The sequence below is a fragment of the Schistocerca nitens genome, chromosome 10, assembly GCF_023898315.1.
Source record: "Schistocerca nitens isolate TAMUIC-IGC-003100 chromosome 10, iqSchNite1.1, whole genome shotgun sequence".
Classification (NCBI taxonomy): domain Eukaryota; kingdom Metazoa; phylum Arthropoda; class Insecta; order Orthoptera; family Acrididae; genus Schistocerca; species Schistocerca nitens.
The window spans coordinates 198,497,211-198,641,389 of record NC_064623.1 but is presented as its reverse complement, the minus strand read 5'-3'; positions in this window follow the sequence as shown (position 1 = coordinate 198,641,389).

Below are 144,179 nucleotides of genomic sequence, written 5' to 3'. Positions count from 1 at the left end.
ATAAGATGAACATCAACAAAAGCAAAATGAGGATAATGGAATGAAGTCGAATTAAATTGAGTGATGCTGAGGGAATTAGATTAGGAAACGAGACACTTAAAGTAGTATTAACCTAACCTAACCTAACCTAACCTGAGTTTTGCTATTTAGGGAGCAAAATAACTGACGATGGTCGAAGTAGAGAGGATATAAAATGTAGACTGGCAATGGCGAGGAAAGCGTTTCTGAAGAAGAGAAATTTGTTAACATTGAGTGTAGATTTAAGTGTCAGGAAGTCGTTTCTGAAAGTATTTGTATGGAGTGTGGAAGTGAAACATGGATGGTAAGTAGTTTGGACAAGAAGAGAATAGAAGCTTTCGAAATGTGGTGCTGCAGAAGAATGCTGAAGGTTAGATTGGTAGATCACATAACTAATGAGGAGGTATTGAACAGAATTGGGGAGAAGAGGAGTTTGTGGCACAACTTGATTAGAAGAAGGGTTCGGTTGGTAGGACATGTTCTGAGGCATCAAGGGATTACCAATTTAGTGTTGGAGGGCAGCGTGGAGGGTAAAAATGGTAGAGGGAGACGTAGAGATGAATACACTAAGCAGATTCAGAAGGATGTAGGCTGCAGGATGTACTGGGAGACGAAGCACCTTGCACAGGATAGAGTAGCATAGAGAGCTGCATCAAACCAGTTGGAGGACTGACGACGACGACGACAACGACAACAACAACAACAACAACAACAACATATTCAGTAGAAGTTCACATATACCAAATATATTAATATTGCTAATAATAATAATAATAATAACAATAATAATAATAATCCGTGTAATAATCAAAAATAACAGGATACCCCAGTCAGAATTAGAAAACATCAAACAACAAGTACAGCAAATACTGGAACAAAATAATGTGCAATCAGAAGAAGAAGAAAATAAAGTAATGGACTCAAACATCCCAGAGCAAACAAACAAAGACCAACACGCATCAATTAAACAATCAGAGGAAAACGAAATCTTAAGACAGCCACCAGAACAAGCACAAATAGAACACGAAGTGACACACATGTTAGATATAGAAGAGAAATTTCAGCTGACATAGATAGAATACAAAGACACAAATACAGAAATTAGACCATTCTTGCATAGACTGCCAAATAGCCCACACGTCGAAACAACAGTGAAAACTATCAACACAATCATACACAACAAAATAAATGAATACACAACTATGGAAGAGTTACAACTACTGGTTTATATAGGAGCACTCACTACACTAAATATACACACTAGGTAGAGATCAGAACCAACCAACACACAGAAGAAACCCACATAACTAGCATGGCAACACAGACTACAGATCAGCATAGAAAAACTGAGAAAAGACATCGGATAGCTAACACAATTTATAAGAAACACATAAAACGGGAGACAAACAAAATGTCAGTAATTACCGAGGAGTGTCAATTCTGCCAGTGGCATACAAAATATTATCAAAAATTCTCCTCAACAGAGTGGTAGATAAGACAAACAACTAGGAAAATGGTTTTTGAAAGGGAGGATCCTGTGCAGAACAAATTTTTAACTTAAAGTCAATAATTTGCCATAGAATGTTAACCAGAAAACCAATACTAGGTCATTTAGAGATTTCAAGAAAGCATTTGATTGTATAGACAGAGAAACAATAGATAAGGTCATTAGGGAATTTGGTGTTAAATCAAAACTAACACTAACGGGTACAGTATCTAAAGTCTTATTTATGGGAGAAGTATCTCAGCCTTTTGAAATAAGAACTGGTGTTACACAAGGTGATGGTTTATCACCTTTACTGTTTAACTGTGTTCTAGAAAAAATTGTAAGGATCTGGAATTCGGAGCTAAAAAATCACAAAACTGAACCAATAATTCTGGGAAGGAAAACAAAAGGAATTGGCTTTTGCGGATGATTTCGCAATACTTTCAGAAAAACTGACAGAAGCAGTTACTCAAATTAACATTCTGGAAAAATTAGCAAACAGAACTGGTCTCAAAATTTCAGCTGAAAAAACAAAATTCATGACAAATATAAAAAATGCACCAAAATTCATAGAAACACAAATAGGTAAAATAGAGCGAGTAAATAAATTTAAATATCTTGGAGAAACTATACAACCGAATGGACTAGAAAAATCTGCAGTTGATGTAAGAATTAACAAAATAGAAAGAGCATATGCTTTGACCAAAAATATTTACAACAAGAAATGTATATCTATAAGAACAAAAGTAAAACACTACACCACAGTGGTACGACCGGAATTTTTATGTCGATCTGAATGCCTAAGCCGGGCGGTTACAGGCGCTACAGTCTGGAACCGCCCGCCCGCTACGGTCGCAGGTTCGAATCCTGCCTCGGGCATGGATGTGTGTGACGTCCTTAGGTTAGTTAGGTTTAAGTAGTTCTGAGTTCTAGGGGACTGATGACCACAGCAGTTAAGTCCCATAGTGCTCAGAGCCATTTGAACCATTTTTTGAATGCCTAACGATGAACTATAAGATGGGCAAACTAGAGGTACTGGAAAGAAGGATTCTTAGAAAAGTAATGGGTGCAATGAAAGCTGCAGATGGTTGGAAAATAAGAAGTAATGAGGACAACTACAAAAATATAGAGAAAATATCAGAAGTAATGGCCAAATGAAGATTAACCTTTTTTGGACATCTCTACTGAATGGATGGAAATAGACTAACAAAACAAATACTCCTATCTTTCTGGAAGAAGAAATCGACAATAGCATGCATTACAGAAGTAAGGAAAGATCTTGAAAGATACATCAAAGAAACAGAAATAGCAGAAAGAAACCATTTTAAAAACAAAATACTAAATTTGGAAGGCTTTCAAAGCAGAAGAAACAAAAAATCGGGAACAACATGGACAGATGAAAGGAAGAGACTTCATGGGGAGAAAATGAGGGAATATTGGGAAAATAGGAAACAACAACAAAGGAAGAAGAGGAACTTAAGTTGTGAACGTGATGCTAGTTGGTCAATACAATTGTAAAATTATTATTATTATTATTATTATTTCTTCCCTTTCTCAGACGTTATGTCTGGTTAGAAATGGAAAGTGACGTGGACCTTGATCAAGCATGACTTCCTTTTAACTGTTTGGTATATGTTACATTGCATTTAGGAACTTTTGGGTAATTGAACATGTATCAATAATTACAGATTTATGTAGTTGTATATACAAGTTTGGATGTAGCTATATTGCATTGATGATGAACTGGTGGATATTGTGTGGTGTGACTCCTGTAGTTGATAGTATAATTGGTATAATGTCAACTTTATCCTGATGCCACATGTCTTTGACTTCCTCAGCCAGTTGTATGTATTTTTCAATTTTTTCTCCTGTTTTCTTCTGTATATTTGTTGTATTGGGTATGGATATTTCGGTCAGTTGTGTTAATTTCTTCTTTTTATTGGTGAATATGATGTCAGGTTTGTTATGTGGTGTTGTTTTATCTGTTATAATGGTTCTGTTCCGGTATAATTTGTATTCATCATTCTCCAGTACATTTTGTGGGGCATACTTGTATGTGGGAACGTGTTGTTTTATAAGTTTATGTTGTAACGCAAGCTGTTGAGGTATTATTTTTGCTACATTGTCATGTCTTCTGGGGTATTCTGTATTTGCTAGTATTGTACATCCGCTTGTGATGTGATCTACTGTTTCTATTTGTTGTTTGCAAAGTCTGCATTTATCTGTTGTGGTATTGGGATCTTTAATAATATGCATGCTGTAATATCTGGTGTTTATTGTTTGATCCTGTATTGCAATCATTAATCCTTCTGTCTCACTGTATATATTGCCTTTTCTTAGCCATGTGCTGGATGCGTCTTGATCAATGGGTGGCTGTGTTAGATGATACGAGTGTTTACCATGTAGTGTTTTCTTTTTCCAATCTACTTTCTTCGTGTCTGTTGATGTTATGTGATCTAAAGGGTTGTAGAGGTGGTTATGAAATTGTAGTGGTGTAGCCGATGTATTTATATGAGTGATTGCTTTGTGTATTTTGCTAATTTCTGCTCGTTCTATAAAGAATTTTCTTAAATTGTCTACCTGTCCATAATGTAGGTTTTTTATGTCGATAAATCCCCTTCCTCCTTCCTTTCTGCTTAATGTGAATCTTCCTGTTGCTGAATGTATGTGATGTATTCTATATTTGTGGCATTGTGATCGTGTAAGTGTATTGAGTGCTTCTAGGTCTGTGTTACTCAACTTCACTACTCCAAATGAGTAGGTCAATTTTGGTATAGCATAAGTATTTATAGCTTTTGTCTTGTTTCTTGCTGTCAATTCTGTTTTCAGTATTTTTGTTAGTCTTTGTCTATATTTTTCTTTTAGTTCTTCTTTAATATTTGTATTGTCTATTGCCATTTTTTGTCTGTATCCTAGATATTTATAGGCATCTGTTTCTTCCATAGCTTCTATGCAGTTGGTGTGGTTATCCAATATGTAATCTTCTTGTTTAGTGTGTTTTCCCTTGACTATGCTATTTTTCTTACATTTGTCTGTTCCAAAAGCCATATTTAAATCATTGCTGAATACTTCTGTTATCTTTAGTAATTGGTTGAGTTGTTGATTTGTTGCTGCCAGTAGTTTTAGATCATCCATGTATAGCAAATGTGTGATTTTTTGTGGGTATGTTCCAGTAATATTGTATCCATAATTTGTATTATTTAGCATGTTGGATAGTGGGTTCAGAGCAAGGCAGAACCAGAAAGGACTTACTGAGTCTCCTTGGTATATTCCACGCTTGATCTGTATTGGCTGTGATGTGATATTATTTGAATTTGTTTGGATATTAAGTGTGGTTTTCCAATTTTTCATTACTATGTTTAGGAACTGTATCAATTTAGGATCTACTTTGTATATTTCCAATATTTCTAGTAACCATGAGTGGGGTACACTATCAAAAGCTTTCTGGTAATCAATGTATGCGTAGTGTAGCGACCTTTGTTTAGTTTTAGCTTGATATGTCACCTCTGCATCTATTATCAGTTGCTCTTTACATCCTCGTGCTCCTTTGCAACAGTTTTTTTGTTCTTCATTTATAATTTTGTTCTGTGTTGTATGTGTCATTAATTTCTGTGTAATGACTGAAGTTAATATTTTGTATATTGTTGGTAGGCATGTTATGGGGCGATATTTAGCTGGGTTTGCTGTGTCTGCTTGATCTTTAGGTTTCAGATAAGTTATTCCTTGTGTAAGTGTATCAGGGAATGTGTATGGGTCTGCAATGTAACTGTTAAATAATTTAGTTAGATGTGAATGTGTTGAGGTGAACTTCTTTAGCCAGAAATTTGCTATTTTATCTTTTTCAGGGGCTTTCCAGTTGTGAGTAGAATTAATTGCTTGGGTGACTTCAAGTTGCAAAATTATCACTTCAGGCATTTGTGGTATCATCTTGTATGTGTCTGTTTCTGCTTGTATCCACCATGCATGTCTGTTATCTTGTACTGGGTCTGACCATGTGTTGCTCCAGAAGTGTTCCATGTCTGTTATGTTTGGTGGATTGTCTATTTTAATGTGTGTCTTATCTATTGTCTGGTAAAATTTCTTTTGGTTTGTGTTGAATGTTTGGTTTTGTTTCCTTCTATTTTCACTTTTTTTGTATGTTCTAAGTCGTTTGGCCAATGCTTGTAATTTCTGCTTCTTTTCATCTAATTGCTCTATCGCTTCTTGTTGTGAGATTTTACCTAACCTTTTTCGTTTTTTTCTGACATTTCATTTCTTATAAATTGTGTTAGCTGTCCAATGTCTTTTCTCACTTTTTCTATTCTTATCTGTAGCCTGTGTTGCCATGCTGGTTTTGTGGGTTTCTTCTGTGTGTTGGTTGGTTCTGATCTCTGCCTAGTGTGTATATTTAGTGTAGTGAGTGCTCCTATATAAACTAGTAGTTGTAACTCTTCCATAGTTGTGTTTTCATTTATTTTGTTGTGTATGATTGTGTTGATAGTTTTTACTGTTGTTTTGACTTGATTATTTGGCGGTCTATGCAAGAATGGTCTAATGTCTTTATTTGTGTCTTTGTATTCTCTATATGTGTCAGCTGAAATTTTTCTTCTATATCTAACATGTGTGTCACTTCATGTTCTATGTGCTTGTTCTGGTGGCTGTCTTAAGATTTCGTTTTCCTCTGATTGTTTAATTGATGCGTGTTGTTCTTTGATTGTTTGCTCTGGGACGTTTGAGTCTATTACTGTATTTTCTTTCTCTTCTGATTGCACATTATTTTGTTCCAGTATTTATTGTACTTGTTGTTTGATGTTTTCTAATTCTGACTGGGGTATCCTGTTATTTTTTATTATTACACGGATCTGATCAGCTAGTCGTTGTTCTGTTAAAAATTTTAATTATGGGTATCTGGTAATAAATGTTGTGTATACTTGTGATCTGTATCCAGTTGTGTTGGTTCCTAGGTTTGTTGCTTGGTTAACAGAACATGAGGTGTCGAGTAACTTCATCTGACCATCTCATCCTCTGTTTTTGTTTTCCTTCTAGGGTGGTTGCAGGAAGCATATCCTGCAAAACACCTCTATTTGGATTTAAATCATTTTCCAGTTGGCTAGCAGTGTGGTTACCATTGTGGGCGGGCATAGGGTTCAAGCGTCGTCCCCGACCATGACGGCGCTTGTCCGAGGCTTCTTTAGTTCTGTCCTGAACCAACTAATCACACTAAAAGGGGGGTTAGCCCTATTAGTGGTTTGTTCTTTTCGACGCCTTTTACGACTGGCAGAACATACCGGAAGCCTATTCTTTTCCCGGGCCTCCACGGGGTTTATTATTATTATTATTATTATTATTATGACCTTGTAGACAAGTTTATTACATTTGCTGTTTTCGGCAAAGTTGCGTATTGAAATCTTGTTTAAACTGTTTCCAGGTAAGTTTCAATTTTAATATCATTTTAACTGTTTTTAGATATTACGGTTATTAGAGTAGTTTACATTATTTTATTGATGTCTAAACCGTCAGCTAGATTATTTGGCAGTTGTTACTGGTGTTTATAATAGCCTATGTTTATGCTAATATGAATAATTCACAAAGCCTAATAGAAATCACGAAAAAAGAGAGAGAAATATCGGATTCTGCTTAAGAACATCATCCATCCGAAAGTGAGTCAGTGAAGAAGATGAACAGCCGTTGGTGTAAAAAACGATAGAGAGAAGATAGAACAGAGGAGATGAAACTGAAAATGACTCAAGTTGAAGCATACTTCACTAGAAAACATGTGATAAATGTCATTTGCAGGTATCAGTTTCTGAAGATGAAAACAAATATAAGTAGACGTGGAACATGAATTATATTTAAGCAGAGCTGAATGTAAAAGAAATTCGATGAAAGTCTATAAAGAATTATCAAAGTCTAGATGTTTATGCTATTACACTTGATTTGTAAATGGCCCTGGCAGTTCCAAAGTTAACGTGTTTAGTACTATATTACAAATGTAGTTTTTATTGTTATAGTTTTGCCTGTCACGAACTTAGGACTAATTTTACTTTCATGTTTGTATGGGACGAAACTATAGCATCGAGAGGAAGGCAGAAAATTTCATAATGTGTAGTGAAGCACGTAAAAGAAATGGTTAGTACAAGAAAACACAGTGATGTACAGTTATGCCAGAATTGGTCAAAATAGAAATTTTAACATTACACTTTCCTGTTTGAAACTTTTGACAGATCCACTACTTCAAATGGACAGTCTTAGTCCTATTTTTTATACAAGGGGTACTCTTATCTGGCAATCGATGTTGATTTTGGTTCTGTGGAACTCCCAGAAAAACGAAAAACTATCAACACACCGTCAGACTGGTACAAAATAATTGCTCAAACGCGAAGAAAGAAGCCATTTAAAGTAGTACAGATGAAGCTACAATAATCTGTATCAACGGTGGGTTTCGAGAAGGCAGTAGTTAACCGCCAAAGTAATAAATTAATATTGTCCAGTATCTTGGCTCCAGCTGCAGTGCGTGCAGTAGAGAAGATCTGAATTTACAAAGATGCGTTATAAGGCAACTTTTCAGTCCTGATATGGAGTTTTTCACATTGGACATACAAAAAGAAAAGAAGCAACGTCTAGTCCCGCTCAACAGCATAGAACAGTAACGACTGTAAGATAAAATACAGTTTGTCAGTAATTTGAAGAAAAAGGATATTTCAGATTTTTGAGCAGGTATCCTCCTGTTCACCACACCTGTTTCATTCTCTTTTGAAAACAAAGATGACTACGTATTTTTGTGTTAATTCACAATGAAAGTTATTCAATTTATACACAATTACGATGATTTTATTAATTTTACTACTCATATTTCCTAAAGTATTGTTAATGAAAACAGAAACTGTTAATTCAAAGTGAAATTCATGGAACTAATAGTTATGGTCATAATATTCGTATTAATGCACTGAATGTGTGTTTCCGTGTTAATACTGCCCATTATTAGACACAGTATCCCCATACATTCTTCTATTAGACTTTCCTGTATTTTGTACAATGTTTCACAAAACGATCAATAGCTTATAATGAATAAATCTGTCTTACATCGTCATGCCATAAACCCATTCATACACGAGTCATGTAATGTGATCTACATGCAATGAAGGTAGGGAGCCTTCTACGTTATGTTGAACCTAAATTCAATTTTATGATTATTACATCCACTCTACATTCTAGCTATTTTAAGAAAAAAGCAATAATTTTGTAATTTTTTCCTAATTATTGATTCCCAGAAGTGCTATTATTCTTTATTTACTTGTAACTGAAGATGCAACACTAACGAAAGGACTATCAAATGACCAAACATCAGTTTGTGGCTTATTTTTCAAGACATCGTCAAATAACAATCTTAAGGAGAAGAGACAGCGCTAGATTTCAGCGTCTGAGCACAGTTCTCAGCAGCCACTTGCAGTGCAGTAAAAGACAATTGAAAAAAGAGCCAAAAAAAAGTTCAAGTGAATGCAGATAGCTTGGTGAGGAATTATTTACACCCTAGTCCTTGCTTCCCCACACATAGGAGGCCCTCACCATGGCCACAATTGCCACAGTAATAGTACAGCATAGCCCAAACAATCATAGTACAAGAACATAAAGAAATTAAGCCCACTGTCTGAAAGCACTTACAATAAACCCTGACACACTTCGTTAATGACAACCTGACGCTCAACATACATTGCATGTGGTGGATCCACATCGATTAGAATACATAGATCTAACAAGGCCAGTCAAGGTATAATGAACAGAAGTAAGTTTCACCAACAATCTCACATACACTGTTTCCACTGCATGTCCACTTTCACACCTCAGCTGGGCAGTGCCGTAGGTTTATATCATTGCCGTCGGAACATCCATTGACCGGTATACCATCCATCAGCCATCTCCTTAAGCTCATCTCATATGGAGTAAGCTTCACTGTAAGTTTGTTGGATAGCATGCTGAACATCAAAGTATATAATTCAGCATTGGAATCTAGCTGGCTGACTTGACTCTGTGAACGGCAAGGCCCACAAGCTGATTCATCTGGAATCACTCAAACGATTCTAAAGAATCTATTCTGCAAAACACAAAAAAAAGTTTCACACACATCTGACAACTTCACTTACTAACTTCATCATGAACTGCAAATCATTTTGTTAATGGCCACAGTTGTGACATTTCAGGATTAAGTAAACTAATGCAAGAATTTAAGAAAGTTTGTTTATAAAACTATAAGTCACTATGAATTTGCGTTCGGTGTATATTAGTCCTTCTGTTTCTATGTGTGAAATGCAACTAACATTTTGTATTACTCTTCAAACTTGGAGGAATGTCGCTGTTTATCATCAACATCAAGAAAATACATTATACGTAGAGCGGTTCGTCCCAAACGCATGTGGCCAGGGAAACAGCTAGAATGAAATATTAACAAAATTTCTCTAGCTCAAGCTTTCAAAAAACCGAAACAAGATATGTCAAATGATAATCTGCAAAGAGTAGAGTATTTTGCTGTATGATTAGTACCTGAAACTTCTTTATCTAGTGTGGTATTCAAGCGACTACAGACCTATTCAGAGTTATAATGTAATATTTTAAACGGCATTGATAGCTGGAGAAACAAAAATTGCTGTGTGTTTGGACCAATATATGGGAGGAAATTATAGTTTCTTTTTATAACGATAATAAGCATTTTCATAAACCTTTAAGCTGTCTTTCCATTATTTGCTATTTAATAATTCTGTCACAATTTCAGACGATCTTAATGAGATGAATATTTGTAAACTCTGCTGTGTTTTGGCAAAGGAAGCAGATTTCAACCTGGTAATAGAGGAACTTACGATCACTCATAACTCATCCCTGACAACTTTACTCTGAATCCTAAACCCCAGTGTGTTTTTAATAACGAATTATGTTGAATGAAACAATCCAAATATTTTTATTTCTGTATCTCAATGATCTGAGACATTTGAAACCATTTAAATTTGCAGAATAGCACGAGAAGTAACACATACAAGTGCCAGATGTCTGTGATGTACCGCTGTGCCACAAAAATTATCTCGAACACAACCAAACATGATTTAGAGTCATATCTATACCATGGTACCAGGACAAATATAACTGTGCCTCTCCAACACATTGCAAGAATGGTACTATCACCAGGTTGTTGCCATAGACTCCGGCGGTGGTAATTCATGGCAGTGCAGAGCTGCAGTTCATCGCTGGACACAATTCGACGCCATTCATGCTTCCTGGTCACAGCACCTCTCCAAATGTAGCCGTCTCTTTCGTGGTGTTAAAAGTAGCCTGCACGTGGTACTGTAGCTTCCGAGTTCTGCTGCTCTAATCTCTGACCAACGATGAGAGATAAAAAATGGAAAAACAAATCAGAGTAGAATCTCGAACAGCAATAATTCAATTCTGAAATTATGCACATGTTACTAGTTTTGCCAAGAATATGGATTTACAGCAATGAATAGCAGTTTCGCCAAGAAAATGATTATTGGATTAGAAAATACTAAGTACCAGATATGACGTTTCCTGAATTTAAAAACAAATTCTTACAGTCAATTTTGATCTAAACAGAAACATGACCATATGTGACTTCAGTTTGTAGTCGCACAAATGTCAAATCTTCACAGAAAAAATGCTTTGAAATAGTAGTGCGTGAACTGTGTTGTAAATTAGTACTTAAAAAAAAGGAAGTCATAACCTGAAACTCTATAGAAATACATAAAGTAGCAAGACATTTCTAAAAGATTTGTTGGGAAGCACACACAAAACATCCGAAGCATCCAGAGAAAGTTCAGGATTAGGATAGTAGGACAGAACCACATGATCATAGATTCTTTCGAAATGTTAATGTACCTGAAAGAAATGAGGGAAACAGAAATCACATAAAAGTTGTGCGACGACATGGTAGAGGTAATTATTCAGATCAGGAGTGCTGTAATTACACAGGCCAACGAAATTCTTTTTTTGAAAAACTTTTTTACTTTGATAGCTGATATTTATAGATTTTTGTTAGCTGAATCCAAATCAAGCCTTAGTTTTCTGTATCACCCATAGTTTTCGAGCAAAATGCTTTTTAGTATATATACAACATAAACATCACTTGTATTTACATTAAGCTAATTAAAACAATGACATATGTTAATAAAGGTCAGCTGGAATTGGTTTGTATTGTCTTTCCCTTTTTTTGATTGAATCTTTTTCTGTAGCTTTTTCAACGATGAGTCACTTGCTGGAGTTGTCGGTGAAGTGACCAACGGTAGTTCTCCATCATGTTGATGTTCCAGCGGCCTTGGTACCATTATCCAAACACTTTAATGACCTGGAGGAAACGCCCTCCTTCCTCCTCACTGACATCTCCCATACTGTATGGGAAGTAATGAATGTGACTTTTCAATAAGTGAACTTGCAGGCTCATCAAACATCCTGAAGTTTTAAACTTCTTTAACATTGCAGCTGTAATAGAAACATATCTGGGTCTTTTTCATATGCTAAGAACATTTTCCCCCCATGAACCATGGACCTTGCCGTTGGTGGGGAGGCTTGCGTGCCTCAGCGATACAGATAGCCGTACCGTAGGTACAACCACAACGGAGGGGTATCTGTTGAGAGGCCAGACAAACGTGTGGTTCCTGAAGAGGGGCAGCAGCCTTTTCAGTAGTTGCAAGGGCAACAGTCTGGATGATTGACTGATCTGGCCTTGTAACAATAACCAAAACGGCCTTGCTGTGCTGGTACTGCGAACGGCTGAAAGCAAGGGGAAACTACGGACGTAATTTTTCCCGAGGGCATGCAGCTTTACTGTATGATTAAATGATGATGGCGTCCTCTTGGGTAAAATATTCTGGAGGTAAAATAGTCCCCCATTCGGATCTCCGGGCAAGGACTACTCAAGAGGATGTCGTTATCAGGAGAAAGAAAACTGGCGTTCTACGGATCGGAGCGTGGAATGTCAGGTCCCTTAATCGGGCAGGTAGGTTAGAAAATTTGAAAAGGGAAATGGATAGGTTAAAGTTAGATATAGTGGGAATTAGTGAAGTTCGGTGGCAGGAGGAACAAGACTTCTGGTCAGGTGACTACAGGGTTATAAACACAAAGTCAAATAGGGGTAATGCAGGAGTAGGTTTAATAATGAATAGGAAAATAGGAACGCAGGTAAGATACTACAAACAGCTTAGTGAACGCATTATTGTGGACAAGATAGATACGAAGCCCACACCTACTACAGTAGTACAAGTTTATATGCCAACTAGATCTGCAGATGACGAAGAAATTGAAGAAATGTATGATGAAATAAAAGAAATTATTCAGATAGTGAAGGGAGACGAAAATTTAATAGTCATGGGTGACTGGAATTCGAGTGTAGGAAAAGGGAGAGAAGGAAACGTAGTACGTGAATATGGATTGGGGCTAAGAAATGAAAGAGGAAGCCGCCTGGTACAATTTTGCACAGAGCACAACTTAATCATAGCTAACACTTGGTTTAAGAATCATGATAGAAGGTTGTATACATGGAAGAACCCTGGAGATACTAAAAGGTATCAGATAGATTATATAATGGTAAGACAGAGATTTAGGAACCAGGTTTTAAATTGTAAGACATTTCCAGGGGCAGATGTGGACTCTGACCACAATCTATTGGTTATGACCTGTAGATTAAAACTGAGGAAACTGCAAAAAGGTGGGAATTTAAGGAAATGGGACCTGGATAAACTGAAAGAACCAGAGGTTGCACAGAGTTTCAGGGAGAGCATAAGGGAACAACTGACCGGAATGGGGGAAAGAAATACAGTAGAAGAAGAATGGGTAGCTTTGAGGGATGAAGTAGTGAAGGCAGCAGAGGATCAAGTAGGTAAAAAGACGAGGGCTAGTAGAAATCCTTGGGTAACAGAAGAAATATTGAATTTAATTGATGAAAGGAGAAAATATAAAAATGCAGTAAATGAAGCAGGCAAAAAGGAATACAAACGTCTCAAAAATGAGATCGACAGGAAGTGCAAAATGGCTAAGGTGGGATGGCTAGAGGACAAATGTAAGGATGTAGAGGCTTATCTCACTAGGGGTAAGATAGGTACTGCCTACAGGAAAATTAAAGAGACCTTTGGAGAAAAGAGAACCACTTGTATGAATATCAAAAGCAGAGACGGAAACCCAGTTCTAAGCAAAGAAGGGAAAGCAGAAAAGTGGAAGGAGTATATAGAGGGTCTATACAAGGGCGATGTACTTGAGGACAATATTATGGAAATGGAAGAGGATGTAGATGAAGATGAAATGTGAGATACGATACTGCGTGAAGAGTTTGACAGAGCACTGAAAGACCTGAGTCGAAACAAGGCCCCCGGAGTAGACAACATTCCATTGGAACTACTGACGGCCTTGGGAGAGCCAGTCCTGACAAAACTCTGCCATCTGGTGAGCAAGATGTATGAAACAGGCGAAATACCCTCAGACTTCAAGAAGAATATAACAATTCCAATCCCAAAGAAAGCAGCTGTTGACAGATGTGAAAATTACCGAACTATCAGTTTAATAAGCCACAGCTGCAAAATACTAACACGAATTCTTTACAGACGAATGGAAAAACTAGTAGAAGCCGACCTCGGGGAAGATCAGTTTGGATTCCGTAGAAATACTGGAACACGTGAGGCAATACTGACCTTACGACTTATCTTAGAAGAAAGATTAAGGAAAGGCAAACCTACGTTTCTAGCATTTGTAGACTTAGAGAAAGCTTTTGACAATGTTGACTGGAATACTCTCTTTCAAATTCTAAAGGTGGCAGGGGTAAAATACAGGGAGCGAAAGGCTATTTACAATTTGTACAGAAACAAGATTGCAGTTATAAGAGTCGAGGGACATGAAAGGGAAGCAGTGGTTGGGAAGGGAGTAAGACAGGGTTGTAGCCTCTCCCAGATGTCATTCAATCTGTATATTGAGCAAGCAGTAAATGAAACAAAAGAAAAATTCGGAGTAGATATTTAAATCCATGGAGAAGAAATAAAAACTTTGAGGTTCGCCAATGACGTTGTAATTCTGTCAGAGACAGCAAAGGACTCGGAAGAGCAGTTGAACGGAATGGATGGTGTCTTGAAGGGAGGATATAAGATGAACATCAACAAAAGCAAAACGAGGATAATGGAATGTAGTCGAATTAAGTCGGGTGATGTTGAGGGTATTAGATTAGGAAATGAGACACTTATAGTAGTAAAGGAGTTTTGCTATTTGGGGAGCAAAATAACTGATGATGGTCGAACTAGAGAGGATATAAAATGTAGACTGGCAATGGCAAGGAAAGCGTTTCTGAAGAACAGAAATTTGTTAACGTCGAGTATAGATTTAAGTGTCAGGAAGTCTTTTCTGAAAGTATTTGTATGGAGTATAGCCATTTGTGGAAGTGAAACATGGACGATAAATAGTTTGGACAAGAAGAGAATAGAAGCTTTCGAAATGTGGTGCTACAGAAGAATGCTGAAGATTAGATGGGTAGATCACATAACTAATGAGGAGGTACTGAATAGGATTGGGGAGAAGAGGTGTTTGTGGCACAACTTGACCAGAAGAAGGGATCGGTTGGTAGGACATGTTCTGAGGCATCAAGGGATCAGCAATTTAGTATTGGAGGGCAGCGTGGAGGGTAAAAATCGTAGGGGGAGACCAAGAGATGCATACACTACGCAGATTCAGAAGGATGTAGGTTGCAGTAGGTACTGGGAGATGAAGAGGCTTGCACAGGATAGAGTAGCATGGAGAGCTGCATCAAACCAGTCTCAGGACTGAAGACCACAACAACAACAAGAACATTTTAACAACTTGCTTGAATGACACCCATGCTTCTTTCTCATTTAAGGTCATTGTGGAATCAAAGTAAACATTAAACATCAATTTTATAATGTCAGGTCTGATAAAGACGCCTTTTTTTTAGTTTAGCTTCTGAAAGGTGTGGAAACTTTTGGCAGAGATACTTAAAACATGGTCCATTATCAGGAAAGATTTTACAAACTGTTTCATCAGGCCTAACGTTATATGTAGATGTGGTAGGCGTAGGTTTGTTGATCTACAATGTTTTTTAGTGGAATATTCTTCTCACCATGTTTTAAAAATTCCCTCACTGGCTAGTATTTCAGCACCCTTGTTGATCCCTAACCCTACTGTCCCATTAACACAAGAAATATGGAAATCTGGTAAAACCACCTTGACCAAGGAACATGCATGTTACTATTAGATGGCCACATATCATTCAACCATGAGCAGAATAGCCTATTTTATTTAGCACTGTTTCTAGGTTTTCATAGCTTTCTTTCATATGTACAGAATGTCCAACAGGTATAGATGCAAACATGTTATGGTTGTGTAATAAAACGGCCTTTAAATTAGTTTTGGATGAATCAATAAACAGCCTCCAGTCTTCGATTTTGTGTTCAATACCAAACTCATTCATTAGAGTGGGAATGTCTGAGCAGTACACGAAATCATCTTCTTTGTGCAAAAACTTGAAAAAATTGCTGCTCTCTCTATATATGTATATGCTGGTTCCAACTGTCAATAAATTCTTTTCTTTTAATCTAGAGCCAAGAAATTCAGCTCTTTCTTTCGTTAAGCCCAGATGTCTAACCAAATCGCAAAGCTTGGTATGAGTAAATGTCTATTCTGTATTACAATGGAATTCATCATCATCTGGTTCATCTAAATAAGATGGTACATCAGAAGATACTTCTCTTGGAATAGAATTTAAATCATCTGGTGGTTCAGTAACGGGCAAATCTACACCATGCCCTACTGGTTGGATGGCGGATAGAAGGTTAGAGTAGCTTATTGCCTAATTGTTTTTCAAATTATGAGCAGTAATATCAACACTGCAAAAGTAGCAACCATCGGAACGATTTCTTGGCTCCCTCCATATCATAGGAACAGCAAATCTAATGGCTTTTTTCTCCTTTTTCGACCATTTTCTCAGATCTTCAACACACACATAACATGCCTTATATAGCGCCCAAGATTTATCTTGATCACCAGGTTTAGATCCAAAGTATGATAGATAAAACTTTTTCACAGGAGGGGGTTGGGTTAGTGGATGTAGCACAGCTGACCTATTTTGCTTCCAAAATTTGAACATCCCGCCATGACATCCATCTTGGATTCGGTACCTTGAATAAATCTGTCAACAAAGCAGAGTGGGCTGACGCTCTCTCTGCCCTACTACTCACCACAATAAGAAACTCTTTGTAAGCCACCAGCAGCAAGAAGGGCCTCTATCCCCACCTAAGATGAGGAGAGAGAGACGGAGGTAAGACTGCCTCGTGGTTGATTTGTTTGTGAGCACCCATCAAGGAGAACATACATTCAACTACTGCTCCCTCTGCAGCTTTATGGGGCGACGGTTTTCCCCAGTACATGCGTTGCATTATCACCCATTCATTACGAGTGCAGGTTTTCTCACGACAATATCGAAGTGTAATTGGAACAGTGATGCATTTTTTCCATCATTGTGGTAGTGTGTGTTGACTTCGATTAGCTAGGCTGCAGGGTGATTGTCGAGCATACTTCTGTAGTGACATCTGACGTCAAAGAACAATAGATACTGTCCTGAGCTGTATGCTTACAGGTAATACAGTTATTAAACTCCTCTCTGTCCAACACTAGCATCTCGTAAGTTGCATACATTTCCCCCCAGTATCTTACTCAGCTGTTTTTCTCTCGTCAGTTTGTAGGTGAAGGGTAGAGTTAGAGTGTGTCTGTCGCTAGTTTGGAGTGGTATTGTGAAATTTTTCCCATACCGGTTGTAAGGTATCTCCATTTTTTTAACTGTATTGCGATTTTAGGCAGTCCTTGTGTAGCAGTAAGCATATAGTAATGTAAATAGGCCCATTGTTTATGGTTACGTAATTAGGACTGATTTTTATTTCATTTTCTCAACCAAAATAAATAACTTAAACTAATCTAACCTGCCTCTCCTGGGTGTGGACAGTTTCCATGTGTTGGAGGGAGCACTTGAGCTTACGATGCACAGGGCGCTAACAGGTCACCACCATTTTTAATTTCCCGCCAATTCCACGACCCTCTGATGGTTCAAAATGGTTCAAATGGCTCTGAGCACTATGGGACTTAACATCTGTGGTCATAAGTCCCCTTGAACTTAGAACTACTTAAACCTAACTAACCTAAGGACATCACACACATCCATGCCCGAGGCAGGATTCGAACCTGCGACCGCAGCAGTCGCGCGGTTCCGGACTGAGCGCCTAGAACCGCGAGACCACCGCGGCCGGCCTCTGATGGTAGAATTGTGTTAGAGGGTGCGCTTGGGCTTTCCATCCACAGGGACAAGCGTTGGATTCTGGGAAGGGGTAGCCAGTTCCCGGATGGGGGTTGTGTGGGCGTCCTCACAGCCCTGGGACAAAGAAATTTTCCGCCAAAATTCTAAACAGTCGTCATAATGCGACATTCCCGCCAATATGGTAGGCGGGGAGGGGAGGGGGCGGGGGACCAACCGTAGAGGCTGACGAAAACACAGGGCGTCGTCTGGGAATGGTGTTGGCCGTGGTCCGCGGTGTAAATAATTGATGAACTAATTTGAACATCAATGTGCTATCAAAATTGCGGTGCTGCCTGCTACTGCTGTCGTTGGGTCAACAAGTCGGTACGTAGGAGTGTTCTGTTTTGGAGCTTCATGTTCCCCAATGTAAGATGATCGCTGTGCTCCGAGACAATTGCACATGCATCAGCATTGTTCTCTTTTGGCAGAGATCCAACGGATCACCATCTATCGTACTTTACAGGGTAGGCAAGCCTCCGAACCGCACGTTCTGTGAAGAGTCGTGGACAACGAACTAAATAGCACCTGGTGTTGGTTTCACTATCTTTCTACCTCTTTCCGGGAATGGTCACGACAGTAACAATTGAACATTCGACTAATTTCTCCGTTTTCGAGATACTCGTCCACAGGTTCTGCATAATAATATACTGCCCTCTGTCAAAGTGGTTTATCTCAATGGATTTCCCATTAGGTAGCCCATTCTTGGCTAGCGAGTTGCTCCGTCCATGTCTGCTCCCCACACACACATTTGTTCGCGCGCCACATGCACGCCACGCGGCATCCACCGTCGCGTTGGGCACTGGTCATAATGTTTCGTTTTATCAGTGTGAACAGGTAGATGATTTAAAGTGGCTGCCAAAAGTCACTACAGATCTCCTATCAAAATACTTATAATTAAATAATTTTGTTTATGTTGTAGACAATTGTTGACGTCTAGAGAAACAAATATGGTAGACACAAATAAAACATTTAGTTGCAAAAGACAGAGTCTTTTTATGAATATTATGAAGCATAACTGTAGTAGCAATGCTAACGGTATACTGGAAGAAATACCAAACTAAAAATACTGAAAACGCTAATTCTTCCTATGTACCTGAAATCAATATTAACTACTTTGATAACTGTGTTTGGTCATTTTTCAGATGACGGCAACAAATGGGCACGAGTTTCAAGCGCAGCATCTCACTAAGAACTTACTTCTGGTGTGCAAACCATTCCACTTCACATGCAAGCTCTGTGGGCTCACGCCGTTAGCTATAGATGCGATGACCACGCCACTCAAGCAGTCCAGATGTTGTCATCCTAATACGTGCTAGTACCCTCCAGCTGATATCTGGTTTCATATTTTTAAACTCTTTTTGTCGTTTTATAAACATATTATCTCCAGTAAATTCTGTTGTAGTTATCGGTGCTTTACAATATCCTATCTTAACTTTTACTGCAATAGTTACAGATATTTCGCGCAATACACACAAATATGTGAAAATATTACAGTTAGTAACGTTGTGTGACAGAATTTTGATGGATTTTTGGACAATATGGTTGTGGAGAGAAGCAGCGATTAGTATGATAAATCAATAATTCAAGAACAGTCTTAATCGCATTTATTATTATTATTATTAGTCGTAAAGCTCCCAACATGGAAGACGCTAAGTAAAGATGGTTCACTTCTGGGGCTTCTTATTCTTCTTGTTTGCCCACCAGGTCTTCATTCTTTGCGAGAATTCAGCTTTTCTTTCTTCGCTCCATTTTGTTCCAGTTCTCGGCGCTTTTGTCTCTGGTTTGACCTCCCATTTGTCAACTTTAAGTTTGAAATTGTTTCTTTTGTTCATGTCTTCAGTAGTAATGTTGGCTAATTCCAGATCTTTCTTTACATTTTTGATCCATTCTCCTCCATTAACAAGGGATGCTACGTATCTTACTATTTTTTTTGTAAGTCTGTGATCGGGAAGTCTCATTATGTGGCCATAGAATTTTAGACGCCTCTTCCTCATGTCTATCTCTATGTTAGAATATTCTTCAATTTTAGAATTTTTCTGTAATCTATACCCCTCTTTGGTCCATCTTGGTCCCAGAATTTTCCTAATGATTTTCCTTTCCTCTTTCTTCAGGTTTTCCATATCTGTTTTCCTTTTAAGTGTCAAGGTTTCGCTGGCATATAGCATTATTGGTTTAATTACCGACTTATAATGTTTAATTTTTGTATTTATAGATAGACATTTTTTATTGTAAATGTTTTGGACCAGCCCTAGACCCCTACGAGCTTTTAATATTCTTTCTTGTTGAGAGTATTTTTCAGAAATTATCTCTCCTAAATATTTAAAGTATGGTACCCTCTTAATTTCTCCATATTTGGTTTGTAACTTAGAAATTTCTAGATTTGTTGTTGTAAACACCGTTTTCTCAAAAGATATTTGTAGGCCAACTTTTCCTGCACACTCTTTTAAGGTTTCTATCTGTTTGACTGCCATTTCACTAGAATTTGCCATTATTGCAAGATCGTCTGCGTAGGCTAAGTAGGGGATTTGTAGGTCATCTTTTTTGGTTCCCAGTGATATTGGTTTCCAGTAATTTTCTTTTTTGAGTTCTTTTTCCCATTCTGCCATGACTCTATCCAGAACTAAGTTAAATAACAGAGGTGATAATCCATCACCTTGTCTAACCCCAGTTTTTATCTCAAATGATTTTGAAAGTTTTCCCATGAATTTCACTTTGCATTGTGTATTTGTTAATGTCTGCTCTATGATGTTCCGTGTCTTCTTATCCAGTCCTTGTTCTTCAAGAATTTTAAATAGTGTGGGTCTGTGAATTGAATCATATGCCTTTTTAAAGTCGACAAAGACATATACTGTAGGCTTCCTTCGCATTTGTCTCATCCTTGTAATCAATTTCAAGTTTAAAATTTGTTCTGGACATGATCTGTTTGGTCTGAAACCAGCTTGGAAATCTGAGATTTTGGGTTCTAGCAGTTTTTGTGTTCTTTCAAGAAGACAAGCTGATAATATCTTGTATTATTGTTATAATACCGCCAACCGGTTTGAACCCGACGTAGGGGTCATCTTCTGGCCGTTTACACCATTGGTCGACTGCTGGTGGTGTCACTCCTGTCTACATAACGGCACGACGTAATCTAATCGTATCGTTCTGCCCTGTCATCGTTTCATCGGTGTCTTTCGATAGTATGTCAGTAAAACACAGCTTTCGATATGTCATGGTGGCATATTTGTCATATAAAGTTCTCAAAACCTTGAGGATGAGCATTAGTACATAATATGAAGCGGTTCTGCTCAGACAATGCTGCACACTGGATTTATTTTGGTGTAGCACAGCACAAATCTCTGTTATACAGAATTTAATGACTTCAGGAGATATGTGTTAGCTTCTAGAGGTAAAGGATGCGCAGCCCCTTACTCAGACATAGTCATACTTCGCTCATACAAGTCGAAGTCACAGCACCCAGAGAGTGATATTGTTGTCAGAATCAGTTGAAGAGTAGATCGGTTACTGCAAAGGCGTAGCACGATGAGGCATATCGTATTGCTGAGTATCGCGAGCGAGCGTGCGTCTCTGCTAACTCTCTCTCTCTCTCTCTCTCTCTCTCTACCATCACCATCGCCTCAGAAAAACCTAAGAACTTCACCGACTAATAATAAAGTTCAAATTATTACGAGAGAGAAAGTGATTATAAAGATGGATTGCTGATATTATGCATTGCCATCTATCACATCGCCCACTAGACTGCATCATCTTTGCAGATTATTGTAACAGCGTTTGTCAGTATTTCGATGTATTTGTTATACTGAGATTAGACATGAACATATATGTATGATAAAGATACTGACTGTCTCGTATTGTGTTTGATGACAAAATGTTACCTTACTTACTGCAAACTTACATGAACTTGGTTATGGCAAACCTGCATTCCTTGAATACAATATTACTGACCAGCCTTAATCCGACTGAAACAGCTCCCGTAGCAGTTGAAACTGATCAACTCTTATCCATTAGGTAACAGTCATTAAAATAAAAGGTTAGGCCCCTACATTATTCAATCTCTAACAATAAAAATTTTAATCGAGGGTGCTTCAAAAACTCTCGTTTTAATTTTCTCCGCACATAAAAATGCAGAGCTATTGACCTGGTGAAACTGCTGGTCATTTTGTGTTTCTCAAATGACTGATCGAACGATCTCCAAACGTTTTGCTAAGAATGTCTGTCATTATCTACGCTGAATGATCAGAACATCAGTCGTGTTGGTACCATGTAGGCTGAATTATGTCCAGCAGAATGCCTTCCAATAATTACAGCAGCAGATCTCTTTGTATCTGTATACAGTAGTGAATATTTAGAGCTCCATCCTTAAAACAGGAATCACGGATGAGGTTCTTGGAAAGCCCGTTCTGCACATAGACAAATTAAGGTTGTTTTCTATCCACTTCTCTATGCCAGCATGGATTTGTAAGTTGCCAGTAGTGCACAGCCGCGAAAATTGATGTGCCTGGTTTGTAAAAGATGCTTCAACTCTAAACAAAATCTAGCGCGCAAATATCAACTCACCTCCAGTCTCTGCAGACACATAGACTGTAACCGATTCTGAAAGTCTTCTCCAGGAATCTATAAATGAAGCAAAATATGGAAAGAACGAAATGCATTGAATTATGATGTTTGCAGGACACCCCAGTGACTTACCCCTCTCCCACATTCACATAGCTTCGAAACGAGCTCTAGGTGTTGTGATACCTCCACTAAACATTTAGTTCCATTTGTTTCATCAGCTGATGTTTCTTCTTGTGGGAGTATTTTATTTTCCACACACTCATTTTCTTTAATTTTTTGATAGAGCTTGCAAGGCCAGGTTGTGAGGGCTTGGCATGAGCGGGCCATCTTCTCGCTTACAGCTGCACAGCTCCTCTGAACGTTTGGCGACACTCACTGTAAACAAAAACCATACCCACTTTTTCAACTGTTGGACGCATTGTAAAAGTCTGAGTAGGTTCAAGATCGGATCACAGACTGGTGAGTTTCGGTGGACAGGCAAATACACGAAGTGATCCTGAGTTAAATAATTGGTTACAATTTGATACAATAGGGTGATGTCCAAGGGACCTCTATTCCTGAAGGCGGATGGTTTGCGGTGCTGCTGTCTTCTTACTGTTTCATCAAGTTTCGTACATGTTATGTCGCTAAAGTCCTCTTCGCAGTCCCTAATGCTACAGGAGAAAGGTATATAACTTCCTTTAAAAGAAGTCAGTGTGATAATTCGACGACTATAAACGTTAAAAAATGTTAAAAAGTTGTCTACATTTTCCGCCGTAGTTCAGCAAAAACAGCAGGTCTACAAAGCACTCATACCAGATATGTTTTGAGTGACTTGACTCCAGTGCCCCACATATTGCACTGTTTGACTAAAGGTCACTGATCCTAGATTTCTGGGGTGAAATTACGGTAGTGCCTATCAAAATGGAACCGATACAGGAACATAATAAAGAGTAAATCTACATGTTTCAAGGCATGGTATTTGGGAATACACGTGGTGAGCAGTGGCACAAGCTTCTTTATGCTCTTCTCGGAGAACCCTCCCTCCATCTCCTTCCTCCACTTCAGAACTTTCATGTGCACCTGCTCATCGGTTTGGAATTTAATTCCATTGATATGTGCTCAAAACATTTCTACCAACTGGGTTCAGTAGCGTCTTAGTGGCTGAAGCAGTGTTAGATCGGGCGTTGTCATGCAGCAAGTACACTCTTTTCGCCAGCATTCACTTCCTTTTGTTTTAAATGCTCCTTCTGTTTTCTTTAAGGTCCCACAATATTATTGTGGCATTCAAGTGGCTGAAGAAAATCTCTGATACTACCGACCCCCTTTTGCTTGTGCTACTCTGTCAGTTCTTTTCGGACACACCTTGTGCACCATTTCTGGTGTCCCGAGGTATCTATGAATATCTCACACAAGAGAATTCTGGAGAGTTATGGAAACATCGCTGAAATGTCATCCATTGCCAACTGACGGTCTTCACGAACAGACTCCTCGATTTGTTGCACCAACTCATCAGTCAAAATGGAAGGTCTGCCACTCCTCTATTTGTCATGAAAATTTGTTCTGCGTCCACTAAACTCCCTTCACCAAATAAAAACACTTCTTCTGTTCATAACAACTGCGCCGTAAATAATTTTCATTCGTGAAGAAATTTCGATAAGTGTTATTCTTTGCCGGCCGCGGTGGTCTCGAAGTTCTAGGCGCGCAGTCCGGTACCGCGCGACTGCTACGGTCGCAGGTTCGAATCCTGCCTCGGGCGTGGATGTGTGTGTTGTCCTTAGGTTAGTTAGATTTAAGTAGTTCTAAGTTCTAGGGGACTGATGACCACAGCTGTTAAGTCCCATAGTGCTCAGAGCCATTTGAACCATTTTTTTTGTTATTCTTTTCGATATTAGGAAGCGAATCACAGCATATGGCTCGCAATTCGTGGTGTGATTTCTTAAAGTATTTCACGCAACACGACAGTACAACGTTGGTTTACGTACAACCTTGCTTCTGTTATGCTGGCTCTGGTCAGGGAACCTCCCGTTAGCACACAATGTTGCCAGCCCTCAAGAAACAAGAACCCACAGCACGATATGGTACCAGTAACTTTCTTTCCGAATATGTATCTACAGTTCTGGTTATATATCGCACAATTGTCAGCTGTGTTCGATTAAGTCGTAGTGGTTCATTCGGCTTATACGTATCGAGGATGAAGCTGCTGTAGTCCGCTCTTGCAGCCTGTAAGAGAAGCAACACTTTACAGTGGAAATCTCAATGAGGAATGAATGAAAGGCTCTCTGGTGTACTACGAGATGCTTGTGGTAAACATGCGTCATAGTTTGACCACGGAGCTGACGTCATGAGATGCGGTGACTGTTTCCTGGAGACTTGAAGGCAGTCTGGATGCTGTGTTTAAAAGATTGAATTCCTTATAGGCCTTCCGCCTTGCCTACATTAAAATTGAAAAATATAAATAATACTGGCTTCACGACTGTCTTCGCTCTCCTGCTTTGGCTATTTTTTACTTTTAGACAACCTCGATTATTATAATTTTAAATAATTTCAAACACTTTAAGTTTTATTTGTGTTTCGTCACATAATGTTTTTCTCATTTTCTCCTCTTTTCCTGCTAAGCTTAAATGAATTAATGTGTTGTTCTCCTGCGTCCAACTTTCATGTCAGGTGCGCACACCGTCAGGCCATTCTGGTTGAGGCCAGTCTGTGAAAGCTTTCCTACAGGAATAGTTCAGATCGCGTAAAACAGTCGCTCAAAAGTTCGCTAGCAATCCCAGGTCCCGATTCAGACTGCAGTTTTTGACGTGAAAGAGTCTCTGATAGTGGCTAGAGGTGGCATTACCTCATACCACTGCCACACACTGTAGTGTTGGACACTGCAGTTCGTGGACGACGGGTTCAGGAGGGGACACGTATCCCTGACCATCTTGTGGCCTTCGGCTTCAGCTGGTCATACGTGTCTGTGTCGGATGCCAGATATAACGGCAATTTCGTCCAGCAAACAGGAGTCATTCGTTGGATATCGGCTGGTAGCAGTCGCCTACACACGGTAATCACCTGTATATTGTTGCACTGAATTAAAGGTGCCCTATTTGTCGTCTAAAAATTCGGAGTTTCACACTCCGCCTGGAGGCAGCGGTACAGGTGATGGGCGAGTAAAGCATCTCACCGTCAATGCAGGATTAGAGGTGCACTTGCTCTACCAATGGAAAGTGTAAAATTTATGTAGCTGCGGTTCCAGTAAGCTGTCCTCTGAAATTATAGCTAGAACTGAATACGCTGTAGACAAGCCACCCTAACGTCAAAATGACGCAGCTCTTCAACAGCATAGTGCACAAGACCTTGAAGAGAATAGCAGCATAGTAGCAAAATATGCGACAGTACGGTAACGCAGACCCACGTAACCCACATCAGAAGCCAGCATAACGAAAAAAAAAGAAAAAAAAGAGAGATTACACACTTCTCTCGCTCCCGCAAGGGATTTTCCCATGGCCGAACTCCATCTAATCTCGTGAGATAAAATTCTTAAAGAATGGCCAAATTCCTCATTAAAAGGCTGCATGATTTACAATCAGATGTATACACAGGCTAGGTACAGGGTGTTTCAAAAATGACCGGTATATTTGAAACGGCAATAAAAACTAAACGAGCAGCGATAGAAATACACCGTTTGTTGCAATATGCTTGGGACAACAGTACATTTTCAGGCAGACAAACTTTCGAAATTACAGTAGTTACAATTTTCAACAACAGATGGCGCTGTGGTCTGGGAAACTCTATAGTACGGTATTTTCCACATATCCACCATACGTAGCAATAATATGGCGTAGTCTCTGAATGAAATTACCCGAAACCTTTGACAACGTGTCTGGCGGAATGGCTTCACATGCAGATGAGGTGTACTGCTTCAGCTGTTCAATTGTTTCTGGATTCTGGCGGTACACCTGGTCTTTCAAGTGTCCCCACAGAAAGACGTCACAGGGGTTCATGTCTGGCGAATAGGGAGGCCACTCCACGCCGCCTCCTGTATGTTTCGGATAGCCCAAAGCAATCACACGATCATCGAAATATTCATTCAGGAAATTAAAGACGTCGGCCGTGCGATGTGGCCGGGCACCATTTTGCATAAACCACGAGGTGTTCGCAGTGTCGTCTAAGGCAGTTTGTACCGCCACAAATTCACGAAGAATGTCCAGATAGCGTGATGCAGTAATCGTTTCGGATCTGAAAAATGGGCCAATGATTCCTTTGGAAGAAATGGCGGCCCAGACCAGTACTTTTTGAGGATGCAGGGACGATGGGACTGCAACATGGGGCTTTTCGGTTCCCCATATGCGCCAGTTCTGTTTATTGACGAAGTCGTCCAGGTAAAAATAAGCTTCGTCAGTAAACCAAATGCTGCCCACATGCATATCACCGTCATCAATCCTGTGCACTATATCGTTAGCGAATGTCTCTCGTGCAGCAATGGTAGCGGCGCTGAGGGGTTGCCGCGTTTGAATTTTGTACGGATAGAGGTGTAAACTCTGGCGCATGAGACGATACGTGGACGTTGGCGTCATTTGGACCGCAGCTGCAACACGGCGAACGGAAACCCGAGGCCGCTGTTGGATCACCTGCTGCACTAGCTGCGCGTTGCCCTCTGTGGTTGCCGTACGCGGTCGCCCTACCTTTCCCGCACGTTCATCCGTCACGTTCCCAGTCCGTTGAAATTTTTCAAACAGATCCTTTATTGTATCGCTTTTCGGTCCTTTGGTTACATTAAACCTCCGTTGAAAACTTCGTCTTGTTGCAACAACACTGTGTTCTAGGCGGTGGAATTCCAACACCAGAAAAATCCTCTGTTCTAAGGAATAAACCATGTTGTCTACAGCACACTTGCACGTTGTGAACAGCACACGCTTACAGCAGAAAGACGACGTACAGAATGGCGCACCCACAGACTGCGTTGTCTTCTATATCTTTCACATCACTTGCAGCGCCATCTGTTGTTGAAAATTGTAACTACTGTAATTTCGAAAGTTTGTCCGCCTGAAAATGTCCTGTTGTCCCAAGCATATTGCAACAAACGGTGTATTTCTATCGCTGCTCGTTTAGTTTTTATTGCCGTTTCAAATATACCGGTCATTTTTGAAACACCCTGTAAGAGTATACATAGAAATATGACCACTACACTGTTCTTAAAGTCGTTATGATTGTATGTGTTTTTGCATGTTCATAGCCATGAGAAACTGATAACGACAATACCTGGATGCAGTAAAAAATGTTAGGACTCTGCGACGGTTTTGGAAAACAGTCAAAATAGTCAAGAGAGAGGTAAAAAACACTTCGAGGAGTGTTATACGTGTTTTAAAAAGACAAAAACTAATAGGACAGACTTGTGTGTGCCATAACAGTGACCATAATGGCGCTACCCGCCTGAGTAACACACACCTTCGTGCAATGAGCATCGGACCAACGTATGATATGCTCTGAAAAATTTTGGTCAGTTCTCTATGCCAGAGTCGGCCTCATTCGTGCCTCACATTTGTTCCACAATTTGATGTATTAATGTTTAAAATTTTCAGTGGCTCAAATAAATAAAGTTCTTTGAAGCAGGTGATTAGTTGTAAATTACGTTCACTAACAAAAGCATCGTCGCATTTTTGGGATACACACTTCTCCCACAAAACAGTAATTGTCAAGTTCTTCAAAACGCTCCATTGACAGGACGATGACTTCCTCATTTGAGCGGAATTCGTTATCTGAAACCATTTCATTTTGGGAACAAGAAGGCATCTTAGGGAGTTATATTTGGTGAACAAAGCGGTATGTAGCAGCCTACAATTCATTTCATGCAGTTTTGCAGTGATAGTTCGATATGAATATGTTGGTGCAGTGCCGTACTGAAACAGAACTTTATCCTTCGTCAAATGCGCCACGTTTCGTTTAGATTCATGCGGGAGCTGAGAAATATCTAACTGTAGTAGTTTACAGCGATTGTTTTTCCTTTTGTAAGAAGTCTGACACACGTCGCATCACAAAAAATCGTTCCCACAAATTTCTGGCACTTATCTTTGGTGGAGATTCAGTGGAGACAATCAATTATTTTTATTACGGTCTGATTTCCTTGGCTTTTATTATGATCTCATCGATGGTGACAACTCGACACAGAAAGTTCTTCGGATCTCGTTTCATTGCTCCCAATTATTTTTAAGTCGAAAATCACACCCAGTTCTTGTCAGAAACCACGGCAGCCATAGACCTGCTAACAGTTTTATCATAAAGTTGTCATGTGAAATATTATTTGTCGTTTCCATCAACATAGTTAACAGACTCCTACCTCTGAAACGTTCGTTCTACGACAGAGAAAATCCTATCAACTTTTCAGTTACTTCTTTGGTAACAACATTTGCGAACAAATGGAGTAATCGTCATGGAAGACAGATTCTCGATCACATTCATCCAATATATAACTGTAACCCCCCCGTGAACCATGGACCTTGCCGTTGGTGGGGAGGCTTGCGTGCCTCAACGATACAGATAGCCGTACCGTAGGTGCAACCACAATGGAGGGGTATCTGTTGAGAGGCCAGACAAACGTGTGGTTCCTGAAGAGGGGCAGCAGCCTTTTCAGTAGTTGCAGGGGCAACAGTCTGGATGATTGACTGACCTGGCCTTGTAACACTAACCAAAACGGCCTTGCTGTGCTGGTACTGCGAACGGCTGAAAGGAAGGGGAAACTACAGCCGTAATTTTTCCCGAGGGCATGAAGGTTTACTGTATGATGATGGGGTCCTCTTGGGTAAAATACAGACGAATGCTGAAGATTAGATGGGTAGATCACATAATGAGCAGGTATTCAATAGACGGGGAGGAGTTTGTGGTACAACTTGACCAGAAGAAGGGATCGGTTGGTAGAACATGTTCTGAGGCATCAAGGTATCACCAATTTAGTACTGGAGGGCAGCGTGGAGGGTAAAAATCGTAGAGGGAGACCAAGAGATGAATAAACTAAGCAGATTAAGAAGGATGTAGGCTGCAGTAGGTACTGGGAGATGAAGAAGCTTGCACGGGATAGAGTTGCATGGAGAGCTGCATCAAACCAGTCTCATGACTGAAGACCACAACACCAACAACAATAACTGTCACCATTGATTACGTAAAATGTACCCAAATTTTCTTTTTTTCTTTGTCAATTGTGCTTTAAACAAACTTCAAAAAGCGAATTACTGAATGATAATGCATTTTCTTCCATCTCAGTGAAAACCACGTAGCACAAATTACCGAAATGGATCGGAGTCATTTCAGTTTTAGCGTCGTCTAACAGTTGACGGCTATGATGGTAACGCCAAGCTGCGTTTTTAGTGCCATCTGTCTTCAAACGAGGATACTAGTCGAACCTCCCTCTGACGAGAAATTTGTATTTCCAAGTTTTCAAAGTGATATCTTGCAGCAGGTAATGGTACAGCATCAATTAGCCCTCTCCTAGATTTCCCTCTGTTATTTTGTTCCATTTGAATCAACTTCTCGTAATCATACCTCTTACGTGGGAAACCTTTCGTCTTCATAATCGGCCAACATGCGACAGCGTACGCTAGCCAGTATGTTCCAAAACACCGCGTATGAAAACAGGCTTTTTCCGTGTCTCATATCTCGGGTTCTGTTAGCGATAGAAATATTGGGTCAAGTGTTTTGGACAGCTCATGGGCTACGGGCCATTTGAATATCCAGCAGAAGTATCGTCTCACTATAGCTTAATCAGATGGAGCAAATCGTTTGGGTCTTCTTGCGTTAGATGTGCTCTACGGTGCATCTCGTGGGGCGGTTCATACGAAAACTCAAGAAACATGGTTTTCGGGTACCAAAAGCGAGCCGCGGATTTCAAGACGGCTATATACAGCAAATGGCTATAGTTTTTATGATATATTCCTAAAATCCCAACCTCGAATAACCTTGAAAATTTTCATGATATCTATGTTTTCCCGAAAAACGGAGGTTCAAAATTACCCTAGTTTTACATATAAAATATGCACGTAAGGTGAGAACATAGTTTATAAAGTGACGTAGCACAGAGAAATGTGCTGCAAAGTGTCTCACTTACCATAAAAATGGTTCTGGGAACCCCACGTTGTTGTAGTACTGAAGCAAATGCACAATTTTTGTGCACACCAAATCCGACCTGAGGTGTAAAATTACACAGCTTTTCTTTTCTTTAATTTCACATAAGTAAACTATCAATTTTACTGATTCGTGATTGTTTAAAATGACTGAGAAACCTTGACGTAGCAAGGAAAAGAAGGGAAACAGCGGAAAAACGTTCCTATCGGACCACGAAAGAGGCGAACACACTGCTGTCCTTTAACAGTCTCAGAAAAATGGAGTTCCAGCTGCCTGATTGTGCCGTCCTCAGCATCTATACAAAATTTCGCTAAAATTTTGACTTGTGAACATATTCGTGCTTTTTCATGCCGCGAGAAAGGAAGCCAGTGGTAGAAGGAAAGAGACCGAAAAGTAGCGATTTCCAAAAGATGATAGACATTGGTTATAGTATAGGAAGAGCGAAGGAGACAATGGCAGTGTTGGAGAAAGGTAGGGACACAGTGGCAGTTGAACAAAGCTGACAGTGACAGAGCAGTAACAGGAAAACAGTGAAGGTGACAGTGGCAATGGGAGACGAATAAAGAGAAGGAGAAAGTGGATGTGGCTGAGAACCATTGATAATGAGAGACAGAGTCTATGACAATGACAATTAGGAGGAGAAAGATAGTGACAGAGGTGGCAGCAGCAGTGGAAAGGAACGAATGAGATAGATGAAGTAAGAGTAAAGGGGAGACAATGAGAGTGAGAGGAGACAGTATAAGTGGGAAAGAACGAAGGAAACAGTGGCTGTGAGATATGAGACAGTGCCAGAGAGACACAAGGACATAATGGCAAAGAGTTGGGCTGAATGAGTGAGTAAGAACGGGCACTTCGGGGTGGCTGGGCGTGAGAGACTTACAATGGATGTGATCCAGTTACGGAGCTTGTCGGAGTCGGAGGTGAGTTGCACGTTAAAAAGAGCATGCACATATTCAGATGCCAAAACTTTAGGAAAAATTTTGGAAGGTGCTGAGCAAGGGCAAGGTAGAGTGAGGCAGCTGGTTCCCTACTTTTAAGACATTGCCTTTTCATCAAGAGGAGCATATTCGTCTTTTCGCGCTTCGCCATGAGCATATTTTCGCTGCTGATATTATACAGCCCAGAAATAACGACAAAGCGTAAACTGACTTCTGTTATGCATCTTCCATGTGAAGTTTCATATTCATTAACATTCAGTATAACTTGCTGTCCTATTATGATTTTAATATTGGCTTATAGCAGAAAATGCTAGTCTTATCTGCATCTCTTCATTGTAGTCTTCCATATCCAAAACACCCATCACTGTAAAATGCCTACACTTCAGATAAACCGAGCGAGGTGGCGCAGTGGTAAGACACTGGACTCGCATTCTGGAGGACGACGGTTCAATCCCGCGTCCGGCCATCCCGATTTAGGTTTTCCGTGATTTCCCTAAATCACTCCTGGCAAATGCCGGGATGGTTCCTCTGAAAGGGCACGGCCCACTTCCTTCCCCATCCTTCCCTAATCCGATGAGACCCATGACCACGCTGTCTGGTCTCCTTCCCCAAAACCAACCACACCAACCTTCAGATAAAAGTTCCCAGTCCAAGGATTCACTGAGTATACTATTTCCTCAGGCACAGTTATTATTTTTCTGGTATCTTTACTCTCAAAACAGAATTTGACACATTCAATTTCACAATCAAATGTCACAAGGATAATTTCACCAGAAACCACATAACATTTTATAATAAACCTCTCGAAACCGATTATGTGAATTAACGAACACATAAATCGTAACAATGGTTGTAAAAGGATTTATTCAACTATTTCAGCTGTGGAACCTGAAATACCACGTCAAGGCAAACAAAACCTTGCAACTGTTTTCTCTGTGGGTGAGTGTAAATTGGTAAGTATCCAGAGAACCACGAAGAAAAATATAATACATATATAAGAAAAACAAACATATTCTTTTGTTCCTTGTCCAATTCGTGACTCAAATGGCTGCCAAGGATGAGAAGTGAGTCAACATGTCACATGTGTTTTCGTTTAAAAGTTATTGCCAAATTTGTCACGAACATGTAAATGTACATGCTCTGAAGTGCATAAGATAATGCTGATTTCTCCGTAACGATCGTATGGACATGAGTGTACGTGACGTGACAGATACAATTTTCCGACGTAATCTGATATTACACTAACGTAGCTTTTGTGTTCTCAACGGTATTTCAGTGTACGCCTGTTGCTCCCTTCCGCTGTCTACGTATCCCGCCCCCCTTCACCATTCCCCATTCTGAATCCCCTCACCTCCGACTACCATTCTTAACAGTTCTTCAGGGTCAGATCCGCAGTAGGTGTTCGCGGTGGAAAAATGTGCCATCGATATTTCACACCTGTTGTTTCCTTCAGATAATTAAGATGAATATCAATGCTGTTCTTTAAAAAAGACAGTACTGACCTCGTCGTCGATAGGTTATTAAACCCCAATTTTTGTTATTCCTTCTGCTGAGAGCACGTAGTGCCTTCCAAAAGTACACAGTGCAATATTAAGCTTCTTGCCCTTGCTCTTCATTGCTGATTAAATCTGTGTACCGGATTGAAGCACCTACCCAGAACCGTACCTCTGATGACAGGTGGTGATTCCTGCTTGGACAAGGAAGGATTAAGCTTGATTTCACTAAAAGTACATGTATGTTAAGAAAATGAATACTTTCTGGTGACTACAACGCAGTAAATCATTTAGACAATTCCTTGCGTTATTTGTTGATTAATTTTAATATTAATTTTTTATTCAGTATGCTCTGAGAGCAGATCACATCTTGTGAAATATCAGCAAGTAAGTAAATAGGATACACCACACCAGACACAACCAAACAGCGAAAAAACATGCAGCTGACACATACAGACGTATCCTCAGTGCGCATTAACCCTCATTTGTGTCTAAAAAACCATAAACTGTTTTGGCAAAGAACACACGTCGTCTTTGAAGTAGCTGATGTGAAGAGATTTATTTATCATAATGTTCTGTAACACAGGTTGGCTACACCGAAATGTTCCATTTTTGAGGCGGTGCATAAGCAATGACCACCTCAAATACTACCACCTTCACGTTGGTGGGGAGGATTGCGTGTCTGATTGATCCACTAAGCTATGTTGGCGCGAGCTATGCTCCTGGTAGGATCACCCAAGCCAGACACGTCAGTTGGTGAGATTCCAGACAAAGAGTAGTCCCCCATGGAGGTTCCAACCTTAGGGGTTTGTGAGTGGCAACCCCATGGGTCCTTAGCTAAGTCTGACATTATTTCCACTTACTTGTGTCAGGCTCCTTCTGTTTTCTTTCCTATCGGCCTCCCTTGACCAACTCTTACTTTTTCGACCCCAGCGGTATTAGCTTTCGGGGCTCGAGGATGTCTTTCATATTTCTTTTCTATCTCCAACGAAGAAGGCAGGGAAGGATCTACAGGCGGAGTGAAGCCAGCCCTCCTAAGGGAGTAAACCCTGAAAAGAAATCCTGCCAGCTTAGGGCAGAACAGTGGCAGCCCCACTACTCCGCTAACCGTGCACATCGCCCGTAACGCAGCCAGGGGACATTTTACCCCCACAAAAAAGCTCACAAATGTGCTTTGGAATAATATGGAACACCATAAGTCGAAAATTGGTAGGTACACTCGTTTACGAGCTGGCAAGTGGAATATTTAAAGTTTGTATAGACTAAGAGCTGTTAACTATAAGAGTATAAAATGGACGTTACTGCATTACAAGAAACAAGATGGCTTCGGGAAGGGATATTAGGTTAGAATAAATAAGGAATATTTTATGGTGGTCGTGAAGAAAATGGAAAGCATGAACATGGAATGGGATTTGTGGTGAGTTAGCTGAGGATACGTTTACTGAGGCACTTCAATGCAGTCAGCAGTAGGATGTCATGTCCAACTAATAGACATAGGTGTGGCGATCTCACCCTTGTAATTCCATATGCATCAACAAACGTAAATGACGAAGAGGAGAAGAGTGAATTATGTGAAGAATTGGAAAGAACAGTGGAGAGCAATATCAACATAAATCTTAAGATTCTTCTGGAAGACATTAATGCCAAAGTGGGACAAGAAGAAATGTATAGACCAACAATTGGAAAAGAGAGTTTACATGCAAAAGCAAATGAAAATGGCCTGTTGTTAACCAGTTTTGCGTTAAGTCAGAATCTTGTGGTGAGCTCAACATCTTTCCTCCACAAACAGATCCACAAAGCCACCTGGATTTCCCGAGATGGCAGCACAGTCAATCAGATAGATCACCTGCTAGCAGATGAGAGGCACGAGAAGTATCATATCCTAATTACTGGTACAGCTGTGCTACAAAACGAAAAAGGTAACAACTAAGAATAAATTGTTCAATGAGACTTGTGAACAAGCTGTGGAGGCCAGAAAGAGAGCGAGGGAGGTGCCCATGCTGGACAGACAATGTGCGGAATAACAGGAAGCACTCAAGACCGTAAGAAGATGAACAAATAGAATTCTGAGAATAGAAAAAGAAAGTTCATGAACAATGTGACTGATGAAATCGAAAAGGCAAATACAATATCAGACAGCAGGAAAATGTTTCAGATTTTGAAACATATGAGGAACGGTCACAGAAACGAAGCTTTAATTATTAATGATAAGAATGGAAATGTGTTAACAGACAAGGAAAGAATATTTTGAAGAGTTATTAAATGCTGAAGATCCAGAGAGTGTCTTTCCGCACTAGAATAATACAGAGAGTGAAGGAGAAACCGCAGTCATTCAAGTGACTCAACAAGATGTAGAAAGAGCAATGAGGAAACAAAAGAATAATAACGCACCAGGAGAATACAGGATAACGGCAGATATGTTAAAGGCAGGAGGAGAAGCACTTTAAAAAGAGCTATACAATCTAAAAAAAAAGCATGGGAACAAGAGGAAATCTCAGAAGAATGAAAACCAGGCGTAACTATCCCACAGCATAAAAAGAACAGTAATAGAAATAACAGAGGCGTTTCTCTCGTAAGTGTACCTTATAAAGTGCTATCTTTAATAATACTTGAAAAACTGAAGCCATTTGCAAAAGATATTGTGGGAGAGTACCAGGCAGGTGTCGATAAAGGACGATCGACCATCGATCAAATTTTCACCATGACGCAAATCTGGTCAAAGCTCTGGGAATTCAACCATCAGTTTCCGGTGACGTTCGTGGATTTCTCAAAGGCTTATGACAGTATCCACAGATTAAGTATGTACAACATCCTGAGAGAGCTTGATATACGAATGAAGTTAATAAATATGGTCAAGGTATGCACAGCGGAGACAAAAGTCAAACACCTAAGGCCGCGCGGGATTAGCCGAGCGGTCTGAGGTGCTGCAGTCATGGACTGTGCGGATGCTCCCGGTGGAGGTTCGAGTCTTCCCTCGGGCATGGATGTGTGTGTTCATCCTTAGGATAATTTAGGTTAAGTAGTGTGTAAGCTTAGGGACTGATGATCTTAGCAGTTAAGTCCCATAAGATTTCACACACATTTGAACAAACACCAAGGGGAGCTGTCCAAGGAATTCCGTATCAGAACGGGTGTGAGACAAGGTGATGTTATTTCACCACTGTTATTTAATATGGTCCTAGAGAAAGTAATCCAAGAAATAAAAAGGTAAAACAAATGGGTGATGCCGAATGGTAGGACAGATTTTTTGGGTAATACAGACGACATCGCACTTCTAGCAGAATCAGGGGAAGAAATGGCAGAAACAGTAGAGGACCTAGCGTAAAATGCAAGTAAGATCGGGTTATGGATTAATGTAGAAGGGACTGAGGTAATGGAGGTATCAAGAGAAACCCCTAATGACATTCTATTACAGGTAGCAATATGGAAATTTGCTAAAAGTGGAAAATTTTAAATACCTTGGTACGTGGTTCGAGAGGCAAAATAACTTAAAACAGGAAATAAACCAACATACTGTGAATGGGTCTAAAACTTATTTCAGTCTAAAGCAGATAATGTCATCCAAGAATCTGTCAATTAAGACCAAACTTAAAGCATACAATGCCATGATAGTGCCAGTATTGTTCTATGGGACAGAAACACAAAGCATAACAAAGAAGATTGAAGGAATCTGGGTGGTCTTCGAAAGAAAAATTATGAGAAGTAACTTTGGGCCTGTCCAGGATGAGAGCTCGTGGAGACATAGAAAAAAACAAAGAATTGTATTAGCTGATGAGGCAACCGAACATCGCTGAAAAACTGAAAGCGTGGAGAATAATCTTGGCAGGCCACATTCCTAGGAGATCAGACACCTAATGGGCAAAAGCAGTACTTATTGGAAGACTTGATGGTATCCGTGCAACCGGAAGACCCAGAAAGCGATGGGAGTATCAACTACAGAAAGACCTTTACCAGCTAGGGGTTCTGACAACTGGATCCAAAGTGCACAGGCCACATTCCTAGGAGATCAGACACCTAATGGGCAAAAGCAGTACTTATTGGAAGACTTGATGGTATCCGTGCAACCGGAAGACCCAGAAAGCGATGGGAGTATCAACTACAGAAAGACCTTTACCAGATAGGGGTTCTGACAACTGGATCCAAAGTGCACAGGCCACATTCCTAGGAGATCAGACACCTAATGGGCAAAAGCAGTACTTATTGGAAGACTTGATGGTATCCGTGCAACCGGAAGACCCAGAAAGCGATGGGAGTATCAACTACAGAAAGACCTTTACCAGCTAGGGGTTCTGACAACTGGATCCAAAGTGCACAAGATGGCCATCTGTAGAGGAGCATTGTGGGGTCAGCGCAATATCTACAAGCTCCTCGATAACCGATTCATTGTTGATATAAATAATGTATCTTTCTTTGATTCACGTCTATTATTTGTGTGCATAATGACATTAGGTTTCTGCCTGATTTTTTCAGCGTTGGGAGCTTTGTCATTCTTTCGTCATTGTTCGTCGAAGTGAAAATGGTGTCATTTGAGGAGAAGGGACATATCGTGCTTTGGTACGTGGAGTTTAATCCATTGTTATGGTGAAAAGGCCGATTCATTCTGTTTCCAATAATGTGGCACCAGACACCAAGAGGATTAAAGAATGGCTAAGGTAGCTTCCGGAAATTGGCAGCATTCTGAAGTGCCATGCAATGGGTCGTTGTGTCCCTTAAAAGCAAGTTGACTATGTCCCCCACAAACAAGTCCATGCAGATCATGTAGTCAAGTTTCGCAGGAACTTCACATATCACTAGAGGATCCATCCCGACACCACATCGAGCGAGTAACGTGCCTACGATCAACATATGGAACACATCCTGGGAGTCATATAGCTTTTTTCCAACGCACCAATGACAGGTTACTGTAACCCGCGCGACTCTCACGTTGACGATTTAACACAGAAATGGCGTTGCTATTCAATACTAGAGGATCCATGCCGACATCTCCCTGAGGGAGTAGCGTGAATACGGTCAACGTATGGAACGCCCCCTGGTAGTCATGTAGCTTTTTCCGATGCACCACTGCCAGTTTACTGTAACCCTACCACCCTCAGATGGATGATTTAACACAGAAATTGCGTTGCTATTCGATACTCATGGATCCTCACGTAACGAGTAACGCTCCTACGGTCAACATATGGAACACCTCCTGGGAGTCATGTAGCTTTTTCCGATGCAACACTGCCTGTTTACTGTAACCCCCACACAGTCACATTGACGATTTAACACACAAATTGCGTCACTATTCAACACTAAATGATCCATACCGACTTATCCCCGAGCGAGTAACGGGCCCACGGTCAACGGGTGGAACATCTCCTGGGAGTCATATAGTTTTATTCCGATGAACAATTGCCAGTTTCAGGAAGTGGGAAGTAGAGGGGAGGCAGGAAGACATGTAGAGTGAGGGGGGACAAGATGAGAAGGGGGATACAAGGTCAGGTAGGGGGAAGGAGGAGGGGATAGACAATGAGAGGGGACAGAGGAGATGGACAGTGACAGGAGGAAAGAAGATTAGGGGGCATGTCCACTTCCATTGCACGATCACATTGACGATTTAACACAGAAATAGCGTCGCAATTCAATACTAAAGAATCCATGCCGACTTCTCCGCAAGCGAGCAAAGTGACTACCGTCAACGTATGGAACTTCTCTTGAGGGTCATGTAGATTTTTCCGATCCTACACTGCCAGTTTATTGTAACCCTCGCACCCTCAATTTGACAATTTTACACAGAAATTCCGTCGCTTTTCAGTACTAAAGGATCCATCCTGACTTCTCCCCGAGTGAGTAACACGCCTACGGTCAACGTATGGAAGTTGTCCTGAGAGACATGTAGCTTTTCTCCGATGCACCACTGCCAGTTTATTGTAACCCCCGGACGTCATATTGACGATTTAACACAGAAGTTGCGTCGCTTTTCAGTACTGATAGATCCATGCCGACTTCTCACGGAGCGAGTAATGCGGCTACTGTCAACGTATGGAAACTTCCTGGGAGTCATGAAGCTTTTTTCCGATGCAGCACTACCATTTTACAGTAACCGTTGCACCCTCACACTGACTATTTAACACTGCAATTGCCTAGCTAATTAGTACCGAATGTTCCATGCTACTTCTTCCCGAGCGAATAACGCGCCTAACGTAACTGTATGGAACTTCCATGCGAATCCTGTAGCTTCGTTCCGATGAACCGCAGACAGGTTACTGTAACCCTCGCACCCGCACAGTGACGATTAATACAGAAATTGCGTCGTTATTCAATACCAAATGTTCCATGCGACTTCAACCGGAGCGAGTAATGCGCCAACTGTCAACTTACATACTACCTCCTGGGATTCATGTAGATATTTTCGGATGCATCAGTGCCAGTTTACTATAACAGTATTACCCTCACATTCACGATAGGATGCAGAAATTGTGTCACACTTCAAAACTGAAGGATCGATGCTGACTTCATTCCGAGCGAGTAACGCGCTTACTTTCAAGTTTTGAAACACATCCTGGGAGTCATTTAGCTTTCTTTTCGTTGCACCACTTCCAGTTTACTGTATCACACCCACCCTCACATTGAATATTTAACACATAAATTGCGTCGCTCTTCAATACTAAAGGATACATAACGACTTCTCCCCGAGCGAATAGCGCGCCTAAGGTCAACGTATGGAACTCCTCCTGGAAGGCATGTAGCTTTTTTTTTTATGATGCTCTACTGTCAGGTACCTGCAACCCTCGCACCCCTACATTAACGATTTTACACTGAAATAGCGTTGCTATTCAATACTAAGGGATCCATGCCGAATTATCGCCGAGAGAGGATTTCGCCTACATTCAATGTATGGAATTTCTCCTGGGAGTCATGTAGGTTTTTTCCGGTGCACCAATGTCACATTCCTGTAACTCTCGCACCCTCACATTGATGATTTGAAACATAAATTGCGTCGCTATTCAGTACTAAAGGATCCATGCCGACTTCTAGCCAAGCGAGTAACGCGAATGCGCTCAACGTATGAAACTTCTAATGGGAGTCATGTAGCTTTATTGCGATGCACCACATCCAGTTTACTGTATCTCTGTCACCCTCATATTGGCGATTTAACATTGTAATTGGATCGCTATTCAATAGTTAAGAATCCATGTCTGCTTCGCAAGGAGTGAGTAATACGTCTGAGGTAAACGTTTGGAACTCTCCTCGGAGTCATTTAGCTTTTTTCCGATGCATCACTGCCAGTTTACTGAATCCCTCGCACCCTCAAATAGACAACTTAACACAGAAATTGAGTCGCTATTCAATATTTAAAGATCCAAGTCGACCTGTCCCGGAGTGAGTAACGCGCCTATGGTCAACGTATGGAACTTATCCTAGGAGTCAAGTAGCTCTTTTCCTATACACCACTGCCAGTTTACTGTAACCTTTGGACCATCACAATGACGATTTTAACACAGAAATTGATTCGGTATTCAATACAAAAGCATCCCTGCCCACTTCTCCATTAGCGCACCCTCAAATTGAAGAATTAACACAGAAATAGCGTCGCTATTTAATACAAAAATATTGCTCCCGACTTCTCGACGAGCGAGTAACGAGAATACGGGCAACGTATGGAACTTTTCCTGGGATTCATGTAGCTTTTTTTCCGATGCACCACTGCCAGTTTACTGTACTTAATACGTAACTGCGTCGCTTTTCAATACTAAAGCATCGATGCTGACTACTCCCCGAGCGAGTAACGTGGCCACAGACAACGTATGGAACGTCTTCTGAGAGTCATGTAGCTTATTTCCGATTAACCACTTCCAATTTTCTGCAACCCTCGCACCTTCAAATTGACGATGTCAGACAGAAATGTTGTCGCTATTCAATAACAAAAACATCGATGCCTACTTCCCTCAGAGCGAGTATCGTGCCTGTGGTAAACGTATGGAACTTTTCCTGGGGGTCATGTAGGATCATTCTGATGCAAACTGCCAGATTTCTGTAACCCTCGTACTCTCAAATTGACGATTTAACACAGAAACTGCGTCGCTATTCAATACAAAATCATTGCTACCGAGTACTCCACGAGCGAGTAACTAGCCTATGGCCAACGTATGGAACTTCTCCTGGGAGTCATGTAGCTTAATTCCGATGCGAACTGCCAGTTTACTGTAACCCTCAGATTGGCGATTAAAGACAGAATTGTTGTCGCTCTTCAATAACAAAAACATCGATGCCGACTTCTCTCCAAGCGAGTACCGCGCCTACGGTTAACTCCTTTAATTTATCCTGGGACTCATGTGGCTTCAATCTGATGCAAACAGCCAGTTTACTTTCAACCTCACACCCTCTCATTAACGATTTAACACAAAAATTGCTCCGATATTCGATGCGAAAGCATTGCTGCCGACTTCTCTACGAGGGAGGAAGGATCCTACGGCCAACGTATGGAACGTCTCCTGGAATTCATGTGGATTTTTTCTGGCGCACCACTTCCAGTTTGGGTAACACTCACACCTTCGAATTGACGACTTAACACAGAAAATGGGTCACTATTCAAGACAAAAGCATCCCTGCCGACTACTCCACGAGCGAATTACGTGCCTACGGCCAGTGTATAGAACTTTTCTCCGATGGACCACTGCCCGTTTGCTGTAACCCTCGCACCCTGAAAATGGTGATTTAACAGAGAAACTGCGTCGTTGCATCACTGCCGACTTCTCCACGAGCGAGTAACGACCCTACGGCGAACGTATGGAACTCTTCCTGGAATTCATGCACTTTCTTGCGATGCACCACTGTTAGTTTGCTGTAACCCTCTCACCCTCAAATTGCGTCGTTATTTAATACAAAATCATCACTGCAGACTTCCCAACTAGCTAGTAACAAGTCTACGGCCAACGTGTGGAACAGCTCCTGAGATTCATGTAGCTTCATTCCGATGAAAACTGCCAGTTTATGGCATCCTTCACATTGACGGATTAACACAGAAAATGGTTCGTTATTCAGTCCTAAAGCATCCCAACCTACTTTTCCATGAGCGAGTAATGAGCCTACGCTCAACGTATGGAACTTCTCCTGGGATTCATGTAACTTATCTTCCATGCACCACTGCCAGTTTGGTGTATCCATTGCACCCTCAAAATGACGATTTATCACAGAAACTGCGTCGCTATGTGATACAAAAACATCGCTGCCGACTTCTCCACGAGCGAGTAAAAAGCTTATGGCTAACGTATGGAACTTCTCCTGGAATTCATGTAACTTATTACCCATGCACCACTGTTAGTTTGCTGTAACCCTCGCACCATCCAACTGTAGATTTAACACAGGAATTGTGTCGCTATTTAATACAAAAGCATCACTACCGACTTCCCAACTAGCAAGTAACGAGATTACGGTCAACGCATGGAACATCTCCTGAGAGTCATGTAGATTCTTTCCGATTAACCACTTACAATTTAATGTAACCCTCGCACCCTCTAATTGACGACTTAAGACAGACATGGCGTCGCTATTAAATAAGGAAAACATCGATGGTGACTTATCTCCGAGCGAGTAATGCGCCTACGGTCAACGTATGGAATTTCTCCTGGGATTCATGTAGCTTCATCCGATGCTAACTGCCAGATTACTGTAATCCTGGCACTGTGAATTTGACGATTTAACAGAGAAACTACTTTGCTATTCAGTACAAAAGCATCGCTGCCGACTTCTCAACGAGCGAGTAACTAGCCTACAGCCAATGTATGGAACTTCTTCGGGCTGTCATTTATCTTCATTCCGATGCAAAATGCCAGTTTGCTGTAACCCTCTCACCCTCAAATTGACGATTTAACACAGAAAAGTCGTCGCTATTCAATAAAAATGCGACCCTGCCGACTACTCCATGAGCGAGTAACGAGCCTATGGCCAATGTATGGAACTTCTCCTGGGAGTCATGTAGCTTCATTCCGATGCAAACTGCCAGTTTACGGCAAGTTTCACACCATCACATTGACGGATTAACACAGAAATTGCGTCGTTATTTCATACAAATGTATCGCTGCTGACTTTTCCACGAGCGAGTAACAAGACTACGGCCAACGTATTGAACTTCTCCTGAGAGTCACCTAGCTTTTTACCGATGCACCACTGCCAGTTAACTGTACGCCTCGCTCCGTCACATTTATACCTTAACACAAAAAAAGCTTTCCAATACTAAAGCATCAATTCTGACTACTCCACGAGCGAATAGCTCGGCTACGGACTACGTACGGAACATCTCCTGAGAGTCATGTTGCTTCTTTATGAATAACCACTACCAATTTACTATGAACCTCGCACCCTCTAATTGACGAATTAAGAAAGAAATGGCGTCGCTATTAAATAACAAAAACATGGATGCCGACTTCTCTCCAAACGAGTAACGCGCCTACGGTCAATGTACGGAATTTCTCCTGGGATTCATGTACCTTCATTCCGATGCAAACTGCCAGTTTGCTGTAACCCTCTCACCCTCAAATGGACGATTTAACACAGAAAAGTCGTTGCTATTCAATACAAATGCGACCCTGCCGACTACTCCATGAGCGAGTAACGAGCCTATGGCCAATGTATGGAACTTCTCCTGGGAGTCATGTAACTTCATTCCGATGCAAACTGCCAGTTTACGGCAAGTTTCACACCATCACATTGACGGATTAACACAGAAATTGCGTCGTTATTTCATACAAATGTATCGCTGCTGACTTTTCCACGAGCGAGTAACAAGACTACGGCCAACGTATTGAACTTCTCCTGAGAGTCACCTAGCTTTTTACCGATGCACCACTGCCAGTTAACTGTACGCCTCGCTCCGTCACATTTATACCTTAACACAAAAAAAGCTTTCCAATACTAAAGCATCAATTCTGACTACTCCACGAGCGAATAGCTCGGCTACGGACTACGTACGGAACATCTCCTGAGAGTCATGTTGCTTCTTTATGAATAACCACTACCAATTTACTATGAACCTCGCACCCTCTAATTGACGAATTAAGAAAGAAATGGCGTCGCTATTAAATAACAAAAACATGGATGCCGACTTCTCTCCAAACGAGTAACGCGCCTACGGTCAATGTACGGAATTTCTCCTGGGATTCATGTACCTTCATTCCGATGCAAACTGCCAGTTTCCTGTAACCCTCTCACCTTCAAATGGACGATTTAACACAGAAAAGTCGTCGCTATTCAATACAAATGCAACCCTGCCGACTACTCCATGAGCGAGTAACAAGCCTACGGCCAATGTATAGAAATCCTCCTGGGAGTCATGAAACGTTTTACCGACGCACCACTTCCAGTTAGTTGAACCCTCAGAGCCTCACATTGATCGTTTAACACAAGGAGAGGTTCATGCAACTAACTGGACTCCCAATAAAGGTTCCAAGCACAGACCGTTTGTAGCGTTAGTCCCTAGGACATATGTCGGCATGGAGCCTGTTGTAATCAACTCCGATGCAAATTCGGTGTTTCATCGTCAATGTGAAGCTGGAGGGGTTACAGAAATGCTGCAGTGGTCCATCGGAAACAATTACTGGACTCCCATAAAGGGTCCCAAACACAAACCGTTTGAAGCGTTACTCGACTAGACAGAAGTCGGCATGATGCCTGTTGTACTCAATCCCGATGCAATTTCTGACTTTCATCGTCAATGTGAAGGTTCAAGGGTTACAGTAATCCTGCAGTGGTGCATCGGAAACTACTACTGACCTCCCAAAAATGGTTCCAAGGACGGACCAATTGAAGCGTTACTCCCCTGGACAGAAGTTCCCATGGTCCGTGTTGTGTTCAATCCCGATGCAATTTCTGTGTTTCATCGTCAATGGGACGTTCCAAAGGTTAAAGTAAACCTGCAGTGGTACATTGTAAATTATCAGTGGACACCTAGGAAAGGTTCAAAACGCACACCATTTAATGCATTACTCGCCTGGACAGAAGTCGGCACGGTGCCTGTTGTATTAAATCCCGATGCAATTTCTGACTTTCATCGTCAATGGGTAGGTCCAATTGTTGCAGTAAAACTGCAGTGTTGCATCGGAAACTACTACTGGACTAAAAGAAACGGTTCCAACCCCAGACATTTTGATGCGTTTCTCTTGTGGACAGAAGTCAGCATGCTGCCTGTTGTAATACATCCCGATGCAATTTCTTTGATTCATCGCGAATGTGAAGGTATAAGCGTTAAAGTAAACGTGCGGTGGACCATAAAAACAACTATTGGATTCCAAGGAAAGGTTCCAAGTACAGTCCGTTTGAATCGTTACTAACCTGGACACTAGACGGCATGGTGCCTGTTGTTTTCAGTCCCGATGAAATTAATGATTTTCATCGTCAATGTAAAGGTCCAAGGGTTACATTACGCCTGCAGTGGTGCATCGAAAACTACTACTCAACTCTCAGGAAAGGTTCCAAACACAGGCCGTGCGGAGCGTTACTCACCTGGAGAGAAGTCGGCATGGTGCCTGTTTTATTCAAATCCGATGCAATATCTGTGTTGCATCGTCAATGTGAAGGTCCAAGGGTTACAGTAATCCAGCAGTGGTGCATCGGAAACTACTACTGACCTCCCAAAAATGGTTCCAAGGACGGACCAATTGAAGCGTTACTCCCCTGGACAGAAGTTCCCATGGTCCGTGTTGTATTCAATCCCGATGCAATTTCTGACTTTCATCGTCAATGTGTAGGTCCAATTGTTGCAGTAAAACTGCAGTGTTGCATCGGAAACTACTACTGGACTAAAAGAAACGGTTCCAACCCCAGACATTTTGATGCGTTTCTCTTGTGGACAGAAGTGAGCATGCTGCCTGTTGTAATACATCCCGATGCAATTTCTTTGATTCATCGCGAATGTGAAGGTATAAGCGTTAAAGTAAACGTGCGGTGGACTATAAAAACAACTATTGGATTCCAAGGAAAGGTTCCAAGTACAGTCCGTTTGAATCGTTACTAACCTGGACACTAGACGGCATGGTGCCTGTTGTTTTCAGTCCCGATGAAATTTATGATTTTCATCGTCAATGTAAAGGTCCAAGGGTTACATTACGCCTGCAGTGGTGCATCGAAAACTACTACTCAACTCTCAGGAAAGGTTCCAAACACAGGCCGTGCGGAGCGTTACTCACCTGGAGAGAAGTCGGCATGGTGCCTGTTTTATTCAAATCCGATGCAATATCTGTGTTGCATCGTCAATGTGAAGGTCCGAGGGTTACAGTAATCCTGCAGTGGTGCATCGGAAACTACTACTGACCTCCCAAAAATGGTTCCAAGTACGGACCAATTGAAGCGTTACTCCCCTGGACAGAAGTTCCCATGGTCCGTGTTGTATTCAATCCCGATGCAATTTCTGACTTTCATCGTCAATGTGTAGGTCCAATTGTTGCAGTAAAACTGCAGTGTTGCATCGGAAACTACTACTGGACTAAAAGAAACGGTTCCAACCCCAGACATTTTGATGCGTTTCTTTTGTGGACAGAAGTCAGCATGCTGCCTGTTGTAATGCATCCCGATGCAATTTCTTTGATTCATCGCGAATGTGAAGGTATAAGCGTTAAAGTAAACGTGCGGTGGACCATAAAAACAACTATTGGATTCCAAGGAAAGGTTCCAAGTACAGTCCGTTTGAATCGTTACTAATCTGGACACTAGACGGCATGGTGCCTGTTGTTTTCAGTCCCGATGAAATTTATGATTTTCATCGTCAATGTAAAGGTCCAAGGGTTACATTACGCCTGCAGTGGTGCATCGAAAACTACTACTCAACTCTCAGGAAAGGTTCCAAACACAGGCCGTGCGGAGCGTTACTCACCTGGAGAGAAGTCGGCATGGTGCCTGTTTTATTCAAATCCGATGCAATATCTGTGTTGCATCGTCAATGTGAAGGTCCGAGGGTTACAGTAATCCTGCAGTGGTGCATCGGAAACTACTACTGACCTCCCAAAAATGGTTCCAAGTACGGACCAATTGAAGCGTTACTCCCCTGGACAGAAGTTCCCATGGTCCGTGTTGTATTCAATCCCGATGCAATTTCTGACTTTCATCGTCAATGTGTAGGTCCAATTGTTGCAGTAAAACGGCAGTGTTGCATCGGAAACTACTACTGGACTAAAAGAAACGGTTCCAACCCCAGACATTTTGATGCGTTTCTCTTGTGGACAGAAGTCAGCATGCTGCCTGTTGTAATGCATCCCGATGCAATTTCTTTGATTCATCGCGAATGTGAAGGTATAAGCGTTAAAGTAAACGTGCGGTGGACCATAAAAACAACTATTGGATTCCAAGGAAAGGTTCCAAGTACAGTCCGTTTGAATCGTTACTAACCTGGACACTAGACGGCATGGTGCCTGTTGTTTTCAGTCCCGATGAAATTTATGATTTTCATCGTCAATGTAAAGGTCCAAGGGTTACATTACGCCTGCAGTGGTGCGTCGAAAACTACTACTCAACTCTCAGGAAAGGTTCCAAACACAGGCCGTGCGGAGCGTTACTCACCTGGAGAGAAGTCGGCATGGTGCCTGTTTTATTCAAATCCGATGCAATATCTGTGTTGCATCGTCAATGTGAAGGTCCAAGGGTTACAGTAATCCTGCAGTGGTGCATCGGAAACTACTACTGACCTCCCAAAAATGGTTCCAATGACGGACCAATTGAAGCGTTACTCCCCTGGACAGAAGTTCCCATGGTCCGTGTTGTATTCAATCCCGATGCAATTTCTGACGTTCATCGTCAATGTGTAGGTCCAATTGTTGCAGTAAAACTGCAGTGTTGCATCGGAAACTACTACTGGACTAACAGAAACGGTTCCAACCCCAGACATTTTGATGCGTTTCTCTTGTGGACAGAAGTGAGCATGCTGCCTGTTGTAATACATCCCGATGCAATTTCTTTGATTCATCGCGAATGTGAAGGTATAAGCGTTAAAGTAAACGTGCGGTGGACCATAAAAACAACTGTTGGATTCCAAGGAAAGGTTCCAATTACAGTCCGTTTGGATCGTTACTAACCTGGACACTAGACGGCATGGTGCCTGTTGTTTTCAGTCCCGATGAAATTTATGATTTTCATCGTCAATGTAAAGGTCCAAGGGTTACATTACGCCTGCAGTGGTGCATCGAAAACTACTACTCAACTCTCAGGAAAGGTTCCAAACACAGGCCGTGCGGAGCGTTACTCACCTGGAGAGAAGTCGGCATGGTGCCTGTTTTATTCAAATCCGATGCAATATCTGTGTTGCATCGTCAATGTGAAGGTCCGAGGGTTACAGTAATCCTGCAGTGGTGCATCGGAAACTACTACTGACCTCCCAAAAATGGTTCCAATGACGGACCAATTGAAGCGTTACTCCCCTGGACAGAAGTTCCCATGGTCCGTGTTGTATTCAATCCCGATGCAATTTCTGACGTTCATCGTCAATGTGTAGGTCCAATTGTTGCAGTAAAACTGCAGTGTTGCATCGGAAACTACTACTGGACTAACAGAAACGGTTCCAACCCCAGACATTTTGATGCGTTTCTCTTGTGGACAGAAGTCAGCATGCTGCCTGTTGTAATACATCCCGATGCAATTTCTTTGATTCATCGCGAATGTGAAGGTATAAGCGTTAAAGTAAACGTGCGGTGGACCATAAAAACAACTGTTGGATTCCAAGGAAAGGTTCCAAGTACAGTCCGTTTGGATCGTTACTAACCTGGACACTAGACGGCATGGTGCCTGTTGTTTTCAGTGCCGATGAAATTTATGATTTTCATCGTCAATGTAAAGGTCCAAGGGTTACATTACGCCTGCAGTGGTGCATCGAAAACTACTACTCAACTCTCAGGAAAGGTTCCAAACACAGGCCGTGCGGAGCGTTACTCACCTGGAGAGAAGTCGGCATGGTGCCTGTTTTATTCAAATCCGATGCAATATCTGTGTTGCATCGTCAATGTGAAGGTCCAAGGGTTACAGTAATCCTGCAGTGGTGCATCGGAAACTACTACTGACCTCCCAAAAATGGTTCCAAGGACGGACCAATTGAAGTGTTACTCCCCTGGACAGAAGTTCCCATGGTCCGTGTTGTATTCAATCCCGATGCAATTTCTGACGTTCATCGTCAATGTGTAGGTCCAATTGTTGCAGTAAAACTGCAGTGTTGCATCGGAAACTACTACTGAACTAAAAGAAACGGTTCCAACCCCAGACATTTTGATGCGTTTCTCTTGTGGACAGAAGTCAGCATGCTGCCTGTTGTAATGCATCCCGATGCAATTTCTTTGATTCATCGCGAATGTGAAGGTATAAGCGTTAAAGTAAACGTGCGGTGGACCATAAAAACAACTACTGGATTCCAAGGAAAGGTTCCAAGTACAGTCCGTTTGAATCGTTACTAACCTGGACACTAGACGGCATGGTGCCTGTTGTTTTCAGTCCCGATGAAATTTATGATTTTCATCGTCAATGTAAAGGTCCAAGGGTTACATTACGCCTGCAGTGGTGCATCGAAAACTACTACTCAACTCTCAGGAAAGGTTCCAAACACAGGCCGTGCGGAGCGTTACTCACCTGGAGAGAAGTCGGCATGGTGCCTGTTTTATTCAAATCCGATGCAATATCTGTGTTGCATCGTCAATGTGAAGGTCCAAGGGTTACAGTAATCCTGCAGTGGTGCATCGGAAACTACTACTGACCTCCCAAAAATGGTTCCAATGACGGACCAATTGAAGCGTTACTCCCCTGGACAGAAGTTCCCATGGTCCGTGTTGTATTCAATCCCGATGCAATTTCTGACGTTCATCGTCAATGTGTAGGTCCAATTGTTGCAGTAAAACTGCAGTGTTGCATCGGAAACTACTACTGGACTAACAGAAACGGTTCCAACCCCAGACATTTTGATGCGTTTCTCTTGTGGACAGAAGTCAGCATGCTGCCTGTTGTAATGCATCCCGATGCAATTTCTTTGATTCATCGCGAATGTGAAGGTATAAGCGTTAAAGTAAACGTGCGGTGGACCATAAAAACAACTATTGGATTCCAAGGAAAGGTTCCAAGTACAGTCCGTTTGAATCGTTACTAACCTGGACACTAGACGGCATGGTGCCTGTTGTTTTCAGTCCCGATGAAATTTATGATTTTCATCGTCAATGTAAAGGTCCAAGGGTTACATTACGCCAGCAGTGGTGCATCGAAAACTACTACTCAACTCTCAGGAAAGGTTCCAAACACAGGCCGTGCGGAGCGTTACTCACCTGGAGAGAAGTCGGCATGGTGCCTGTTTTATTCAAATCCGATGCAATATCTGTGTTGCATCGTCAATGTGAAGGTCCAAGGGTTACAGTAATCCTGCAGTGGTGCATCGGAAACTACTACTGACCTCCCAAAAATGGTTCCAATGACGGACCAATTGAAGCGTTACTCCCCTGGACAGAAGTTCCCATGGTCCGTGTTGTATTCAATCCCGATGCAATTTCTGACGTTCATCGTCAATGTGTAGGTCCAATTGTTGCAGTAAAACTGCAGTGTTGCATCGGAAACTACTACTGGACTAACAGAAACGGTTCCAACCCCAGACATTTTGATGCGTTTCTCTTGTGGACAGAAGTCAGCATGCTGCCTGTTGTAATACATCCCGATGCAATTTCTTTGATTCATCGCGAATGTGAAGGTATAAGCGTTAAAGTAAACGTGCGGTGGACCATAAAAACAACTGTTGGATTCCAAGGAAAGGTTCCAAGTACAGTCCGTTTGGATCGTTACTAACCTGGACACTAGACGGCATCATGCCTGTTGTTTTCAGTCCCGATGAAATTTATGATTTTCATCGTCAATGTAAAGGTCCAAGGGTTACATTACGCCTGCAGTGGTGCATCGAAAACTACTACTCAACTCTCAGGAAAGGTTCCAAACACAGGCCGTGCGGAGCGTTACTCACCTGGAGAGAAGTCGGCATGGTGCCTGTTTTATTCAAATCCGATGCAATATCTGTGTTGCATCGTCAATGTGAAGGTCCGAGGGTTACAGTAATCCTGCAGTGGTGCATCGGAAACTACTACTGACCTCCCAAAAATGGTTCCAATGACGGACCAATTGAAGCGTTACTCCCCTGGACAGAAGTTCCCATGGTCCGTGTTGTATTCATTCCCGATGCAATTTCTGACGTTCATCGTCAATGTGTAGGTCCAATTGTTGCAGTAAAACTGCAGTGTTGCATCGGAAACTACTACTGGACTAACAGAAACGGTTCCAACCCCAGACATTTTGATGCGTTTCTCTTGTGGACAGAAGTCAGCATGCTGCCTGTTGTAATACATCCCGATGCAATTTCTTTGATTCATCGCGAATGTGAAGGTATAAGCGTTAAAGTAAACGTGTGGTGGACCATAAAAACAACTGTTGGATTCCAAGGAAAGGTTCCAAGTACAGTCCGTTTGGATCGTTACTAACCTGGACACTAGACGGCATGGTGCCTGTTGTTTTCAGTGCCGATGAAATTTATGATTTTCATCGTCAATGTAAAGGTTCAAGGGTTACATTACGCCAGCAGTGGTGCATCGAAAACTACTACTCAACTCTCAGGAAAGGTTCCAAACACAGGCCGTGCGGAGCGTTACTCACCTGGAGAGAAGTCGGCATGGTGCCTGTTTTATTCAAATCCGATGCAATATCTGTGTTGCATCGTCAATGTGAAGGTCCAAGGGTTACAGTAATCCTGCAGTGGTGCATCGGAAACTACTACTGACCTCCCAAAAATGGTTCCAATGACGGACCAATTGAAGCGTTACTCCCCTGGACAGAAGTTCCCATGGTCCGTGTTGTATTCAATCCCGATGCAATTTCTGACGTTCATCGTCAATGTGTAGGTCCAATTGTTGCAGTAAAACTGCAGTGTTGCATCGGAAACTACTACTGGACTAACAGAAACGGTTCCAACCCCAGACATTTTGATGCGTTTCTCTTGTGGACAGAAGTCAGCATGCTGCCTGTTGTAATACATCCCGATGCAATTTCTTTGATTCATCGCGAATGTGAAGGTATAAGCGTTAAAGTAAACGTGCGGTGGACCATAAAAACAACTGTTGGATTCCAAGGAAAGGTTCCAAGTACAGTAAGTTTGGATCGTTACTAACCTGGACACTAGACGGCATGGTGCCTGTTGTTTTCAGTGCCGATGAAATTTATGATTTTCATCGTCAATGTAAAGGTCCAAGGGTTACATTACGCCTGCAGTGGTGCATCGAAAACTACTACTCAACTCTCAGGAAAGGTTCCAAACACAGGCCGTGCGGAGCGTTACGCACCTGGAGAGAAGTCGGCATGGTGCCTGTTTTATTCAAATCCGATGCAATATCTGTGTTGCATCGTCAATGTGAAGGTCCAAGGGTTACAGTAATCCTGCAGTGGTGCATCGGAAACTACTACTGACCTCCCAAAAATGGTTCCAATGACGGACCAATTGAAGCGTTACTCCCCTGGACAGAAGTTCCCATGGTCCGTGTTGTATTCAATCCCGATGCAATTTCTGACGTTCATCGTCAATGTGTAGGTCCAATTGTTGCTGTAAAACTGCAGTGTTGCATCGGAAACTACTACTGGACTAACAGAAACGGTTCCAACCCCAGACATTTTGATGCGTTTCTCTTGTGGACAGAAGTCAGCATGCTGCCTTTGTAATACATCCCGATGCAATTTCTTTGATTCATCGCGAATGTGAAGGTATAAGCGTTAAAGTAAACGTGCGGTGGACCATAAAAACAACTATTGGATTCCAAGGAAAGGTTCCAAGTACAGTCCGTTTGAATCGTTACTAACCTGGACACTAGACGGCATGGTGCCTGTTGTTTTCAGTCCCGATGAAATTTATGATTTTCATCGTCAATGTAAAGGTCCAAGGGTTACATTACGCCTGCAGTGGTGCATCGAAAACTACTACTCAACTCTCAGGAAAGGTTCCAAACACAGGCCGTGCGGAGCGTTACGCACCTGGAGAGAAGTCGGCATGGTGCCTGTTTTATTCAAATCCGATGCAATATCTGTGTTGCATCGTCAATGTGAAGGTCCAAGGGTTACAGTAATCCTGCAGTGGTGCATCGGAAACTACTACTGACCTCCCAAAAATGGTTCCAATGACGGACCAATTGAAGCGTTACTCCCCTGGACAGAAGTTCCCATGGTCCGTGTTGTATTCAATCCCGATGCAATTTCTGACGTTCATCGTCAATGTGTAGGTCCAATTGTTGCTGTAAAACTGCAGTGTTGCATCGGAAACTACTACTGGACTAACAGAAACGGTTCCAACCCCAGACATTTTGATGCGTTTCTCTTGTGGACAGAAGTCAGCATGCTGCCTTTGTAATACATCCCGATGCAATTTCTTTGATTCATCGCGAATGTGAAGGTATAAGCGTTAAAGTAAACGTGCGGTGGACCATAAAAACAACTATTGGATTCCAAGGAAAGGTTCCAAGTACAGTCCGTTTGAATCGTTACTAACCTGGACACTAGACGGCATGGTGCCTGTTGTTTTCAGTCCCGATGAAATTTATGATTTTCATCGTCAATGTAAAGGTCCAAGGGTTACATTACGCCTGCAGTGGTGCATCGAAAACTACTACTCAACTCTCAGGAAAGGTTCCAAACACAGGCCGTGCGGAGCGTTACTCACCTGTAGAGAAGTCGGCATGGTGCCTGTTTTATTCAAATCCGATGCAATATCTGTGTTGCATCGTCAATGTGAAGGTCCAAGGGTTACAGTAATCCTGCAGTGGTGCATCGGAAACTACTACTGACCTCCCAAAAATGGTTCCAAGGACGGACCAATTGAAGCGTTACTCCCCTGGACAGAAGTTCCCATGATCCGTGTTGTATTCAATCCCGATGCAATTTCTGACTTTCATCGTCAATGTGTAGGTCCAATTGTTGCAGTAAAACTGCAGTGTTGCATCGGAAACTACTACTGGACTAAAAGAAACGGTTCCAACCCCAGACATTTTGATGCGTTTCTCTTGTGGACAGAAGTCAGCATGCTGCCTGTTGTAATGCATCCCGATGCAATTTCTTTGATTCATCGCGAATGTGAAGGTATAAGCGTTAAAGTAAACGTGCGGTGGACCATAAAAACAACTATTGGATTCCAAGGAAAGGTTCCAAGTACAGTCCGTTTGAATCGTTACTAACCTGGACACTTGACGGCATGGTGCCTGTTGTTTTCAGTCCCGATGAAATTTATGATTTTCATCGTCAATGTAAAGGTCCAAGGGTTACATTACGCCTGCAGTGGTGCATCGAAAACTACTACTCAACTCTCAGGAAAGGTTCCAAACACAGGCCGTGCGGAGCGTTACTCACCTGGAGAGAAGTCGGCATGGTGCCTGTTTTATTCAAATCCGATGCAATATCTGTGTTGCATCGTCAATGTGAAGGTCCAAGGGTTACAGTAATCCTGCAGTGGTGCATCGGAAACTACTACTGACCTCCCAAAAATGGTTCCAATGACGGACCAATTGAAGCGTTACTCCCCTGGACAGAAGTTCCCATGGTCCGTGTTGTATTCAATCCCGATGCAATTTCTGACGTTCATCGTCAATGTGTAGGTCCAATTGTTGCAGTAAAACTGCAGTGTTGCATCGGAAACTACTACTGGACTAACAGAAACGGTTCCAACCCCAGACATTTTGATGCGTTTCTCTTGTGGACAGAAGTCAGCATGCTGCCTGTTGTAATACATCCCGATGCAATTTCTTTGATTCATCGCGAATGTGAAGGTATAAGCGTTAAAGTAAACGTGCGGTGGACCATAAAAACAACTATTGGATTCCAAGGAAAGGTTCCAAGTACAGTCCGTTTGAATCGTTACTAACCTGGACACTAGACGGCATGGTGCCTGTTGTTTTCAGTCCCGATGAAATTTATGATTTTCATCGTCAATGTAAAGGTCCAAGGGTTACATTACGCCAGCAGTGGTGCATCGAAAACTACTACTCAACTCTCAGGAAAGGTTCCAAACACAGGCCGTGCGGAGCGTTACTCACCTGGAGAGAAGTCGGCATGGTGCCTGTTTTATTCAAATCCGATGCAATATCTGTGTTGCATCGTCAATGTGAAGGTCCAAGGGTTACAGTAATCCTGCAGTGGTGCATCGGAAACTACTACTGACCTCCCAAAAATGGTTCCAATGACGGACCAATTGAAGCATTACTCCCCTGGACAGAAGTTCCCATGGTCCGTGTTGTATTCAATCCCGATGCAATTTCTGACGTTCATCGTCAATGTGTAGGTCCAATTGTTGCAGTAAAACTGCAGTGTTGCATCGGAAACTACTACTGGACTAACAGAAACGGTTCCAACCCCAGACATTTTGATGCGTTTCTCTTGTGGACAGAAGTCAGCATGCTGCCTGTTGTAATACATCCCGATGCAATTTCTTTGATTCATCGCGAATGTGAAGGTATAAGCGTTAAAGTAAACGTGCGGTGGACCATAAAAACAACTGTTGGATTCCAAGGAAAGGTTCCAAGTACAGTCCGTTTGGATCGTTACTAACCTGGACACTAGACGGCATGGTGCCTGTTGTTTTCAGTGCCGATGAAATTTATGATTTTCATCGTCAATGTAAAGGTCCAAGGGTTACATTACGCCTGCAGTGGTGCATCGAAAACTACTACTCAACTCTCAGGAAAGGTTCCAAACACAGGCCGTGCGGAGCGTTACTCACCTGGAGAGAAGTCGGCATGGTGCCTGTTTTATTCAAATCCGATGCAATATCTGTGTTGCATCGTCAATGTGAAGGTCCAAGGGTTACAGTAATCCTGCAGTGGTGCATCGGAAACTACTACTGACCTCCCAAAAATGGTTCCAATGACGGACCAATTGAAGCGTTACTCCCCTGGACAGAAGTTCCCATGGTCCGTGTTGTATTCAATCCCGATGCAATTTCTGACGTTCATCGTCAATGTGTAGGTCCAATTGTTGCAGTAAAACTGCAGTGTTGCATCGGAAACTACTACTGGACTAACAGAAACGGTTCCAACCCCAGACATTTTGATGCGTTTCTCTTGTGGACAGAAGTCAGCATGCTGCCTGTTGTAATACATCCCGATGCAATTTCTTTGATTCATCGCGAATGTGAAGGTATAAGCGTTAAAGTAAACGTGCGGTGGACCATAAAAACAACTATTGGATTCCAAGGAAAGGTTCCAACTACAGTCCGTTTGAATCGTTACTAACCTGGACACTAGACGGCATGGTGCCTGTTGTTTTCAGTCCCGATGAAATTTATGATTTTCATCGTCAATGTAAAGGTCCAAGGGTTACATTACGCCAGCAGTGGTGCATCGAAAACTACTACTCATCTCTCAGGAAAGGTTCCAAACACAGTCCGTGCGGAGCGTTACTCACCTGGAGAGAAGTCGGCATGGTGCCTGTTTTATTCAAATCCGATGCAATATCTGTGTTGCATCGTCAATGTGAAGGTCCAAGGGTTACAGTAATCCTGCAGTGGTGCATCGGAAACTACTACTGACCTCCCAAAAATGGTTCCAATGACGGACCAATTGAAGCATTACTCCCCTGGACAGAAGTTCCCATGGTCCGTGTTGTATTCAATCCCGATGCAATTTCTGACGTTCATCGTCAATGTGTAGGTCCAATTGTTGCAGTAAAACTGCAGTGTTGCATCGGAAACTACTACTGGACTAACAGAAACGGTTCCAACCCCAGACATTTTGATGCGTTTCTCTTGTGGACAGAAGTCAGCATGCTGCCTGTTGTAATACATCCCGATGCAATTTCTTTGATTCATCGCGAATGTGAAGGTATAAGCGTTAAAGTAAACGTGCGGTGGACCATAAAAACAACTGTTGGATTCCAAGGAAAGGTTCCAAGTACAGTCCGTTTGGATCGTTACTAACCTGGACACTAGACGGCATGGTGCCTGTTGTTTTCAGTGCTGATGAAATTTATGATTTTCATCGTCAATGTAAAGGTCCAAGGGTTACATTACGCCTGCAGTGGTGCATCGAAAACTACTACTCAACTCTCAGGAAAGGTTCCAAACACAGGCCGTGCGGAGCGTTACTCACCTGGAGAGAAGTCGGCATGGTGCCTGTTTTATTCAAATCCGATGCAATATCTGTGTTGCATCGTCAATGTGAAGGTCCAAGGGTTACAGTAATCCTGCAGTGGTGCATCGGAAACTACTACTGACCTCCCAAAAATGGTTCCAAGGACGGACCAATTGAAGTGTTACTCCCCTGGACAGAAGTTCCCATGGTCCGTGTTGTATTCAATCCCGATGCAATTTCTGACGTTCATCGTCAATGTGTAGGTCCAATTGTTGCAGTAAAACTGCAGTGTTGCATCGGAAACTACTACTGGACTAAAAGAAATGGTTCCAACCCCAGACATTTTGATGCGTTTCTCCTGTGGACAGAAGTCAGCATGCTGCCTGTTGTAATGCATCCCGATGCAATTTCTTTGATTCATCGCGAATGTGAAGGTATAAGCGTTAAAGTAAACGTGCGGTGGACCATAAAAACAACTATTGGATTCCAAGGAAAGGTTCCAAGTACAGTCCGTTTGAATCGTTACCAACCTGGACACTAGACGGCATGGTGCCTGTTGTTTTCAGTCCCGATGAAATTTATGATTTTCATCGTCAATGTAAAGGTCCAAGGGTTACATTACGCCAGCAGTGGTGCATCGAAAACTACTACTCAACTCTCAGGAAAGGTTCCAAACACAGGCCGTGCGGAGCGTTACTCACCTGGAGAGAAGTCGGCATGGTGCCTGTTTTATTCAAATCCGATGCAATATCTGTGTTGCATCGTCAATGTGAAGGTCCAAGGGTTACAGTAATCCTGCAGTGGTGCATCGGAAACTACTACTGACCTCCCAAAAATGGTTCCAATGACGGACCAATTGAAGCGTTACTCCCCTGGACAGAAGTTCCCATGGTCCGTGTTGTATTCAATCCCGATGCAATTTCTGACGTTCATCGTCAATGTGTAGGTCCAATTGTTGCAGTAAAACTGCAGTGTTGCATCGGAAACTACTACTGGACTAACAGAAACGGTTCCAACCCCAGACATTTTGATGCGTTTCTCTTGTGGACAGAAGTCAGCATGCTGCCTGTTGTAATACATCCCGATGCAATTTCTTTGATTCATCGCGAATGTGAAGGTATAAGCGTTAAAGTAAACGTGCGGTGGACCATAAAAACAACTGTTGGATTCCAAGGAAAGGTTCCAAGTACAGTCCGTTTGAATCGTTACTAACCTGGACACTAGACGGCATGGTGCCTGTTGTTTTCAGTCCCGATGAAATTTATGATTTTCATCGTCAATGTAAAGGTCCAAGGGTTACATTACGCCAGCAGTGGTGCATCGAAAACTACTACTCAACTCTCAGGAAAGGTTCCAAACACAGGCCGTGCGGAGCGTTACTCACCTGGAGAGAAGTCGGCATGGTGCCTGTTTTATTCAAATCCGATGCAATATCTGTGTTGCATCGTCAATGTGAAGGTCCAAGGGTTACAGAAATCCTGCAGTGGTGCATCGGAAACTACTACTGACCTCCCAAAAATGGTTCCAATGACGGACCAATTGAAGCGTTACTCCCCTGGACAGAAGTTCCCATGGTCCGTGTTGTATTCAATCCCGATGCAATTTCTGACGTTCATCGTCAATGTGTAGGTCCAATTGTTGCAGTAAAACTGCAGTGTTGCATCGGAAAGTACTACTGGACTAACAGAAACGGTTCCAACCCCAGACATTTTGATGCGTTTCTCTTGTGGACAGAAGTGAGCATGCTGCCTGTTGTAATACATCCCGATGCAATTTCTTTGATTCATCGCGAATGTGAAGGTATAAGCGTTAAAGTAAACGTGCGGTGGACCATAAAAACAACTGTTGGATTCCAAGGAAAGGTTCCAAGTACAGTCCGTTTGAATCGTTACTAACCTGGACACTAGACGGCATGGTGCCTGTTGTTTTCAGTCCCGATGAAATTTATGATTTTCATCGTCAATGTAAAGGTCCAAGGGTTACATTACGCCTGCAGTGGTGCATCGAAAACTACTACTCAACTCTCAGGAAAGGTTCCAAACACAGGCCGTGCGGAGCGTTACTCACCTGGAGAGAAGTCGGCATGGTGCCTGTTTTATTCAAATCCGATGCAATATCTGTGTTGCATCGTCAATGTGAAGGTCCAAGGGTTACAGTAATCCTGCAGTGGTGCATCGGAAACTACTACTGACATCCCAAAAATGGTTCCAATGACGGACCAATTGAAGCATTACTCCCCTGGACAGAAGTTCCCATGGTCCGTGTTGTATTCAATCCCGATGCAATTTCTGACGTTCATCGTCAATGTGTAGGTCCAATTGTTGCAGTAAAACTGCAGTGTTGCATCGGAAACTACTACTGGACTAACAGAAACGGTTCCAACCCCAGACATTTTGATGCGTTTCTCTTGTGGACAGAAGTCAGCATGCTGCCTGTTGTAATACATCCCGATGCAATTTCTTTGATTCATTGCGAATGTGAAGGTATAAGCGTTAAAGTAAACGTGCGGTGGACCATAAAAACAACTGTTGGATTCCAAGGAAAGGTTCCAAGTACAGTCCGTTTGGATCGTTACTAACCTGGACACTAGACGGCATGGTGCCTGTTGTTTTCAGTGCCGATGAGATTTATGATTTTCATCGTCAATGTAAAGGTCCAAGGGTTACATTACGCCTGCAGTGGTGCATCGAAAACTACTACTCAACTCTCAGGAAAGGTTCCAAACACAGGCCGTGCGGAGCGTTACTCACCTGGAGAGAAGTCGGCATGGTGCCTGTTTTATTTAAATCCGATGCAATATCTGTGTTGCATCGTCAATGTGAAGGTCCAAGGGTTACAGTAATCCTGCAGTGGTGCATCGGAAACTACTACTGACCTCCCAAAAATGGTTCCAATGACGGACCAATTGAAGCGTTACTCCCCTGGACAGAAGTTCCCATGGTCCGTGTTGTATTCAATCCCGATGCAATTTCTGACGTTCATCGTCAATGTGTAGGTCCAATTGTTGCAGTAAAACTGCAGTGTTGCATCGGAAACTACTACTGGACTAACAGAAACGGTTCCAACCCCAGACATTTTGATGCGTTTCTCTTGTGGACAGAAGTGAGCATGCTGCCTGTTGTAATACATCCCGATGCAATTTCTTTGATTCATCGCGAATGTGAAGGTATAAGCGTTAAAGTAAACGTGCGGTGGACCATAAAAACAACTGTTGGATTCCAAGGAAAGGTTCCAAGTACAGTCCGTTTGAATCGTTACTAACCTGGACACTAGACGGCATGGTGCCTGTTGTTTTCAGTCCCGATGAAATTAATGATTTTCATCGTCAATGTAAAGGTCCAAGGGTTACATTACGCCTGCAGTGGTGCATCGAAAACTACTACTCAACTCTCAGGAAAGGTTCCAAACACAGGCCGTGCGGAGCGTTACGCACCTGGAGAGAAGTCGGCATGGTGCCTGTTTTATTCAAATCCGATGCAATATCTGTGTTGCATCGTCAATGTGAAGGTCCAAGGGTTACAGTAATCCTGCAGTGGTGCATCGGAAACTACTACTGACCTCCCAAAAATGGTTCCAATGACGGACCAATTGAAGCGTTACTCCCCTGGACAGAAGTTCCCATGGTCCGTGTTGTATTCAATCCCGATGCAATTTCTGACGTTCATCGTCAATGTGTAGGTCCAATTGTTGCAGTAAAACTGCAGTGTTGCATCGGAAACTACTACTGGACTAACAGAAACGGTTCCAACCCCAGACATTTTGATGCGTTTCTCTTGTGGACAGAAGTCAGCATGCTGCCTGTTGTAATACATCCCGATGCAATTTCTTTGATTCATCGCGAATGTGAAGGTATAAGCGTTAAAGTAAACGTGCGGTGGACCATAAAAACAACTGTTGGATTCCAAGGAAAGGTTCCAAGTACAGTCCGTTTGAATCGTTACTAACCTGGACACTAGACGGCATGGTGCCTGTTGTTTTCAGTCCCGATGAAATTAATGATTTTCATCGTCAATGTAAAGGTCCAAGGGTTACATTACGCCTGCAGTGGTGCATCGAAAACTACTACTCAACTCTCAGGAAAGGTTCCAAACACAGGCCGTGCGGAGCGTTACGCACCTGGAGAGAAGTCGGCATGGTGCCTGTTTTATTCAAATCCGATGCAATATCTGTGTTGCATCGTCAATGTGAAGGTCCAAGGGTTACAGTAATCCTGCAGTGGTGCATCGGAAACTACTACTGACCTCCCAAAAATGGTTCCAATGACGGACCAATTGAAGCGTTACTCCCCTGGACAGAAGTTCCCATGGTCCGTGTTTTATTCAATTCCGATACAATTTCTGTGTTTCATCGTCATTGTGAGGTTCCAAATGTCACAGTAAACCTGCAGTGGTCATCAGAAATTACTACAGGACTCCCATAAGATGTTCGGAACACAGACTGTTTAAAGCGTTACTCGCCTGGGCAGAAGTCGATTCGGGGACTGTTGTATTGAATCACGATGCTATTTCTGTGATCTCATCGTCAATGTGTAGGTGAAATTGTTACAGTAATATTGCAGTGGTGTATTAGAAACTCCTGTTTAACTTCTAGGAATGGTTTCAAGCACAGACCGTTAGAAGCGTTTCTCAGATGGACAGAAGTCTGCATAGTGCCTGTTGTATTCAGTTCAGATGCACATTCTGTGTTCCGTCCAAGGATTACAGTAAACTTGCATTAGGGCATCGGAAAGTACTACAGAACTCCCAGGAAGGGGTCCAAACACAGACCCATGTAGCGTTACTCACCTGGACGGAAGCCGGCATGGTGCCTGTTTTATTCAAATCCGATGCAATATCTGTGTTGCATCGTCAATGTGAAGGTCAAAGTTTTACAGTAGACCTGCAAGGGTGCATCGGAAACCACTACTGTACTCCTAGAAGAAGCTCCAAGCCAGTACTTTCGAAGCGTTACTCACGTGGACCGAAGTCGGCAGGGTGCCTGTTGTATTAAATCCCCTTGCTATTTCTGTGTTTCATCGTCAATGTTACGGTCCAAGAGTTTCAGTAATCCTGCAATAATGAATAGGAAATTACTACTGAATTCCCAGGGAAGGTTCCAAACTCAGACCGTTTGAAACTTGACTCACCTGGACAGTAGTGGGCATAGTACCTGTTGTATTCAATTACGATGCAATTTCTGTCTTTCACCGTCAATGTGAAGGTCCATGGGTTACAGTAGACCTGCACGGGTGCATCGGAAACTTCTACTTAACTCCTAGGAGAGGCTCCAAGCCCAGTCCTTTCGTAGCATTAATCACTCGGACCGATGTCGGCATGGTGTCTGTTGCATTCAATCACGTTGCTATTTCTGACTTTCATCGTCAATATGAAGGTCCAAGGATTACAGTTAACCTGTATTAGTGAATCGGAAACTAATTCTGATCTCCCAGGAAAGATTCCAAACGCAGACAGTTTGAAGAGTTACTAACCTGGACAGAAGTCGCCATGGGGCCTGTTGTATTCAATCCCGATGCAATTTCCTTGTGTCATCGTCAATGTGAAGGTCAAAGGATTACAGTAAGCCTGCAGTGGTGCATCGAAAACTACTACTGAACCCCCTGGACATGTTCCACTTTCAGACCGTTTGAAGCATTTCTTACCTGGACAGAAGCCGGCATGATACCGGTTGTATTCAATTTCGATACAATCTCTATGCTTCATCCTCAATGTAAAGGTCCAAGGTATACAGTAACATGCAAGGGTGCATCGGAAACTACTGTTGAACTCCTAGGATAGGTTCCAATCCCAGTCCTTTCGAAGCGTTACACACTCGGACCGAATTTGGTACGGTAACTGTTGTATTCAAACCCGTTGCTATTTCTGTGTTTCATCGTCAATGTGAAGGCCCCAGGGTTACAGTAAACCTGCATTAGTGAATCGAAATTTTCCAGGAAAGTTTGAAAAACAGACCGTTTGAAGTGTTTCTCACCTGGACATAAGTCGCCATGGTGATTGTTGTATTCAATCCCGATGCAATTTCTGTGTTTCATAATCAATGTGAACGTCCAAGGGTTACAGTAAAACTGCAGTGGTGCATGAAAAACTACTAGTAAACTCCCAGGAAAGGTTCCAAACACAGACCGTTTGACGCGTTACTGACCTGGACAGAAGTCGGCATGGTGCATGTAGAATTCCAACCGGATTCAATTACTGTGTTTCATCGTCAATGTGAAGGTCCAAGGGTTACAGTAAACCTGCAGTGGTGCGTCGAAAACTACTACTGAACTCCCAGGAAAGATTCCAAACACGGACCGTTTGCAGCGTTACTCACCTGGACAGTAGTCGGAATGGCGCCTGTTGGATTCAATCCCGACGCAATTTCTGTGTTTCATCGTCAACGTAAAGCTCCACTTGTTACAGTAAACCTGCACTGGTGCATCGAAAACTACTACTGAACTCCCAGACAAGAATCCAAACACAAACCGGTTGAAGCGTTTCTTGCCTGGCTATAATTCGGCTGGTGGCTGTTGTATTCAACTCCGTTGCTATTTCTGTGTTTCAATGTCAATGTGAAGATACAATGATTACAGTAATGCCGTATTAGTGAATCGGAATCTACTAATGGACTTCCAGGAAAGGTTCCAAACACAGACGGTTTGAAGCGTTACTCACCTGGACAGAACTCGGCATGGTGCCTGTTGTATTCAGTCCCGATGCAATTTCTGCCTTTAATCGTTAATGCGAAACTCCAAGGTTTACAGTAAACCTGCAGTGGTGCATCCAAAATTACTACTGAACTCCCAGGAAATGTTCCACACACAGACTGTTTGAAGCGTTACTCACCTGGACCGAAGACGGCATGGTGCCTCTTGTATTCAATACCGATGCAATTTCTGTGTTTCATCGTCAAAGTGAAGGTCCAAGGGCTACAGAAAACTTGCAGTAGTGTATCGGAAAGTACTACTGAACTCCCAGGAAAGATTCAAAACACTGATCTTTAGAAGCTTTATTCACCTGGACAGAAGTTGACATGGTATATGTTGTATTCAATTCAGATGCAAATTCTGTGTTTCATCGTGAATGTGAAAGACCAGGGGTTACAGTACACCTACATTTGTGCATCGAAAACTACTACTGAACTCCCAGGAAAGTTTTCAAGCACAGACCCTTTGAAGCGTTACTCCTCTAGACAGAAGTCGGCATGGTGCCTATTGCACTCAATCCAGTTCCTGTGTTTCATCGTCGATGTGAAGGTGCAAGGATTACAGTAAACCTGCATTAGTGAATCGGAAACTACTACTGACCTCCCAGTAAAGATTCCATGAACAGAACGTTTGAAGCGTTACTCCCCTGGACAGAAGTCGGCATGGTACATGTTGTATTCAATTCCGCTGAAATGTCTGTGTTCCATCTTCAATGTGAAGGTCCAATGTTTACAGTAGACCTGCAACGATGCATCGCAATCTACTACTGAACTCCTACGAGAAGATCCAGACCAGTCCTTTCGAAGCGTTACTGCCTCGGGCCGTAGTCGGCATGGTGTCTGTTGTATTCAATCCCGTTGCTATATCTGTGTTTAATCGTAAATGTGAAGGTACAAGAATTACAGTAAAAATACATACGTGAATTTGAAACTACTACTGAACACCCAGAAGAGGTTCCAAACACAGACCGAATGAAGCGTTAGTCACATTGACAGAAGTCAGCAACGATCCTGTACTATTCAATCCCGATGCAATTTCTGAGTTTCTTCGTCAATGTGAAGGTTGAAGGGTTACAGAAAACCTGCAGTGGTGTATCGAAAGCTACTACTGAACACCCATTAAAGTGTCCAAACTCAGACCGTTTAAAGCGTTACTCACCTGGACAGAAGTTGGCGTGGTGAATGTTGCATTCAATCCCGATGCAATTTATGTGTTTCATCGTCATCTTAGAGGTACAAGGATTACAGTAAACCTGCATTAGTGCATCGGAAACTACTACTGAACTCCTAGGAAAGGTTCAACACACAGACCGTTTGAAGCGTTACTCACTTGGACAGAAGTCGGCACGGTGCATGTTGTATTCGATCCCGATGCAATTTCTAAGTTTCAGTGCCAATGTGAGGGGCAAGGGTTACAGTAAACCTGCAGTGATGCATCGAAAACTACTACTGAAATCCCAGGAGAGTTTCCAGTTACAGACCGTTTGAAGCATTACTCCCCTGGACAGAAGTCGGCATGGTGCCTGTTGTATTCAATACCGATGAAATTTCTGTGTTTAGAGTCAATGTGAAGGTCCACGGTTTACAGTAGATCTGCAAGGGTGCATCAGAAACTAATACTCAACTCCTAGGAACGGGTCCAAGCCCAGTCTTTTCGAAGCGTTACTTACTCGGACCGAAGTCGGCATGATGCCTGTTGTATTCAGTTCTGTTGCTATTTGTGTGTTTCATCGTCAATGTGAAGGTCAAAGAATTGCAGTAAACCTGCATTTGTGCATCGAAAACAAGTACTGAACTCCCAGGAAAGGTTCCAAACACAGACCATTTGAAACGTTACTCACCTGGACAAATGTAGGCATGGAGCCTGTTGTATTCAATCCCGATGCAATTTCTGTGATTCAGAGTCAATGTGAACGTCCAAGGGTTACAGGAAAACTGCAGTGGTGCAACTAAACCTACTACTGAACTCTCAGGTGAGGTTCCAAACACAGACCGTTTGAGTCGTTACTCACTGGTCAGAAGTCGGCATGGTGCCTGTTGTATTATTGAGTGGTACTTAAGATAGGTGAATAAATTAGTAAAATCAGTGTGAAGTGAAGTAGAAATTAGCCAATAAATGAAAAACTTACTTTAGTTTAGAAGAATTACACACTGTCAAACAGCGGGCAGAGCAGCAGTGACAGAAGAGCAAATGACCATGAAGTCAGCACGTTCAAGAGAAGACGCCCTCCCCACATAAGTTGACGCTGTCGATTCAGCCGTCAGGGTATCGCCCGACCGGCTCACGTGTTTCTCAGTTGTCACATCTGATCAAAGGCCCTCGCCTACATTCCAAGAGCCAATGACCGACGTTAAGAAGATTCTTCGAGAAGCTTTTCAATGTGACAGAAGAGGCAATGACCGTGAAGTCGTTCACCTCCAGTGAACTGAAGTGAATAAATACGCGTGACGCAGTGGGCCCAAGACGAGTAGTAGTTTTCAGTTCAGTTTTGGAGCTGAAGACCGTCATGCAGGAAGAGACTACATCGTACACAGAAGCACCAAGTCCGCCGCTGTGATGGAATAGCAAGCCGCAGTCGCGCCTCCAGAAGACAGAAGTTAAAAGGTATTGATTTTTACGTACCCGGGTGACTCGTGAGGACGGGAAGGAGACGGCCTCACATCAGCAGGCACCTGTGAGCTGCTGATGAAGGTCTGACAGCCGAAGACTGGCAAGCTGGAGTCCGTTGTTCGAGTCCGGGACACTTTCCTTCCCCCGCCGCGCCTCTCCGCTGGCCGACGTACGACACAGACACACGCGGCCGCATAGAGAAGGGAAACACTGAGACGCCACATCCGAGGTATCACCATCCGATTTACGACTTCGTTCTCAATAATTAAACGGGGCCCGCATCTCGTGGTCGTGCGGTAGCGTTCTCGCTTCCCACGCCCGGGTTCCCGGGTTCGATTCCCGGCGGGGTCAGGGATTTTCTCTGCCTCGTGATGGCTGGGTGTTGTGTGCTGTCCTTAGGTTAGTTAGGTTTAAGTAGTTCTAAGTTCTAGGGGACTTATGACCACAGTAGTTGAGTCCCAGAGTGCTCAGAGCCATTTGAACCATTTTTTGAATTAAACGGGCCACCGCACGAGGCGCGTCTCCAGTCAACTGGGCGAAACAGCGATGCGAGATACACACCGCCAGGCGTAATCAGACGCCGCCGCTCACGCAGCAAGGTTACGCAAACGACACAGTTGCCGTTCTCCCAGCTAGAACATCCAGTAAGGAAACAGTTGTACAAAACTTTCAATAAAAGTTATCTCATGTAATAATGCTGTTTCATTCTACCTCATACCCGAGCCAAGGAAGAACCCACCCTGCCCACATGTTGTTAAGAGAGAAAAAGTAATTATTTAGTGTGTTTAAACCTGACATGATGCTTTAGAATCAAATGCCTATTGCAGTAATGCTCATGCGGACAATTGACTAGCATCATAAGAGAAAACCCAGTTACAATTAGTGTCAGAAGAGCTACATTTGGTGTCAGAGAAAAAACCCTTGGCTCAATATGAGGCGTGAATGACAGTCACTAAAGGTCCACAGTATTGTTTAATGTGTGAAAAGATAGAGGTTTGTATAGCAGTCGTAATATTTTCTTAATTTAGAAGTGTATTTCCTCTCATAATTGTTAGAGTTTGTCGAAAATATTTAAACATCTTTTCATTCAGTGTAGTAGGATTGTGTAACTAATAGTTTGCAAAATGATGACACGAAATCGTACAAAGTCAGAGTCAGCACCACAAACGGTTTCTACTCAGGAAGCTATTCAGAGCTTAGTTAGTCAACTAGCACAGATTAAAAATGATAATAATGTATTATTTAAACAGTTGTGTGAGGTTAGGCAAACCGGTTCAGTCCCTCCCACCCTAGATTGCTCAGCAGCAGCCTTGGTAACTCCATTTTCAGGTAAAGCTGGCGAGGACATAACAGCCTTTTTTGATGATATAGTAGCAGCTGCAAAGTTAGGATCATGGTCAGATGAACAGCTCTTACAAATGACAAAGTTAAGATTGATAGGAGAGGCTAAAGCACACGTATTGTACCATGAAGAATTACGGAATGCTCCAACATTTGTGGAATTGTAGAAAGGATTACTTAAACGTTTTCAAAAACAGAACAGCTGTAGATTTTATAGGGAAAAATTAAACACTATCACTTAGAGGCAAAACGAGTCGTTAGAAAGTTTTGTAGATAGGATTAGAAAAGTTAATATTAACACCTATCAGTTGACAACTAGTGATGAAGCAAATAAAGTTATTTTACAACAGGCAGAAGATAGAGCTCTGCATACATTTTTACGTGGGTTACCTCCTGAAACCTCCCGTCGTGTCAGGACAGAGTTTCCTAAAAATTTAGCAGAAGCTGTATCTGTGGCGACGGCTTTCGAAGAAATAGACATTTCCACCAGATACAAAGAGACGCGAAATGCATTTTCAGCAGGAGTACGATGTTTCAGGTGCGATCGACAGAAACATATAGCAAAAAACTGCAGACAACCTCAATGCACTAATTGTCAAAGAATAGGTCACACATTCAAGGAATGCAGGTCTAAGAAAGGTTTTGGAAGTAGAAATCAGTTAAACTCAAACGGGAATGTCGGAGCCGCCGCCAAATGTTCCCAATAAAATTTCATGCCATTAAGGCGAATGTGAAGGCGGAATGCTGGTTACCTGCGACCATACAGGATAAAGAGGCAAGGATACTGGTGGATACAGGCGCAAACGTATCGATAGTGAGTAATGAATGCATTGGTGAAAAGAAATGTGACCCTCCAAGGTATAGATTGAGTGGGGTAGGAGGAGGCACAGTGAAGTCATTAGGATGTACATCATTGATTTTCTATATTCACGGTGTACAATTACAAGAAGGTGTAGAAGACAATAATGAACATGCTGTGCGTATGTGTAACGTTTTTCAAAGATCTTAGAAAAGCTAATTAACATTAAATTTAGAAACATACAGTTTTACATTGACAGAGGTTACATACCTAGGGCATGTCATTAGTGAAAAAGGAATTAAAGCAGATCCTCGATTAATTTCGGCAGGTAACACCACAATGCATTAAGGAAGTACGAAGTTTCATTGGTCTCGCATCGTATTACCGAAAATATGTTCAAAATTTTGCTGAAATTGCCTGAACCTTAACCCAATTGTTGAAAAAGGGAGCAAAATTTCATTGGTCTGAAGATTGTGAATCAGCATTTCAAACCCTTAAAGATAAGTTAACACATAGTCCAGTATTAGCCCACCCAGATTATAATAAAGAATTTATTTTATCCTGCGACGCAAGTGATCATTCAGTAGGAGTTGTTTTGAGTCGGAATAATACTTTAGAATCAAATGCCCTTCGTAGAAATGCTCATCCTGACAGTTGACTAGCATCAAAAGAGGTTACCCAGTTACAACTGTAAGACATGACGCCATGATGGATGACATGATGGCATGCGTCATGTTATACGATACAACATCATTCATCATGTTACTTTACGTGACACAATGCATTATATTACATGACATGGATATTAACATTAGCAAATAAAAAAGTGAGAATATGTCTAGATATTTTGATTTAAATATCATTAAAGTTGCCATATAAGTCGAAAAAGTAGTTCCCTTTTTTAACATCCCTAACTCTGCCCAGGACACGTCCGTCCTTTTTGTGCTGTGATAGGAGAATTTTTCAATCTGGTGCAGAATATATAGGTGAGAGAAAGAGCTCTCTTGACAATAATTGTATGTGTCCTGATCGACGGGTTGTCAGAGGCCACATTCAGTTCAAAAGCTCTGTTAGTGAGCAATTATTACAGTCAGTAACACTGTCATTCGTCTGTTCCTAATATGGATCGTCTTATGGTAAACTTTGAAACTTGTGAGGATATAAAATCTATTAAATCCGGGTACAGGAGGGGAATAAATCAACTAAAAAATGAGACTTTTAGGAGACTACTCAAAGACAAGAACTGGATACATATTGACAACTATTTTCTCAAATGAAAATTGTTTTCCCCTAAAGGTAACTCAAATTAAACAGAAGTCTAAAAATAAGCCACGGATTACGCAAGGAATAAAAGTATCAAGCGTGACAAACAGAAAACCGTGTCAACTATGTAGGAACAGTTCTGATGCTAGCAGTGCTATACATTACAACGACTACTGCAAAATATTGAAGAAAGTAATCCAGAAGTCTAAGCAGCTTTATTATGAGAAAAAGAAAGTTACGTCAGGTAACAAAATAAAAACTATATGGCATACAGCGAAGACTGCGGCAGGTGAGAGCAGAAAGAAATAGGAACAGAAAGCTCCAAAATTGAATGAGACATTGGCAACAAGTGCATGTTGGTTTGCAAACCTCTAAAACAAGTATTTTGTTTCTGTGACTGACAGCATGGGTTTATCAGAATCAGAATACAGTGCAATGGTAATATCTAAGAACAGTCTCCACAAATAACTTCAGTAAAATGTAAATGACACTCACTTCTCCCAAAGAAGTAGCAACTATCACAAAATCCCTAAAATCAAATTATTCTAGTGGTTATGGTGACATGTCAACAAAATTAATCACGGCATTTATGTGAATTGAGTCCTATCTTAAGTTACCTGTGTAATCAATCTCTTATATGTGGAACATTTCCAGACGCTAAAATAGGCTGAAGTTAAGCCTCTTGAAAAGGTTGTGTTGTTGTGTTCAAGCGTCTTGTTAAGCATCTGACTGCAAATAATATATTATGCAAGTCAAGTTTGGGTTCCTTAAGGGTTCCATATACAAAAGCCTATTTACGCGTACAGTGAGAACATACTGAATTCATTAGATAGGAAATTAGAGGCTACTGGCATTCTCTGTGATCTGTCAAATGTCTCTGACTGTGTGATCACAGACTCCTCTTAAGTACATTAGAATATTATAGTGTCACTGCCAGTGCTACAAAACGGTTGGAGTCTTACCTGGCTAACAGGAAACAGAGAACACCGTTGCAAAATACCTGTGAAGTAAGCAGTCAGTCTTCATGTGATTGGGAATCAATTAATGTGGAGTTCAAGTTTCCATCTTGGGTCTGTTGCTTTTTCTCGTGTATATTTGTGACCTCTCGTGTGTTATTTTGTCAGATGCTAAGTTTGTTTTGTTTGCAGATACCTAGAAACGACACTTGTTAGTTGTGTGATTGTTTCCAATACCAATTTATACTTCAAATTACAGTGAGTCCGGAAGCTAAGAGAAATCTGAAATTGCAGCTGCGCAAAAGTGAATGATCAGGAAAAGTGATGAGAGAGAATATAGCTGAATCCCAAAAGCTGCGTAGTTATATATTCTGTATCTCTATTGTAGTGAGGAAAGAATTTAGTGCATGACATCATAACATGAAAATTACCAATGAGATCGCCCCACACTGGGAGCCATACCAAAATAAATACCATAACTGGGCACCAACTACATCACAACCTTTTTCGGCCTTTATGTGATTTTATGTCCTTTCAGATAGACGAACATGCAGGTAGGCAGCGGGAGGGCTTGAGTACATCGTATTTTGAGGACCAGGTTCTACATGGTATTGAGACGAACCCTAGTACAAGCTCCAGGCAAGTGGCCCATCAACATGGTGTAGTCAAAGCGCGATTGCTGTCGTCTTGCATGACAACTGCTGCTATCCCTATAACCTGCAACGAGGGCTAGGATTATCTACAGCGGATTTTCCTCTATGGGAAGGATTTTGTCGATACTTCTTACATCAGAACATTACAATTACGGAACTTCTCTCATCAGTCCACTTTAATGACCAAGCAAACTTTACTAGAACTCGCATCCTCAAACTACATAATCGTCATCTGTGGGCTACAGATAATCCTTGAGGAATTGTTGAGGCGTCTCATCAGCGTCGGTTCAGCATCAGTGTGTGGGCAGGGATCTTGACGATCACACAATTGCGCAGACTAGTACTCCGCGACGCCTCGACGCAGCAACGTACCTGGACCTCCTTCGGAATACTCTGCCTGGGATACTTGGAAATGTGCCTTTGGCAATACGACAAATTATTTGTTTTCTGCATGTCAGAGCACCACCCTACTTCCGATTTACATTTCACCAACACCTCATCTTCTCCGGACATTGGCTAGGAGATGGAGGCCCTGTAGCATGGCCGGCTAGAGCACAAGACTTAAATCCCCTGGATTTTTACCTCTCATGGCATCTGAAAAGCGTTGTGTATGCTGAACCAGTTCCTGATGTGCAGACCTTTTAACAGTCTGTTCACAATGCCTGTGACGCTAGTTGGAGAGAAGCCAGAATGTGTGAAAAAATGCGGCAATCCGTGATGCGACCTGTGAATGCGTGCACTGCATCCCCTGTAGTCCACTTTGAACATCTGTTGTGACGTCTTTGCGATGCAGCTCTGTGCCTTGTTCCGGGACGAGTTTTTGTCTTTGCACGCACACTATCTGTTTCTAGACACACGTTCGTAGGACTTTTTTCCTTCCATTTCCAGTCAGCAATGCGTCCCTGCAGTTTGCCAGTTTTATTAACGTTCACCCTGTATAGAGAGTCACCTACATACGACATGCATACAATGACTAAACAGCTCTATCTTTAAATTTTATGATTAAAATTTTAAGAGTGTCAGGAATAAAATAAAATGAAAAGAAACTTAGTACAGGCGGGAATCGAACCCAGTTTCCAGGTTCTGCCTTCTTTTCCTTTTTAAATTTGAAGGACCTGTTAAGATTTGAACTCAGAACCTTCTACACATCAACATTGTATGATAACCACTATGTTAAAACATCATTATGCCTTGTACCTCTCGTCCTTGGTGTAGACATGGGAATGGGGCTTTAAAAATCCATCATACTCTACGCTTGCACAATACACTACACGCATTTCACGGAAAGTGCATGTCTGAAAATTGGAGGCGAGAGGCTCCTACATCGGCGCTTCTGACAGAGCATCGCTGAAAGCTAATTCGTGTGGCGCTAGCAAGTCCAAAAACCATAGGTGAAGGGGCTTGGTCTGTGTGGCTATTTGAGACGCATGAATCGCTTACTGCAAAGAGTCAGCTAGTCCATAATTTATACGTTTTCTTTTCTTGACAGTTTTGGTACTGTGTGGATCTGTGTATTGTTCACAGCAAAAAGCAAACCTGTTAGCACGATAACTCGGGTCTCGCAATTTTACTCCACACAGGGACTAGTCTGATACATGTTGGTGGACGGAGGAAAGTTACTATACAGAGTATGACGTTGTTGAACAAATAAAACATTCCATTGGTCGAGTGGATGTTGATTCTTTCATCAACTGCAGTTCCTGGTGGCCTACATACTATAAAAGAACCTATCTGAGCGATGGTTCTTATTGTTAAGTCTTTCCTAGCACCTGAAAAGGCTTCTCACTTTCCAATATTACTTGAGATGACCGTAAGTTTAGTGTCATGAACAGAATAATTGTGCAAGGTACTTTTATCCTTTATTTACAGCATGAATTCAATATTATGTGACAGAAGCAAAATAACATCATCATAGATACATAAGATTAGAATTTCAATCATGAGCTGCTGAAGGACTTGAACATAAAGCTCTTTTGGATCAGGAAGATGACGGTCCCAAGAAAAATGAATCCACGTTTTCTATCGTTCCAAGTGAAGACAGACTACAGAAATGCTGGTTTATTTATTGGTCCTGATGGAACTCAGTGGAGTAAAACACTGCCATCATGCAGCAGAATTCGAGTATACAGTACCATGAAAATTCCACCTGAACCAATAACATGTAGTTCAACTGCCACTCAAAGAAAGTACGGAACAATTTCATCTCACAAAGAACTTTAGAGGATGTTGTATATTCTACTAATATAGAAGGAAGGTGCATTGCTAGTAACAAGAACAAACTGGTGGAGCATCGTGTCGGAGGAAACAAATCAATTTTTGGGAGCCTGATCAGACAAAACAAACCAGTGACAAACGAGCGACACTGAGAGGAAACACAACAATATTAGAATACATAATATTTCATAAATGTTCTTTTGCTTGAAGAATTATTGCAGGAAAAAGTTACAGCAAAGGGAACTCCCAGACAAAACGAGGAAATTCCGCCAGAAATGGTGGCTTCCACATCCAGAGAAGCTTTGTCATGGTCATACGGTTTTTGAGACAATTTTTTAACCGTAGTTACGTACCAAAAAAGATCTAATGTGCCAAACTGGTCAGTTCTGTAGACCACAGTGTCTTTGGCGCCCTCGAGCCATCGGAGGGGGAAGACGATCTGGACGCCACACGGTACGTCTCCTAAACAGCCGCCATTACTATTCGAACGCAGACAGCCGATTCCGAAATACGAAAAGCATGAAGAGACCAAATGGTTTCCTATAATCTTATACCCTATTAGGCTAACTTGTTCGAGGTATGTATAAACATACGGCCATAGCACGTCAGGTATAAACGACTGAGGTAGTGAGAGACACCGGCGTCAGATTGGGAAGGATGGATTCCGTTGATTTCACTTCAGGCAAAAGCAGGTCTTATTGCTTAAACAAGTTTACGGCTGACCACCTGTTATGTCCTTATTTAACACATTTTATACATTCCAAACCCCCCCCCCCCCCCCAAAAAAAGAAAAAACCAGTTAAAATAAAATAAAAGAGAAAGAAAGAAAGAAAACCGACGCATCACGAAAGTAATTATCTGAATAGGACGGAAATCGGAAGAAGTAATGTACATGTACGGAGAAACTAATAAATATAGTTCCAGAAAAATTGAGGGATTTATTCAACAGATAGACATTCACAAATGGAGAAGTCTATAACGTTTTCATCCACCTCTGGCCATTACGCAAGCAACTTGGCATTGATGACAGAGTTGTTGGATGTCCTTCTGAGGAGTAAGTTGCCTAATTCTGAGCAACTGGAGAGTTATTTCGTCAGAATCCCGGACTGGTTGAGACCACTGTCCATAATTACCCAAACGTTCTCAATTCTGGAGAGATCCACCTTGGAGGCGAGGCAGGGGTTTGGAAACCACGACGACAAGTAGCAGAAAGTCTCGCAGTAATAGGACGGACATTATTTTGCTGAAATGTAAGTCTGGATGCTTCCCAATGAAGAGCAACGACTTGGGGCTTGAATATCGACATCGTACCGCTGTGCTGCCGCGCATGACAACTACAGGGATCCTGCTGTGAAATGAAATGGCGTCCCAGAGCAGCACTCCGGGTTGTCGGGCCGTATGGCGGGCGACTGTCAGGCTGATGAGATTCCAGGCCGAACATCCCAGACATCACTGCATACGAATATGTTGGTGTACAGAGAACAATGGCAGTCGGCGCTAGAGGCACCGTAAGCTCAGATCTGTTTATATCAGCACCCTAGCAACTCTTGCTTGATGGGTATGGTCCTTTTACATCCCAAGGTCCCGTTACATTAAAAGAAACAGTTTCAACCTTGAAAAAGGATTCTCGTCCTCCAGGTATGTATTATTATTTTTATTATAAATGAGCAAAGTACTTGAGATTATTCTACAGGGTGTACAACAATAATTTTGATTCCTTTAATTGAGGTAGGAAACACCTCAAGTATAGAAAATGTGATTTTCAATGTTATGTTTCAACTTTATTAAGATAATTAAAAATCTGGGATCAACGCTTTCTCAACCGACTTTTATGTGTCCATTGTTGTAACCAGACCACAGGAAAAAAAGACGTGCATTCCTGCAATAAATGCACAAACAGAATTTGTGTTTTGTTGAAGTACGCGGTGATATATTTTACTCACACCACAATTCAGAGAAGTGAAAATTGTCGCAGACCGTTTATTACCAATCACATGCAGAGTGTAATAGTAATACACACCATTAATAATGCAGAAGACAGAGAAATTCGACAGCCATATCCTGAGGAGGGCGTTGAACTTGACTTTACATATCAACAGCAGTCCTTTGATCTACTAATAACAGCTAGTTCACACAAGGCACGTGGAGAACCTTTGAGTGACTTTGGTGAGATTATTGTGGCTTCATAAGATGTGATCTCGGAGTCTTTCCATGTAGCATGCTTCTACAAAATCTACTCGGTTTACAATCCGCGTCATTTCGAAAAAGACACTCGATTTTCCTGGGACATCGACATCAGGAGTTGAAATCAATGACTGCCTGTGTAGGATCGCTATTCTACTTATATAGATGTAACGGCAGCGTGCGGAGCCTTCCAGAGAGGACTGGAGTGGTGCATATGCAGGAGGCAAGCTGGACAGCAACTAGAGGTTACGGAACCGAGTGATGTCACATGGAGCGAGCGGCCGGCGCTTCGTTTGAAACTGCCGCCCCCTGTCCACACACCCGTCGATCCTACGTCTTTCCTACTATCACCCTCACGTGCCCATTCCATTTTATATCGCTCTGCAATGTTAGGCCTTCATATTGAGTCGACGTTACTGTGCCAAGTAGTACACTAGCATCACTGTATTCGAATAATATGGATTTGTTTTTCCTACTGATATGTATTAACTGACATTTTTCTTTATTGACACCTACTAACCATTCACCATAACAACTAGAAATTTTATCTAACTTATACTGTATACACGCACAGTCACTTAACGACGCCACCTACCCTTACATCACAGCATCTTCAGCAACCAGTCGCAGACTGTGCTTACTCTCTCCACCAGATCACTTAAGTATCACACTTCCAGGGGACATCTGACGGTGCCCTTCACTCTGATGAATACTCCCCGTCGAAGACAACGTACTGGGTTCTGTCACTTTAGGTAACGTAATCTGTATGCTTGTACCGCCCTTAAGAATCTGCCGTGGGGCATTGTGTCAGATGCTTTTCAGATAACTAGGAATATGGAATGTGCGTGTTGCTCGTCATGCATGGTTCGAGGGGTGTCATATGAGAAAAGGGCAAGCTGAGTCTCGCACGAGAGATGATTTCCAAAACAATACGATTCGTGGACAGAAGACTTTCGTTCTCAACGGAATTTACTGTATTAGAATTGAGAATAAGTTCAAGAACTCTGTAAAAACCGATATTAAGGCAATTGGTCTGTAATTTTGCTGGTCGGTTCTTTCGCCTTTGTGCAACGATTTTTTCCGTTCCTTGACCCGGCACTGGGTAGAGATTCGCTATAAATACAAGCTAATTGAGGGCAATACCAAAGAGTACTGTTCGTAATACCTAATCGGTATTCCATCCGGACACGGCAAACTAATTATTTTCAGTTTTGTCCTGCTTGTCTACGAAAGGGATGCATATTACTGTGTCCTCCATACGTGAGTCTGTGCAGTGGTCGAACTACGGGATGTTTGCACGATTCTCGCGCGTGAAGGGTTTCTTAAACGCGAAATGTGAGATTTGGCTATGCTTCTGCTATCTTTTGCTGTCGCACTAGACTGGTGAACGAGAGACTGGATACAAGCATAAGACACACATAGCGACTTTGGGTTTGTCCATAATTTTCTCGGGTAATTGTCAACATCTTTCGCTAAGGTGTGGTGATGATAGTTGTATGCTTCGGTACGGACATTTTTAAGCCACTCGAACTTGTATTAACTTTCGCCTCTCTGTTCTGTACGAGAGTAAATTTATATATTTCCTGTAGCATTTTAGTTCAATAATTTCTTTATTCAGTTTTAACTCATTTTAATCCATATACATATACCCTTTAACGATGCGAGGTCTTTCTATAGCTCATAATTTAAGGACCAGCGTCACGGCATCCATGCATAATTGTATTTAGGTTCTTATATGTGTTACCTTTCTAAACAACAGTGTATACAAAATGCCCGCATAACATCTCCGATAAAACACTGCGGAATTCTCTGTGTAATTCAGGGCGTTTTTGTTCAGTGACGATCCCTGGGAACGTTCGCAACAATGCACGGTCGGTGGAGAAGGGCCTGAGCCGTTGCCTAGCATCATTGCGATTTCTGCCGAGGCTATCGTAGTGTCGTTACGAAATCGTGCGCTTACTTAAACCGCAAAGAAACTATTGATATTCTGTTGTGAAGTGTTAGAGATTTTCTTACAGCACAACAGACGCTGTTAAAATCTCATTCCGAGCTTGTGAGCTTCGCAAGAAGTGTTAGCTCCAGCTTTGGGGACACGGGACGCATCAGTGATAACAGGTATGATCCAGCGGCTTGGTGTCACTCCTTATTCGTCTTGTAGCAGGAGATATGTAATTACAATCAGCATAACGTAGATTATTCTGTCTCACTATCTGTATAGGAAGTTAGTGCTGGCGTATAAAACTTTGCTGTCGGATGCTGAAGTGTGTTTCGGACACCTGGTTGGTTACTGGATTCCCTATGATGGATAAAACTATGATCACGTGTTTATATTGTAGCACTTCTTGGTAACTTCCACACAGCTGAAGTCTTTGTTGCTTTAATTTTTGTAACAATCTCACTGAATATGTGACGCTATTTCGAGTATTCACAAAGTGAGTGAGACGTTTAATAGTTTAAAGTGGGGATTGCAATTTTATCGAACAGCGCTGAAATGAGCTAGACGCCTGTGTGTCACACTTGGTAGTGAACGCTAAATCACATTTCTGGCAATATTTTGAACTCTTAATGAAGAGGAAGTTTTCATTACGCGAATTGTACACTGAGGTGACGAAAGCCTCCTAACATCGTGTCTGACATGCTTTTGCACGGGGTCGTGCAACAACTCGATGTGGAATGGGCTCAGCAGGTCGTCGGATGTCCCCTGCCGTCTCTACCGCCGTCGATATTTGCCAAAGTGTTGCTGAAGTAGGATTTTGTGCGTGAACTGGCCTCTCGATTATGCCCCACAAATGTTCGATGGAGTACATGTCGGGCGATCTAGGTGGCCAAATCGTGCACTCGAATTATCCCGAATTTTCTGCAAACCAATCGTTAACAATTGTAGCCCGGTGGCAAGGCGCAGTGTCAGCGATAGGAATGAAATCCATGAATGGCTACAGATGCTAGGAAGTAATACCCAAAATTTGGTATTCTCGACCCGCTCTCAACCCTTTGGATCTTAAAGTATTCAATTCCCTCTCGATTTCCGAACTGCCATTACGCGTTCAGAGTTTGTTAATTCCCGTCGTGGAGCCATTATCACGCCCGAAAGCACTTCACATGAATCACCTGACAGTGAAGGACAGCTCTGTCAAACGACTGCCCATTCTTATATTTTGTACATGGTAACACTGCCTGCTGAATATGTTCGTATAGATGTCCACTGTCCCTTGTCAGCACTGTGTATTATGTCGTGAAAGATAATATCAGTTACGAATGAGGTACTCAGTCTTAGATTAATGGTATGACAGAGAGAGAACGAATCGGTATCTCAAAGAAAGCTTTACAGCGGATCCCATTTTTATTTCTACTACAAAATACTATTGTTCCAGAGACGCTTCAAAGGTTGAAATGTAATTTATTCCGGAACGAGCACAAATATGAAATCGAACAATAGTGTAGAGCAAATAAGTTCGAAATGTGCTACAATAGGTGACGTCACACTAAGGCATTACAATTTCGTCACTGGTCAAAGCTGCCTATATAGTAGCATCGCACATTCCTCTTCAGGTGTTCCGCGTTGCTACACTGCTACGAGACATTCTCCCGAGTTGATGCCGTAAGGATAATCTTCGTGACCACTCTTTCACCGTGATACTGCCAATTCAGCCATTTGTGAAGTGGTAGCTGTTTCAGCTGTTTAGAGCCGTGTGGAGTTGAACCGAAGTGTTCTCTTCCTGTCGAATAGGTGGCCACTATTTCTGCAGCACAGCTATCTGGTCTCCACCGAAGTGCTTAGTATGGAATTCAGTGGATCTCATTCCCGTTAGTAGGCATGTTTTCATTGCGAATTGTGACTATTGTGTTGCACGTGAAAATCTTCTGCCTACGTGGTGGTGAGCATTTAGCATTGACTTAAGGTCTTCTTCAATGCTGTGACAGACAGTGGCTTGGGGTGAAGCTAGTCGTTGACGTGCTGACTCAGCCTCACGGATCGCCACATGCAATGCCACGAGTGCTCGACTCTTTAGGGGCTCCCAAGACGTTTGTGACTGAAACCGCAGCAGCGTAATTTTCCACCAAACAGTGATTTGATGTCCCACGAGCGCACTGACACCGGCACTTAACAGGCGACACAGCGCTATGTCTTATCAGCGCTTTAAGGGGCCCCAGAAAGGCTCAAAATCATGAAAAGTTCAATTTTTACTTTTTTGCGTTTTCTGAATCTGCAGACTATTACCTTTTAATAGATATATGATTATTTCATTCCGAAGACTACAACTATTTTTAAATTTTTTTTGAAATGTGTTCTACATGGGCGTGACCCACTGTGGCGCTGTTAAACTGCTGTCAAATGGTGTTATTATGCAATATTATGCAATAATGGAGGTGATAAAACCTATTTTCAGAGACTTAGCAGCACCTGAACTGTTGAAAAAGTGTATTCACGGAAAAACTCAAAACCCCAATGAAAGTGTAAATAGTGTTATATGGTCGAGAATCCCCAAGACTGTATTTGTTGGAATAGAAACACTTCACTTTGGTGTGTATGATGCTGTTGCGACTTTCAATGATGGTAACATTGTAAGGTGCAAGGTATTTAGAAATATGGGAATGAAGATAGGTTCTAACATGGTACGAGCGATGCTTGCTTTAGACAAGGAACGCCTTCGGGCTGCAGACAGGGCTGTAAAGAGTCTAGAAATACAAGCAAGAGTAAACAGGAGGAGGAACAAGAGGAAGCTGGAGGAGGAGTTTGCAGAGGATGAAGATAATCCATCCTATGGACCTGGAATGCACTAAAAAGTTAATCCAATCTTTGTCGCTCGATTCCCAAAACTTTTATTTTCTCATACTAATTACATGTTTTCTAAGGATCTTCCAAACATATTTGTTTCAAACTTTCAGTAAATGTTACACAGTACCTTCTGCATAATTTAACACAGCCTTTTTCCAAAAAACTGTATATTTTTGAATATATAAATAAAAAATTGCAAAAAAAGTTGTGAATTTTCATTACAATTGAAAAAAAAACATCTTTAATGTGGTGTCACAGCCAGACACCACACGTCCTAGGTGGTAGCTTAAATCGGCCGCGGTCCTGTAGTACATGTCGGACCCGCGTGTCGCCACTGTGTGATCGCAAACCTAGCGCCACCACAAGGCAGGTCTCGAGAGACTGACTCGAACTCATCCCAGTTGTACGGACGACAGAGCTAGCGACTAGACGTACGAAGCCTTTCTCTCTCATTAGCCGAGATACAGAATAGCCTTCAGCTAAGTTAATGGCTACGAACTAGCAAGGCGCCATTAGCCTTACAGTGATTGTAATTAGAGTCTCACTTGTGTTCACCATAGAGATGTACCACAATGAGTTATTAAAGATAAGTATGATACCAGCTACGTACTTTTCTTCATAGCATTAATTACGTATCCTGTTCCAGTACTTCACGCCCGTCTGCGTTAGTCTAGCGTGCATTAAGCCACCTCTATCTACAAGGTTTTGGCCCAGCTGCTGACACATCACATGGCGACGAGTCTACAAAGGCTCTTGTGTTTTACTTTGCCCTAATTTCTTTGTGTCATGGCTTCGCCACAATCTCCAGATGTACTGTCCGAATTTTATCGCTTGCAGAATCAGCAGACGCAGGCGTTATTGGATGCTCTTGGACAGCTCGTCCAGGGTCAACGTGCGCTGCACACCGATGCGGCCACCGCCGCTTCATCGCTACTGCAGCCACAACATGCTGTTGCACCTCAATTCAGACCCTTTGATGCAACCCACGAGACATGGCAGGAGTGGTCCCGCCAGTTCAGCTTTCATGTAGCCGCCTACAGAATTCAAGGTAATGAGCGGCAGCCGTTTTTGCTCTCTTGTGTCGGTGTGTCCACCTACCGAGTGATAGTGAAGTTGTTTCCCCGGCGCGACGTAGCAACTCTGTCCTACGAAGAAATTTTGTCTGCTTTAGATGCCTATTTCAAGGAAACAGTAAATGTCGTTGCAAAAAGGTATACGTTCTTTCGTACAAAACGTACGGCCGGTCAGACTAATAGGGAGTTGGTTGCGACATTGCAAGGACTTACTAGGGAGTGTGCGTTTGAATGCGAATGTGGCCTCCCTTATTCAGATACTATGGTGCGGGATGCCATAGCACAGAACGTTTCTGATGTTCGCATACGGGAACAGATTTTGAAACTAGTTAATCCCTCCCTTCAACAGGTGATAGACATATTGGACAGGCAAGACACACTTGACTTTGCTCAGGACTCGTTTGAAACTTCGCCAGCAGTGTGTCACATTAACCGGCCCGCCGGGCCCGCTGCACAGGACGCTAGGCGGCCCTCGCGCCCGTCAGCGCAGCGGCAGCCTAGCTCGCAAACACGTGCGCCGCGTAAGCAAGCTAATGCAGTGAAATCATGCCCGCGGTGTGCAACTAGACATTCGCGTGAAAACTGCCCGTCACGCCAAGCTATTTGCTTTTACTGTCATAAGAAAGGACATGTCCAAAGTGTTTGCCAGAAAAAGCTCAGATCAGACACTCACACCAATTTCAGGCCCTTTGCTTCGCGCCGGAATCGAACCAAGGAAACTTAGGCTCGTGAACCTTTGCCCATGGATATTCATGTAGTTCATTCCACCCCGTCCGGTGACAGTGTTCATTCCACAAAAAGTGTGCGTCGACATCGACGGAAGTCCTGTCACGTCGCACGTGATTCTGTTCCAGTGTCTGTTACAGTTGCACAAAACAGTCGCTTTTGTCGTCAGCAGGACAATAAACTTTTTGTCGACTTAGACTTTGCAGGCAAAGTGATACCATTCCAGATCGATACCGGAGCTGCAGTTTCATTGCTCAATCACGACACGTACAACCAACTGGGCAAACCTCCGTTGCGTGCCGCAAATGTTCAGCTCAATAGTTACTCAGGCCAGAAAACACCAGTGTTAGGACAGTGCAGCCTTCTTGCAACATACAAGGGACAAACAAAACTTGTGTCATTTTACGTTCTTCGTTCTTCTACTGCAGTGAACTTGTTTGGTTTAGATTTATTTCAATTGTTTAACATGTCAATCGTAAATCAGGTCCTATCAGTGAATCAGACTGTGCCTTCCGCCAGTGCTTCTAGTCTATGTGAGGAATTTGCAGACATTTTTGCACCGGGCCTTGGTTGCGCTAAGAACTATGCAGCACATTTGGAACTGAAAGAGAACGCGCAACCAAAATTTTTCAGAGCGCGCAATGTTCCCCACGCATTGCGTGATGAGGTCGAAAGAACATTGCACGATTTAGAATCTCAAGGTGTAATTGAACGTGTGCAGGCTTCTCTCTGGGCCTCACCCTTAGTAATTTTGCTAAAACCTTCTGGAAAATTGAGACTTTGTGTGGACTTCAAAGCAACTGTGAATCCACAACTAGTGACTGCTACTTTTCCTTTGCCCCGTCCGGAAGATCTTTTTGACAAACTGTGCCCGGGAACATATTTTTCAAAGTTGGACCTAGCAGATGCGTACTTGCAAATACCGGTGGACGAAGAATCTCAGCGCGTCTTGGTGGTAAACACGCATCTTGGCTTGTATCGCTTCAAAAGACTGCCTTTCGAGTGTGCATCCGCCCCTGCATTGTTTCAGCAATATTTACAAACTGTTTGTGCGTCGGTCCCTACTGCTGCGAACTATCTGGACGATATTGTGATCTCCGGAAAGACAGAAGCCGAACATTTGCACAATCTCCGAACATTATTTCAGGTCTTGCGACAAAATGGTCTTCGCTTGAGGAAGGACAAATGTGTGTTTTTTGCTCGGGATTTACCCTACCTGGGCCATGTAATAAATGCCCAAGCAATACATCCGAGTCCAGAGCACCTCCGTGCCATACAGGATTTGCCGTCACCGCAGAACTTGAAACAGCTGCAGAGTGTGCTGGGTAAAATAAATTATTATCATAAATTTCTGCGCCATGCTTCTTCCATTTCAGCTCCGCTTCATTGCTTACGCCGTAAAGGTGTTCCGTTCGTCTGGACGATGGAATGCGAACGCGCCTTTCGCCAGTTGAAATCGGCGTTACTTTCAAATACTTGCCTTACGCCGTTCGATCCCCAGAAACCCCTTTTGTTGATGGTAGATGCATCGGATTTCGGGATCGGTGCTGTGCTTGCACACAAAGATGGATCGCATGATCGCCCTATTGCCTTTGCGTCAAAATTGCTCTCATCTGCGCAAATAAATTATTCACAGATAGAGAAAGAGGCTTTAGCTCTCGTGTTTGGTGTTACTAAGTTTCACGATTTCTTGTATGGTCGTCACTTTACCATCATCACGGAACACAAACCTTTGACATCGCTTTTTCATCCGAACAAGCCGGTACCTCCGCGTTCGGCGCAGAAATTCATTCGCTGGTCTCTTTTTCTCTCGCAGTACCGCTACGATATCTTGTATCGGTCCACTGCTAAGCACGGAAACGCTGATGCGTTGTCCCGTTTGCCTGTTGCTGCGGATAAAGCATTCGATTCTTCCGAACTTGCTTGCATGTTCATTGATGCGGAAACCGATGACGTGGTCGAATCGTTTCCGATTGATTTTCGTCGTGTAGCTACAGCCACGGCTGCTGACCCTGTCCTTGCTCCCGTTTTGCGTTTTGTTGCTACGCAATGGCCCTTGTCCAAGTCACGGATCGAGGATCTGCTGGTTCGCCGATTTTTTGCTCACAAGGAGAGACTTTTTGTACGACGTGGTGTTTTGTTGTTGCGTTCTGATAATGACCAGTCCCGAGTCGTGGTCCCACGTTCGTTACAGTCCTCTGTCTTACGGCTTCTTCACCACGGACATTGGGGTATAGTGCGTACGAAACAACTTGCTCGTCAGCACTGTACTTGGTTCGGAATCTATGCTGGGATTACGAATATGTGCTCCTCTTGCGTGGCGTGTGCCGAACAACACTCCGCACCGCCGCGGAAATTCTTTGCATTTCCGAAAGCCACTTCCCCTTGGCAACGCTTGCACATCGATATTGCTGGTCCATTCTGGAATGCTCGTTGGTTGGTTGTGGTCGATGCTTTCAGTAATTTTCCTTTTGTTGTCCGGATGTCTTCCACGACGTCTTCTGCCACCATCCAAGCCTTGTCTGCTATCTTTTGCATTGAAGGTCTTCCGCAGACTATTGTTTCCGACAATGGCCCACAATTCTTGTCCGCAGAATTTCAGTCCTTCTGCAAGGCCAATGGTATTCAACATCTGACGTCCGCGCCGTTTTCGCCTCAGTCAAACGGTGCCGCGGAACGATTGGTCCGGACTTTCCAGTCACAGATGTTAAAATTGAAAGAGTCGCATTTTTGGGAGGACGCATTATTGCTCTTTTTGTCCTCGTATCGCTCTCAGCCCCGCGATGGTCGCTCGCCGGCTGAGTTGCTCCATGGTCATTCTCATCGAACCTTGATGGCTTTGCTGCATCCGCCGCATCAGGTTCCTGTGCAGCGGCAGACTCCTGCTTTTGCTCCTGGCGACGTTGTCTTCTATCGCACCTATCGCGGTTCACGGCGTTGGCTCGCAGGGCGCATTCTTCGCTGCCTCGGCCGCGTGATGTATTTGGTTTTGGGGGCCTCTGGTGAGGTGCGTCGGCATCTCAATCAGCTGCGCCTCTGTCGTCGCCCGGGTTCTGCCGCTCCCCGTCTGCTTTCAGCGATGGAGCCGTCAGGTCAGCACCCTGGGGACCCATCTACTGGCTCGCCTCATCCCCAGGTGTTACCGACGCTGCCTTCCATTTTGCCTCATGGCGTCGCGCCGCCGCCGCAGCCGCCGCAGCCGCCTCCGGCGCCGCCCGCAGTGGACGCTTCGCTGCAGCCGCCAAGCGCCTCCCTGGGTCACGCGCCGCCGATCGCTTCCCGTGACCAGCTGTCCTCCGCCATGGAACTCTTGCACGCTCCGGACCGGATGTCGTCATCGCACGTCGGATTCTCCGACCACATGGAGGTCGACCCTTCGGCCCCTCCTGTCTCTTTACGGGCGCCTACACCGCATGTTGACGTGCACCCTGGACTAGGTTTTCAGGCGTTTCCTAGCTCCCCTCGGACCGAATGGCCGGGTGCGGGTGGCACAGCCTCGCCTGTTGTTAGGCTCCCCACCTCATCGCATACGTCAACATGGGGTCCTCCCCACGGCGGGCGGAAGCCTTATCTCACGACCGTTCGCCGATTTGCGGGGGAGGAATGTGGTGTCACAGCCAGACACCACACGTCCTAGGTGGTAGCTTAAATCGGCCGCGGTCCTGTAGTACATGTCGGACCCGCGTGTCGCCACTGTGTGATCGCAAACCTAGCGCCACCACAAGGCAGGTCTCGAGAGACTGACTCGAACTCATCCCAGTTGTACGGACGACAGAGCTAGCGACTAGACGTACGAAGCCTTTCTCTCTCATTAGCCGAGATACAGAATAGCCTTCAGCTAAGTTAATGGCTACGAACTAGCAAGGCGCCATTAGCCTTACAGTGATTGTAATTAGAGTCTCACTTGTGTTCACCATAGAGATGTACCACAATGAGTTATTAAAGATAAGTATGATACCAGCTACGTACTTTTCTTCATAGCATTAATTACGTATCCTGTTCCAGTACTTCACGCCCGTCTGCGTTAGTCTAGCGTGCATTAAGCCACCTCTATCTACAAGGTGTTGGCCCAGCTGCCGACACATCATTTAATAACTGAACTAAAATTTTGTAAAATCCCTGTGTTAAGTTGTAGCCCATATTCCAATAAATAATCTGTAAAAAGTTCAACTTCCTACCTCAAATACTTTGTGAGGAAAGATGTAATTTATAAGCGTTATTTTAACATTGCAAGTATAGGGCGTTCCGGAGCCCCTTAATGTGGGGAAGCACATTAACACACGTCTCTAGAGACGTTAGACGACTGTGGTGTTATGATACGGATTGGAGTACTTTCTCAAGCGCATGCAACCAACGTTGTAGGACCTCTCGACAGTCCTCAAATAGCACTGAGTCTGTGGTAGAGTTATATACATTAAAATGTGTTGACAAGAAATATATGGAATTAGTTTATGATAAGGAAAGTAGAATGATTTGGCGACCGAGGCCTTCCTTGTCTAAATCAATGTATTATTTCAACTTTCATCACTGCACAATAATTTTAATACGTGTTTTGTCATACACAAGATCGTTCTAACTAATTTTGTGGAAGGCCTTTGCGTAAAACGACTTGAAGTAATTTTTTTTTGAGTTACCTAATCAAATCCTTTTGCGTTGGCGATACGACAAATGTTAATGAAGAAATTTAGAGTTCATATCACCACATTCTCATGCCTTCTTCCATCTTAGACTTTATAAGCTTTACTGAGTTCATCTGTTGTTATTGGATTTACAGTTCCTGTTGTGGATTGGCAGGAGAGCCAACCCACGGAGTTTGGAGGAAGCCGAAAGGCACGTGTTTTAGCTCACGCAGGCTGGTGTGAGGTCTGGAACAGGACAAGGAAGTTAGACTAGAAAAAAAGGATGTAGCTGGTGGAATACTTAACTTTAATCCATAAATGGTGAACATCGCTCTTGACGGTACATGTTTTACAGCATCAATAGTAACTGGTAATGGCGCCTTGCTAGTTCGTAGCAAATGACGTAGCTGAAGGCTGTGCTAGCTGTCGTCTCGACAAATGAGAGCGTAATTTGTCAGTGAACCATCGCTAGCAAAGTCGGCTGTACCACTGGGACGAGTGCTAGGAAGTCTCTCTAGACCTGCCGTGTGGCGGCGCTCGGTCTGCAATCACTGATAGTGGCGTCACGCGGGTCCGACGTATACTAACGGACCGCGGCCGATTTAAAGGCTACCACTTAGCAAGTGTGGCGTCTGGCGGTGACACCACAGTTCCTTTTCCATCTAATGTGATATCTATTAGTGAGGAGTTTCGTAGTTATTTAATCCATAAATTAGGACAGAATACTACTACTATCTGGGTATAAATGCTGTATACGCCTCTTAGGAAGACTCCTACGAGATGATGAGGAACATAATGAACAAGATCTAACAACCATTCAGTCAAAATGAGATCTCACTAGCATGAAATATGTCTCAGATGTCCAGCTAGTAAAACTACAAGGTGGCTAGGCGTGTTTGTGACCTTGTCAAGCGACACAATAACTCATAAAAGTGGGTCTGCTGCTAATTTCTTCATTGCAATTGAGTTCTGTAACAAGTCAGATGCAGATTTGTTCTCGGAGACTCAAGTGATTAAGGCTGGAAGTAGGAACACGGGAACATGTGAAATTTTCTACAACACTTATCCGAAAATAAACTTGAGTACCTAATCGGGGAACCGACTCGGGAAGATAACATATTAGACATCCTGGTCAGCAACAGACGAGAACTTCCGACTCAGTAGAAAAGGGAACCTCCGGTAATATAGCCGTTATAGCACAGTTGAGTAGGATTCTATATTGCAATAGCGAGAAACGTAGGAATATATCTCCGCTTAGCAAGAGCGACAAGAGTTCGGATTAGCTAATCGGCCAACGAAAAAATTACATATCTAAAACTGACAATGTTGACATCAATGTACAAAGTTCAAAAGAATTGCACAATACGCTTTTACAGCTGATATGTGTGGAACAAAGTTGCGAGGGATGGAAAAGATACGTCGTTGTTCGACAATGATTATAAAAAGCTGCAACGAAAGCAAAGAGAGCCCCATTGCAAATTTAAACGTCCGCGGAGTCTCGGAGACAAACAAAACATGAACGAAGCCAAAAGCAGCTTAAGGAGTGACACTCAGGAAGCGCTCAACGAACTGGAAAACAAGATTCCATCTACCGACTTGACACAAAACCTTTAAATGTTTTGGTCTTGCGATCGAAGTCACCATTCCAGATACTCCCGGATCATAGTGATATCGAAACGGAGGATGACAGAGGGAAAGCCGTATTACCAAAAGTCTTTTCGTCAGAACTGTTTCACCGAGAAAGACTGCACTGTAGTTCCTCCTTTGACACGAGTCTCGAAATGACACCTACCACAATAAGCGACTGTGGGATAGAAAAGCATCTGAAATCACTCAACAGGGAATAAGACACTAGACCTAGTGGGATACGAAACAACTTTCTCCTTTCCTATCAGCTTTGTATCGTTGGTCCTGGAGAAGCGGAGCATTTCTAGTGATTGGAAGAAAATGCAAGTCGTTTTCTGACGTCAGTCTCACGTAATTACTTTGGAACCATATTTTATGATTGCGTGATGTTACACTCCTGGAAATGGAAAAAAGAACACATTGACACCGGTGTGTCAGACCCACCATACTTGCTCCGGACACTGCGAGAGGGCTGTACAAGCAATGATCACACGCACGGCACAGCGGACACACCAGGAACCGCGGTGTTGGCCGTCGAATGGCGCTAGCTGCGCAGCATTTGTGCACCGCCGCCGTCAGTGTCAGCCAGTTTGCCGTAGCATACGGAGCTCCATCGCAGTCTTTAACACTGGTAGCATGCCGCGACAGCGTGGACGTGAACCGTATGTGCAGTTGACGGACTTTGAGCGAGGGCGTATAGTGGGCATGCGGGAGGCCGGGTGGACGTACCGCCGAATCGCTCAACACGTGGGGCGTGAGGTCTCCACAGTACATCGATGTTGTCGCCAGTGGCCGGCGGAAGGTGCACGTGCCCGTCGACCTGGGACCGGACCGCAGCGACGCACGGATGCACGCCAAGACCGTAGGATCCTACGCACTGCCGTAGGGGACCGCACCGCCACTTCCCAGCAAATTAGGGACACTGTTGCTCCTGGGGTATCGGCGAGGACCATTCGCAACCGTCTCCATGAAGCTGGGCTACGGTCCCGCACACCGTTAGGCCGTCTTCCGCTCACGCCCCAACATCGTGCAGCCCGCCTCCAGTGGTGTCGCGACAGGCGTGAATGGAGGGACGAATGGAGACGTGTCGTCTTCAGCGATGAGAGTCGCTTCTGCCTTGGTGTCAATGATGGTCGTATGCGTGTTTGGCGCCGTGCAGGTGAGCGCCACAATCAGGACTGCATACGACCGAGGCACACAGGGCCAACACCCGGCATCATGGTGTGGGGAGCGATCGCCTACACTGGCCGTACACCACTGGTGATCGTCGAGGGGACACTGAATAGTGCACGGTACATCCAAACCGTCATCGAACCCATCGTTCTACCATTCCTAGACCGGCAAGGGAACTTGCTGTTCCAACAGGACAATGCACGTCCGCATGTATCCCGTGCCACCCAACGTGCTCTAGAAGGTGTAAGTCAACTACCCTGGCCAGCAAGATCTCCGGATCTGTCCCCCATTGAGCATGTTTGGGACTGGATGAAGCGTCGTCTCACGCGGTCTGCACGTCCAGCACGAACGCTGGTCCAACTGGGGCGCCAGGTGGAAATGGCATGGCAAGCCGTTCCACAGGACTACATCCAGCATCTCTACGATCGTCTCCATGGGAGAATAGCAGCCTGCATTGCTGCGAAAGGTGGATATACACTGTACTAGTGCCGACATTGTGCATGCTCTGTTGCCTGTGTCTATGTGCCTGTGGTTCTGTCAGTGTGATCATGTGATGTATCTGACCCCAGGAATGTGTCAATAAAGTTTCCCCTTCCTGGGACAATGAATTCACGGTGTTCTTATTTCAATTTCCAGGAGTGTATATTCCTGAAGACGGCAGTTCTCCCCTGTAGGAATCAGCATGAATACCGAAAACTACGATTGTGAGAAACACGGCTTGCTCTCTTCGTCCACGGGCCCAAAATGCTGTAGACACCGCCTCCCAACTTGATGCCGTGTTCCATGACTTCCGGAAAAGTGTTCTATGCAGTTCCGCATGGCAGAGTATTGAATAAAAAATGAATCTATGGAATATCAGACTCATTGTGTGATTATACTGACGAATTTGTAGCGAATAGAACTTTTTGCGTACCCCATGCTTGTGTTACTATGCCTTTAGTTTTCATATAACGTAAACTGGTGTGTATAATTATGTACTTACGCACGCTGAGTCACAGACAACTATCATTTCTCGGTGAAACTTGGACCGTACGTAGAAAGAATAGCTGCACTACAGTACATAAGGTAACAACAAGGAATACTCAGTGAGGCGAATATAAATGCCACTTATAGTCAAAGGCAATAACTACACTCAGGTGGCCACGAATGGTGAATGTGCCGTGGACGTTACAAAAGGCTGGACGTGCCTCTTAGCAGGGTGTGTGATCCCCCCGGACGGTAACACATGTTCAGCAACGTGTTCCCGTTCTATAACTTACTCCTTCCCCAAATCCGTCTTTTCAAGGAGCAGCCACTCCTGACCCCATTTTTGAGGTTGACGATGCCTGACCGCATCGAAGAGGGCATGTGGAGCAGCTCTTGGAACGAGAGGATATCCGGAGAATAGACTGGTTCAGTTAGCAATAATTCCCACTACCGAGACCTCATCGAGCACGTGTGAGATACGTTGGGGAGACGTACTGCAGTACGACCACATGAACCAGAGACCATGCTGCCGTTGTGGTCCGCCCTGGTAGAGGAATGAAACACCCCACCACAAAAACTCCTTACAGACTTTGTGCCCAACATGGGAGCAAGTTGCAGAGCATGCGTTGTCGTGCGTCCTGATAAAACGTGTCCCTCTTTGTGTAACGTTCAGGGGACCACCATACAGCAGGGTTACTTCGCTGTATTTATAGTCTTTCAATGAAGGTGTAATCTCTTTTCCTCTCATTTCGAATACTTTCAGTTACCGTTTGTGCTGTGCTGTGCTGTACGTGTTCCTTCTATGGACGGTTAAAGTTTCATTGAGAAATGTCGGTTGGCAGTGACTCATGGAGCGAAAGCTACTTTCGTTCTTACGTCTGGCCCTCCTCCTTATAAACGACATAGCGGATGGCGTCGGAAGATCCACGTGCCTCTTCGTTTACGGTGCTCGTAAAAGAAAAGTTGCGAAGGTAGAAAACTGTGTAGAGATGCAGGAAGACATGCAGAAAATCTGCAATTGGTGCAGGGAGTTTTAAAAGACCTTCATCACAAACAGATGTAACGTTTTGTGTATAAACAGGCAGAAAAATCCGTTATTGTATCCTCTTGCAGAACAATCACTGGAAGGAGTAACATTTACAAATGCCCAGAAGTGCGAGTACGGAGCGATTTTCGTGGAAAGACTTCATAAAACTGACAGGAGGTTAAACAGATGGCATACTAAAGTTAATTGCAAGAACAGTCATGAAATTGAGCTCATCAACAAAGGAAGTAGCTTACAAAACACTCGTTCGATCAGCCGATAGAAGATCCGCCTGTTTCCCCACGGGTTCAGTGAGCGCGAAAACGATTCCGGAGATACTCAGGCAACTCCCGTCGCAGACGGTTCAAAGAAAGCATTCAGTAAAACGGTTGCTTTACTGATAAAGTTAAAAGAGAGTACGTTCCTAAATTTATCAGCCAACAACATATCACTATCACTTACGTGACCTCGCGAAAATAACGTGAAGGCAAAATTAGACGGACTCGAGCTCACCCAGAGAGTATTACCACCTATCGTTCTTCCCACGAACCATTTACGACTGGAACAGAACAAGGAAATGACAGTGGTACACAGTATACCCTCTGACACACGCCGTATGGTGGTTTGCGGGGTACAGATGTAGATGATACATTAATGATTTAGTTCCTGCCCGGCAAGCTGCTAAACGATGTGTGGCGGAGGATAGTACTTCCCTGTTCCACTCGCGAATGGCACGACTGAAAATGGCTGTCGTTAAGCCTCTGTATTAATTTTAATTTATCGAATTTTCTAGTCGAGATAATTTCGTGATATGTATAATATGGGGGAACTCATGTTGTCCACTTCTTCTGAGAGAGTGCTCTCTCGAAATTTCAATAGTAAACATCTTCGTATATACAAACTTACAGCATGCTTGAGGAACCAGGATCAGCACTTCTGTTACTCAGTAGAAAGAAAAACCAGTCCAAGTTGCAAATATTTTATTTTTCATTCGATGTCTAGTTTCGAGCTGAAACTCCTTTTGAAATCTACATTACAGTGTTTCGAAATGGCATTTCCAAAGATTTTAACAAATGTGTGATGTATATTTAAAGTTATCGGTATGCACAGTAAATGTGCATAACACTTTTCTTTACATCTTCGGAAATGCCATTTTTGACTTTGTTACGTTGATATGAAAATGGGTCTCGGCCCCAAACTAGTGCCGGCCGGAGTGGCCGTGCGGTTCTAGGCGCTACAGTCTGGAACCGCGGGACCGCTACGGTCACAGGTTCGAATCCTGCCTCGGGCATTGATGTGTGTGATGTCCTTAGGTTAGTTAGGTTTAAGTAGTTCTAAGTTCTAGGGGACTGATGACCACAGCAGTTAGTGCTCAGAGCCATTTGAACCATTTTGAACCCAAACTAGTCATCAAAAGAAAAATAAAACATTTGCAGCTTGGACTGCTTTTTCGTTTTATTGAATCCTCTCCATGACGCACAACACCTGTCTTGCAAAAACTGCCTACGGAATTTGTTGAGCATCTCTGTAACGCTCTTGCGTTGAGAAAACGAACCCGTGACAAAGCGCTCCGCTTTTCCTTGGATCTTGTCTATCTCTTCTATCAATCCTACCTGGTAAGGACCCCACATTGGTGAATAATACTCGTAATTCTCTCCAAGAAGTGCCTTGCAAGCCAATTCCGTTGTTGTTGAGTTACATCTCGTGAAGAATGCAGCTGGGGATTTCTTTTTCTCCTTATCCGTAGTATGTTCCATTTATTTACGTTTGCCCATTTCGAAAATCGATACGGTGTTCCGGCGTTGTTACTTTAAACCACATCATCTGCAAACAGTCTTAAGGTTGCTTTCTCACAGACAACCGCATAATCTGCGAACATTCTGAAGAACTTTCCATTTTTTCTATTAGATAATTTATTTATTTCTTTTCTTTCTGAGTCATCAGTCTTCTGACTGGATTGATGCGGCCCGCCACCAAGTCCCCTCCTGTGCCACTTCGTTTGACGGGAAATGCCCGTTTTTCCATTGCTTGTCTCCAGTTCATGTCCTCCTTGCTCCGTCCTTTATCAGTTATTTAACTGCCTACATAATAAAATGCCGTAACTTCCACCAACTTCGTGACCATCGAGCCTGATGGTAACTTTCTCGCTCTTCTCATTTCTGCTACTTCTCATTACTTTCGTCTTTTTTCGATTTATTCTCAACCCATATTCTGTACTCAGTCTTGGCACTGATATATTGATATCCTCTCACCTTCTATTTAAATTCCACTCGTGAACCTTTTTATTTATTTCCGTCATTTCTTCTTCGATGTACAGACGAAATGAAGGGGCAAAAGACTACGTCCCGTTTAAATCCGAATACTTCGTTCTTGGTCGTCCATTCTTACTATTCCCTCTTGGCTCTTGTATATATTGTGTATTACCCGTCCCGTCTCTCCCAATAGCATATCAATATTTTTCTCAGAATTCAGCCTCGAATGTCGCACCATTTTACATTGTGCAATGCTTTTTCCAGGTGGACAAATCCTACGAACGTGTCTTGATTTTTCTTTCGTCTTGCTTCCATTATCAACCTCAAGGTCTAAACTGCCTCCCTGGTGCCTTTACCTTTCCTAACGCCAGACTGATCGTCCTGTAACACATGCCCAGTTTTATTTTCCATTCTTCTGTGTATTATCCTTGTCAGGACCTTGTACACATGAGCTGTTAGGCTGATGGTGCGATAATTCTGGCACTTGTCAGCTCTTGCCGAGTTTTGAATTGTGTGGATTATATTTCTCCGAAAGTCTGATGGTATGTCGCCAAACTCATACATTCTACACACCAACGTGAATTGCCGTTTATTTTCCACTTACCCCAATGATTTTAGAAATTCTGGTGGAATGTTGCCTAATACCCTTCTGCCTTATTCGAGCTTGCTTGCACCGAATCTCTCAAAAATACTGATTCTAATACAGGATCCACAATCCCTCTTAAACTGACTCTTGTTTCTTCTTTAATCACCTCAGACAAATCTTTGCACCATAGAGGACTTCAATGGACTCTTTCAACCTATCCACTCTCTCCTCTGTATTTAAAAGTGGAATTCCCGTTGCACTCTTAATGTTACCACCCTTGCTTTTAGTTGCACCGAAGGGTAATTTGACTTTCCTATATGCTGGGTCAGTCTTTTTTATTTTTTCACATTTTTTAAGCAGCCATTTCGTCTTAGCTCCTTGCACTGCCTATTTCTTTCATCCCTCTGCGACTTGTATTTCTGTGTTCTTGATATTCCTAGAACAATTTTGTACTTCCTTCATCTGTGATTGCTCTTTTTAGAGATGTTCATTCCTGTTCAACTGTACTACGCACTGAGCTAGTCTTTATCGCTGTATCTATAACCTTAGAAAATTTCAAGCATACCTCGTCATTTCTTAGTACTTTCGATCCCACTTCTTTCGTATTGATTTTTCCTGACTAATCTCTCAAACGTCAGCTTGCTCTTCGTCACTACTACACTGTAATATGAGTGTATGTCTATTGGGTACGTCTTATAATCCGGTATGGATTTAGCAATCTCTGTATGGGCAAGATGTAATCGAACTGAAATCTTCCCGTATTAATCGGCATTTTCCAGGTATACCTCCACCTGTTGTAATTCTTGAACGGAGTATTCGCTATTACTAACTAAAATTTATTACAAAACTGAATTAGTCTCTCTCGGCTGTCATTCCTTGTCCCTAGCCATATTCCCCTGTATCCTTTTCATCTACTCCTTCCCCTACATCTGCATTCCAGCCCACCCTGACTATCAAGCTTTCATATCGGTTTACTTACTGTATTAACATTTCAATGTCCTCATGTACATTCTGTATCTCTTCATCTTCAGCTTGCGACGTCGGCTTGTATACCTGAACCATCGTTGTCGGTGTCGGTTTTCTGTCTATTCTGGTAAGAACAACCCTATCAATGAACTGTTCACAGTAGCGCTCTCCCTTCCCTACCTTCCTACTCATAACGATTCCTGCTCCCATTAAACCATTTTCTGCTGCTGTTTATATTACCATATACTCATCTGACTAGAAATCCTTGCCTTCTTCCATTTCACTTCACTAACTCCTACTATATCTAGACGGAGCCTTTGCATTTCCCTCTTCGGATTTTCTAGCTTCCCTACCACGTTCAAGCTTCTGGGAGCCCACGCTTCGATCGTAGAACGTTACCCTTTCGTTGGTTACTGAATCTTTTTCGAATGGTGACCTCCACCTTGGCAGTCCACTTCTGGAGATCCAAATGGGGGTCTAGTCCGTAATCTTTGGCCAATGGAGAGGTCATCATGACACCTTTTCGATTACAAGCCACATGTCCAGTGAACATAAGTGAAGTGTCTTTAATGGACTGGCTTCCATTCCCTTCTGCATTTTTATGCCGTTCCGTCTTTGGAGGCAGTTTCCCACCCCAAGAACAAGAGAGTGCCCTGACCCTTTGTCGGCTTCTCCACCCTCTTTGTTGAGGTGGTTGGTTAAATGGGGGTGACTTCTTATGCCGGAAGTCACCGTCATAAATTATATACACTGTAAAAAATAACGGGCCGATCACTGTGCCATGGGATAATCCGAGAATTACCTTTAAAGCAGTCGATATAGTTCCGTCAAGTGCGACGTGTTGGGTTCTGTCTGCAAGGAAGTCTAGAATCCAGTCGCTGTACCGAAGATTAGTAATAAGTTATTTTAAATTAATCAGTATTTATTACTGGTCAATCAAGCATAAATTACCCACGGAAGGCGACGGAGTGAAACCTTTGCACGGCAGAACTACAGTAACCCCTGTGAATACGGCTTAAGTCTCGCTGCCCAATTCAAGCTCAAACCCTTCCGCCAGATGTTCAAGAATGAGTACAAATTAAACGATATATTTAACAGATCCGTATACTTGTGAGATTTCTGCTGTTACCAAGTTAAATTTCTGAACAGTGACTTCTGGGTATGACGATCGCACAATAAAGTTGAATCCTGTTGACTGAAATGACATACTTCATGAACTTAATGCTGGAGGCACGTTAAATAGATTTACACGTGTGGTTCAAAACAGCAAATAGAAAAAGCTTGCCTTTATGTTCGTACTAAAACGTTGCTGGCTGAACTGCACAAACTGCTGTAGGTGTTCATATTAACAATGGCAGCGGAACATTTTGCCACAATTAAAGTTCTTAAAAGCGCGGAACGGGAAAGTGGAAGCATAATCGCCGCGTCGTCGAAATCGCGTCGTGCCTGAACGATAGCAGAGGATGAGTCTGAGCAATAACAAAATCAACTTTCTTGTGGCGGCCCAATTTGCAACAGCTGGATACGAATTGCAGGTGCTTCTAAGCATAACGCCTGTTGCTTGCTGCACGTTACTGTTGTTATTTAAGTTGTACAGAAAAATGCGTGTCCCCTTATTCACAATTCATCCTTAGTGGGTATCCTGAAATGTTGCGCGAACGATACTTTTGTTTGCACATTTAGATAATCGTTTGAACAAACTGGTTAGGTATAGATTTAAAAGAGTTCATTCAAATGTTTATAGTAAAACGGAAGGGTACTCACTGAGGACTATCTAATCCTCTAATCATAGCATGTAAGGCTATCTAATCCTCTGTTTGTAACACAAACAACTTTCTCTCATGTTGCAAGCCTTGGGGTTTTACTAGTGGTCATTCTGTTTTCTAAATGTAGCCCCATAACTGTCTACTTACATGTGCAAAGAATCTCTGTTTTCTGTAAGTGTTGCAAAATTTCTGAGTTTCCATACTTTCGTGTTCTAATACGATCTCCTCTCTGGTGGATATCTGCGTCATTTGTTATTTGAAGAATGTATTGAATTGTATGTTTTGAATGTCAGGTTTAGGTCTTGTCTTTTGAAAATGTTTGTTATTCTGTGTAAGAGTTTGTACCTGCATGTCACCGTGTATCATCTTGGATCTCCTTCCTTGTTTTCATGTTTGCTTTGTATCGTTGTTGTGTGTGCTTGTTTGTGTTTGTTTTGTTGTGCTGTTGTGTGTGGCTGTGTATGTATCGTTTTTGATGGCTGTCTTTTCTGTTCAATTTTCTGACTAGATTACTGTTGCTACCACTGTTTGTTGTTATTTGTGTGGTTATGTCTAGTGCTTCCGGGTAGATGTTTCTGCTGAGCGGTCCTGTGTTGGGTCTACGAAACTTGTGTATGAGTGCTTATTATTTTTTTAGAGTGTGTATGATCTGAAGTTGGATTTATAATTTTGTGCGTCTTTTGTAGGTTCATATCTATCCTCACATTTTTGTGTCATAAACTAAAAAGTTTATTCCATTGTCATACTCTTTTTCTAGTATAAATTTTATCGTTTTGTGCTCTGTGCTTACATCTTCATTCAGCTGGTCAATTTCTGCTGGAGGCTCATCTATTAAACAAAGGATATCATTCATGTAACTGATCCAGTAAAATATGTTGCAATTCGTAAGGAAAAAATCATATCATTGCGTGCAATATTTTGAAAGTGGTGAAAGGTATAATGGGCGATGGGAAAAAATAACTAGGAACAGGTTAAAAGCGGATATTAATATTCCAGGCAGAAGTTACGGGAAAGTTTCCACGGACTGCATTCCATCGTCGGAATACTTGCCCACCATTTTATGTTCCACGTGAAGAAGGAGGTAGGCTAGGAATATTCACTCAGCTGGAAACTGGAAAAATCTTACTGTCAGCAATGGAATGGCCTACAGATCTTGTATTACTCATCTAAAAGTGTCGTATTCATGCTTTACGTCTTCTTTTGTACGCATGCCTCTAGTGGGAAACACGTCAAATCATCCTAACCCGGAAGTGTTTTGCACTGATATCCACTACGAAAGGGCCTTGTCAGTGGTGACGTCTTTGTAACTTTAAGGCGCGTCTGTGTTTGTTTACACAACCGTAGTAAAGATTCAATAATTCACGCAAAGCACAGAAATATATTTCAGGGAAACAGTCACAATTTGCCAATAGATACTTGTTCGAAATCACTGTCTTTCTTTTCTTTTGCTATCCTTATATTTATACGCAGTCCTAAACAACTAATTCCGGTAGGATACAAAATTTTACTGTTGTGACTGTCAGTGTTCAGTCTAAATACGCACGTTTCAAGTAACTGACTTAACACATGGTCCACATGTTTTCCTGACTGCGATGAGCTGCACTTCACTAGTCAACATTAGTATTCATGTGCCAAAACTGAAAAATTCATGATCAAGAATGCTTCACAATAATAATTTATATGGAAATAATAAATGCATTTGCTAACAATAATGTTCCATTTATTGTAAGTACTACTCAATTTTCCTGTAAAGAATGATTTTAACTATGTGGTTACAAGATTTTTTAATTTTTTCTTGTCTGTCCCTTTTTTTCTCTTCCCAAAGTCTCTTCATTCTTTGACTGTGTTTCTGTTTGCTTTATGCTGTCCATTTTTCCCTTTTTCTTCATTTATTTTACTTCAAAGTAAGAGTTCATAATTTAGTTCTGAATTTGACTATTTCATTTATCCTTTCCCCATTTGCTTTAGGTATTCTTCTATTTGTTGAAAGCAATCGCGTTTGACGATTGAGATGTTCACAGCATCAAAAATACTCTTTGTGAGGATGTTGCTGTTGATTCTATGTATGTGTCTGTATAACGTCAGTAGCCGTTTTACGATAGTGTCTCTAAGTCTGCCTACATGTTCTTATAATTTATCGGTCGGATTCTCCGTAAAAACATCGTATATTACTCCCAAAATATTTCTGAGTATTTTATGTTCTATCTCTCAGTCTCTCTGATCAGACATTGAACGCTTCTAATGTTAGAGTGCTTCCGGTAACTGTGTTGTAGTTCCTGAGTTTGGCTTGTCTTGAAATGTTTCTTTTAATTTAGTGCGCCCATGTGAGTTTGTGCGCTTTCTGAAATGTTTGTATTCCTTCTGCGTCAGATGGCTTGTTTGATCCTCTTATTTGTATATATTCCCCTAGATATTTGAATTTTTGCAGTCTGCTAACCTTAACGTGTTTTGTGCGCATTACTTGTGTGTTGCTTTTTCTTCCATGTATTGCCTCTACTCATACATTATGTGTAAATCTGTTATAACATAGAGTTTCTGCAAGTATTCCAGAGCTCCTTTTGCTTCGTGCCTATTGTAGCTGAGTCTGCCGTGTAATCTGTGAATTCCAGACGTTTTATCAGTTTTTTTTTGTACATGTTCTTCCTAACTGAAGCCCTTTGACTTTTGTTTCCCATTGTTTGATAATCTTGTGCGGTTCTAGGAGCTTCAGTCTGGAACCGCGCGACCGCTACGGTCGCAGGTTCGAATCCTGCCTCGGGCATGGTTGTGTGTGATGTCCTTAGGTTAGTTAGGTTTCAGTAGTTCTAAGTTCTAGGGGACTGATGACCTCAGATCTTAAGTGCCATAGTGCTCAGAGCCATTTGAACCATTTTTTTTTTATAATCTTGTGCAAAACCAACTAGAATAAAATATGGACCATCCTTTCACGGGCTGCATTTCAGCATGGAAATACTTGTCCATTAATTTTCAATATGAAGCAGTAGATCTGTCAGAATGGTCGATTATCTGGAAATTGGAAAAATCTTACTTTTTTCGATGTAAAACACTACAAGTCTATTATTACACACATATTTCATCAGGAACGGTACAATGTCCGTATTTGTTCTGGAAAATATTTAATAACGCTTACATTGTAATCAGCTTGTACGCGTAAGCATATTTAATATAAAAAACTGTTCTTACGGGAAGGAAGAAGACAAGGTTTAAGTTACGTTTTATTGCAAACGCAAGAAAACGCTCAGTGGTCTTGTCTTAAGAAAATTTGTTGACTTAGTCTGTATGCTACCTACAAGGTAAACGACATCATCGGCTGCAAATAATTTAAACGTGTATCGAGATGTATACAATTACTTGAATATAATTTCTTTATGTTGTGATCATTCACCGATGGATGTGCGTTGTTGGTAGCTTATCTTTCGTTTCCTGATTTGTAGGCGATTGTGAAGAAACTTTCTGATATTGAAATGAACTACAGGATGTTGCCTTTGACTGACATACGAGTCAAAGACAGTCTGCTTCTCTAGAGAGTCGTTGGCTTTCTTAAAGCCCACGAATGTGATCACAGTATTAACCGTGTTTCCGACTTTTGGAAGTGTTCAGATAGTCAACGTCTTTTTCAATACGTGATCTTACTTTTCTGATGTCTGCTTGGTAATCACCTAACTGTAGCATCAACTCGTGGTTCCAGTCTGTTAAATAAGGTCTTGATCATAGTTTCGTAAAGAAACGGTGATAATGAGCTCCGTTTGTAACTATTAAGAGTCTGTCTTGACGGACGCTTTGTGAGTCAACACGCTTTTACATCCAGTAGGATTTTATGTGTAAACCATATTCATAAGAGAATTTTACGATTGTTCGTATTGATGATTTGCTTTTTGAGTTTCCACATTTCGTTGATAATGCCATCTTCTCCTGGGGCTCTGTTGCTTTTTAGATGTATTATAATATTCTCCAGTTCTGTCACTCTGTGATGCTTCGATTCTAGATTTGGTACTGTTTTCGTGAAGTTTAATTTTTCTTTAGGCTTCCCGGCATTGAAGAATTTTTCAAAGAATTGTTTATTCAGAATTGAGCAGTTTTCTTCAGTATTTGTTTCCAGAAGTCTGCCTGTTCCTTTGAACTAGATATTTGTAGGGTGATAACTCTTTAAATTTTTGTAAATATTCTGTAGAAATTTAACACGTTGTTCATTTTTTTCTGAAATCGCCCACGATTTCACTTAGTCTATCGACGTGCACCCTTTTCAATCTTCTAGTATCATTCGAAGAGTATTTCTGGACTTTTTTGAAAAGCATGCCTTTTTTCTGTTCTTCTGTTACAGAATTCTTCGTTGAATGGTCTCGTCATAAGTTGCGTTCCGCCATTTATGCTTGTGTTTCCTGGGATGATGACCTCAACATACTGATGGTGAACTTTCTTCCCGAGGTCTTTCGATTTTTCCGTTGTATTTTGATGAAATTGTTCAATGTATTTATCTTTGTTTAACTACACTTATTTTGGATCCAGTATTATAATTATGTTCTGTTTTTGGGACTGGCCTAATTTTTGCTTGTAGCAAGTGTCGATCGGACTCGGAGAATCATTTACTTGAAATTTCTTCGAGGATTAAAATTGTGTGTCTGACCGCGGCTCGAACTCGAGACCTTTACCTTTCGTGGCACCCCTAGCACGGTCCCTGACCCATTATCACAGCTTCACATCCGCCCGTACCCCGTCTCCTTACAGAAGTTTTCCTTGCGGAACGTCCAAGACTAGCACTCCTCGAAGTAGGGATACTGCGGAGACATGTCTTATCTGCAGCCTACCGGATGTTTACAAAATAAAATTTTCATTGCACAGCGAAGTGTTTGTTGATTATGCATTGACATAATTTTTATGCTAAAATTTTGATAATAATACATGAGATGATACTAATTTTCTCGTTTGTGTTCTACGTACGAGTCAGCGTACTTTTCCCTTCGAATAGTTGTAGCATGAAGTCTCCAAATACAGATTTAATATGTGTTTGTGATATTTTGTTTTCCTTCCACAGCTCCATAAAAGTCTTCGACTTGTTGCGATTTCTTTATGTTGTGGTCATTCACCGATCCATGTGCGTTGATGGTAGCTTATCTTTCGTTTCCTGTTTTGTAGGCGATTGTGAAGAAACTTTCTGATATTGAAATGAACTACAGGATGTTGCCTTTGACTGACATATTTACTGCAAATCCTGTGTCAAATATTGCTATTGTTTCCCTTCTGACATCATGTTGAGCTTCTTACTGTGCATGCTGGACGGACAGAGTGGAAAACGAATTTTATTCATGGTTTAACTCTCGTAATACCAAACGAGGAGGGGGGAGAAGGGGGGTACTGGATGCCCACCTCTGGAAATATTGCAATTTGCTCAGTTGCGTTACATGTTAATTTGAAAAAAACGACTTTTATTGTTTTAGTGCATTCTTCTATCAGATTCCATGTATATTATAAACTTTTCTGTTGAACTTAACCAAAAATTTATGTCACTGTAGGAAATCTGTCATTAACCAGTGAATATTGTGTCCAATATTACAAGGTATGTGGCCTTGCTTACATATCACTCATTCTTTGAAAACTATCTTGAGAGTGAAAGTCTACGACAATGAACTATATTTTCAATTTTAGTTGTTTTGTGTATTGGTCACGAATTCCGTAGTACACTTTCCTGAAAGGGAGTTGAATTGCTAAGAGAGTGTCAGAGAAGTGTTTCAGGTTCTTGACCCTATCTACACATCAGTAGCTCTTTATGAAGTATGATGTTAACGTAAATCAACAACAGTTAATGTATTTTGCAATTTTTAATTTCTTCGGTTGGGGATAAAGTACCAGTTACCCCCATTGGTAAGGCGCGTCGTGGAACATGTCTGGTATTGCAATTGTTCAAAATTTTTAAATTTAATTTTTCAACTCTTGCTCATCGTACAATGTAGAAAGGTTTTTCTGCAGAACTGTGGTTGGGCTTTGGCCGGCGGGATCACACCGGCCTATTGTCCCGTTTTCACTGCTGTGAGTGACCTGTAAAAGATGGAACATGAACTGTGTTCATTGATGAGTTTCCCAAGCTAATGCGCCATGTTCTTGGATTTCGTATTTGTATTTGGTGTTACGAGAAGATGAAGTTTAATTGATGCACAACACTGAAAGACTACATGAAACCGCACCGTTTATGTACGATGTGAGGAGGAAACGAGACGGTAAAAGTGACTTCGTTGCATTAAACTCTTACCTTTATTTTCAGTTAAAAAGCCTTAAAGATAGTGTCGTAATTGTGGTAAAAGGATTTATTTGCTGTGAAAGAAGCAAAGTAATAATTAAAGTAAAGGAAATTTGTGATAAACAGCAGCCTGAAATTAGCAGCGAAGTTGATTCTTAAAATGTAATGTCACCAGCCGTTATGTTTATCCCTGTGGAGTGTCTGGACTACATCTGACATTGTGCCTCCTCTGCACAGATGTTTCCTCGTGTGAGGGAGTGGTTCTGCTGTCGGTCAGCAGCGCCAGGGGAGGCGGAGGAGGCGCGGCTGGAGGGCCACGTCTCTCCAGCAGAAGACGCCTTGCAGGTGAGTCTCGTCGCGCTACACTGCTTCCCAGAGCAAAACTTAAATTGTCAGGGATGACGACAGTTCATTAGTTTTTCTTTCGATTCAGTCGGACTCTGCCGGAATGCACACAGTTTAATGTTACTGAAAGAACTGAAGTGTCCAAAAGAGTTCAACAAAAGGCTACTTATGGCTTTAGCTGCGAGTAACAAGACCGACACGAAGGAAGCTGATTATAGGGAACGTCAGGGTAGAGCTGCAGGTAGTGATGTGGCAGCGTTACGTGACAGGGGAGCCTCGTGTACAGGACCTGGTGATGGAAGGCGCCAAGGCAGCTCGTCTGCTTGATTAACGGCATATCACTTGCTCTGGTCATGTATAAAAGGAGTCTTCCAGGCGTTGAGGATGCACTGAATGTCCTTGTGTTGTGAAGCGCCTTTTTTATCAGGAGCGGAGGCGATGTGATGAGTCTTCACACTAGTTTGATGCGGCCACAAAGAACAAAAGAACACTGTCCCCACCTCCTCGTCTTAGAATACCTTTTACAATCATCGTCCTGAATTATTTGCTGAACACGTTACAAAATGTGCTTTCTTCAGAATTTATTCCCTGACATCCTGATAAATTTCAGTTCATGAAGTTCAAGATTGTAGTCCGTGTATTTTCATATATTCCTTTTTTCTCACAGGAGGAACTCATTATTTCTTATCTTACCAGTCTTCTGAATTTTAAGGCAAGTCTGTAACAGCACTTACCAAACGTTACTAACCTTTGTTTGATGTTAGCAGGCTTCTTTTTACGGAGGATCGCCGTCTTCATCTGTTCTAGTCTACTACTTGTAGCTTCCTTGCTTGACCATCTTGTGTTATTTTGTTTCCATACTAGGAGTATTCATCCCCCCTCCACCTGGTTGGTTGCTTATTTAATTGCATTCCTCAGAGCGCCTATTCTCTGCTCATTTCGCTGCTCAGTTCACTCTCTTTGTTTCGTAAACCTCTTTCCCGTTCAAAGGGGATTGCAATCTCAGTGAATTTTACCATTCATATTCTTTCTCTCCGAATTTTAATAGCACTGATGACCCTCTCTCTTATTTTCTTCAATGCTTTTTGATGTGTCGGCAGCTGGGCCAACACCTTGTAGATAGAGGTGGCTTAATGCACGCTATGACTAACGCAGACGGGCGTGAAGTACTGGAACAGGATACGTAATTAGTGCTATGAAGAAAAGTATGTAGCTGATATAATACTTAACTTTATTTATACATGTTGTACATCTCTATGGTGAACACAAGTGAGACTCTAATTACAATCACTGTAAGGCTCATGGCGCCTTGCTAGTCCGTAGCCATTAACTTAGCTGAAGGCTATTCTGTCTCTCGGCTAATGAGAGAGAAAGGCTTCGTACGTCTAGTCGCTAGTACTGTCGTCCGTACAACTGGGATGAGTTCGAGTCAGTCTCTCGAGACCTGCCTTGTGGTGGCGCTAGGTTTGCGATCACACAGTGGCGACACGCGGGTCCGACATGTACTACAGGACCGCGGCCGATTTAAGCTACCACCTGGACGTGTGGTGTCTGGCTGTGACACCACACTTTTGATGTACAGCAATGACAGTAGGGAAAGAAGACTGCCTCCTGGTTTTACTACGCTTTTAATCAGAACACGTTTCTCTTAGTCTTCGATTCTAACACTTTCCTTTCGGTTCTTGTAAATATTGTGTATTACCAGTCTTTTACGAAAGTTTCCATGTAGTTCCACATGCAAACAAGACTCGACAGCGTCAACTTAAAAAGTCGGACTGACCAACGATGACACGATAACTCGAATCGGTGAAAGTTTCTATTTTAATCAGACAACATAGATGTAGACATTTATCGAGGCTCTATAATGTGTGATTACTGTTACAGCACCGAATAGTAAACACACGTTGAGTGTTACAGCGTCCCAATATTTGAACTAAATGTTCGCCGTCTACACTCGTACTTTCTTCTCCAACAGGTGCGAGCTTTGACACTGGACGAGTTCTTTGTTGTGCTGATGGAAAGCCGCCTGCATGAAGAGGAAGAGCGTGGTGCTGGAGGGGTGAGTACCGCAGATTCCGTACTCTTGCGCTATAGCAGTGGTCTGGAGACAATTACTGCAAATGTCCTCCAGTCATTACATGTTAGCAGTGCAGACGACGTCTTGCAAATATACGAGGCTATTTTTTCCTGGCCCCTTTATTAGGCACAGTTGACGCAATGTAACCCTTGTCACTTATATTAAGTGTCTGACAAACATGTGTGTTCATATGTAAACATATATATTCATATATTCATACAGTTCGTAACACATACCTTTCAATGGCAAGGCAGCAACCTTAGCTTCCCGCTAATGCTTATATCCTTACCAAAGACATCAGTCTAGCACACCATTACTAGGCGGCGCTATTTCAAACTTTTTAATTTTTTTCTCCAGGACACTGGTGGCGCCTCGTCTGCCTGCTGGACTAGTGTGGACACCGAGCCGTCCCGCTCTTCAGAGATACCACACCATGCGTCGCGCCCGTGGCGTTGGCGCCCTCAACCCACGGGAGGGGGAAGAGGATCTGGACGCCACACGGTACGTCGCTAAAACAGTCGCCATTAGTGTACGAACGCAGAGGGCAGTTGTAGTAGAGGTATAGACTGAGAGGATGGCATGTTTTCAATTCTTAGTACGTACGATGAAGTGAAAGATAAACAGTAGCAATGGCATCGTAGGGCGGAAGATGTCTAGGGGTTGTTGAGTCTACCGAATCGATGACCTAGAATATATTGGGTTTTCATTACATAAGGTAACTGCTGTCTGCTAATAACGTAGCTGCATTATCTGGAACTTCAACGTTTATTTGTAATACTTACGTTCCCGAAGGCTGCGAAACTAAGGTTCCACACACATTGACACGCAGTCAGATGTTTTTCAGCAAAGAGGACAAAGCTCGTAATTCCTGCATGACCTGAACTGTATAGCATCATCAGCATGTATTAAATTGCGTTGCATTTCGCTTGCTCTGGCAACTGTCTCACACCTTGTCATGTGTATGCAGATTTTCCAACGCATCAGGAGCCTGTGCTGCTTGGGCGCCGGATACCAGGAGATGGAGGAGGACGTGGAAGAGGAGGATCAGAGCCGTGCTGCGGTCCCAGACACTCTGCAGGTGAGGCGTCCCTTGTTACGTCACTAATGACAGGGCAAACGGAACAGTGGCAACTGGCGGCAACCTGACTGCATGAAACATCTTCACAGGCTACTAAAGTCTATCACGTTTTCATTGAATTCTAATAAGGCTTTCCTCTTGGCTTTACAAATAATACGACTGTAGTGACTTCTCTCCTCCAAAGTGTTCTAATCGCAACATTTTGTATTCACATATGAAATGTTGGGTGTAAGTACCAATCAGCCAACCCAGATCTCTAATTTGCGTTTGTGTGTGGCGGAGAGTTCTTCTGGTAGCATTGTCGCTTCACCCATTTCTGTGCTGCTTTGCCTATGTAGTGTGGGTGGAGTGAATGTCTGTTGTTAACCTCTGAATCAGCTATATTTTCTCTGACTTTTTCGCCGTTCTCATTTCGTCCGGCATGAGCGGCAGGAAACCAAGGAGAAAGTACTCAATATGTCAAAGATCTTATTAATTTTGCAGCAAAAGATAGTGGCACCGTCTGTTTAAACGCAATTCCATAAGAGAAGCTTTTACCGAGTAATCAGAGACTTAACGTTCGTATTGTTATTACGTTTTTAGTTTACATTCACTGCTGACAATCACAAGTGGTAAATCTTCAGTATACAACAGAACCCAGAGTGTGGTGCATGGTAGAGTGACCTTCCTAACAACGTTATCGAATATCTGTGAAAATTCATTCTTGTGCTGAGTGATGAAACCTGACTGTGTAGCCACCTCTGTCTCCTGCTAGTCTATTGTTCTGATGTTCTCTTTGTGATGCAGACGACGGCAGCAGTATTATGTCCTTAACTCCTATTCAGATACAGGATCCCTAAATTTACGCAACAAAGTTTCAGACGTGCGTAGTCTTTCGTCCAGAGTCCGATTAAATTTAGGTGTGCATTTCTGTTTCTTTTTGTATGGGCTAAACCGATCTGTTCCTATCGTAGGAGTACGCTTCTGAATTCGTTATATGCGAACAGTGCGACCTACTTCACGAGAACTCCTTTCATGCAAGAGCAATACCCTAGAACTGTTACATCGAATGACTTTCATGCAATTTACCTGATACATGCAGTGTATTTTCCCAGAACCGTTCCAAGAAGGCTTTGACTTCCATTTGCGTTTGTTGATACTGATTTATGTATTTGTCCCACTCTGTATTGGTTCTTATAATTGTGGTGTCACTGCCAGACACCACACTTGCTAGGTGGTAGCTTAAATCGGCCGCGGTCCATTAGTACATGTCGGACCCGCGTGTCGCCACTGTGTGATCGCAGACCGAGCGCCACCACACGGCAGGTCTCGAGAGACGGACGAGAACTCGCCCCAGTTGTACGACGACGTTGCTAGCGACTATACGGACGAAGCCTTTGCTCTCATTTGCCGAGAGACAGAATAGCCTTCAGCTAAGTTCATGTCTACGACCTAGCAAGGCGCCATTAGCCTTAGATAGCTTGTATCAAAAGAGTCTCACTTGTATCGCCACAATCTCCAGATGTCTCATCAAGAACGATGTATACAAAGGAAGGGTTAAAAGTTAAGTAGTCCAGAAGTTACGTATTTTCTTTATAGCATTCATTAAGTCTCCTGTTTCAGACCTCACTCCATCCTTCGTGAGTTAGCGCGTGCATCTTGGCCGCCTATTTCAATTAGTGTGCGTAGTGTTGGCAAGTCTGCCGACACAACAATAATTACCTCTAAATTCTTATTTGAGGAGACTTGTCTAGTCGGAACGATTGAGAGGTACTTCTCTAGTTTATAGAAATGATCTATTTACGCTCATTTAGAGAGTGCTGCCATTAATACACCTAGCGGAAATTACTTGTAATTCTCATCACATTTTCGTAATTTCATCATATGGCAACAAGTCCTTGTAGATATCTGATACTGCTGATAGCAGTAGATAGTTCGATTAAGTATACTGAGAACATTACAGGTCTGCTTGGTGGTCAACCAATGTCAGTGGTCAACCAATGTCAGTTTCGTTTCCGCGCAACATTCTCTACCCAGTATTAAGTGCCAGATTCTAGTAGTGAACTATTTAGCGAGTGAAAGACGTGTCTGCAAAACACTCCGTATGACCGTCTTGATAGTCGACCATGTAGTACAGTGTCTGACAGCCCCTAGCGCCAGTCAGCCGACCACACGAATGTCTGTGAACTGCGAAGTCGACCAACCTGTGCTTTCGATTATTTGAAAATCAGAAGAGCATGGTTAGGACCTTCACGCTAACTGATAGCACTTGGAATTAAGGCATTTTCCTGCCAGTTACTTTGAAACAATCGATTGCAGTACGCAGACTACTGTTTGGTGGCGAAATTCTCAAGCTTCTTTATTCCGCCTGCAGAACGCTGGAGAGCCCCTACCCCCCACCCCTGTGGCTCAAACCATCGAAGCGTCCAGCACTTCTGAGCCGCCGACACGCACGACACATCTGCGCGGGCGTCGACGTTCTCGTCGTCAGCGGCGAACTGGACACGTGGCGGCTCGGCTGAGAAGTCGCCGCCATTGCCAACTGTTTTTGCGACTTCTGTTCTAATAACTGTACAGATTGTTGTTGAACTGAAAGAAGCATAAGGGGGTAAGGGGAATACTGCCTTACTATTTAATAAAGTGTGATGCAGATTTAATACCGTCTTTTACATATTAGTTATTTACTCAGTTATTTACGCAAGCATCAAGTGTTTAACACGTCTGCTGGATATTGGTATTGATGCGTGAGACCACTATTGGATCTGGTTGGATGTTGTGCATGAAGAACGAAGTACCACAACGGGCTCGTGTTCATTGTTGTAGAAAATCTCCAAAAAGTTCGATCCAGGAAATGCAGGTCTGGAAACATCCTCATAAGAGCTAATGGTGCTTGATATATTGTAATTGTTTAGCACGAACCATTAATGAAATCTGGAAAAACAACAGCCTATCTCTCATTAGTCATCGTAACATAATGTCACGCAGCACATCTAGGAAATCATTATGTGACACACAAATACATAGAACCTAATGTCTGACGACCACAACCATTTGTACGCACTGTATTGCTATTTTACACAAACAAAACGAGATGCGGAACTGAAATACGATTCTAACACCAGAGACTGAACATTGTCAGTACCAAAATCTCACAGAGTATGTTCTATAGCTTGACGGCGTTAGTTACTTGGTCTTAAAACAATTTTGTGACACCAATAGCTGTCAGTGTGTGGGTCTAATAAGTTTCAGCAAAAAGTGTAACAACTCATCCTACCGCAAGAACTGTTGGAACCTATGTTACAGCAAAAACTGTAGCAACCTATGTCAAAGCAAACGAACTGCCTATTGATAATGCAAAATCTTAACACTACATACATTTGACACATATACACCTTAGCAGAAAGGTGTTATAATGAGTAATAATTTTCCAGTGAAACCATTTTCCTGTGTAAAAGTTGGTAGGGTAATTATTTCGCAGTATAAACATCTTCCTGTGTAAATGTTATCCAGTGTAAATATCTACTAATAGTGTTACCACACGTAGTTAAAGTCAGTGAACCACGCATGACATTATGTCATCACTCGTAAAGGCTACATGACTAGCAATCAACAGATTAGCGAGCTGATCTGAGCATATGATATCAGGAATCTGCGTGTTTTGCTTGTTGAAACAGGTCTTGAGGAAAAGGTTACACTGGAGATGCTTATACCAAAATTGGTAAGTTTGAAAAGCAATTATACTGGAAAGCGATTACACTGGGAAACATTGCCCCTGGAAACGGTCATACTGGTTAATTGTTACCCTGGAAAATGGCTACATTAGAAGAGTCTTACATTGGAAAATTGTTGCAATGGAAAGTACATACACTACATAACAGTTGCACTGTAAATGATTTTACTTGAAAAAGGTTACACTGGAAATGGTTACATTGGAAAATGATTGCAATGGGATCAGTTACACTAGAAAATGGCCGGCCGCGGGGGCCGCGCGGTTCTAGGCGCTACAGTCCGGATCCTCGGGACCGCTACGGTCGCATGTTCGAATGCTGCATCCGGCATGGATGTGTGTGATGTCCGTAGGTTAGTTAAGTAGCTCTAAGTTCTAGGGGACTTCAGAAGTTAAGTCTTGTAGTGCACAGAGCCATTTGAACTGGAAAATGGCTAGCCTGGAAAATGTTTACACTGGGAAGAATATACAATGGAAAATGTTTATGCTGAAAAATAGGTACATTGAAAATAGTTACACTGAAAACAGTTCCATTAGGAAATAGTTCCACTGCAAACTGGTTGCATTGGATAATGATTTCACTGGAAAATGGTTGTGCTGGAAAATTGTTGCATTGGAAAATGGTTCCACTGGAGAATAATTGCACAGGAATGTAGTTATACTGAATAACCTTTGCACTAGGAAATTTTCCCTGGAATACAGCTTCCCAGGAGAAAAGCTACACTGTAAAGTAGTTAAACTGGAAGTTGTTTAACAGGGCAAAAGCAATATTGGAAATGCTTACACTTTGAGATAGTTACGCTGGAAATTTGTTAGACCAGGAAACAGTTACACTAGAAACTGATACACTGGAGAACAATGGAAAATAGAGTGGAAGACACTTACAATGGAGAACACATACAATGCAAAACGGTTACATTGCAAATGGTTACACTGGAAATTATAACTGTAAAAATAGTTGCACTGGCAATGGCTACAAAGGAGATAGGTTGACTGGAAGATGACTGCATTGGAAAATGTTATACTGAGAAAATGCTTAGGTTAGGTTAGGTTAGGTTAGGTTACACCAGGAAATGGTTAATGAGGAGGTGGTTGCACTGGGAAAAGTTTAGACTGGGTATTGCTACAAGGTAAAAGGTAATATCAGAGTCAGTCACATTGGAAAATAGTTACTTTGAAACAGATACAGTTCAAAATGGCTATGCTGGAAAATGATTACAGTGAAAATGGTAACACTGGAGAATGGTTACACCGCAAAAGATACCCTGAAAAATGACAACACTGGAAAACTGTTGCATCATCAAATAGTTACACAGACAACTGTTACGTTAGAAAAATGTTTTCAATGGAAAACACTCTTACCACTAAGGTATAAAAAAATGTCACACTGATACTGGCACACATGTGCTGTTAGATGTTTGATAAATATTAAGATTAGTTGTCTGCATAATCAGGTGACACCGATTCCGATGATTCAGAGAGATGGCAGGAAATTTGGACCAAGCACAGTAACATGATGTTCTACGTGATGACATTAGTAAGTCAGTATGGTTGCAGGAAGGATGAGTGTTATAAATGTTGTGACTTGGCAAGACAGCCCAGTCACTATGAGAGGAAGCCGCAATGCACGCGTTTAAATACGCAGACCGGCGTGAGGTCTGGAACAGGACAATGTCTTGAGAATTGCAATAAAGTACGAAAATCTTGTAATACTTAACTTTAATCCATAATCGGTGTACATCGCTCTTGATTGTACATGCTTCATAAAATAATATGAAATGCTATGGCGCCTTGCTAGGTCGTAGCCAATGACTTAGCTGAAGGCTATGCTAACTATCGTCTCGGCAAATGAGAGCGTATTTGTCAGTGTGGCTTCGCTAGCAAAGTCTGCTGTACAACTGGGGCGAGTGCCAGTACGTCTCTCTAGACCTGCCGTGTGGTGGCGCTCGGTCTGCTATCACTGACAGTGGCGACACGCGGGTCCGACGTATACTACCGGACCGCGGCCGATTTAAAAGCTACCACCTATCAAGTGTGGTGTCTGGCGGTGACGCCACAGTAATATCTGTAGCTTGGTCCCTACTAATCTACAGATTTAGTGTCCTATCCTTCTCGGCCTTCTTAATGTGAGTCTTGCCTACGGGTAATCTATGAATCTTGCTTAGCACTTCTCTGTCATGTAGTTTTTCACTGCGCTGAAAAGTACACCCTATATTAAACATTTCCAAGAATTGATGCTGACGCTGTTAAGTGAAACAGTATATATGCAGAAGATTAAAACTAATGATTTTCATTCTTGTAGAGTCTCTTTTGAGTGAAATACTAAATCAATTGATGACTGAATTCAGACAGTACGAGAAACATTTGCAAAGAACAATGAAGCTAACCCGTGTTTAATAGAAATTGTGACATTACAGCCTTTATCACTGCGATTTTTTAACATGTAAAAGTTTTTTTTTTCGTATTCGCGTCAGTATGTGCGAACTTTTAACATATACCAATGAATGTTGTAGCCAGATATCTCTGCCGCGCTCCTGAAAAGCGCAGAATATCACGATAGCTATAAACTGTTATACGCTGCTATCGATCAGAGAAGAAAAACGATGCACCTATGTTTTAAAATAACAATTGCCAATTTTTACTTCTGCAGGGAGCCGCGCCGCTCTCTAGCTGTTCTTCTGTGAATGTGTTGCGAGTCGGACGCAAAAGTATTGTGCTCCATACTGAGATAATAATTTTATTGTAAATTTAAGAGTTTAAGTGATTAAAAATATATGTAGCCACAAACAAGCGAGAATGTGTATCATGAAAATTCGCTCCACCGCCACAATGGGTGGCCATGTTAATGTAAGTTTCCGTTTTATAATATAATACTTGAAGCCTTGAAGTTTATTTAATTTCAAAGAAAATCTCTCAACCTTATTTTCATTAATTATACTTGTGATAATCTTTTCTGTTTAAAAGATTTATGCAGCTTATGATCCAGCGTGTGTTCTGTCGGAACAGGAGGCTGTCGTGACGACATCGTTATAGTGTTTATTCCAAGTTTTTTCAGTTCCGTTTATATGTTCGTACAAATCCAATTAGTTGGTCCCTTAGGTTTCTTTCATGTAACTTCTGTCTGTTTTCTCCGCGCGATCTTCCTCCGAAAAAAAAAATTCTGTTCATTTTTTAGTAATTTTCGATATCGCGAATGAGAAAGGACAGCCGCCTCCTGCTCCGAACGGAACACCACGACTTTTCTAACGTCGGAGAGTACCGCACGAATTTTCCGCTAAAAGGTAATAGAATTTCTTAAAGCTGGATCAATTACACATGTTGCTGCTGTTCTCCGACAAATCTGGTGTGATTAATAGTAATTTATTCTGTCACGACAAAAAGAACCAATTTTATTTTTACTAAAGCAACAAAGCTTTCAATTAAATTACGAAAAAAAAGAAATCATACCAGATCTGGCGCCCGAACAGGGACTTGACTAAAATATTGAAAGTGTCACGGTACTAATATATGATTTGTCTTATTTCATGTATCGCTCTTTGGAACCCAATGCTGCATAAAATTACGGGTCAGCAATAAACATACGCAATCTTGAAGGACGCGGTATTTACACAAATATCTTGGTATTTAATAAGACGCAGATTTGCAGTTTTGAAGACAAATTTTCGTTTGCCACAGTTCTGTCTAAAGAGTAGCTCATTGACCTTCAAATTCGACCTCACTCTATCCTTTCTGTAGCTTAACGTAAAAAAACATTTTTTTTTTACGTAAATATTTGAACATTTTCTGTAACCTTTTGCTTGGACTATTTGTTTTATACTGTAGTTAGTATTCTCGTGTAAGTTCAAGATGGATGCCATTTCAGTCTTTTCTGTGTAACAGCGTTGGCAATCAATTGTTTCAACGGCGTTGACTCCATCTTGTCTTTTTGCTACAGACGTGTGTCATTTATTACCCATGTAACATTAGACATTTGACGAACGCGCCGCGAATAATTGACAATCAGAATTTCAGTTGGCAGTACCCATTTTAAGTTGGCAATAGTTGAATTTCATTATGGCGGACGGACAATCGAGCGCGAACTCTGCAGACGAAAGCGACGGCACTGTTAAGAAACATTACCGACTCCGCTCACGCGGAACGACGGCCAGGACAGACGACAGACAAGAGGTAGCTAACGTGGACGACACTCAGCAGGAAACACCCACCTCCCCGATAACGGTATCAGTTGACATTGTCAAAATGTTACAGGAATTGATACTAGACAGACGTGATCGCGAACAACGTGAGAAAGACAGGGACAAGTTTTTATCAGAGTTGAAAACGGATATGACAACACAGATTGACTCAGTTAGGAATGACGTAAATACCATCATTGATGGTATCAAAGAAAAAGTATCAGAAATGGAAGGTGCAATGAGAAAGTTTCCTCCCCGTGGTGGTAATACCACCGAAGCTGGGCATTCGGATCCGGGGGCCCAGCATCATTGCGCAACAGACCAGTCGGAGGGTCCTAGGATCCCTAACGCTAAACATAGGAACAGACATCAAACGTTCATAGGAACACTGAACGTGAACTCAATGCTGAGAACAGGTAAACAAAAAGAACTGACAAAACTAATGGATGAACACAAACTAAAAGTTCTGGCTATACAAGAAACAAGATACCCAGATGAGGATACAGTACAGGCAGACCAGTACAGGATTTATAAAGGGAAACCAGCACAGATAGTAAAGAATACAAAAGGTCTCCGGGTATATGGCACAGCATTTGTGATGCATAACTCATTCTCTACTAAGGTACTAGAATTTAAATCTAAATCACCAAGAATATCATTGATAACATTCAGAAATAAAAATAAAAAGTACACACTTATAAATGCCCATGCACCAATAAATAAAGACAACCAACAAAATCCAGAGAAAGTGCAGACATTTTGGGAGGAACTGGAAGAAACAATAGGGAAGATCCCTGAGCAACACACTACAATTCTGTTAGGAGACTTTAATGCACAAATTGGAAGAAACGAATTATCAAAAAGCACAGGGAGGTTTACAGCACACACTAAAACTAACATGAATGGCCAGAGATTAGTAGAGTTTTGTGAGAAATTCAAATTGAACATTATGACAACTAAATTCCAGAAGAATCCCAAAAAACAAACAACATGGAAATCACCGAACAAATTACTTGGCGAGTTCCAGATTGATCACGTGACAATAAGTTATGATAATTCAAGGGACATTCAAGATGTACAGGTGGTGAAAGGGGCCAACTTTGATTCTGACCATTATCTGACCAAAATTAAGATGAAATTAACACCAGAAAGAAGTCACAAGAGTGACGAAACAAAAATAGCCAAATATAGAGTACAGGACTTAATGCTCAATCAGCAAGTCTTAGACGACTACAAGGAAAAGACAGATAAAATCAAAAGTCACAAATGGGAAGAAATTGCAACCTCAATACGAGACGTAACAGAACAAACAATTTTACTAACCAAAAAGAAAAAGCATCCCTGGTGGAATGAGGTCTGTGAGAAAGCACTACAGAAAAGAGCCAGAACTTGGGAGAAATACAACTCAACCAAAAGGCCAACTGACTGGGAGCAGTTCAAAACGCAAAGACGTGAAACGACGAAAATCATTAAAAGTGAACGAAGGAAATATGACACACAACAAATACAGAAAATACAAGATGAATTTTCTAAGAACAATACACGCAATTTCTTTCAAACATTCAGAACTACAATAACAAGATATAAACCACCGACACTCTGCTTCAAAGATGAAAAAGGAAATCTGATCACCAGCAGCGTGGAACAAAATTGCCAACACCTAGCGAACTACTTTGAAACGCTGCTAAGCTGCAAAAGACCTGATGAAACCTTGACATTTGAGAAGCCTAAGAATAAGCTACCAGACTCTGAACCACCTAATAAAGAAGAAATTAAAGAGATCTTGAAAGGATTGAAAAACAATAAAGCATCTGGTAAAGATTCGTTAGTCGCGGAACTACTGAAATACGCAGGAGAAAACTTAATAAATAATTTCGAGGCGCTGTTTGAAGAGATTTGGAATACAGAGAAGATTCCGGAGGAATGGAAGACAGCATTGATTCATCCGTTACATAAGAAGGGTGCCAAGACAAATGCAAATAACTACAGAGGTATCTCATTGTTATCAGTGGCCTATAAGATCCTATCCAAGGCACTACAAAACAGGATTGAAAATCAAGTAGAGAAAGAACTGGGTGAATATCAGGCTGGGTTTAGAAAAGGAAGATCATGCAGTGAACAGATATTCAGTCTACTCTCCATAATACAACTTCGCGCACGCACATCGAAAAATCTAGTAATTACATTCATAGACTTCAAAAAAGCATATGATTCTATTGATAGACCAACCCTGATTAACACATTAGAAGAATTTGGGATTGATGATAAAAGCAGAAGTCTAATCCAGGAAACCCTTACGGGAACAAAATCGCAAGTAAAGTTTTTGGGTAGATTGTCACAACCGTTTGTAATTGGAACAGGTGTTAGACAAGGGGATGGGCTCTCCCCACTGTTGTTTAACATTGTCCTTGAAAAAGTGGTCAGGGAATGGAGAAAGAAGATGGCAGAAGCTGGAGTGAAAAATGGGATAACGTTAGGAAGAAATAAAACAAAAATTGAATGTCTGGCATTTGCTGATGACATGGCAATATTGGCAGATGACATCGAAACAGCAAAGATTCAGATAGAAATGCTGCATGAGATCGCTGAGAAGACAGGTCTACAAATATCGTATGAAAAGACAGAACTGATGATACAGGACAAAACAGACCCAACACAGACATTGCAAACTAAATATGGAATAATTAAGAGAGTTCATAAATTTAAGTATCTAGGGGAATGGATTACACCGACAGGGTTACCAAATGTTTCACTAGAGGAAAGAGCAATAAAGATGGAAACGGCGTACCAGCTATGCCGAAATGTATACAATAAAAAGTCGATCTCCATCAATGCCAAGCTCAGGCACTACAATGCGGTAATAAAACCAGAAAGTTTGTATGCGATTGAATGCATCCCACTGAACAGAAAACGTCTGTTGGAGAAATTGGAAATAAAAGAGAGAAAAATACTGAGAAAGATCTTAGGACCTAAAAAGGATGGACAAGATTATAAATTGCGATCCAATAAAGAGTTATACGAGAAAATTGAAAAACTGACAACATCCTTTAAAAAGAGAAGACTGAGTTTCTATGGGCATGTCAAAAGAATGGCACCAGAAAGAACGGCAAAGAAAATCCTGGAATACATGGAAAGCAGAAAGACACAAATTAACTGGCTGAAAGAAGTAAAAGAAGACATTGCAGAAATGAACATTATACCAGAGACAGTTTACAACAGAATGGAATATAGGAATGCCATCAACAAAATACAGGGATTCAAAGACCGAACGCAATCAAAGAAGACGGGAACAACCTGGTCGCAAGAACGTAAAGAAGCCCACTCAGAAAAAATGAAGAAGTACTGGGAAGAACGCAAGAAAAAGCACAAGAAATGACTGATGCTTAGCGTAGTCCAAAGTTGACTGTAACGAATAATAATAATAATAATAATCATTGATGCGAAAGTAGGTACCCTCACTACGCAAGTAGGCTCTCTCACAGCACAGATAGATTCGGTTAAGGGTGACGTCACAGCACAGATAGATTCGGTTAAGGGTGACGTCACGGCACAGATAGATTCGGTTAAGGGTGACGTCACGGCACAGATAGATTCGGTTAAGGGTGACGTCACGGATCAAGTAACCACTTTGACAACACAGATAAGCACTCTGAATAACAAAATTGATAACATTGGTCAGAATCTCACAACTCAAATCGAAGCGTGTCGCAAAGAAACCGATTCGGTAGAACTTGCGTATAAAACAGTTGCACGACAGGTAGACGAGTTAGCGACAGCGGTAGCCACTGTAGAATCAAAAGTAAGTGCAATGGCGAATGACATTTCGGACCGAGCTATTGAGGAAAGAGTTAACAGTAGTGTTGCTTCGCACACTAAAGCACTTACCGAACATTACAAAGAATGGATTGATGTACAAGAGAAGCTTGTTGAGGAGAAGGTTACACGCGACTTGAAAGATGTTGTTAAATCCGCAACCTTAGACATATTATCTGCACCCGGCAGTTCAGGAGACACTGTTTGTACTGAACTAGGCCAAATTAGACGAGTGTTTACCCGGGATTTGCCGGAATGGCGGAAGCAAGTAACAGATGAGATATCCGACCTGAAACAGCAAATTCAAACACTACAGTATGATAACCAGAGTGACGGGAAACACTCACTACCTTCTGAGCCAGATGAACATCAATACCAGACAACACAACAACACAACACACCACAATACACTCCGCGACTTAAAAATGAATTTAACGATTCACACAACAACAACACTGAACAATTGACAATCACAACCCTCATGAAAGAGGAGAGTGTATTGAAACACAGAGTTTTTCAACCATTCCAACCGGAAAAGCGAAATATTCATCCAGTCGTTTTCCTAAAGAACTTTTCAGGAGTCTTTCCAGCAGCCTGGAATGACAAACAGAGAATACAATTCATTACCGGATACATACAAGGAGAAAGTGCTATATGGGGAACCGAGATGGTTGATAAGTGCAAAACATTTAGCGAGTTTGAGAAGAACTTTTTAAGCAAATTTTGGAGCGCAGGTGTTCAGCAACGCCTACGCAAAGAGGTCTACAACGCCGAACCTTTCCATTCGAACAGTGGCGGACTTCGCCGGTACTTTGAAAAGTACTTGAGAAAGATACAATATTGGGACACTCCCATAACAACAAAAGATGTTATTATGATTCTTAAGTCAAAACTACCCATTTCCATACGCGAAAAATTAGTGAACGTTTCAGAGGAAGATCAGGATGCATTTTTATCCGTCCTTGATTCGCTCGATCTTATACACGAAGACGCGCGTGCGAATGCTAACCGTAAGAACAACAACGCAGGCACGTATTCGAATGGAAACGGTAGTAATGGAAATGGTTCACACGAAACACAATACGGAAACAAACAGCACAATAACCGCAATAGAGGCCGAAACAATGGTTACCGTAATGGTAAACACAAAAACAAGCATTACGGCAACCAACGGTACAATCCAATATACAACACGCAACAACAGTATTACGGGAATGCCCCATACCAATCAAACAATAACGGTAGTAACTTCTACCAGAATGGGAACAAATACAAGGGTAAACGTTGCAACAATCAAAATTGCGGAGGTCAGCTACCTCCACCACAACCCTATGGGCAGCCACAACACCAGCAACAACGGCAATACACGCCTCAGCAACAACCATTCATGCAACAACCACAGTACACGCCACCACAACAGGAGTTTAGATACAATAACAATAAACCAAGAAAACAATACAATCCACCGGTATATTTTACGCAGGCAAGTAATGTACCGATTTTTCAGCCTGGTAACCAAGTGCAGTACCAACAAGGGTTTGATACAAATCAACACACACAACGGGTAAAAAACCAGCGAGAATGGTCAAGTGATGTGACAGAAGAATCAAATCAGTCGCATCACAAGAAAGATGCAAAACTTAGGCAAGCATTGGTATCCTTAGCTGTACAGGCGAATCTACGCAAGAAGTCTTATGACAAGAAGGTATCTAAGGCTCTTACATATGATATTAATGAAAAGGTGCTTTTACGATCACATTTTAAGCCATCGAAGTTGTTGAAAAGAAATCGGAAATGGAGGCTATTGTACGACGGACCATTTGTAGTAATTAGAAAACCACATACAGGATGTTATCTAATAGCGGATCCAGCATCTGGCAGAATTAAAGGATTGTATCACCACCAGGATCTCAAGAAGTACAACGAGGAAAAGTAACAAGCAAAGGAACATTAGCCTAAGGTTTAACCTGTGAAACACTTCGGTATTCAAACACACCAATACGAGTACCCACACTTTGGCGAAAAACTATGGAGGTAATTGAAGATTTGATTTATTATGGCGTACGAAAAAGAAAGCACATTCCATTTGAGAGGACAGATTCTCAGTTAGTTTTAAGTTAGTCATAGGTGTAAGCAGTCCAAGTTGGCTGTTGGCATTGAGGAATGCCGTTATTGGTGAAAGGAGATACGGAAGGAAGTAGCAGATTGCCACCTTCCAACTCCAATGAATATATATGTATGTGAAATATTAGGTTAAGCAATTTCTTTTTCAGCCCTCAAGATGGAATGTTAGTCTTTAAGTGTACAGAGTACAGCCTATTGCGTGTAAACTGTGCGTTATTGTAACACCGCCATGAACTATACCTTTTGTTAGCGTAGAATTAAACAGATTTGTGTAGCCAAGTGTTTGAACTGTCAAAAGCAGTAAATAACAGAGAGAGAGAGTATCACGTAGTATTTGATAGTTTTCAGGAGATTCAATCTCAGATTCAAAGTATCATCTACGAACAGTAAGCCTCATAAGCTAAGCAACAAAGTATTTCCTTTATTCTGTTTTACAACAGCTGTTAGGTCATGTAGTCGAGAGTGCCACTACATGGAAACATATACGTCGTACTGACAAGTCTGAAGTATTCCTGATGGTAAACGTTTCTTCTTTAAACATGTAAGATGCACTAAAGTAATTAGTTATTTCACAGCCAAGCCCGACAAGCGCCCAGAAGGAAGCGTAAGAAACTAGAAAGCTGTCACCAGATATGACTCACATTATAATAATAAAACTAAGATCTGATATTAGATTAAAGAATAGCCACTTGAAGGCACACGTGACGCATGTCATGCATCTAAGGTCACAAAAATATCCTAGTGTAGTTGTGCTGGAATTTGTATATGTATATAGTATATTTATGTTCATTTTTGATCCTCTCCTCTTCCACTTCCCCATCCTATCCCATTAAAAAAAAAGTGAGGATTAGAATTTGACAGGCTCATCTGAGTGCTCTTTAGACGGTTGAAGTGGAAACGAAATTTGTGGGAGAGATCCGTTAGCGAAAGTTTTGTTCTAATCGCGTATCGCGAGTAGCAATGTTGAGAGATTATAATACATTCCGCGAGTAGTACTTGCAGCCAGTAACTTTATGAAGCATGAATCTTCCGGAGAGAAATGCATGAGTATGCTCGACCAGTAGAGACAGAATTTGTTCAATCTGTGCTCTACATAAACAGTGACACTAAATTTTGAAGAGAAACGAAATAACAAGCTGCTTAAAAGATTTGTTTTAAGAAAAATTTTACCTTTGTAAAAGGGAGAGAGAATAAACGAAATAATCGTGCCTTGATGCACAAGTAGTGGTATTCAATACGCTAATCCGGCGTGGCGTGACTGAAAAGGTTAACAGAATTTTGTGACTGTAAGCAAACTTAAGAAATGTATGTATGTATGTATGTAATTTATGGACATTGTTTAATCTTGTAATGTATTTACCTGTGAGTAACTTGAACTGTAAAATCACAATGTGAGATGGGAGATGTGAATTTGCAGACACTCTAAGACGTTCTAAACAAAATGCGAGTGATAAAGTGTACAAAATACGTGTGCAGTGACATGTGTACACGCAAGTGCAGGTAGTGACAGCGATCACAGCAAAGCATTTTGCAAACTATATGTAAAACGTTGGCTTCACTTACCTGTGTGTAAGCAGCATGGCAGGTCGCAGGGACTGTCGTGTGAAATCCTCGAAACAGACGGTGGTATCTTCTACCCAAGTTTTCGATACGCCGATCGACGATGGAGAAAGGACACTAGACGTGTGTCTTCCGCGTGTTCTCATTTTAGCAGAGCGCGAGTGACACACGTTAAACTTCATACGAGCATACACGAGCGCGTGTTGCACTAGATTAGTAACCGGCAACAGCGCGGAGCTGCTTGCAATTGGACTCAACAATTAACATTTGAAACACAACCGACGCGCGCGCTGTGGAGGCGTGTCATTGACCTTAGAATGTTTTCCGTCTCACAACTACGCAAGAGACATTGCTAAAGCTATCACAGTGAAACTTAATTATGAACTTTATTTATTCTGTAAAAAGAGAAGTCTTAGCTTCAAATTAATTTCCATTTAATCAGTCACGTCGGATATTTTGCGATAGATAGTTAAATAAAGACAAGGCATTACTGAGCACTGAAACGTTAACTGGAAGGGAAGGTTATCAATCCTGTCCAGAATCCTATAAAACCTATACCTGTAAGTCTACATTATAGCACGAACCTAACACAGGTTTCTTTCTGTTTATTTGCATGTAAACCACATGACGCTTGATGCGAGACACTAGAGAGGCAACACGAGCGAACACAAAAAAAGACGCTACCCATGGTCGTGACCTCTCGGACGACGCCGCTCACCGAACGAGAATAGACGTTGCAGACTCCGGTTAAGTGAGCGCGTGACAAATAAAAGTGTACAGTGTAGTGTCAAGTGAAACGTCCTGATTAACAACTACATTCTAAAAGAATCTAATGAAACGGATAAAAAACATTACGAGACCAAACAGGTCACAGACAATTTTAGAAGACTGTTTAAGTAATTATTTCAATGTATCTGTGTATGTTTGTCTACTGACATGTTTTGTTTTCTATATAGAGTATTATTCATTTATCTTTGTGTGTGTTAGACTTAAGATTGTTTTTTGTCATATTTTGTTTCACAGTAACAGCAATTAAGATAACAGTGCAAGGACACCTTACAATGAACTGAAAGAAGTGCCAAAGTGCACAAAAAGACACTGAAAGACTTTATTTGTTTTCATAACTGTACTGGAAGCATAAAATAACTAGATGACAAACTCATTCCAATTTTATGTTAGAGCGAAAGTAAACAGATGATAAAACACAGTAATGTCTTGAAACTACATGTGAGTCCTGATGATCCTTCCGGAATCATCATGCCTCACATGGGAGGCATTGTGACATTACAGCCTTTATCACTGCGATTTTTTAACATGTAAAAGTTTTTTTTTTCGTATTCGCGTCAGTATGTGCGAACTTTTAACATATACCAATGAATGTTGTAGCCAGATATCTTTGCCGCGCTCCTGAAAAGCGCAGAATATCACGATAGCTATAAACTGTTATACGCTGCTATCGATCAGAGAAGAAAAACGATGCACCTATGTTTTAAAATAACAATTGCCAATTTTTACTTCTGCAGGGAGCCGCGCCGCTCTCTAGCTGTTCTTCTGTGAATGTGTTGCGAGTCGGACGCAAAAGTATTGTGCTCCATACTGAGATAATAATTTTATTGTAAATTTAAGAGTTTAAGTGATTAAAAATATATGTAGCCACAAACAAGCGAGAATGTGTATCATGAAAATTCGCTCCACCGCCACAATGGGTGGCCATGTTAATGTAAGTTTCCGTTTTATAATATAATACTTGAAGCCTTGAAGTTTATTTAATTTCAAAGAAAATCTCTCAACCTTATTTTCATTAATTATACTTGTGATAATCTTTTCTGTTTAAAAGATTTATGCAGCTTATGATCCAGCGTGTGTTCTGTCGGAACAGGAGGCTGTCGTGACGACATCGTTATAGTGTTTATTCCAAGTTTTTTCAGTTCCGTTTATATGTTCGTACAAATCCAATTAGTTGGTCCCTTAGGTTTCTTTCATGTAACTTCTGTCTGTTTTCTCCGCGCGATCTTCCTCCGAAAAAAAAAATTCTGTTCATTTTTTAGTAATTTTCGATATCGCGAATGAGAAAAGACAGCCGCCTCCTGCTCCGAACGGAACACCACGACTTTCCTAACGTCGGAGAGTACCGCACGAATTTTCCGCTAAAAGGTAATAGAATTTCTTAAAGCTAGATCAATTACACATGTTGCTGCTGTTCTCCGACAAATCTGGTGTGATTAATAGTAATTTATTCTGTCACGACAAAAAGAACCAATTTTATTTTTACTAAAGCAACAAAGCTTTCAATTAAATTACGAAAAAAAAAGAAATCATACCAGAAAATGAAGTCGCTGGCGGGGCGTGAATTTCCTTTCGTTGGGTCTCGATTATTGGGTCCTTGCCCATGCTTCTCCAAATTGAGTGGATTTAAGGAAATTTATTGTTTAGTGGACTAACGAAGGAATTCACTTCGCAACGATATGTGGACAGCAGCCCTACAAACGAGTTGCGCCAGGTGACAGACTATAGAAAAAGCTTACGAATCTGAAACATCACTCGACGAGTCTAAGGTGTGTGTTCTGCTGCGCGTCCCAGATGCTTCCTAAACCTATATTGCAGGCTGACGGTAAGTGCCCAGTCCTTAGAAGCGTTACTCATTCGGACCGAAGTCGGCATGGTGTCTGTTGTATTCAATCCTGTTGTTATTTTTGTGTTTCAACGTCAATGTGAAGGTCCAAGGATTACAGTAAACCTGCATTGACGAATGGGAAACTACTACTGAACTCCCAGAAAAGGTTCCAAACAGAAACCGTTTGAAGTTTTTCTCACCTGAACAGAAGTCGGCATGGTGATTGTTGTATTCAATGCCTTTGCTACTGAATTCCTAGGAAAGGTTCCAAACACAGAGCTTTTCAAGCGTTACTGAGCTGGACAGATGAAGGCATGGTGATTTTTGAATTCAATCGAAATGCAATTTCCGAGTTTCATTGTCAATGTGAAGGTCCAAAGGTTACAGAAAAACTGCAATGGTGCATCGAAAACTACTACTGAACTCCCAGGAAAGGTTATAAACACAGAGCCTTTTGAAGCGTTACTCACCTCGACAGAAGTCGGCATGGTTCCTGTTGAATACAATGCCTTTGCTATTTCTGTATTTAATCGTCAATGTGAAGGTGCTAGGATTACAGTTAAACTGCATTAGTGAATCGGAAACTACTACTGATCACACAGGAGAGGATCCAACACAGACCGTTTGAAACATTACTCACCTGGACATAAGTAGATATGGTGCCTGTTGTATTCAATCCCTATGCAATTTCTGTGTTTCAACCGTCAATGTGAAAGTCCAAGCGTTACAGTAAACCTGCAGGAGTGCATCGAAAACTACTACTCAACTCCCAAAAAGGATTTCGTACACTGATCTTTTATGCGTTGCTCACCTTGACAGAAGTTGGTATGGTGTATGTTGTATTCAATTCCGACACAGTTTCTTTGTTTCATCGTCAATGTGAAGGTGGAAGGTTTACAGTAGAGCTGCAAGGGTGCATCAGAAACTATTACTCAACTCCTAGGAAAGGCTCCAAGCCCAGTCCTTTCGAAGCGTTACTCACTCGCACCGAAGTCGGCATGGTGTCTGTTGTATTCAATCGCGAAGCAATTTCTGTGCTTTATCGTCAATGAGAAGTTAAAAGGGTTGCAGCAAAACCAGCAGTGGTGCACAGAAAACTACTACTCAACTCCCCTACTACTCAACTCCCTGGAAATGTACCAAACACAGACAGAAGACGGCATGGTACCTGTTGTATTCAAATTCAATACAATTTCTGTGTTTCATCGTCAATGTGAAGGCCCAAATTTTACAGTATTCCTACAAGTGTGCATTGGAAACTCCTACTGAACTCCTAGGAGAGGCTCCAATAAATGTCTTTTCGAAGCGTTACTCACTCGGACGAAATCGGCATGATGGCTGTTGTATTCAATCCTGTTCCTATTTCTGTGTTTCATCGTCAATGTGTAGGTCCAATGGTTAGAGTAAAGCTGCAGTCATTCATCGAAAACTACTACTGAACTCCCAGGAAAAATTCCAAATGCTGATCTTTTGAAGCGTTACTCACCTGGACAAAAGTCGGATGGTGGCTTCTGCATTCAATCCCGAGGCATTTTCTGTGTTTCATCGTCAATATGGAGGTCCAAAAGTTACAGTAAACCTGCCTTAGTGCATCGGAAACTAGCAGTTAACTCCCAGGAAAAGTTCAAAACACTGACCGTTTCAAGTCTTACTCACCTTTACAGAAGTTGGCATGGTTCCTCTTGTACTCAGTGTCGATGCAATTTCTGTGTTTCATAGTCAATGTGAAGGTCCAAGGGTTGGAGTAAACCTTCATTAGTGCATCGGAATCTACTACAGTACTCCCAGGAAAGGTTCCAAACACTGACCGTTTGAAGCGTTACTCACCTGGACAGAAGTGGGCATGGTGCCTGTTGTATTTAATTACGTTGCAATTTCTGTGTTTCTTCGTCAATGTGAAGGTCCAAGGGAAACAGTAAACTTGCAGTGGTTCATCGGAAACTACTAATGAACTTCAAGGAAAGGTTCCAAACACTAACCGTTTGATGCGTTATTCACCTGCACAGAAGTCATCAAGGTGCCTGTTGTATCCAATCCCGATGCAGTTTCTGGGTTTCATTGTCAACGTGAAGGTCCAACAGTTGCAGTAAACCTGCATTAGTGCATCGGAATCTACTACTTAACTCCCAGGAAAGGTTCCAAACACACACCGTTTGAAGCGTTACTCACCTGGAAAGAAGTCGGCATAGTGCCTGTTGTTTTCAATTCCGATGCAATTTCTGTATTTCATCGTAAATGTGAAGGTCCAAGGTTTACAGTATACCTGAAAGGGGGCATCGGAAATTAATAGTGAACTCCCTGGAAAGGCTTTTAAACACTGACTGTTTGAAGCGTTACTCACCTCGACAGAAGACGATATGGTGCCTGTTATATTCAACCCCGATGCAATTTCTGCGTTTTATCGTCGATGAGAAGCTCGAAGCTTTGAAGTAAACCTGCAATAGTGCATCAGAAACTCCTACTGAACTCAAAACAATGGTTCCTAACACAGACGGTTTGAAGCGTTGCACTTTCTGTACTTCATCGTTAATGTGAAGCTCCAAGGACTACAGTAAATCCGCATTAGTTAGTGAATCGGAAACAACTACTGAACTCCAAGGAACGGTTACAAAAAATGACCGCTTTAAGCGTTACTCACCTAAAGAGAAGTCGCCATGGTGCTTGTTGTATTCAATCCCGATGGAATTTCTGTGTTTCATTATCAATGTGAGGATCCAAGGGCTACAGTAAACTTGCAGTGGTTCATCGGAAACTCCTACTGAACACCAAGGAAAGGGTCCAAACACGGACCGTATGAAGCGATACTCACCTGAACAGAAGTCGGCATGGTGCCTGTTGAATTCAATTCCGATGCAATTTCTGTGCTTCATCGTCAAAGTGAAGGTCCAATGTTTACAGTAAATTTGCAAGGATGTATCGTAAACTACTACTGAACTCCCAGGAAAGGTTCCTAACAAAATCTATTTGAAGCGTTACTCACCTGGACAGAAGTTGGCATGGTGGCCGTTGTATTCTATTCTAATGCAAAATCTATGTTTCATCGTCAATGTGAAGGTAAAAGGTTTACGGTAGACCTGCGAGTGTGCATCGGAGACTACTACTGAACCCCTCAGGAAGTGTTCAAATTACTGACCGTTTGAAGCGTTCCTCATATGGACGGAAGTCAGCATTTTGCCTGTTGTATTCGATCGCGATGCAATTTCTGTGTTTCATCGTCCATGAGAAGGTGAAAGGGTTACAGTAAACCTGCAGTGGTTCATCAGAAACTCCTACTCAAAACCATGGAAAGGTTCCAATCACAGACCGTTTTAAGCGTTACTCAACTGGACATAAGTCGACATGGTGCCATTTGTATTCAATTCCGATAAAATTTCTGTGTTTCGCCGTCAATGTGATGGTGCAAAGGTTGCAGCAAAACCTACATCTGTGCATCGGACACTACTACAAAACTTCCTGGAAACGTTACAAACACTGACCGTTTGAAGCGTTACTCACCTGAACATAAGTCGGCATGGTGTCTGTTGTATTCAATTCCGATGCAATTTCTGTGTTTCATCGTCAATGTTAAGGTCCAAGGTTTCCAGTAGACCTGCAACGTTGCGTCGGATACTGCTACTGAACTCCTAGGAGTGGCTCCAAGCCCAGACCTTTCGAAGCGTTACTCACTCGGACAGAAGTCGGCATGGGGTCTGTTGTATTCAATTTTGTTGTTCTTTCAGTGCTTCATCGTTAATGTGAAAGTCCAAGAATTACAGTATACCCGCATTAGTGAACCGGAATTACTACTTAACACCCGGGAAAGGTTTTAAACACTGACCGTTCGAAGCGTTACTCACCTGGGGAGAATTCGGCATGGTGCCTGTTTTATTTAATCCCGATGCAATTTCTGTGTTTCATCGTCAATGTGAAGGTCCAAGGGTTACAGTAATCCTGCAGCGATGCATCGGAAACTACTACTGAAGTCCCATCAAAGGTTCCAAACACAGACCTTTTGAAGCGTTACTCATCTAGACAGAAGTCGGCATGGTGCCTATTGCATTCAATCCTGTAGTTATTTCTGAGTTTCATCGTCAATGTGAAGGTTCAAGGGTTACAGTAAACCTGCACTGATTCATCGGAAATTGCTACTGAACTCCCAGGATAGGTACCAACAACAGACCGTTTGTCACCTGGACAGCAGTCGGCATGGTGCCTGATGTATTCAATTCCAATTCAAATTCATGTCTCACATCGTCAATGTGAAGGTTCAAGGGTTACACTAAACCTGCCGTGGTCCATCGGAAAAAACTACTGTACCCCAGGAACGGTCCAAGTGTAACAGTGAACATGCAGTAGTGCATCGTAATTTACTACAGAACTCCCAGGAAAGGGTCCAATCTTAGACCGTTTAGAGCGTTACTCACCTGGACAAAAGTTGTCATGATGCTTGTTGTATTCGATCCCGATTCAATTTCAATTTCTCATCGTCAATGTGAAGGTCCAAAGGTGATAGTAAATATGCAGTAGTGCACAGAAAACTACTAATGAACTCCCAGGAAATGTTTCAACACAGACTTTTCAAGCGTTACTCCCGTGGACAGAAATCAGCATGGTACCTGTGATATTCAGTTCCAGTGCAATTTCTGTATTTCATCAGGTCCAAGGGTTACAGTAAACCTTGAGTGGTTCATAGAAAACTTCTGCTCAACCCCCAGGAGAGGTTCCAAACACAGGCCGTATGAAGCGTTACTCACCTGGACAGAAGTCAGCATGGTGCCTGTTGTATTCAATCCACTTGCTATTTCTGCCTTGCATCGTCAATCGGAAAGTCCAACATTTACATTAAACCTACAGTGGTTCATCGGAAACTATTACTGAACTCATACGAACGGTTCCAAACACAGACCGCTTGCATTATTACTCACTTGGACAGAAGTCGGCATCGTGCCTGTTGTATTCAATTCCGATACAATATCAGTGTTGAATCGACACTGTGAAGGTCCAAGGGTTACAGTGAACCTGCAGTGGTTCATCGGAAACTATTACTGAACTCATAGGATCAGTTCCAAATACAGACCGCTTGAAGTATAACTCACTTGGACAGAAGTCGGCATCGTGCCTGTTGTATTCAATTCCGATACAATATCAGTGTTGCATCGTCACTGTGAACGCCCAAGGGTTACAGTGAACCTGCAGTGGTTCATCGGAAACTATTACTGAACTCATAGGATCGGTTCCAAACACAGACCGCTTGAGGTATTACTCACTTGGACAGAAGTCGGCATCGTGCCTATTGTATTTAATTCCGATACAATAACAGTGTTGCATCGTCACTGTGAACGTCCAAGGGTTACAGTGAACCTGCAGTGGTTCATCGGAAACTATTACTGAACTCATAGGATCGGTTCCAAACACAGACCGCTTGAAGTATTACTCACTTGGACAGAAGTCGGTATTCAATTCCGATACAATATCAGTGTTGCATCGTCACTGTGAACGTCCAAGGGTTACAGTGAACCTGCAGTGATTCATCGTAAACTATTACTGAACTCATAGGATCGGTTGAAAACACAGACCGCTTGAAGTATTACTTACTTGGACAGTGCATCGTCACTGTGAACGTCCAAGGGTTACAGTGAACCCGCAGTGGTCCATCGGAAACTATTACTGATCTCATAGGATCGGTTCCAAACACAGACCGCTTGAAGTATTACTCACTTGGACAGAAGTCGGTATTCAATTCCGATACAATATCAGTGTTGCATCGTCACTGTGAACGTCCAAGGGTTACAGTGAACCTGCAGTGGTTCATCGGAAACTATTACTGAACTCATAGGATCGGTTCAAAACACAGACCGCTTGAAGTATTACTTACTTGGACAGAAGTCGGCATCGTGCCTGTTGTATTCAATTCCGATACAATATCAGTGTTGCATCGTCACTGTGAACGTCCAAGGGTTACAGTGAACCTGCAGTGGTTCATCGGAAACTATTACTGAACTCATAGGATTGGTTCCAAACACAAACCGCTTGAGGTATTACTCACTTGGACAGAAGTCGGCATCGTGCCTGTTGTATTCAATTCCGATACAATATCAGTGTTGCATCGTCACTGTGAACGTCCAAGGGTTACAGTGAACCTGCAGTGGTTCATAGGAAACTATTACTGAACTCATAGGATCAGTTCCAAACACAGACCGCTTGAAGTATTACTCACTTGGACAGAAGTCGGCATCGTGCCTGTTGTATTCAATTCCGATACAATATCAGTGTTACAGAGTCACTGTGAACGTCCAAGGGTTACAGTGAACCTGCAGTGGTTCATCGGAAACTATTACTGAACTCATAGGATCGGTTCCAAACACAGACCGCTTGAAGTATTACTCACTTGGACAGAAGTCGGCATCGTGCCAGTTGTATTCAATTCTGATACAATATCAGTGTTACATCGTCACTGTGAACGTCTAAGGGTTAGAGTGAACCTGCAGTGGTTCATCGGAAACTATTACTGAACTCATAGGATCGGTTCCAAACACAGACCGCTTGAAGTATTACTCACTTGTACAGAAGTCGGCATCGTGCCTGTTGTATTCAATTCTGATACTATTTCAGTGTTGCATCGTCACTGTGAACGTCCAAGGGTTACAGTGAACCTGCTGTGGTTCATCGGAAACTATTACTGAACTCATAGGATCGGTTCCAAACACAGACCGCTTGAAGTATTACTCACTTGGACAGAAGTTGGCATCGTGCCTGTTGTATTCAATTCCGATACAACATCAGTGTTGCATCGTCACTGTGAACGTCCAAGGGTTACAGTGAACCTGCAGTGGTTCATAGGAAACTATTACTGAACTCATAGGATCGGTTCCAAACACAGACCGCTTGAAGTATTACTCACTTGGACAGAAGTCGGCATCGTGCCAGTTGCATTCAATTCCGATACAATATCAGTGTTGCATCGTCACTGTGAACGTCCAAGGGTTACAGTGAACCTGCAGTGGTTCATCGGAAACTATTACTGAACTCATAGGATCGGTTCCAAACAGAGACCGCTTGAAGTATTACTCACTTGGACAGAAGTCGGCATCGTGCCTGTTGTATTTAATTCTGATATAATATCAGTGTTGAATCGTCACTGTGAACGTCCAAGGGTTACAGTGAACCTGCAGTGGTTCATCAGAAACTATTACTGAACTCATAGGATCGGTTCCAAACGCAGACCGCTTGAAGTATTACTCACTTGGACAAAAGTCGGCATCGTGACAGTTGTATTCAATTCCGATACAATATCAGTGTTGCATCGTCACTGTGAACGTCCAAGGGTTACAGTGAACCTGCAGTGGTTCATCAGAAACTATTACTGAACTCATAGGATCGGTTCCAAACACAGACCGCTTGAAGTATTACTCACTTGGACAGAAGTCGGCATCGTGCCTGTTGTATTCAATTCCGATACAATATCAGTGTTGCATCGTCAATGTGAAGGTCCAAGGGTTACAGTGAACCTGCAGTGGTTCATCAGAAACTATTACTGAACTCATAGGATCGGTTCCAAGCACAGACCGCTTGAAGTATTACTCACTTGGACAGAAGTCGGCATCGTGCCTGTTGTATTCAATTCTGATACAATATCAGTGTTGCATCGTCACTGTGAACGTCCAAGAGTTACAGTGAACCTGCAGTGCTTCATCGGAAACTATTACTAAACTCATAGGATCGGTTCCAAACACAGACCGCTTGAAGTATTACTCACGTGGACAGAAGTCGGCATCGTGCCTGTTGTATTCAATTCCGATACAATATCAGTGTTGCATCGTCACTGTGAACGTCCAAGGGTTACAGTGAACCTGCAGTGGTTCATCGGAAACTATTACTGAACTCATAGGATCGGTTCAAAACACAGACCGCTTGAAGTATTACTTACTTGGACAGAAGTCGGCATCGTGAAAGTTGTATTCAATTCTGATACAATATCAGTGTTACATCGTCACTGTGAACGTCCAAGGGTTACAGTGAACCTGCAGTGGTTCATCGGAAACTATTACTGAACTCATAGGATCGGTTCAAATCACAGACCGCTTGAAGTGTTACTCACTTGGACAGAAGTCGGCATCGTGCCTGTTGTATTCAATTCTGATACAATATCAGTGTTGCATCGTCACTGTGAACGCCCAAGGGTTACAGTGAACCTGCAGTGGTTCATCGGAAACTATTACTGAACTCATAGGATCGGTTCCAAACACAGACCGCTTGAAGTATTACTCACGTGGACACAAGTCGGCATCGTGCCTGTTGTATTCAATTCCGATACAATATCAGTGTTGCATCGTCACTGTGAACGTCCAAGGGTTACAGTGAACCTGCAGTGGTTCATAGGAAACTATTACTGAACTCACAGGATCGGTTCAAAACACAGACCGCTTGAAGTATTACTCACTTGGACAGAAGTCGGCATCGTGCCAGTTGTATTCAATTCTGATACAATATCAGTGTTGCATCGTCACTGTGAACGTCCAAGGGTTACAGTGAACCTGCAGTGGTTCATCGGAAACTATTACTGAACTCATAGGATCGGTTCCAAACGCAGACCGCTTGAAGTATTACTCACTTGGACAGAAGTCGGCATCGTGCCTGTTGTATTCAATTCTGATACAATATCAGTGTTGCATCGTCACTGTGAACGTCCAAGAGTTACAGTGAACCTGCAGTGGTTCATCGGAAACTATTACTGAACTCATAGGATCGGTTCAAAACATAGGCCGCCTGAAGTATTACTCACTTGGACAGAAGTCGGCATCGTGCCAGTTGTATTCAATTTTGATACAGTAGCAGTGTTGCATCGTCACTGTGAACGTCCAACGGTTACAGTGAATCTGCAGAGGTTCAGCGGAAACTATTACTGAACTCATAGGGTCGGTTCCAAACACAGACCGCTTGAGGTATTACTCACTTGGACAGAAGTCGGCATCGTGCCTGTTGTATTCAATTCCGATACAATATCAGTGTTGCATCGTCACTGTGAACGTCCAAGGGTTACAGTGAACCTGCAGTGGTTCATAGGAAACTATTACTGAACTCATAGGATCGGTTCCAAACACAGACCGCTTGAAGTATTACTCACTTGGACAGAAGTCGGCATCGTGCCTGTTGTATTCAATTCCGATACAATATCAGTGTTGCATCGTCACTGTGAACGTCCAAGGGTTACAGTGAACCTGCAGTGGTTCATCGGAAACTATTACTGAACTCATGGGATCGGTTCCAAACAGAGACCGCTTGAAGTATTACTCACTTGGACAGAAGTCGGCATCGTGCCTGGTGTATTTAAATCTGATACAATATCAGTGTTGAATCGTCACTGTGAACGTCCAAGGGTTACAGTGAACCTGCAGTGGTTCATCAGAAACTATTACTGAACTCATAGGATCGGTTCCAAACGCAGACCGCTTGAAGTATTACTCACTTGGACAAAAGTCGGCATCGTCACTGTTGTATTCAATTCCGATACAATATCAGTGTTGCATCGTCACTGTGAACGTCCAAGGGTTACAGTGAACCTGCAGTGGTTCATCAGAAACTATTACTGAACTCATAGGATCGGTTCCAAACACAGACCGCTTGAAGTATTACTCACTTGGACAGAAATCGGCATCGTGCCTGTTGTATTCAATTCCGATACAATATCAGTGTTGCATCGTCAATGTGAAGGTCCAAGGGTTACAGTGAACCTGCAGTGGTTCATCAGAAACTATTACTGAACTCATAGGATCGGTTCCAAACACAGACCGCTTGAAGTATTACTCACTTGGACAGAAGTCGGCATCGTGCCTGTTGTATTCAATTCTGATACAATATCAGTGTCGCATCGTCACTGTGAACGTCCAAGAGTTACAGTGAACCTGCAGTGGTTCATCGGAAACTATTACTAAACTCATAGGATCGGTTCCAAACACAGACCGCTTGAAGTATTACTCACGTGGACAGAAGTCGGCATCGTGCCTGTTGTATTCAATTCCGATACAATATCAGTGTTGCATCGTCACTGTGAACGTCCAAGGGTTACAGTGAACCTGCAGTGGTTCATCGGAAACTATTACTGAACTCATAAGATCGGTTCCAAACACAGACCGCTTGAAGTATTACTCACTTGGACAGAAGTCGGCATCGTGCCTGTTGTATTCAATTCTGATACAATATCAGTGTTGCATCGTCACTGTGAACGCCCAAGGGTTACAGTGAACCTGCAGTGGGTCATCGGAAACTATTACTGAACTCATAGGATCGGTTCCAAACACAGACCGCTTGAAGTATTACTCACGTGGACACAAGTCGGCATCGTGACTGTTGTATTCAATTCCGATACAATATCAGTGTTGCATCGTCACTGTGAACGTCCAAGGGTTACAGTGAACCTGCAGTGGTTCATAGGAAACTATTACTGAACTCATAGGATCGGTTCCAAACACAGACCGCTTGAAGTATTACTCACTTGGACAGAAGTCGGCATCGTGCCAGTTGTATTCAATTCTGATACAATATCAGTGTTGCATCGTCACTGTGAACGTCCAAGGGTTACAGTGAACCTGCAGTGGTTCATCGGAAACTATTACTGAACTCATAGGATCGGTTCCAAACAGAGACCGCTTGAAGTATTACTCACTTGGACAGAAGTCGGCATCGTGCCTGTTGTATTTAATTCTGATACAATATCAGTATTGCATCGTCACTGTGAACGTCCAAGAGTTACAGTGAACATGCAGTGGTTCATCGGAAACTATTACTGAACTCATAGGATCGGTTCAAAACACAGGCCTCTTGAAGTATTACTCACTTGGACAGAAGTCGGCATCGTGCCAGTTGTATTCAATTCTGATACAATATCAGTGTTGCATCGTCACTGTGAACGTCCAAGGGTTACAGTGAATCTGCAGTGGTTCAGCGGAAACTATTACTGAACTCATAGGATCGGTTCCAAACACAGACCGCTTGAAGTATTACTCACTTGGACAGAAGTCGGCATCGTGCCTGTTGTATTCAATTCCGATACAATATCAGTGTTGCATCGTCACTGTGAACGTCCAAGGGTTACAGTGAACCTGCAGTGGTTCATCAGAAACTATTACTGAACTCATAGGATCAGTTCCAAACACAGACCGCTTGAAGTATTACTCACTTGGACAGAAGTCGGCATCGTGCCTGTTGTATTCAATTCCGATACAATTTCAGTGTTGCATCGTCACTGTGAACGTCCAAGGGTTACAGTGAACCTTCAGTGGTTCATCGGAAACTATTACTGAACTCATAGGATCGGTTCCAAACACAGACCATTTGAAGTATTACTCACTTGGACAGATAGTCGGCATCGTGCCTGTTGTATTCAATTCTGATACAATATCAGTGTTGCATCGTCACTGTGAACGCCCAAGGGTTACAGTGAACCTGCAGTGGTTCATCGGAAACTATTACTGAACTCATAGGATCGGTTCAAAACACAGACCGCTTGAAGTATTACTCACTTGGACAGAAGTCGGCATCGTGCCAGTTGTTTTCAATTCTGATACAATATCAGTGTTGCATCGTCACTGTGAACGTCCAAGGGTTACAGTGAACCTGCAGTGGTTCATCGGAAACTATTACTGAACTCATAGGATCGGTTCCAAACACAGACCGCTTGAAGTATTACTCACTTGGACAGAAGTCGGCATCGTGCCTGTTGTATTCAATTCTGATACAATATCAGTGTTGCATCGTCACTGTGAACGTTCAAGTGTTACAGTGAACATGCAGTGGTTCATCGGAAACTATTACTGAACTCATAGGATCGGTTCAAAACACAGGCCGCTTGAAGTATTACTCACTTGGACAGAAGTCGGCATCGTGCCAGTTGTATTCAATTCTGGTACAATATCAGTGTTGCATCGTCACTGTGAACGTCCAAGGGTTACAGTGAATCTGCAGTGGTTCAGCGGAAACTATTACTGAACTCATAGGATCGGTTCCAAACACAGACCGCTTGAAGTATTACTCACTTGGACAGAAGTCGGCATCGTGCCTGTTGTATTCAATTCTGATACAATATCAGTGTTGCATCGTCACTGTGAACGTCCAAGAGTTACAGTGAACCTGCAGTGGTTCATCGGAAACTATTACTGAACTCATAGGATCGGTTCAAAACATAGGCCGCTTGAAGTATTACTGACTTGGACAGAAGTCGGCATCGTGCCAGTTGTATTCAATTTTGATACAGTATCAGTGTTGCATCGTCACTGTGAACGTCCAACGGTTACAGTGCATCTGCAGTGGTTCAGCGGAAACTATTACTGAACTCATAGGATCGGTTCCAAACACAGACCGCTTGAAGTATTACTCACTTGTACAGAAGTCGGCATCGTGCCTGTTGTATTCAATTCTGATACTATTTCAGTGTTGCATCGTCACTGTGAACGTCCAAGGGTTACAGTGAACCTGCTGTGGTTCATCGGAAACTATTACTGAACTCATAGGATCGGTTCCAAACACAGACCGCTTGAAGTATTACTCACTTGGACAGAAGTTGGCATCGTGCCTGTTGTATTCAATTCCGATACAACATCAGTGTTGCATCGTCACTGTGAACGTCCAAGGGTTACAGTGAACCTGCAGTGGTTCATAGGAAACTATTACTGAACTCATAGGATCGGTTCCAAACACAGACCGCTTGAAGTATTACTCACTTGGACAGAAGTCGGCATCGTGCCAGTTGCATTCAATTCCGATACAATATCAGTGTTGCATCGTCACTGTGAACGTCCAAGGGTTACAGTGAACCTGCAGTGGTTCATCGGAAACTATTACTGAACTCATAGGATCGGTTCCAAACAGAGACCGCTTGAAGTATTACTCACTTGGACAGAAGTCGGCATCGTGCCTGTTGTATTTAATTCTGATATAATATCAGTGTTACATCGTCACTGTGAACGTCCAAGGGTTACAGTGAACCTGCAGTGGTTCATCGGAAACTATTACTGAACTCATAGGATCGGTTCAAATCACAGACCGCTTGAAGTGTTACTCACTTGGACAGAAGTCGGCATCGTGCCTGTTGTATTCAATTCTGATACAATATCAGTGTTGCATCGTCACTGTGAACGCCCAAGGGTTACAGTGAACCTGCAGTGGTTCATCGGAAACTATTACTGAACTCATAGGATCGGTTCCAAACACAGACCGCTTGAAGTATTACTCACGTGGACACAAGTCGGCATCGTGCCTGTTGTATTCAATTCCGATACAATATCAGTGTTGCATCGTCACTGTGAACGTCCAAGGGTTACAGTGAACCTGCAGTGGTTCATAGGAAACTATTACTGAACTCACAGGATCGGTTCCAAACACAGACCGCTTGAAGTATTACTCACTTGGACAGAAGTCGGCATCGTGCCAGTTGTATTCAATTCTGATACAATATCAGTGTTGAATCGTCACTGTGAACGTCCAAGGGTTACAGTGAACCTGCAGTGGTTCATCGGAAACTATTACTGAACTCATAGGATCGGTTCCAAACACAGACCGCTTGAAGTATTACTCACTTGGACAGAAGTCGGCATCGTGCCTGTTGTATTCAATTCTGATACAATATCAGTGTTGCATCGTCACTGTGAACGTCCAAGAGTTACAGTGAACCTGCAGTGGTTCATCGGAAACTATTACTGAACTCATAGGATCGGTTCAAAACATAGGCCGCTTGAAGTATTACTCACTTGGACAGAAGTCGGCATCGTGCCAGTTGTATTCAATTTTGATACAGTAGCAGTGTTGCATCGTCACTGTGAACGTCCAACGGTTACAGTGAATCTGCAGAGGTTCAGCAGAAACTATTACTGAACTCATAGGGTCGGTTCCAAACACAGACCGCTTGAGGTATTACTCACTTGGACAGAAGTCGGCATCGTGCCTGTTGTATTCAATTCCGATACAATATCAGTGTTGCATCGTCACTGTGAACGTCCAAGGGTTACAGTGAACCTGCAGTGGTTCATAGGAAACTATTACTGAACTCATAGGATCGGTTCCAAACACAGACCGCTTGAAGTATTACTCACTTGGACAGAAGTCGGCATCGTGCCTGTTGTATTCAATTCCGATACAATATCAGTGTTGCATCGTCACTGTGAACGTCCAAGGGTTACAGTGAACCTGCAGTGGTTCATCGGAAACTATTACTGAACTCATGGGATCGGTTCCAAACAGAGACCGCTTGAAGTATTACTCACTTGGACAGAAGTCGGCATCGTGCCTGTTCTATTTAATTCTGATACAATATCAGTGTTGAATCGTCACTGTGAACGTCCAAGGGTTACAGTGAACCTGCAGTGGTTCATCAGAAACTATTACTGAACTCATAGGATCGGTTCCAAACGCAGACCGCTTGAAGTATTACTCACTTGGACAAAAGACGGCATCGTGACTGTTGTATTCAATTCCGATACAATATCAGTGTTGCATCGTCACTGTGAACGTCCAAGGGTTACAGTGAACCTGCAGTGGTTCATCAGAAACTATTACTGAACTCATAGGATCGGTTCCAAACACAGACCGCTTGAAGTATTACTCACTTGGACAGAAATCGGCATCGTGCCTGTTGTATTCAATTCCGATACAATATCAGTGTTGCATCGTCAATGTGAAGGTCCAAGGGTTACAGTGAACCTGCAGTGGTTCATCAGAAACTATTACTGAACTCATAGGATCGGTTCCAAACACAGACCGCTTGAAGTATTACTCACTTGGACAGAAGTCGGCATCGTGCCTGTTGTATTCAATTCTGATACAATATCAGTGTCGCATCGTCACTGTGAACGTCCAAGAGTTACAGTGAACCTGCAGTGGTTCATCGGAAACTATTACTAAACTCATAGGATCGGTTCCAAACACAGACCGCTTGAAGTATTACTCACGTGGACAGAAGTCGGCATCGTGCCTGTTGTATTCAATTCCGATACAATATCAGTGTTGCATCGTCACTGTGAACGTCCAAGGGTTACAGTGAACCTGCAGTGGTTCATCGGAAACTATTACTGAACTCATAAGATCGGTTCCAAACACAGACCGCTTGAAGTATTACTCACTTGGACAGAAGTCGGCATCGTGCCTGTTGTATTCAATTCTGATACAATATCAGTGTTGCATCGTCACTGTGAACGCCCAAGGGTTACAGTGAACCTGCAGTGGTTCATCGGAAACTATTACTGAACTCATAGGATCGGTTCCAAACACAGACCGCTTGAAGTATTACTCACGTGGACACAAGTCGGCATCGTGACTGTTGTATTCAGTTCCGATACAATATCAGTGTTGCATCGTCACTGTGAACGTCCAAGGGTTACAGTGAACCTGCAGTGGTTCATAGGAAACTATTACTGAACTCATAGGATCGGTTCCAAACACAGACCGCTTGAAGTATTACTCACTTGGACAGAAGTCGGCATCGTGCCAGTTGTATTCAATTCTGATACAATATCAGTGTTGCATCGTCACTGTGAACGTCCAAGGGTTACAGTGAACCTGCAGTGGTTCATCGGAAACTATTACTGAACTCATAGGATCGGTTCCAAACAGAGACCGCTTGAAGTATTACTCACTTGGACAGAAGTCGGCATCGTGCCTGTTGTATTTAATTCTGATACAATATCAGTATTGCATCGTCACTGTGAACGTCCAAGAGTTACAGTGAACATGCAGTGGTTCATCGGAAACTATTACTGAACTCATAGGATCGGTTAAAAACACAGGCCGCTTGAAGTATTACTCACTTGGACAGAAGTCGGCATCGTGCCAGTTGTATTCAATTCTGATACAATATCAGTGTTGCATCGTCACTGTGAACGTCCAAGGGTTACAGTGAATCTGCAGTGGTTCAGCGGAAACTATTACTGAACTCATAGGATCGGTTCCAAACACAGACCGCTTGAAGTATTACTCACTTGGACAGAAGTCGGCATCGTGCCTGTTGTATTCAATTCCGATACAATATCAGTGTTGCATCGTCACTGTGAACGTCCAAGGGTTACAGTGAACCTGCAGTGGTTCATCGGAAACTATTACTGAACTCATAGGATCGGTTCCAAACACAGACCATTTGAAGTATTACTCACTTGGACAGATAGTCGGCATCGTGCCTGTTGTATTCAATTCTGATACAATATCAGTGTTGCATCGTCACTGTGAACGCCCAAGGGTTACAGTGAACCTGCAGTGGTTCATCGGAAACTATTACTGAACCCATAGGATCGGTTCAAAACACAGACCGCTTGAAGTATTACTCACTTGGACAGAAGTCGGCATCGTGCCAGTTGTTTTCAATTCTGATACAATATCAGTGTTGCATCGTCACTGTGAACGTCCAAGGGTTACAGTGAACCTGCAGTGGTTCATCGGAAACTATTACTGAACTCATAGGATCGGTTCCAAACACAGACCGCTTGAAGTATTACTCACTTGGACAGAAGTCGGCATCGTGCCTGTTGTATTCAATTCTGATACAATATCAGTGTTGCATCGTCACTGTGAACGTTCAAGTGTTACAGTGAACATGCAGTGGTTCATCGGAAACTATTACTGAACTCATAGGATCGGTTCAAAACACAGGCCGCTTGAAGTATTACTCACTTGGACAGAAGTCGGCATCGTGCCAGTTGTATTCAATTCTGGTACAATATCAGTGTTGCATCGTCACTGTGAACGTCCAAGGGTTACAGTGAATCTGCAGTGGTTCAGCGGAAACTATTACTGAACTCATAGGATCGGTTCCAAACACAGACCGCTTGAAGTATTACTCACTTGGACAGAAGTCGGCATCGTGCCTGTTGTATTCAATTCTGATACAATATCAGTGTTGCATCGTCACTGTGAACGTCCAAGAGTTACAGTGAACCTGCAGTGGTTCATCGGAAACTATTACTGAACTCATAGGATCGGTTCAAAACATAGGCCGCTTGAAGTATTACTGACTTGGACAGAAGTCGGCATCGTGCCAGTTGTATTCAATTTTGATACAGTATCAGTGTTGCATCGTCACTGTGAACGTCCAACGGTTACAGTGCATCTGCAGTGGTTCAGCGGAAACTATTACTGAACTCATAGGATCGGTTCCAAACACAGACCGCTTGAAGTATTACTCACTTGTACAGAAGTCGGCATCGTGCCTGTTGTATTCAATTCTGATACTATTTCAGTGTTGCATCGTCACTGTGAACGTCCAAGGGTTACAGTGAACCTGCTGTGGTTCATCGGAAACTATTACTGAACTCATAGGATCGGTTCCAAACACAGACCGCTTGAAGTATTACTCACTTGGACAGAAGTTGGCATCGTGCCTGTTGTATTCAATTCCGATACAACATCAGTGTTGCATCGTCACTGTGAACGTCCAAGGGTTACAGTGAACCTGCAGTGGTTCATAGGAAACTATTACTGAACTCATAGGATCGGTTCCAAACACAGACCGCTTGAAGTATTACTCACTTGGACAGAAGTCGGCATCGTGCCAGTTGCATTCAATTCCGATACAATATCAGTGTTGCATCGTCACTGTGAACGTCCAAGGGTTACAGTGAACCTGCAGTGGTTCATCGGAAACTATTACTGAACTCATAGGATCGGTTCCAAACAGAGACCGCTTGAAGTATTACTCACTTGGACAGAAGTCGGCATCGTGCCTGTTGTATTTAATTCTGATACAATATCAGTGTTGAATCGTCACTGTGAACGTCCAAGGGTTACAGTGAACCTGCAGTGGTTCATCAGAAACTATTACTGAACTCATAGGATCGGTTCCAAACGCAGACCGCTTGAAGTATTACTCACTTGGACAAAATTCGGCATCGTGACAGTTGTATTCAATTCCGATACAATATCAGTGTTGCATCGTCACTGTGAACGTCCAAGGGTTACAGTGAACCTGCAGTGGTTCATCAGAAACTGTTACTGAACTCATAGGATCGGTTCCAAACACAGACCGCTTGAAGTATTACTCACTTGGACAGAAGTCGGCATCGTGCCTGTTGTATTCAATTCCGATACAATATCAGTGTTGCATCGTCAATGTGAAGGCCCAAGGGTTACAGTGAACCTGCAGTGGTTCATCAGAAACTATTACTGAACTCATAGGATCGGTTCCAAACACAGACCGCTTGAAGTATTACTCACTTGGACTGAAGTCGGCATCGTGCCTGTTGTATTCAATTCTGATACAATATCAGTGTTGCATCGTCACTGTGAACGTCCAAGAGTTACAGTGAACCTGCAGTGGTTCATCGGAAACTATTACTAAACTCATAGGATCGGTTCCAAACACAGACCGCTTGAAGTATTACTCACGTGGACAGAAGTCGGCATCGTGCCTGTTGTATTCAATTCCGATACAATATCAGTGTTGCATCGTCACTGTGAACGTCCAAGGGTTACAGTGAACCTGCAGTGGTTCATCGGAAACTATTACTGAACTCATAGGATCGGTTCAAAACACAGACCGCTTGAAGTATTACTCACTTGAACAGAAGTCGGCATCGTGAAAGTTGTATTCAATTCCGATACAATATCAGTGTTACATCGTCACTGTGAACGTCCAAGGGTTACAGTGAACCTGCAGTGGTTCATCGGAAACTATTACTGAACTCATAGGATCGGTTCAAATCACAGACCGCTTGAAGTGTTACTCACTTGGACAGAAGTCGGCATCGTACCTGTTGTATTCAATTCTGATACAATATCAGTGTTGCATCGTCACTGTGAACGCCCAAGGGTTACAGTGAACCTGCAGTGGTTCATCGGAAACTATTACTGAACTCATAGGATCGGTTCCAAACACAGACCGCTTGAAGTATTACTCACGTGGACACAAGTCGGCATCGTGCCTGTTGTATTCAATTCCGATACAATATCAGTGTTGCATCGTCAATGTGAACGTCCAAGGCTTACAGTGAACCTGCAGTGGTTCATAGGAAACTATTACTGAACTCATAGGATCGGTTCCAAACACAGACCGCTTGAAGTATTACTCACTTGGACAGAAGTCGGCATCGTGCCTGTTGTATTCAATTCCGATACAATATCAGTGTTGCATCGTCACTGTGGACGTCCAAGGGTTACAGCGAACCTGCAGTGGTTCATCGGAAACTATTACTGAACTCATAGGATCGGTTCCAAACAGAGACCGCTTGAAGTATTACTCACTTGGACAGAAGTCGGCATCGTGCCTGTTGTATTTAATTCTGATACAAT